This window comes from Carcharhinus amblyrhynchos, chromosome 13, assembly GCF_965287045.1.
Source record: "Carcharhinus amblyrhynchos chromosome 13, sCarAmb.v2.hapA, whole genome shotgun sequence".
NCBI classification, from domain to species: domain Eukaryota; kingdom Metazoa; phylum Chordata; class Chondrichthyes; order Carcharhiniformes; family Carcharhinidae; genus Carcharhinus; species Carcharhinus amblyrhynchos.
This window is the reverse complement of record NC_137336.1, coordinates 49,965,891-50,110,069: the sequence shown is the minus strand read 5'-3', so window position 1 is coordinate 50,110,069 and position 144,179 is coordinate 49,965,891. Positions and strand designations below refer to the sequence as shown.

At 41.8% G+C, this 144,179-nt stretch overlaps 1 protein-coding gene across 2 annotated transcripts; it reads left to right on the top strand.

Moving 5' to 3' along the window:
* Positions 1-57,387: 57,387 nt before the first annotated feature.
* nsg2 (neuronal vesicle trafficking associated 2) lies at positions 57,388-138,970 on the top strand. Of its 2 annotated transcripts, none has more exons than XM_080201111.1 (5): positions 57,388-57,535; positions 58,603-58,769; positions 59,283-59,402; positions 126,258-126,368; positions 137,795-138,970. In XM_080201111.1, exons 2-5 carry the CDS (start codon positions 58,641-58,643, stop codon positions 137,996-137,998), a joined length of 564 nt encoding a protein of 187 aa, XP_080057237.1. In that variant the 5' UTR covers positions 57,388-57,535; positions 58,603-58,640; the 3' UTR covers positions 137,999-138,970. The 2 variants fall into 2 exon arrangements, with proteins under 2 accessions (XP_080057237.1, XP_080057236.1); XM_080201110.1 differs by having other exon boundaries at positions 57,388-57,552; positions 137,795-138,969.
* The last annotated feature ends 5,209 nt before the right edge of the window (positions 138,971-144,179 follow it).

Sequence of the window (144,179 nt, the reverse complement as noted above, 5' to 3'; positions counted from 1 at the left end):
CACCAGTGCGTCCGTGAGGTAACTGATGCCCTGATTGCCTGGGCTGGCAATCACATCCAGTTCGACGTAGGCCAAGTCCGACAGGAAGCCTGGGCTGTAGATTTTGCAGTCATCCCTGACATGCCCCATGTGTAGGGAGCTGTAGATGTCGTGCACGCAATCCTGTGGTCCCCACACAGTCAAAGAGTGCAGTTCATCAATAGAAAGGATTCCACTCCCTGAATATGCAGATTGCTTGTGACGACAGAATGAATATCATGCACATGTATGCACATCACCTTGGGAGCGTGCACGACAGCTACATCCTTTGGATTTTGGATATCCCCGGGCTATTCGACGACCAGCCCAGACTGGTGGGATGGCTTGTTGGGGACAAGGAATACCTGCTGAGGATTTGGCTGATGATGCCAGTGGGGAGGCCGGAGACTGAGGCAGAGTCCTGTGACAATGAGGCCCATGCTGCCACCCATCCCTAAGCAGTGCATTGAGCTCCTAAAGATGCAGTTTTGTTGCCTGGATCATTCTGGAGGTGCCCTCCTGTACAGCCCCCTGGAGGTTTCCTGCATCATCGTGATCTGTTGTGCACTCCAGAACCTGGTGCAGCAGTGGGGAGACTTCCTGGAGGAAGAGAAGCGGAAGTATGAGGAGCAAGACCATGAGAATTGGAGGAAGATGCCCAATAAGAGCTGGGGGAAAGATAGATAGCACTAACAGGGCAGCGAGGGAGACCGTTATGGTGGCAGTTTGGGTGAGTCTTGCAACCGTTCCAGCAAGAATAACAGAAGAAGCTGTTTGGTTGCAGTAAGGGGGGGGAGGCAAGAGCAATTCTGCCGTGGTGGTGATTGGGGAGGGGTTTGGTGATTGGGAGGATCTCTGCGGGGGTGGTGATCAGGGGAACTCTGCAGGGATGGTGATTGGGAAGAAACTCTGCAGGAGTGCTGATGGGGGAACTCTGCAGGGTTTGCGATAGGCGAGGGAGTGGAGGGGGATTGTGGTTGGCAGAATGTTGATTTGGAGGGGGGTTGCGGTTGACCGAAGGTCTCCCGGTATACGAGGGAAGGGAGGAGGGTGGTTGGGGTGCTTGCTAATGGCTCCAAGAGCTCAGCATAGGTTTCACCGGCAGCTTAGGCTCCGCCCACCTTCCTTCTTGGTGAGAATTGCTTGAAGGCTTCTGTTTTGAAGCATGCTGAAAAATCATAGTCCTTTCCTCACTGAAAATTTCCTACCAAGACCTTTGACAACTTTAATTTTCTATTCCTCCGTATGTATCTAGATATCCGCAGTTTTGGATTGATGTTCGGAGACACCCTCTTGTCACACTTGAAAATCAACTTGAAAGGAAATCCTGGGAGTCCTTGTCATGATATTAGAATAATTATGGCTGTGTACTCCAGTCTTAGATTATAGTAAAGATACATGTTACTTCATGAGTCTCCTGACCTGAGGGTCATAGGTCAGATAGCATACGTTAATATAAGTTAGTTTGTCATCCTGCGAGATAAAATCAATACATGGTGTTAAAAGTGAACTAAATGCAACAATGCACGTTCTGAATCCTCCAACAGAGCTCACTTTGGAGCGCAATCTTGCTGAAAACTGGATAAAATTGCAGCAGAGTTTTGGCTTGCATCTCATAGCAACAGTGATAAGAAACCCGCATATACTATCCTTCATTTTGTATTCATTAGCAAGAGAAGAAGCACCAGAAGTTTGTAACATTTGAAAGTGATCAGAAACAAAATGATTTGAAAAAAAATGGGAAAAGTTGAACTTACTTCAGCCCTCAAAGAAGCATCTCATATGAAAGGTACAATTGTTTTTATGTACAAGCAAAGTAGTGACAACATTGGTCAGTACTAAAATGAGCTAAATTATGTGAATTTGTAGACTTTGAAGAATCACTCATTCGAGATCAAATCATTTGCGATCCCACAAGTTTATTCTGAGAGAATGGCTTTCGGAACAAATGGATCTCATACTGGAGAAAGTAGTAAATACCTGCAGAGCAGCAGGGTCAACAAAATGCCAGATTAAACAGATGACAGAAGTTGTTATCCCTCACAGTCAAGCAGGTGGATGCAGTTGAACTGAAACAGCTGGGGAGAAACAAATTGACAATCCTGACAGTAAAAAGAATTAAAGTGCTACTAAAACATTTAAATGCAATTGATGTGGAACAGAGCATTTACCAGTAGTATAAGAACTATGATAAACTAAATCACTTTCCGAAGATGCATTAATCAGAGGAAGTGGACACAAGTACAGATGGTGACACAGACACAGAATCTGAACATGTCATTGGTGCAATAAATCAAATGAAGATGAATGGAAGATCGGTTTAAAAATTGCCAACTTGCTGGTAAATTTCAAACTTGATGCATTGGCCTGTATTGTAAGATAAGTAAATGAAAACCATTAACTAAAACAAAGATGGAGGCAGGCACCCCCCCGGCAGACCCTGGCCAACCCCCCAGCCCGCCCTGATCACTGGCCTCCCTCCAGCCCAGACTGACCTTCATGCAGAGTGGCAGAGCTCCCACCGATCACTCCCACTGACAATAGGCCCTGCCCCCTTGGCACTGCCTGATGGGTAGTGCCAAGATGCTTCCTGGGCATGGGCACTTTGCCCCTTGGGCAGTGCAAGTGGGCACAGGCTGGCACTGCCAAGATGCCTATGCCCAGAGGGCACCACCCCAGTGCTGCCCAACCCCCTGTGGTCCCCCGCTAGTTGCCTGAATGTGGAGAGCTACTCTAAACCCCACCAGAATGAAATACTCCTGGTGGGGTAGGAGATGCTATCGAGTCCTGCTAGGCCAGATAATCACAATTAAAATACATTTTAGAAAGATTTAAATCACCTATCTGTTTCCATGGGTTTCCAATGCAGTCCGGATTGCGACTGTTCTCCGGCTCTGGGAAACATGCATGCAGCGGGAACGAATCCTGTGAAATGGCCGGCATGTGCATCTCCCAACCTGACCCGCTAGAAGAATTGGAGGTCGCAATGGGAGAATCACCCCCAAGGTTTCAATTTCAGTTTAATTTAGTGTTTCTGTGTAAGAAGGGTAAAACTCCTAAAAGTGTTTGTATGTATGTGCATTTTTTGGTTCCGTTCAAAGCTTGCAATGTGAAAAGTAAACAAAAGCTTGGAGAAAGCATGAGCTGTTGCTCAGCAACCTTTAGGGCTGAAAGGTTTTTTTAAAATTTAGTTTTGGCTAAATCCATAGCGGTTAGAACTTAGAAGTGAGAGGGAAAGTAGCATTCATTGTCTTGCTAGAAGCAGGAAAGCCATACCATGGGAGTAATGGGCAAAAAAAAGCCCAGAAGTTAAAGGATAGTTCTAGAAACTAGAGAATGAAAAGAAGTTTCCAGGAAGATTAAAGTAAAAGGGAACAAAGAGGAACTGCCATCGGAACAAAGTACTGTTCAGAGTCAGCTGAAAAGTGAAGACCTAAGGCTGGTGATATCTTACCAAAGCCTGTGTCGTAAAAGTTCAAAGCAACTGTGAAGCTATTGGTGGCTGGATCTCTGAGAGACTGTGAAAATTTGAAAGATCCTGGCTATTCAAATCAATAGAATACTGAAATCCTGGAGATGGATCCTTGCCAAAAACAGCTGAGGGAAACCATTGTTTGAATGAAGATTCTAAGGTGTGTCAGTTTGAAATGGAGTTTCGAAACATGGAGGTGGAAACTGGAGTTAAGTGTGATCAGTTGGCTCACAGTGCAGTAGTCATCTGGGAGGCGTTGAAGGAGAAATCCACAGATTGTTGTTGAATTGCATTTGCCACTTGGTTACAAAGTGGGATAGCCTGTTGGGTTACTGGGACTTTTTGCTTATTGAAAACCTTATAGCATAAGGTATATTTTGTAACCTGTGTTTTCCTTAAACTCTGTGTACATTTGTGAAGATAAATGGGAGTGAAGGAATGAAGTTTATAGTCAAACTCTTTGTGTTTAATAAATACTTTTCCATGATCAAAATGTAATTGGCAGTCCTGTGACTCCCTTTCACCATATTTTCTCAAAACAAAAAGTAAAATTCATGGTCTTTTGAGCCAGAGTTCCATTCTGGGAACTTCCTATCCAGTAATAACATCAACTAGGATTGTAACAATGAGCTGATGCTAAATACCATTCAGTCTTGGATGAGAATTCAGGCTTCTAGCACGTTACAGTGGATGAATGGTGCTCTATCTCTGTACCTTCAACACGCCATTTGTCGCTATAAATTTTTACACTTATCTTTTGTATTAATTCAGCTCCTGATGTGTTTGACAGAACAACAGTGTCAACGATATGCTGATGTCGGGTATCACATCAGAAGATTATGGCCACAAACTGAGGCAGGTGCTGGCTAGAGTAAGAGAGAGGAACTTCAAACTGAAGACGGAAAAGTGCAAAATAGATCTTCATTTTTTTAATCCATTCATGAGACATGGACATTACTGGCTGGACAGCACTTTTTTGCCCATCCCTAGTTACTCGAGGGCATTTGAGAGTCAACCACATTGTTGTGGCTCCAGAGTCACATGTAGGCGAGACCAGGTAAGGACAGCAGATTTCCTTCCCTAAAGAACATGAGTTAAATACATGGGTTTCTCTGACAATCAACAATGATTTCACGATCATCAGTAGGTTCTTAATTCCAGATATTTTTATTGAATTCAAACTCCCCCATGATGGGATTTGAACCCGTGTCTTCCAAATATTAGCTGAGCTTTTTCGATTAATAGGCTAGTGATAATACCACCAGGTCATTGCCTCCCTTTATGAAATCAAGTATTTGGAACTCGTGCTAACAAGTGAGGGACCAAAGTAAAATTGAAGCAGTCATGAACATGTTACCCCACAGAGAGAAAGAAAGATTTGGGAGAGGAAATGGTGATCTATCTTAGAAAATTCATTCCGCACATATCAGACCTGATAGCACCTCTTGGAGAACTTATACAAAATTTATATGAAATGGCACATAGAGCAATGTTTACTAAGAAGCTTTGATTAGTCCAGAGAGAACATTGACCCAGAGATCAGTTAAAATATTCAGATGTCAGCGAGAGAAGATATCAGTAGAAGCTTCAAAAACCAGCCTGGAAACTGCTGTCCTGCAAAATGAAGTACCAGTTTCATACGCTTCAAAGGCAATGACTAAAGCACATCAGCATTATGCCCAAATAGAGAAAGAAATGCTAGCAATTTTGTCTGATGTAAAACATTTCCACCAGTTTCTCTATGCAAAGACATAGAGGTGGGGTCTGATCATAAGCCTTTGGAAACCTGACCTTATAAGTCTCTGAACTATGCATCATCAAGAAACCAAAGATTAAGACTGTATATGCATAAATAATGGGTCAGAGTTAAATACAAACCAAGCAATGTATAGCGCAGAACTTGATGTGTAACTAGTCATCACAAAAGTAGATGACAAAAGAAATGAAAGTGTACCTTTACATGCTGACAAAGAACTTACCTCTGACTGTAACCAAATTAGATGAAATCAGGGAAGCAACCAAGAATGACACTACCCTGAGTAAACTGCATCAAATTGTGCAAATTGGCTGGCTGGTGTGTTGGAGCAGAGCCCCTTTAAATAAAATGTCGAGGAAGACAAAGATGAACACAATAGACTGTGATCTGGCCCTGCTGGATTTCAGGAATATTGCATTAGAGGACATCGTGAGGACAGCTGCTGATGGAGCAAAAACTAAGCACTAAGTTTCTAACTTCTTTCCAACTGTCATTTCCAGTCAGTGACCTACTCAGACGGCAGAAGCTGAAACAGTACTTTGATCGAGAAGCCCAACATCCGTCTGAACTGAACATGGGAGGGATAGTGGGGATTCAGCAGGAAGTGATGTGGAATCCTGTTGCTGTCATGGAAATCACAGGAGAACCAATGTTTTGATATTGCAGACTCCAATACAGAAGAAACCAGAAATTCCTAAAGAAAACAAATGAAGCACGACCTGCTCAGATAAAGAATGAGAATTCACCAGTGAAGTAATAAATAACTGGAAAAGCCTAAGAATCCTGAAAATCTGCTAAGAAACTGGAAAACATCATGAGAAAAGTACCGCTCCTGCAGCACACAGCACCTGGTGACACCACAGTACACTCAATACTTCATGGAGGTTAGCTGACCTTGGGGTCAGCAATCAGATAACACATATAAAAATAAGTTGAAATCAGGCTGCAGGTTTGCAATCTGTGCATGTTTTGTTTTTAATACAGTTAGTTTACCATAATATTTCTCATCCTGAAACATAAAGCATAACAGTGCTAACTTTTCCAGCAAAAGTACAGAGCCTTGAGCATCACGGTAGACATCACTTTGGGTGATGAGAAAATCCAAGTGGTATGGGAGTGACCTTAGCCTAAGACAAAGAGGGAACTGTAGCTCCACTCCACAAATTGCTGAAGAGACCAGAGAGAGACAAGGGACCATAAGATGTACGTTAATTGATTAATAGTGCAAATATACTAATGAGTGACGAATACTGTAATGTATCAGTGACACCATGTGCTAGAAACTTTGTATAGCAGACAAGGAGGCAGCCCTTGGAAGATGTGCCCAGTCAGACGCCCACTTCATCCATGTGTAAAGTAGCCAGTTTGAAGTAACTAAGTCATGCGAGTGTCCCTCAAGATTATATATACTTCATTGCATTCTATGAAACAGATAAAAGGACACATCAGGCATGATACTTAACAAGTCATCACAGGCAGATAGACCCCAGCATGTGAAGACTCCTTTTGTGCTCATGTCATTACCTGTTCTTGGCTAAGTAGATTTCCATCCCCCTTCATACTGGAAACTGATGCAAGTTCTTTGGCCTCTGAGTGGTGCTATCACAGGTTCAAGGGCAGAAAAGAGTAGATGTTGGTTATGCCAATTAAAGACTCAAACTGAATGAGAGGAAATGAAGAATTACTCTAGTATGAAGTTTGAATTGCTAACTTTGAAGTAGGTTATTTCCCGGAAGTTCAGGGACGTTCTGATGGGTGTAGAGTTTGAAGTGCTTACAGACAACAGCTTGCTCAGCTACTTTAAAACCCAGCAAGCTTGGAGTGACCGCAACCTAATGGGCTTCCAAATTCACTCAGTTCCAATTCCACATCAGATACAGGTCAGGTCAAAGTTATGCAAACACTGATGTCCTTAATCCGAAAGGACCATATGAGTGAACCCACCCCTGTCCAGTTAGAGGAGACAATGGCTGAGCTGTGCCTGTGTCTCAAGCCAAAAATAGCATTCAAACCCTGTTTCCTTCTGATGTCCAGGCTGATTCAGCAGAATGTCACTGATGCACTTAGTTTTTTAAAATTTGATCATGGGATGTGGGCATTACTGGCTGGGCCAGCATTTATTGCCCATCCATGAGGATGTTAAGAGTCAACATTGCTGTGGGTCTGAAGTCGCATGTAGGTTAGACCAGGCAAGGATGACAGATTTCCTTCCAGAAAGGATATTAGTGAACCAGATGGGTTTTTATGACAATCGACAGTGGTTTCATGGTCATCGTTAGATTTTTAATTCTAGATTTTTTATTGAATTCAAATTTCACAATTTGCCGTGGTGGGATTTGAGGGGTCTCTGGATTACTAGTCCAGCAACAATACCACTACACCACTGCCTCCCTCTATGAGATCCAAGCCTTGGCTAGAGAGTTGAAACTCCTTGTGGTTTCACCTTTGCCATTCAGCTCAACCGAGGATCTCTGGCTGCTTTGGCTGGTCACTGCAGACATTGATAGACTTTAATACTGCTGGAAAACCCAGTATCCACTAATCTGTCACCATCTGATGAGGGAGTCCAACAGAGAGGGAAGATGTTGAGTTGCTGTATGAAGATCAGGGAGGAGGGATTCTCTATCAGGTGCTTCATGATACTGGGATATAGATGAAGCAAATCATCCTTCCCAGCAGTCTCAAGTGTCAAAAGTTGATGGTGGTTCATGATCAGGTGGGGCACTAGACATCAAAAAAGACCACTGCATTGACCAGGGAGCGGTGTTTCTGGCCCAAGGTGACTGTCAATATTGACTATTGTGAGAGGTCTATTTTGGCCAAAGTTGGGAAATAACTTTGCCACACCATGGGATCCTTGGTTGTCACTAGCTCCTCACAATGCATTTTAACTTTCCTTGACCAAAGTAGTTACAGGACTGAACATGTTCTTGTCCTCACAACTGCCTTCATCAAATTACGCAGGCTATTCTCACCCATGACCAAAAGGTCTCAGCTGTAGCCAGAGTGTTAATATGCAGTTAATTCATCTGTTTCTGTGTGCCCTGCCAGATCCACAATAACAGAGAACACAATTTCAAGAGTAACATCCTACAGAAGTTGTGCAAGGTGTATGACATTATCAAGAGCCACACTACACCCTATCATTCAGAAGGTAATAGACAGTACAAACAATTCAACTATATTCCACATGACTGTGCACCTTGCCTCCTGAGGGTAAACGTAAATGACCTGAATATTTTCTGGAGCTGGTCCAGGACAAGTACCCCACATTCTTTCATGGGTTACTCTCCACACAATCTCTTTGATGAGACCCAATTCTTCCCATGAATCATTTCCTTAGGCTTAGTGCATATTTAGAAGGAGACGGCCAAGTGGATGAATGGGTTGCTGAGCGACTAAACCAGTCATTCAATACGGCATCCAAGAAAACTGAGAAAGAAGCATTGCGAAGAAAAATGCGACACAATCATGGACCTTCCAGTACAAGTGTATTTCGCCGGAACAGGAATATCAGAGGTCAGGATGTCTGGGACAATTCATTAAGTGGATAGACACTGGGAACTACGCCTATGTTGTGAAAATTATGATGTGGATATGCCGGCGTTGGACTGGGGTAAACACAGTAAAAAGTCTGACAACACCAGGTTTCAGTCCAACCAATTTATTTGATAGTAAATTCACTAGCTTTCGGGTTAGCCCCTTCGTCAGGTGAATGGAGCCAGAAAGCAGCCTTAAAAGATGGTTCACAGAGGGGTGTTGCTCGATTCTAGAAATCTCACTCCAGAGTGAAGTGTAAATTCCAGTCCCTGAGCCCTCTGGTTACTCAGTTTGTTTGTTTGTTGATGGCTGCAAACTTTAAGGCCTGTCACCTGCACTGCACTAACCTTACCAGAATGAAAAAGATTATTGAACATCTTGAGGCACAGAAAACTAGATTCTTCTCATAACACTGTGGCTGCTCATTTGCTGTACCTCCAGCCAGCCTGCTGATCTGACTGGCTAGCCTTCTCCTGTTATCTCTGGAAACAAAATACTCTTTGTCTCACATCATCTCAAGGGCTGCATGATTGAACCTATGGGCTGCCCTGCCACAGGTGCATGATACTCTCGTGTTCCTCATTGTTCCCTTAAATTGCATTGCAATATGACAGTATTAGCTGCCATCATCCTTTTAAATCAGCCCTCAAATTTTAGCCCCCCACCTCATTCTTGTGTTCGTCGATTAATTGTTTGACAAGTCTGCCCTCTACCAATTAAGGTCAGCCTTCAGGAAAATTATACCCAGTGACTGTTTCCCCCTTGAAACTGGGTTAGGACCTGGAAATTATGCCAATTTCAGAATTCTGAACCCAAGAAGAAAAAAATGGTCCAACGTTTCAGAATTATTGGTGGCCATTAAGTACACATGTGCTGACTCCTTTATGAAGATGGTGTCAGCCATGTTTCCCAACGGAAATGTGTACGTGTGTTGTGGATATCATTTTCATAATTGAAGAGCCATTGCAGTGCCCGAAACATTGGCATTTCAGAGTACAATTTTGCTGCTGATGATTCTTAGGGTTTATTCTCAAGGATGCAAGTAGGTCACTAATACACGGATTTTCACAAAGGCTCTTCTGGGAGTCCATGAAACTGGTGGCCACACGCGATTAACTAGTTTGAAAGTGCGAAGTTTAAAAAATAGTTATTAGAGAAAACAAATAAGCCAATCAGAACAAGGCCTTTTGGAGCATTGTCCTATTTGATTTCTTCGATCTCACTGTTGCTGAGCAGAAAAGCCCATGGCCACTATTGAAGATTATGTGGATCAGAGACTGCATAATGGGACCTCAGAGCAGGCGATCGGACCTCAGATTGGGTGGTCTGGCCGCAGAGTGAGTGGATGGTCCTTGGAATGGATATGCTGACCTTGGAGTGAGCGGGCCAGCCTCGGATTGTGTGTGTCTTGGTTGAATGTTTGGGAGGGTTGAGTGTGTGAGAGATAGATAAGTGTATTTAAGAGGTGTGTGTGTGTGTGGTGAGTATGTGAGCGGTGAGTGTTTTAGAGTTGTGTGTATGTGAATTCTTGATGGGACCTTGTTTTTAAATGACTACCTTAAAAACTCATTTTTAGTGAAATGCTGTGAAACATGGTGGCTGAACATTAGATGTGCATTTTTTGAGTTGCCAAGTTGATTGCGTAAATTGCAAGGTGAGTTTTTTTCTTCCCTCCGGACCATCCTTACTTACTACTGAGATAAGTAAACCTCTGGTAAGAAACATGTCTGTTTTTGGGAAACTTAAAGGCTACAATGCAAGCATAGAAGACTGGGCCCAAAGCACAGAATATATACATTACTTTTTTCAGGCCAACAATATTAAGGGGGAACAAGAAGCAGAAAGTGATCCTGTTGATCGCGAGCAGGGCCCTGACCTTCAGCCTGACTTACCCGAATGCCACTGACTCCAAAACTTTTAATGGACTTGTGGACCTGGTTAATAGCTATTATGACTCTAAACCTTCCATAATACTCCTGTAATACTGCTTTAACATTCTTGTGAACCTGCTGTGGACTCCTTCCAAGGCCAGCGCACATCCACTCTTGGATATGGGGCCCAAAACTGCTCACAGTATTCTAAATGGTTCCTGACCAGAGCCTTGTACAGCCTCAGCAGTACAGTGCTGCACTTATATTCTAGCCCTCTAGAAATGAATGCTAACATTGAATTTGCCTTCCCAACTTCCAACTGAACTTGCATGTTAATCTTAAGAGAGTCTTAAACCATGACTCTCAAGTCATCAATAAGTACTCTGAAGTCTTTTAAGAAGGGCTTGGGAAAGTAAAGCGAGCCAAAACTAAGACTTGCATTGAGCTGGTGCCGTGTTGAAGTATTAGAATGAGACCAATTCCATATGCAATATTCGAAAAGGTAAAGTTAGAACTGGAATGCCTAATAAGACTTGTGCAATTTGCAGAGTAGACCTCACCTATTGTTCCTGTCCTTAGCTGGATAAAGAGGGCTTGGCAGTTTTTGGTGTTAAAAGGTTCCATCAATACATCTATGGTAGACATTCTTTCTTCGTGACTGACCATAAACTACTGCTGGGATTTTTAAAAAAAGGCAAGGCAACATCCCTCATTGCCTCTGCTTGGATACAACATTGGGCCTTGTTATTGGTGTCTTATGAATACTCCCTAGAGCACTGCCCCAGGACCCAAATACCTGATGCCGATGCACTGATTCATCTGCTGTTGCCTGGAAGTCTGGCTTCACCACCAACAGATTGGTGTGTACGATTATTACACACGGCTCAAATGTTTGGGAAACCCTGGCTGAGAGCATCACTTAATATTTTCCATACATACTGCTTCATGTATGTATTGGGTATTTGTTGAGAGCATCATTGCCAAGCCAAATCCGGTTCTCACCAAAAGTCACATATAAAATTAAATTTCTGTAGTCACCTAACCGCTTAGGGGCAGGAAACTCGCTCCTCTTCCTCCCAATCATGTTAATCTGGGATAGAAATTAAACGTATTTCCTTCCTCTATTCCAGGAGTTAAAGTGAATTATAATCAGTTACATAATGAGTTAAGCTATTTACAGTCTGTTTTTCTTTGCTTACCCGGGTATTTCCTCCCCCTTCCCCCAACACCCACCACCCTCCATGCTATCAAAGTTATAGGATACACATTTTAAATTTGTTTTAGAGACAACTCTTTTCTGCTTAGTTTAAAATTCCAATTTTAACAAATTCAAATATTTTGTCAAATTCTTTTCTATTTAGTTTGGCGGGAAACGCGAGACTTTTAGAGTCATTTACAAAATGCTTCATGAGAATGAAAACTTCAGGACTCGGTTGCAGGCTAACAGTCAAAAGAGCATATTAGGTCTGTATCAACATGCTAAAGCATTGTGTTTGCTTGTAAAATACCTAACAACTAGTGTTGGAGTTAGGCATGTGCCTATTTATGCCAGATTTGTGAACATCAGAATGATGAAGCTTAATTGTAACCTAACTCAGTGGGTGGGAAACTCCTGGGATCATATGATTCACAATATTACTTCACCATTTAAGGCCCCAAATACTTCTTTCATGTTTAGCAATATTTCACTTTCACATCCTTCAATTTGGTCTATTGTATTTGCTGCTCCCAGTGTGGTCTCCTCTACATTGTGGAGACTAAAGGCAGACTGAATGACAACTTCACTCAGTCTGCAAGCATGACCCCCAATATTGCTTTTCCTTGCCATTTTAATTCAATACCTTGCCCATATATCCATCCTTGGCTTGCTGCATTCTCCACTGAAGCCCAATGCAAGCTGGGGGCCCAGCATCCCATCTTCCGATTATAAATGTTACAGCCCTCAGGACTGTATCCATTAAAAAAAATCCCAGACATTTATTGTCTCAATGCAATAACCCTCCCTTCACCCCTTACACTCCCAAGCTGAGTCATCAATTTTTCGTTCTTGAGGTTGCTACATCTTGCTGCAATGTTTCACAGCCACAGTTTAATCTCTAACACATTCCTACTACTCTTTAGTTCTGATGAACTGAACAGTTTTGAGAAGTTAACTGTTTTCTCTCCCTACAGATGCTGCTAGACCTGCTGAGCTTTTCTGTTTTTGTTGATTTATGCATCTATAGGATTGCTTATTTTACTTTTTATTGATCCAGCAGACAGTGAAATCTGAGAAGATGTAAAATCATTGTTGCTGTCTATCTCATTAATTTCCTGACTACATGTTTAGTTTTTATTCATTCATGAGATCTGGGTGAATCAGTCTGGCCAGCATTTATTGCCCATCGCTAGTTGCCCTTGAGAAGGTGGTGGTGAGCCACCTTCTTGAATTGCTGCAGCCCATGTGTTGTGGGTTGACCCACAATGCCATTAGGGAGGGAATTCCAGGATTTTGACCCAGTGACTGCAAAGGAAAAGCGATTTCCAAGTCAGGACGGTGAGTGGCTTGGAGAGGAACTTGTAGCTGGTGGTTTTCCCTTGTATCTGGGAAGGTGGGTTTGGAAGATGCTGTCTAAGGATCTTTGGTGAATTGTTGCAGTGCATCTTGTAGATATTACACACTTCTACTGAGCGTTGGTGGTGAAGGAAGTAGATGTTTGTAGATGTGGTGCCAATCAAATGGACTGCTTTGTCCTGGATAGTGTCAAACTTCTTGAGTTTTGTTGGAGCTGCACCCATCCAGGCAAGTGGGGATATTCCATCACACTTGTAGATGGTGGATAGGCTTTAATGAGTCAGGAGGTGAGTCACTGCAGTATTCCTAGCCTTTGATCTGCACTTACAGCCACTGTGTCTATGTGGCAAATCCAATTGAGTTTCTGGTCAATGGCAACTCTAAGGATGTTGACAGCGGGAGATTCAGTGGTGGTAACACCATTGAAAGTCAAGGGGCGGTGGTGAGAGTGTCTCTTATTGGTGATGGTCATTGCATGGCATTTGTGTGGTGCAGATGTTACTTGCTACTTGTCAGCCTAAGCCTTGTCCAGATCTTGTTGCATTTCAACATGGACTGCCTCAGTATCTGAGGAGTTGCGAATGGTGTTCAGTTCTGTTGCCGGAATATTATCAAGGCCCATTACCTTTGCAGTAGCTAATGCCTCCAACTATTCCTTGATATCACACTGAGTGAGTTGAATTGGCTGGAGACTAGCATCTGAGATGCTGGGGATCATTGGAGGAGGCTGAGTTGGGTCATCCACTTAACATTTCTTGCTGAAGGTTGCTGCACATGCTTCAGCTTTATCTTTTGCACTGATGTGCTGAGCTCCTCCATCATTGAGGATGGGGAACATTGTGCAATCATCGATGAACATCCTCACTTCTGATTTTATGATAAAGGGAAGGCCATTGATGAAGCAGCTGAAGATTGTTGGGCCTAGGACACTACCCTGAGGGACTCCTGCAGAGATTTCCTGGAGCATAGATGACTGACCCTCCATAACCATCTTCCTATGCACCAAGCATGACTCCTACAACCAGCAGAGAGTTTGCCCCCTGATACCCATTGATACCAGTTTTGTTAGAGCTCCTTGATGCCACACTCAATCAGATGCAGCCTTGATGTCAAAGCCTTTCACTCTCACCTTGGCTCTGGAATTCAGCTTTTCCATCCATGTTTGAATCAAGGTTGTAATGAGGTCAGGAGCTGCGTGACCCTGGCGAAACCCAAACTGGGCATCACTGAGTAGGTTATTGCTGAACAGGTGCTGCTTGATAGCACTGTTGATGGCCCCTTCCCTCACTTTACTGATGATTGAGAGTAGATTGATTGGGCGGTAATTGGCTAGGTTGGATTTTTCCTGTTTTTTGCGTGTAGGACATAACTGGGCAACTTTCCACATTGTTGGGTAGCTGCCAGTGTTCTAACTGTATTGGAAGAGCTTGCTGGGGGAGCGGCAAATTCTGGAGCATAAGTCTTCAGTACTGTTGCCAGAATATTATCAAGGCCCATTACCTTTGCAGTAGCTAATGCCTCCAGCTATTCCTTGATATCATGCTGAGTGAGTTGAATTGGCTGGAGACTAGCATTTGAGATGCTGTGGACCATTGGAGGAGGCCAAGTTGGATCATCCACTTAACATTTCTTGCTGAAGATTGCTGCAAATGCTTCAGCTTTATCTTTTGCACCGATGTGCTGGGCTCCTCCATCATTGAGGATGGGGATATTTGTGGACCCTCCTCCGCCAGTGAGTTGCTGAATATTGCACCACCATTCACGACTGCAGAGCTGAGATCTGATCCATTTGTTGTGGAATTGCTTAACTCTGTCATTTGTTGTTTATGCAGTTTGGTTGACACCTCATCTTTAGGTAAGCCTGATACTGCTCCTGGCATGCCCTCCTGGACTCTCCATTGAACCAAGGTTGATCCCTTGGCTTAATGATAATGGTTGAATGGGGGTTATGCTGAGCCATGAGGTTGCAGATTGTGCTGGAGTACAATTCCACTGCTGTAGATGGCTCACAGTGCCTCATGGATGCCCAGTCTTGAGTTGCTAGATGTGTTCAAAGTCTGTCCCATTTAGCACAGTGATAGTGCCACACAACACGATGGAGGTTATTGTTAATATGAAGGTGGGACTTCCTTCCACAAGGACTGAGAGGTGGTCACTCTTACCGATACTGTCATGGACAGATGCATCTGCAGCTGGCATATTTGACAGATGAGGTCAAGTATGTTTTTTCCTCTTGGTGCCTTCACCACCTGCTACAGACACAGTCTAGAAGTTATTTCCTTTAGGATCCAGCCAGCTCGATCAGTAGTGCTGCTGCTGAGCCACTCTTGATGGTAGACATCGAAATCCCTCACCCAGAGCATATTTTGAACCCTAGCCACCCTCAGTGTTGCCTCCAAATGTTGTTCAACATGGAGGAATACTGATTCGTCAGCCAAAGGAGAATGGTACATGGTAACCAGTAAGAGGTTTCCTTTCCCATGTTTAACCTGAAGCCATGAGACTTCATGAAGTACAGAGTCAATGGTATGGACTCGCAGAACAACTCCCTCCCCTCTGTATACCACTGTGCTAACACCACTGCTGAGTTTATCCTGCTGGTGGGACAGGACGTAACAAGGGATGATAATGATGGTGTCTGGGGTGTTATCTGTAACATATAATTCCGTGAGAATGACCATTCAGGCTGTCGCTTGACTAGCCTGTGAGACAACTCTTCCTGGCACTAGCCCCCAGATATTAGTAAAATTGTCACCATGTTAATACCTAGAGAGTTTTTTGGAGCAGGTCATTTATAATTGCAATGTACTCCATACACAACTGTTGAAAAGATCTTAGGAGAATCTTAGCCCCTGAAAACAATATATTTCTAGAAGCCATAAGATTTATCACCCTTAATGCGTAATACAAATAAAAAACTAGTAAGTGATGATTTATTGCAAAATGTGGACTATAAAGTTCAAATTTCATGGCATCAGATTGTGTCAATCTTATTTAAAATTTTTTTATTGATAAACATACATACAATAACTGATATGTTGTCTACACTAGAAATAGCTTCAGGAAAAATTAAACTTCATCAGAAGTTTGGCATTTTATGCACTTTGGAATGATAGCATTTTCTTATTGTCAGTATTTAAAATAGATTGCTAATATATTTTAATAATACGTATTTAGCCTAATTTCATTGCTCTCTCTCTCTCTCTCTCCTTACATAAAATACTTATTATAGCATAGGATAGTGAAGTCCATTGCCTTTGCAAACTGTCTCTGATGTTACTTCCTAATCAAAGAAAATGCAGCAGTAACAATCAGCCTAACTTAAAGAACTCCATGGACCTGAATCACTGGATGGGCCAGATTATATCCCCTATAATTTAAAAATCATGCTCTGAAATTAATCCTAATTATAGCGAGACACACTTATTTGTTTTTAATTTAGAGAATTATTCATCAGTGATTTTATAATTTTTGTTAGCAGGATCCGATTGGAATTAGATACTTGCCATCATTACAAGTTAAAATCCTTCTTGTTTGTTCCAGGATTATAATGTAGGAGTAGTCGGAGAGTGATTATCAGAATTTGGACTGTTTTTCATATCTTACTGCTGCCATATTGATATTTTTGTTAAGAATAAGATCAAAATTTCATAAATCCTACTTCATAAAGGTATTTGATTGGAATGTTACAGAATGATCAGCTTGTCTAATCTTCATATTGTACAAATGTGAAGTATTTTCTAAAACTGGCTCAGTAATGCACTTAAATTACACTAGACGCAGCACTAAGTTGAAAGCACTTGTCAGGCATGCTCTCTGGAGTCTTACAATATTGCACTCTAAAATTATATTATTTCTGCAACAATCCAGAACAGACATCATAGAGCAATGATTTAAAATTTGCAGGAAAACTTCACCTTTATTTCCTTTTGCAAATAAATAGATTTAGTCATAACCCTCATGCTGGAGCCTTATTAGAAATAAAATGATGTAACTCTCACACTTTTCATGGAGCCTACGTATACACCGTAACTGCTGATCAAGAGATTTTCTTCAGCAATTGATTATTAATCACTGGCTATTTTTAAGACGTAATGAGCTCTATTCTACATTTTGATTCTAAGTGCTGGGTGTACTTGAAACTGGAAGTGTTTCAGATCCAACTTTTAAACCCATTCTCAGGTGCCCCCATACGCACTCTACCAAAAAAAAATCAGCAATTCCGAATAGCGCTGCACAAGCCTGTGGGTGCAGCTTAACGTGCCCGAAAACCCTGCAGCTCTGATTGGTGTCTCTAGCTGTGCAAGCGCTGTAAACAAAATGATAGAAATCCACCCCCTGATACATCCCTCTCAGGCTGGATATTACCTCTTCCTAACCCTCACAGACATTGCCTCAACCCCACAACATTACAACCCCCTTACCCCTCAAACCCTCTGCCACCCAGATTCCACAGGCCTCTCCCTCCCTTTACCCCCACCGATTTTAGGCAGAGTTGCAGTGGAGCCCCCTTCCCCCTCACTGATCTCAGGCAGAGTAGCACTGGACCCATCCCTTCCCCCTCAGTGATCTCAGGTGGAGAGCTGTTGGACCCAACTCCACTCCCCTGCCTCCCCACCGATCTCAAACAGAGAGCCGTCGGACACTAGGCACTTAATTCCTCACTAACTGGAGCTCCCAAATTGGACTTTTGTAGAGCATGTCTGTTTCTGATTGGCGAACATGGTGGTAAAGGGGGAAGTGCACTTAAGGTTGGGCGTGCAGCCCATTAAGTCAATTTAAATGCACGCAAATGCATTTAAGTGGCCGTTGCGCCCGTTTCAGGTGTGGTCCCGATTGCAACCATTTTTGGGTCTTGGTAAAGGGAGAACCGGCACGGAGGTTGGCATGGATCGCGCTACTCATTTCACGCCTGACTTTACCAAGTTTTCGTGTCCGAAAATAGGCACAACTTGATGTAAAATTGGGCCCAGTATTTCGGTTTTGTGGATCATATCTAACACTAGCATTTGGAACTTAAAAATGATTTTATTTTAAAGTTAAAGTTTATTTATTAGTTACAAGTTAGGTTTACATTAACACTGCAATGAAGTTATTCTAAAATTCCCCGTCACCACACTCTGGCGCCAGTTTGGGCCAATGCACCTAACCAGCACATCTTTCGGATGCCATGAGATGAGGGAAAAAAAACAAGGACAAATCCAATGAGAGTAATATGGTGGGAACCTAGGGCAGTTCAAAGCCCCTAAGGGTAGCTGAGGGACCAGGAAGTGAATTTGAAACCCAGTCAAACTTACAGATAGTCTGAGAAGCCTTATGAGAGAGAGAGAGAGTGAGACAGGAGGGCTGCAGCCAGGAGTTGAAAGCAGACCAAGCTTGAACATGCCTGGTGAGTGACTGTGTTAAGGATTTGATACCCTGAATAAGACAAGTCTTGAGGATTGAATATTCTTTGTAAATAGTTTGTTTCTTGGAGTTGGAGGATCTGGACCCAACATTGAAATGTCACAAGAGAACCATGAGGTGCATGATTGCTGAGATTCCCTGGACTTGCGGGGGATGGGTGTAATTACTTCAATGAAGCACATGAGATTGGCCTCTTGGAAATATGAACTCCTTAATTGAGGTCATCAACAAAAGTTATCCCTGATTGAGATCATAATTGCTGCCCAATCAGGCTTCCTGTAAATAAAAATGGGAGTGTCAGGTCTTCTGGCATTCCAGATTCTGACTGCGTACCTGAATCATCCTATGAGTGTAATAGAGTTTGTAAATCAAGAGAATCTGGTGAAAAACATCAGCCTCTGAGGGTTTATTTCAATAATCAAGCAGTATCAGCATGGCTTTATGAGGGGGAAATGATGCTTGACAAATTCATTAGAATTCATTGAGGCAGTCATGAGCAGGATAGATAAAGGGGACCTAGTAGATCTAATATACTTGGATTTCCAAGAAGTGGTAAATAAAGCTACTTTCCAAGATAGGAGCCCAGGGTTTTGGGGATAGTAAATTTGTATGGATAAAGGATTGGCTAACTAAGGACAGAGTTGGATAAGAGTGGCATTTTCAGGATGGCAACCTGTAACTGTTGGACTGTCATGGAAATCAGTGCTGAGGCAACAACCATTTACAATATAAATTACTTGGGTGAGGGAAGTCAATGTGCTATTGTGAAGTTTGTGGATGACAGAAAAATAGGTGTGAAGTTAAGTGCTGAGGGTGTCAAAGGGTGGGGTTTTATGGCCGTGCTCACCCCCATGCTGGAAAATCCCATCTGAGGTCAACAGACCTTTGCATGATCCGTGTTCTGCCAGTTACGATTCCCATGGCAGATGGAATGGGCAAATACTGCCCAAAGAGTCAACTGAGGCATAAGTGAGTGGGTAAAAACCTGACGGATGGAATACAATGTAGGAAAATGTAACGTCATGCACTTTGGTAGTGGCAGCACAGTGGTTAGCACTGCTATCTCAGCTCCAGGGACCCAGGCTCAATTTCGGCCTTGGGAAACTGTCTCGGTGGAGTTTGCACATTAGTCCTGTATCTGTGTGGGTTTCCTCTCGTTTCCTCCCACAGTTCGAGATATGCAGCTTAGATTGACTGGCCATGCTAAATTGCCCCATTGTTTCAAGGGGAATAAGAACATAAGAACATAAGAAATAGGAGCAGGAGTAGGCCATCTAGCCCTTCGAGCTTGCCCCGCCATTCAATAAGATCATGGCTGATCTGTCGTGGCTCAGTTCCACATTCCCGCCCTCTCCCCATAACCCTTAATCCCCTCGCTTATCAAAAACCCATCAACCCGCGTCTTAAAAATATTTAGTGAGGCAGCCTCCACCACTTCAACGGGCAGAGAATTCCAGAGATTCACCACCCTTTGAGTGAAGAAGTTCCTCCTCAACTCCGTTCTAAACCGCCCCCCCTTTATCTTGAGGCTGTGCCCCCTAGTCCTACTGTCCTTTCTGAGCAGGAAGAGTCTCTCCACCTCTATCCTATCCATCCCATTCATCATCTTATACGTCTCAATGAGATCTCCCCTCATTCTTCTAAACTCTAACGAGTACAAGCCTAGTTTATTCAGCCTCTCCTCATAGCTCAACCCCCTCAACTCCGGTATCAGCCTAGTAAACCTAAAAAAAAACAGGTTAAATACATAGGGTTATGGGGATAAGGCCTGGGTGGTATTGTTGCCAGTGCAGGCTTGATGGGCTGAATGGCCTCCTTCTGTACTGTAGGGATTATATGATTCTAAGAGTAATGAAACTGGATATTTAAATGGAGGAGGACTATAGAACACTGCAGCATAGAGATTTGGGAATTCTCATGCATAAATCACAAAAAGATAGCACGGAAGTTCAACAGGCAATAGAGAAGGCAAGTGGAACATTGACCTTTATTTCAAAGGGAATAGAGTATAAAAGTAGGGAGGTCTTGCTAAAACTATTCAAGGCACTCGTTAGACCAAACTTGGAATACTGTGAACAGTTTTGGTCCCCTTATCTAAGGAAAGATATAGTGGCATTGGAGGGTGTCCAGAGAAAGTTCACTAGGTTAGTCCCAGAAATGGATGGATTTTCTTATCAGTACAGTAAATTGGTATGCGTTGGAGTTTAAAAGAATGAGAGGCAACCCTATTGAGACATACAGGATTCTTGGAGACTTGATAGGGCAGATACTGAGAGGCTATTTCTGTTTGTGGGAGATTCTAGGACCAGAGGGTCTAATCTGAGTTAGGGGTTACCCATTTAACACAGATGAGAAGGAATTTCTTCTTTGAGCGTGGTGAATCTGGAATTCTTTACTGCAAAGAGCTGTAGAGGCTGGGTCATTAATTATGTTTAAGGCTGAGAACGACAGATTTTTAATCAGTAAGGGAATCAAGGTGGGAAAAGAGAGTTCAGGATGATTAGATCAGTCACAGGGGCAGATTTTCCAACCTTGCCTGGAGCTGCGATTGTCTGGTCCTGCTGCAGAAAATGGACATTTGGCTGTGGACCCCTCCCTGCAAGAACTTTTTCTTTGACAAACTGAGGAGCAGAACTAGATGCAATGAGGCAAGGAAAAAAGCAGGAAGAACTATTCTGGGGCTTATGAGTGGCAATGTTGGAGGAGTCTAAAGCAGCTTGAAGTCCCTGAAGGTGGTTAAGGAGACTGGAAGGGATTTATAAACCTAGTTAAACTGACTGGCAGCGCCCCTGAGTCTGACAAGCCTTATGAGAGATAAAGTGAAAATGAGACAGCAGGATTGCAGCCAGGAACTGAGGAACAGAGCAAGCTTGGTGAATGGCTGCATTAAGAATTCAAGGCTCTAAATAGCATTGACAATAATTATTCTTTGTCAATAGTTTGTTTGTTTGAGTTACACTTTCCATTGATGGCCGATACTGCTTTGATTTCAGTGGAATAAACAAACCTTGTTTTAAAACTTTTGTGCAATCTCTGTACTTAATTTGTGTATTACATGATCATCAAAGTGATAAAATTTCACTTATTTTGAAATCAAGTTAACATGAGTATCCGTTTTTCCCATCATGTGTCCATATGCAGAAGTGCTTTAATTTTTTTTACATAGTTGTGGTGTTTTTCCCTAGGTCCTGAGCATTAAGTCAATTTTTAAAGTGACTCGCAATAAACTCTCTTTAGGTTTAAATCAGAAATATTGTTTGCTCAACATTTAGACCGGGGGGCATGCTCATCACAACTGCACATACACGTGGACAGAAGGAGATAAGAAAGTTGAGAGTTTTACAATGATGAATAACTTAAAACCAAAAAACCCTATAAAGATATGGATATTACTTCACACGAATGTCAGAGTTCAGTGAGTGTTCTTTCATATAGGAGTTCAAGTTCAGCGAATTCAGCTAACTAAGTAGGTGTTGAATTCCATCAAAGCTGCAGATAGTACACAAAGACTTGGTCTGCTCTACAGGTGATGGCAGAAATCTTCCAGTGATCCAGGTTTTGTGGAAGTTTAGACTTGGGGCAGGCTTTGTTGTCAGCCTGCAGTCTGGCTTTGGTGTTGACAGGCTGAATGTTTAACAGTTGACTGATTTGGAAATCCAGAAATGTAACATTAAAACTACAAAGAGCTTAGGTCATGCTTTGGTGAAATAGTCAGTTTTATGCCTCCGGTCAGAATCCATTTCAACTTGAGAGGTATATGTGTGGAGGTGTTAAAAACCATCTAACAAGTTTTAATGGCTCTCTCTGTTATATGACAAGGCTGGGGAGATAGAGTACCTGCTGCTCCCTTGTTTTGTTGATCGTAATGGGTCCACACAATGATAAGTACGAGATTCAACAAGAATGAGGGTTGGCCTTTGTCAACTTGCAAATCATGTGACCTGTAGCACCCGATTTTTGGCCCTGCAAAGACCTTTTTTAAAATAAGGTTTGATTTAAACAATTTATCATCTCTTTTATGTGGCATGGATATGACATAATATTTATGTCCCCAAAAGCTAGAAGATCTCCATTTCCCATGTCTGATGACCAGGAACAATGAAACTCCACTGATTTTGCTGAACTCCACTATTATCATATGTTTGGAATATCACCTCCAGTTTTCTCTCCCTCCTATGTATTTTGCTGTTCATTGCAATGAAGCAACAACAAACAGAATTACGACTTAGTGCAATGGCATGTGCTTCGTTGAGAGGTGACATGCATTTAGTGAGAGTATCAGGACAATTGCACACAGGAAGTTGCATGAAATGGCACAATGAGTGCAATTGATAGTAGTGGATAGTTGGATTGTGAGGAAATGCATAGATAGTGAAGTAAGGGTTCATTTGCAAGGTGAGTGGCATGAAGCTTATGTGGAATAGTCTTGAGGGCTGGGGCTGGGGAGCGGTTGGGGTGATGCTCACATCATGATGTAAGTAAAACTGTGCTTAAGTTTCAGACCTTGGCTAGGCCATTAAAACAGTTCTTATGCTTAGCTCCTGCCACTCATCTCCTGGGCAGCTATCTCCTGGGCAGCTTCCAGCCTGGCCCTCTTCAGTTATGCCACGGATTTTGTGCTGTCATTGCTGGGATATAGTACGTCTCTCTTCTTCCTTCCTGCCCCAGCCGCACATCACAGGAAGCATCAGTAATGCAGGCTTGGAATGACTTGCTCCATTCTTTAGATTCTTTTGTTTCCAGCTCTGCATTAAACAATGGAGTTATGATTAGTTCTCATTACTGCCACAGATTGGACATCAAACTGGAAGTAAAGTTATAATGGGCTGGCTGAGTTTTTAAAAAATCACTGACGTAATTCCTCAATTCCCCCATGATAACTGACTACATTGCATTCCTAACAAGTTTCTGGTTTATTTATTGTTTAATAACCTACAAATTGGTAGGCACAAAACCAGCAACAGTAATGATGGCCATGCTTAAATTAATGTACAGCATGGCTATGCAAAGATGTTCAGTACTAGAGTGCAATGGACACCAGTCAGTCTGGAAATTCCGCTGCCCTATGTTGGTGGAAACAGGCATTGAACCCATAACGAATTTAAGGAGGGATAAGCAGTGGCCATCAGTGGTCCACATTGTCACCACAGAGATTTTCTGCTTCCATTTAATCCATATTCAGGATTTTTTTTGAAGCATCCTTTTGTCGTAGCATCTTTAAGGAACAGTTGTCTGGCTGCTTTCAGCACTAGACAACGAACAGTGGCACAGTACACCGTATGGTCAGGTACAATCAGAAAGCAGAATTGGGTCTTGATTAGAATCAGAGTATCTTTTGCCCTGGGTTATGCATGTGTCCGAGATAATCTCAAGACTTGCTTTATACTTGAACTATGCAGGTTTAATAGCTCATTGTTCGATGCATCATCAGTGAAGTCAGATCATGTAACTAAAACCCGAGAGAAGAATGTTCAGATAAAGTCCTGCTAAAGACTGTTTCTGTCACTACCCAATAAATATTCATTAGTCTGTAACAGCACTGTTTCCAGCCCTCTTAAATAAAAAACAACCAGAACATAAAATATTAATACATTGCGTTTGAATTCTGTGAACCGTTTTTAAGAATCTCCATCAATGCTGAGAAAGGCAGGAAATCAGTCAGCTCAGCAAAGCACATTTAAGAAAGGTCCATAGCAGCAAATGTTTAGGTGTACAGAGATATGGAGAAAGCCTTACCTCTTCCTCAATATCTGAGCACCACATGGAAGGAGCCGACCAAGCCGCACGTTGGATCAACTGTCAGTTCTGTTGTTGCACCATATCCAAACCTATGGAGGAATCAGATAAGGACCAGGTCATTGTGCTGCTACGTACAACTGGCAGCAGAGCAGGAGACATTTTAACATGGCTGCAGGTCGATGAGGAAACCACTGGTTCCACTGGAGTCCTTAGTGCTTTTGAATGCTACTTTAACTTGAAATGGGATACAGGTACTGTCAGGAAGCAGAGGTAGTTTTAAGTGTTATATGTTTGTTTTAAATATTAGAAATAAGGTATTGAGTGAGTTTAATTCAGCGTTCCTTTGTAAGGCAGGGGTAAAGCTCTGGTTAGATTCATGTTAGACAAAAGTGTTTGAATGTATGGGGGTGGGTCTTGGTTTCAGCTTAAACTGTTTCTATTGTGTTGCAAAAGAGTTTATGACAGGGAAAGTAAATACCAGCTCGGGGAAAGAATGAGATATTGCTTAGCAACCGAGGCCACATTTAAGAAAACACCTTTTTGAATTTGGTTTTAACTGAACGCCAGAGTAGAAGGAGATTCGCAGTGAGATGGAACATCTCTCAACTTTGCTAGAATAATATCCCAATGACCATCAGTGGCTCTTCAGCAACAGGTGGAATGGTACAAGCATATTGAACATATTAGGTAAAAATGGTCTTAGTAATTTATCATCCTTAAGAATGACTTGAGCTCTGTCACACCCATAACATTCACTTATTGGTCCAGATAGGTTACCTCAGATGCCTGGAATGTGCATTGCTGTTGCATCAAATGCACACCTGCATCCATAAATATTTTCAGCACTTCCTTGTATGTTCACCTTCAGTCGGCCCATTGAAAAAGAATATCATCTAAGTTCATGACCACACATGGTCCCTGCAGGAAACTCCATGGTTTACTCAAAAATGGCTCATGCTGATGAAACTCAAAGGAAATAAGGTTTACAGGTAGAGGCCTGTGTCACACACCCAGTTCAATTCCAACTGCTAATAGGCCTGACTTGTATCTAGCGTGATGAATAAACTTACTTCCTGCTGACCTGATATTGATGTCATCGATTTTGAGAATGGGTATTTGTCTTACTTTGATATAATATTGACCAAAAATTTCTAATCATCGCATAGATGTATGGTTTGGTCTCACTTGCGACCTGAGACAATGGGTGCAGGCCACTCAAAAACTTGGATAGGCTCAATTATTCCCACGTTTTCCAACCTACACAATTCTGCTTCCACTTTTTCTCTTGCGCAGTAAAGAACTGGCTTGGTTTTGTAGAAGCATGATGTTGCCTGAAGATCGATGTATAATGTTACTTTCATGCCCTTCAGTTTTCTCAATTCTGAAAAACTGTCATATTTCTTCAAAAGCTCCAGAGTTCCTTCGGACATCAAATTGAATATTTCTGACGAATCTTGTTTTATTTTTTGCGTTCAATCTCTACCCAAAAGACTGGGCCCCTCCCCCTTTCTGACCATCACAGGATGCTGGGCTACCTGCTGTTTGTGGCAGACTGGAATAGCAGCAATATCATTGTCATGAATTGGCTCTCCATTGCAGGTTCTCAGTTGGGTGAACCTACATTCCAATGTCCTACTCCCTTCACTGAGATACTTGAATGAGTGGACCCGAGCAACAATAGCTGAAGCACTGTTGTCCGCACCCATTGGTAGTTGCTTGCCATTCACCTATACTGCAGTAGGCAGTGATTTAGCAGCAGCCACTTGATACAGAGTATGCCTCTGCAGCACTAACTTCTGCAGTGTCAGTTCACTTAATCAGATTTGCACTCTGCCCTGCTGTTTATTTTTTTGTTTTGCACTGTTTAGCCTTGTGTCCAGTATTGTAGCAGTAGCACTCTACCTCTCTGCATGCTTTTGCTGTACATTTATAGCAAATGCCTACTTTGTCTGTTGACACATTGTAAAGATGCTTCCCAATTTATCCTTTGGGAATCTCGCTGTGCTGTGCCATCCTTTGCACTATACTTAGCATAAGGTCTCTGTGTAGTATGGTGAGATGCCCCAGGGTTAACATAGTGTAAATCCTGAGAATCTTTTGCAGTACTCTCCATGTCGAGTGAAAGTTCCAGAGCGGGTTTGAAATCAATACTTGGTTTTGCTAGCAAACAGTGCTGTGTGGCACTGTCATTCTACTTGCATAACCTGTCCCACAGCATGTCATTTAAGGCATTCCCAAACATAGTACTCAGTGAGCTGTTTCAGGTTTGCTATGGAGGTGGCAATAGATTCTCCAAGCGAGAGCTCATGTGTTAAACTTGAAGGACTGCATAATTACAAATATTTTTTGCTGAAAATGTGACTTCACAATCACCACTGCATTGTACAACTTAGCACTGGGTGCACTCACAGCAGTCAGGTTTCTGGTAAGGTTACATGTTTTACTTGCACGAACCCTCAGCAGAATAGTTCTATATTTACCTTAATGAATCATTTCATTTGCTATGAAATGGAAACTGAGTCTCTTGACAACTCCAATTCTCAGCGTCTGCATCATATGAACATAAGACATAACAGGCTACAAGATAAAGGCCAGCTCTAAAGCACCCCTTCCTGATGAGCTCAGTGTATTCTATGCCTGTTTTGAGCAAGAGGTCAGTGAGAGCTTGCCCTCTATCCTGGGAGCCCTGGATGAACCTGTGTCTGGGGTCACCACTGCAGATGTCAGAGCAGCTTTCTTGAAGGTCAACCCACGGATGGGGTACCCAGACGTGCATTCAGATCCTGTGTGCATCAGCTGGCAGAGGTGTTCACAGACATCTTCAACCTATCTGCTTCAAGAAGACAGAAATCATCCCTGTACCTAAGAAAAATGAACAGTATGTCTTTATGACTATTGGCCGATGGCTCTGACGCTCATCATTATGAAGTGCTTTGAAAGGCTAATCATGGCACAAATCAATTCCAGTCTCCGGGAGGACCTGGATCCACTAGTTTGCATACCGCCACAACAGGTCCACAGCAGGCACCATTTCCCTGGCCCTGCACGCAACCCTGGAACATTTAGATAACAAGGACACCTATGTCAGGCTCCTTTGTATTGATTACAGCTCAGCCTTCGACCTATTATTCCCATGAAACTCCTCTCCAAACTCCGTGACCTAGGCCTTGGCACCTCCCTCTGCAACTGGATCCTGAAATTCCTAACTCACAGACCATAATCAGTAAGGATAGGCAACAACACCTCCTCCACGATCGTCTTCAACACCAGTGCTCCATAAAGTTGTGTTCTCAGCCCCCTACTATACTTGTACACCTATGACTATGTGGCCAAATTCCTCTCCAATTCAATTTTCAAGTTCGCTGATGACACCACTGTACTGTGTTGGATCTCAAACAATGACAAGACAGAGTACAGGAATGAGATAGAGAATCTGGTGAACTGGTGCAGCAACAAAAATCTCTCCCTCAATGTCACCAAAACAGAAGATTGTCATTGACTTTAGGAAGCATAAAGGAGAACATGCCTCTGTCTACATCAATGGGGACGGAGTAGAAAGGGTCAAGAGCTTCAAGTTTTTAGGTGTCCAGATCACCAACAACCTGTCCTTGTCCCCCTATGCTGACCCTATAGTTAAGAAATGCCTCCACTTTCTCAGAAGACTAAAGAAATTTGGCATGTCAGCTATGACTCACCAACTTTTACAGATGCAATGCAGAAAGCATTCTTTCTGCGTGTGTCACAGCTTGTATGGCTCCTGCTGTGCCCAAGACTGCAAGGAAGTACAAAAGGTTGTGAATGTAGCGCAATCGATCATGCAAACCAGCCTCCCATCCATTGACTCTGTCTACACTACCCATTTGCCAGCATAATTAAGGAGCTTACACACCCCGGACATTCTCTCTTCCACCTTCTTCCTTCCGGAAACAGCTACATTGTTAATACCTCCAGTCACAGACAGTAACCATTGAGATTTCCATCATTGCTTCATATGATTAAAGTCTAATGTTTTACAGATGTGGTTAGACAAGTTTCTGCTCAAAGTGGTACACATCAATGCACGTCTGAGTCAGTTTTTAGAACAAGTCCAGATTTGGTATTGGACAAACACCAGTAATAGGTTGTTAATACAATCAAGCGTATGGCCACATCTACTCAAATTTTGGTCCACTAGTGTTATGTATGTAGCTGGCTGTTAGCAGCGGATCCACATCAATTTTGCAGATCCAGTCCAAAGGACTGGATGTTATTGGTGGTAGTGCATGCCCAGTCCAGTTGGCCTGAAGTGGCAGTCATGAAGTCAGCATTAATGGAAGTGACAATCGACTGACTGGATGAAATATTTGCCAGATTTGGGAACCCCAAACGAGTTGTGAACAATTGGCCACAGTTTGTAGTGAAAGAGTTTGGGAAGTTCGTTGACCACCATGGAGTCAGACAAGTGAGGTCGGCTCCATACCACCTGGCAATAGCTAGGTGGAAAGATTCGTGCAAACCTTGAAGTGGGCATTGAAAGCTTCACACGGGGAGTGTTTGATAGGAATGTGCAATTGTTAAGACAAGTAAACAGGTTCTTCAGTATGTACCGTAATACACCAAATGCGATGACAGTTCGCCAGCATCTTTAATGTTTAACAACCAGCTGAGGATCAGGATTGACCTGTGGCCAGAAGAGATCAGAGAGGTGGTGGAGAGAAATGAAGAAGGACAGATGGCCAAAAGGGTGGGAAATTCCAAGCTGAGAATATTTCAGAGGGGAGAGATTATCTTGGCCAGGAATAACGTATCTGGAGAAAAATGGATCCTAGTGATAGTGGTGGTCCAACCAGCACCATTATCATAGTCTCACCCACTATTTTCTTGCAGGCCTTTGACTTGCGTTGGCTTCCTTTGTTTTTTTCAGCATCTTTTAGATTACATTGTTCCTCTTTCAATAACTGTGGCATCTCTTACAGCTTTTCAGAACTCAATCTTATCTCTACTTCTGACACCTTGCTATGAGTTCAAAGACGATAGTCTTTCAAGTATGTTTTTATTGAACTTAATGGAAGATGGCTGTCTGCAAAAGTCCCTCATGGCAGAGTTCACAGAACTACGGCGAGGCAGGTAGAATAATCCCAATGGCTCCATCTTCAGTGGTTGGGAATGCTGAAACACCACTGACCTCCAGAGTAACCCCCGCCACAATTGTTAATTAAAATATCTGGAGAACCATTTCCAGTTCCTCCACTCTCCCAGGTATTTTGCGTTCTTTTCTGCACTGTGGAAGAACAAGCCAATGAGTGACTGTAAAGGCATCTGTTCAGCCAGTGGTACATTTTTTGGGGGGTTAAATGAAGGAGAAGCGTAAAATAGCATGATGAGGCTGAGTGGCAATGATGGATTCATGAATGGGGGTGCCAGGAAGTGCATAACAAGAGAATGATGGGTGAGCTTACAAAGTGGCTGGATATGAAGAGTTTTGTGATGGAGTGCACTTGACAAAGTAGAGTGAGTGAGGGATTGGTGGTGATGTGCACAATATATGTAGGTAAATGTGCAACCTGCTGCTACAGGTTTTAGAGCTTTTTCCACATTGAATCCTGCTGTTTCCCTCTTCAGCTACCACCTGCAATGCCTTTCTTGTTGCAGCTACAATTTCTTCCATTGTTGGCAAGGTATATCTCTTCTACTCCTCACTATGCCTAACAGTTAAGTAGTTTAACTATCATTAAACCATGATGCAGTCCTTGATCATTCTGACCTCACTTTGTGTCCCTTAACTTTTCTAAATTAATTGTTTCGGCTGGTCCCTTAGATACTACAGGTGAGATCACATCATGCAAGTCTGCAGTGTACCCATTGCAGTGCATTCAGCACCAAACCGCTTAAAGTTCTTCCAGGTTTCTCATCTGAAATTGCACTTCATGGCTCTAGTTTTGCTTATTATTGGGGTGATGCAGGAAAATTCACATTAGTAAATACATTTGATAAGCTTTAAAGTAATCATGATCAAGGGGACCAATATCAAATGAAACTAAAATAATGGCAAAACCAAAATAATCTGGTACAAATCAAACACTTAAACTATTTTTTTCCTTTTCGTTTAACAAAAGATCAAGACTAAGAAAATCCTGCATGTTTGCAAAATAGTTACATGCACCTACTTTTTGTTTATTTTTGTCCTTTTGTTCTGCAGTTAGTGTTGTAATATTGATTTTGAAGTAGGGAAAGGGTTAATGCATTTTGTACCTGAAAAAGGGAAAGAGTTAATGGATTTTGTACCTAGAATATGTCACAAACATAACCCTTCATCATGACTGATCTTCTCAAGCTTATACTGCTCCTGGCAGTAATATAAGTTATTTGTTCATGTCTTACATGCTTTAACTCTCATTTTTATAAAGACAGATAGTTTAATGTGGCTGTTATTTTGTAGACTTTGCAAATCTTACCTATTTGTGTTAGTTGGACATCGTTATACTGATGGTAGTTTACAATACCGGCCTTTGACAGCTGCTGATGGCAGATTGCGATACCAGCTTTTAACAGGAAGAGTCCTGTTGGGGCAGCCGCGACCGCACAAGTAGCTTCAAAGACAGGGATGCCGGTACTGAATCGTGACCTGATTGAAGACTGTGTCGTGACTGCAGGACTGTAATTCCTGATTAAATCTGGGGCTGAATCACGACCAAGGAAGGAAGACCCGGAGTTCTGGCCGGAATTGGAACTTTGAATTGTGATCACTGCTGGAGCTCATAATGTATAAATGCCCACTTGTGTTTGTGTTCTATGAGAAATCTGGTAGGCCCTGTTGGAACCAGTTCTCCCAAAGCTCTGGAATAAACGCCAGAGCTTTGAAATAAAAACCACTGTATTTTGACTCACTAACAGTTTCAGAGGTATTATTTTGCCTACAACAATTTCAAGATTCTTTTTAACTTTGTTCAACTTCACAAAAATATATCTAAGTTATAGTGGTAAGTTTAAAGTGATATGTTCCCTATTATTAGCATCTTTACTTATTCTGTGATTAGCCAATTATCTTAATCAAATTAAACAATTTGGGTTTAAAATATTCATTTTATGCACATGTTTTATTATAGTTTCAGGTGAGCAAACAATATCAGAAAGAGAAAAAGATTCTCCCAAAACCTTGGTAAGTACTTAAAATGTTGTTAGAAATCAGGTATACCATTCTGTGAACTATTTTCTCAGTAACTGTAGCTACTAAATCATTTTATTTACAAATTTCCTTTGGTTGATTTGCTTAATTATCCGTGCTTTTCAGTGTATGAGGCCACATTTTTATTCTATATCTAGGAAATGGTGCCTTGCATTCTGTGATAAAAATCTTTTTATGGTTATTAGTTTGAGTTACAACACTTACCAGAAGCAGTGGCTTCATACAAAGGGTGGGAAAGCTGTGGTAATGGGGGTGAGGGTGTGGACTGCTAAGACAGGGAGAAAGGAGGGGGGCCTGGTATGGCTGCCACTCCCTTTTTAACAGGCAGAAGTATCCCACTGGAAGTCAGGTCAGAATTCGGGAGTCCGATCTCTGATCTCTTTTTGGAAATATGATGCTGTTTTACTCTTAGCAACATGTGCACCTCACTGGAAGTGGAATTCTCATCTTCTCTGGCTGGGGTTGGCTACAGTGGACTTAACCCCAAAACCACCTAATTTAGAGGCAGGAATGCACAGCTGATTAAAGGCTCACTCTGACTTTACAAATCAAAATATGTAGATGTCAGAAATCTGAACTAAAAACAGAAGGTTCTGGAAATACTTAACAGATACCTCGCAGCTCATACAGCATCAGTGAATCAAGAAACTAAAGACAGAATTCTCCCATCTGGAACTAAGCCTCATGACGGGGTTGGAGATGGGGCGTATTTCCCGATGTGGAGGCCAATGGGAAACCATGCCATACCTTCTTGCCCCATCATTATTAATTAAGCATCCAGAGGTTTAGTGCCATATTCTGTGGTGAGATGGTCTTCATTGCATATCCTATTGTCATACCTGGGTATCATATTGAAAAGGTGCCCAACTTCACTGCCCCCAGTTGAAGAAAGAAGATGAATCTGCAACAATATGCTGAGGCAGGAAAATGGACCTCCTGAAGAAAGAAAAGGGGCTTACAGGAACATGCTGAGGGTGGAAGACATTGAAGCTGGAAGATTCACCTGAAAGATATTTCCCCAATACACTGCAGTTGTTAGTTGTTCTGGCCTCCAAGGTCACTGGAGACTGCCCCACGTACTGTTTCAGGTAAGTCTCAACTTCTGCATGCCACATTGTTCTAGATGTGTCCTGGGCTAATTAGTGGAATGCAAGTCATTTCTCGCTAGCCGCCAACAGGTTTCCTGTTCCGCCATGGCAGGCACCAGTGGAACATCCTGCGGGAAATACGTGTCAACGTAAAACCAATTTTTGTGCCCACTGCTGAATCCTCCCCACCACCATCATTGAACCCACTGGCAGGGGCATGGGAGAATTCTACCCTAAGTTAACTTTTTAGCTTGATGAACTTTCATCAGAGTTGGTCAAAGTTGGAGATGTAGCCAGCAAATGGGGAGAACAAGAAAGAACAAGGGCAGCATGGTGGCACAGTGGTTAGTACTGCTGCCTCACAGCGCCATGGACCCAGGATCGATTTCCAGCTTAGGTCATTGTCTGAGTGGAGTTTGCACATTCTCCCCTTATCTGCGTGGGTTTCCTCCGGGTGCCTCAGTTTTCACCCACAGTCCAAAGATGTGTGGGTTAGATGAATTGGCTATACTAAATTTTCCCTTAGTGTTGGGAGACTAGCTAGGGTAAATGCATGGGGTTATGGGGATAGTGCCTGGGTCAGATTGTGGTCAATGCAGACTCAATGGGTTAGTTAGCCTCCTTCTGCATTGTAGGATTCTATGGTTCTATGAATATAATAAAAGGGCAGATCTATTACAGAATGGAAAGCAGAGAGGTTACAGTGCAAAAGTGGTGATAGTGTAAGGTAAAAGGACAGGAAATGAAGTAAAAGATGGCCGAGAGTGGATGAAAATGGCAAAAGCAGAATCTTTCTCAGTGACTGCTATCCAAAGAATGAGAGCAGTGATTATAGTCTGAAATTGTTAAACTTGGCCAGGAGGGCTGTAAATTGTATTGATGAAAGATGCAGTGCTGTTCTTTGCACTTTCGTTGAATTTCATTTGAACAGTAAAGGAGGTCAAGGACAAAGAAATCAGGGGAGTGGAAAAGTAAAGTGAAAATAACTGGAAGCTCAAGGCTATGCTTATGGACTGAATGGAAGGGTTCCACAAAGCAATCACCCAATCAACATTTGATTTCTATAATGTAGAGGAAACCACATTGTGAGCAGCATTTTGGCATTTATTGCTAAAAGAATAGTGTATAAAAGTAAGGAAGTGTTGCTGCAATTGTACAATGCATTAGTGAGACTGCATCTGGGGTATTGTGCATAGTCTTGGTCCCTTGGAGGAAGGATGTTGTTACATTGGAGGCAGTTCAGAGGAGGTTCAGTAGATTGATTCCAGAGATGAAGGGTTTGCCTTTTGAAGAGAGATTGAATAGTTTAGCCCTATACTCTACAGCTAAGAAGAATGAGAGGAGAGCTAATTGAGATATGTAAAATGATAAAGGGGATTGACAGGGTAGACATAGAGAAGATGCATTGACGCTACTGTGAAAATCTCCTAGTCGCTACACTCCGCTGCCTGTTCGGGTACACTGAGGGAGTGTTTGGCATGGCCAATGGACCAAACAAGCACGTCTTTCGGACTGTGAAGAAAACTGGAGCACCTGGAAGAAACCCATGCAAATATAGGAAGAACGTGCAGACTCCATATAGACAGTCACCCAAGCCTGGAATTGAAACTAGGTCCCAGTGCTGCGAGGCAGCAGTACTAACAACTGTGCCATTGTGCTGCCCCAATTAGTATTGGGTTGAAGGGTTATGGAGAACAGGCAAGAAATCAGAGTTAAAGGCCAAGACAGTATCAGGTTCCAGGGGCTGAATTGCCTATTCCTGCTCCTTGTTCTTATGAGATGGAATTAGTGTTAGTTTTTTTTTATTACTTATTCATGGGGTATGGATATCTTTGGCTTTGCCAGCATTTATCCCTATCTCTAATTCCCAGTGTATTCAGCTTGGATTGGTCTTTCAAAGGAAATGCTGAATGAAGATGTTGAAGATATGGAGAGCCCTATCATGACTCTGTGAGGAGGTGTGGAGGGGGTAGTTGCAGGGCACAGGTGAGAGCAGAAATGTGGGAAATTGCACGTTAACTGCATGATCTCAATACTGCTTGTGTTTTTAATCTCCTTCAGTCATACAACTCTCCAATACATGTGTGCTCACCAATACATCTGCACTCCTTTAATTTTGACCTCACGGACATCCCCTATTTTAATATCTTTATCACTGGTGGCCAAATCTTGAGCCCTAAACTCATTCCCATCCAAAACTGTCTATCTCCTTTTCCTACATAAAACCTACCTCTTTGACCAAGCTTTGGTAATTTGAACTAATATCTCCTGTGGCTTGTTGTCATATTTCCTTTGATAATGTTTCTGTGAAGTGTTTTTGGATCTTAAACCATGGTAAAGCCACTGTATGAATATGATCTGTTAATTTAGAGGGATGAGAAATTCATTATGAAACAGAGATGCTTTGGGCCAGGAAAATTGGATCAGAGGTTGGGAATTCCATGGTGAGTGATTTCCAAAACCTAGCCACCATCTACAAGGTACAAGTTAGGAGTGTGCTGTAATACTCTCCACTTGCCTGGATGGCTGCAGCTTCAACATCATTCAGGAAGCTTGATCACATCCAGATGCAGCCCTTTTGTTTTCTACCCAATCTACCACCTTCAATGTTCACTTGCTCCACCACTGATGCACAGTAGTACCAGAGTATAGATTTATAAGATGCACTGCAGCTACTCACCAAGGCTTCTTTGACAGCACCTTTCAAACATGCGACATCTATTGCCTCAGAGAACAAGGACAGCAAACACATGGAAACACCACCACCTGCAAGTTTCCCTCCAAGCCACACAGTATCCTGACTTGGAAATATAGCACTGGGTCTAATCCTGAAAATGCCTCCCTAACAATACCGTGGGTATATCTATGCCACATGCACTGCAGCAGTTTAAGAAGGCAGCTTGTCACCGTCTTCTGGAGGGCAATTAGGGATGGACAATAAATGCTGGTTGAGCCAATGTTGCCCATATCCCTTGAAAGAATAAAAAAAAAGAAATTGGAAACTGTTAAAATGACAGATGGAGGAAATATGGGCATAGGCAGGAAGAGACCAGAATTTAAAAATTGAGTGAAGACAGATTTTTAACTGTATTGATATGTTTTCTACTCCTTTTTGGTTTTGCTGTGCAACCATGAAATCCAGTTGCAGGGGCAGTGTGCTCCTAGGTTTTCACAAATGTTGTACCTTTAACCACCTGAAGAGAGTGTCATCATTGAGAAAATAATGGAAGAACATTAGAGACTAATACCAGGTGCACAGGGTTAGGGACAGGAGTATTTCTTATTTCTTTTTGCTTGCCTTTTCGATTTGGATTGTGAGTGCAGAATCCAAAGATATGGGGCGGGTATTTACAGCATCACTCGTCCCAAAAGTGTAAAATCCTGCCCGAGGTCAGCAGACCTTTCCATGCTCCGCCCCTTGCTCACTTTGATTTCTGTGGTGGACTGGCCTGTTTTCCAGCCATAAATTAAAAGGAGAGGTAAAATATGTTCACAGAATTCTGAATATTTCAATTCCATTGACAATAACTTAAGTTTTGTTTGTTACTTCAGGCAAATATGTGGTTGGAAATGTGAAACAAGGGATAAGTATCAGTTGAAATAAAATGTGGTTCTTGGGCTCATAGTGTTGAAGGATCACCAATACAGTCCAGTTAATTTATTTGTGGAGATGTAATACTGGATAGCAATTCAATTTGAATACTTTTTTTGCATTCAAGATTATTTATACAGAATTCACCTTCAGGTGCAATGGAAAAAAGTATTTGCTGCTTTTAATTTGTGCATGCAGCCTGCCACATTTTAAGTGATCCTTCAATGTTTGCTGCCTGAGACCCTTAGGCGAGAGGAATACTTTAAGGTTGTTTGATCCATTGATTCCCTTAAACTGGCAGAGGTTAAAGTACTTTTTATTCAGTTTTTTGCAGACCATAACATCTTGCAGAAATAATTTTATTTGTTTTTATTAGGATGCATCTCCATTTGGATGGGTGTAGAATTGTGAAGCTTCATAGATTTCTTCAAGGATCTAAAATTTATTGAACATACATTTTGATGAGATATCATTTGATATAAAAGATACACAAGGCTATTTTACTAACAATTCATTTAACTTCTGTTCTGTACCAGTATAGACAAGACATAGTGACCTTTGTAGCAAATTCTTGAAATAGTTTTGATTTAAGAATTAGCTTGACATTGCAATAAATATTTGAGTATAACTTGTATTAAAATGTAAAATTAAATCTATTGAATTTAATATTGACAATGTGTCACAAGATTCATTATAAATACAGTTCAAAGTTACTATATTTTACTGACAATAAAATATTAAAAAGATCATAAAGCATTTGGTATTATTAATTTAACTGAACTTTATCATTTTACATAAACCATAATGGACTGTATTTTCTTTTGATTTACCACTTATTTTGGTGATGAAATAGGGTGGTGCATGAAATGTACCACTCAAACACAGTACGTGAATTAGTGGGTAAGGGAGTGAGAAGTCTACCTACTCCCAGAAGTTAGGTTGCATATTTATTATAATGATGTTGAAAATCTCACATTTAACATCTTTACTGGTTCAACCCTGAGTTTTCTCAGTGTCAGGGAAAGGGTAAGTGCACATAGAAAACTACTTCAGCCTGAAGGAACAGGAGTGCTGTCTTCTAACCCATCAAGTTCTCTGTTTTCAGATGCCCCACTCCCTCCATGCCATCAACTCTGCCATTGAACCTACACCCCTTTGGTATTGAGGACTGACCACTCCAAAATCTGGATGCCCACATTCCCACAAACAGCACCAAGTTCCCTACCTGCTCCTGTGACCATCTCCTCCATTCCCTACCCTAAACCTGTTGCATTAGCCTGGTTTCCGTGCTGGGAAAAAGATGCATGTTGCAGAGTTAAATGTGTGGTGACGCAACCAAATTTCTTTATCTTCCATAATAACTCTTTAAGATCAACTGGAAAGGAACAATATTTATTGTTAGATATAAAGTAAGACTACTACTCCACGGCACATATACATTAGTGCCAACCAGGACAGTAGTTATGCAGAATCTTCTCAGTGTCTGCCTAATAAAGGGCTCAGGTGATGAGTTCCACTGGGCAGGCCCTTGCCTGTTACCAAGGATTATTCAATGATCCCCACAGGGAGATAAATTACAAGTTCTGTATGGAGCTCGTGGGGGTTATCACACTTCCATGTTTCTGATCTGCAGCAGGTCACAACACACCAGTTGAAAACTACTAGTCTAGGTACATAGATCATAGACATGCCGAATGCAAAGCAGAACTCTCACAGAACCAGACTGTTGTGTAAAAAAATGGCAGATGTCTGACTGTGAGACTCTTAGGGTTCCCAGAAGAAAGCTTGAGGTCCTAGGTGGCAATTATTTGTTGGATTTAGTTTATGGTGTTCAAACCTATAGGATGTTGTTTTGGGGAAGGTGTATTCTCAGACTTTAGGACAGTAGACTTAGATTGGGGTGTTATTTAACCATACTGTTTGGGTAACCATTATTCCATTTAATTATAAATGTTGTTCTGTACAGTTGACTTTCTTGTGTTGTGTTGCCTATAAAATATTCCACACAGACCACTTTGACTAGTTTATTACTCAAAAACGCATTTACCCAGGTGTTCTTATTTTATGAGACAGGGAAAGGATTGTAGTTTTATTAAAACATTTGCAGCTAAAGAAATAACTTTCACACAATAAATTAACTTTCCCCAGACTAGGCTGACTGCCTGAAAAATACATATACTACCCATTCTGGTGAAGTTGACCAGACTATTGGATTCAGTTCACTGAGCTAGCATCGGTAGATGAACTCAGGGTTTTTTTTGGTATGAAGGTGGATCTCACATGTCCTCTTCTGCCATCACAGCTCGCAGCAGGCCAGCTGAGTCTTTGCTGGATGTTGTCTCCAAATGTCCATCTTTATCCCCTCTCTCTGAACCTTTCTGGAAATTTCTTTGGCTTTCAACCAATTGGGTCACAGGGCACGGATCGCAGCACCCAATTAGATTAGGCCAAGTCATCCAAGGAATACATATGCCCTTTTCAAGATATGGACCACGATTCTCCCATTGCGACCCACAACTTTTCTGTTGGGTCGTGATGGGAGATGTGTACCAACTTTGAACATGGGTTTGCGCATGTGCCGGGAATGCACGCGCATCTCCCAGAGCCTGTGAATCGTTGCTGGTCAGACCAAGCTGGAAAATCGACAGGAAGGTAGGTAAATAATTTACATTTTTAAATATGTTTATTAGTTCATTATCGGGACCTTTCAGATTAAGGGAACTAGCGGGAGACACTGCTGGATTGAAGGGGGTGCAATCGGGGCCCCCCAAGGGGTTGGGCAGCGGGGGTGGTGCCTCTGGGCACGGGCACCCTGGCAGTGCCAGCCTTTGCCCCTGGCACTACCCAAGGGGCAAAGTGCCCATGTCTAGGGGGCACCTTGGCATTGCTCATTAGGCATCAGGCAGTACGAAGGGGGCAGGCTTATTGTGGGCGGGGCCTAACGGCGATTGGTGGGGGTGGTCCCGCTGCCAATCTGCAGACAGGATTGGTCTGGGATGGAGGGAAGGCAGCAGTTGAGGCAGGTTGTGGGGTGGGGGGGGGGGGTCCATCGGGGGGCCTGCTTCTGTTTGGGGGGGGGTCTGACCTGGGGGTGGTCAGGTGGGGGGGGTGGTCTGCTGGAGTGACGTGGGTGAGGGGAATGCCACTGCTGGAAAGGGTGAGCTGTGCATCAGGACATGGAGAGGAGGGGTCAGGGCTAGCCCGGGAATTGCTGTGGGGGCCAAGGTTGGGCCATGGGGGGCAGGGGCTGGAGAGGCGGCACTGCAGCATTTGAGCTGGACAGCAAATGGGGAGTCTGACAAATTGGGACCACTACGCGTGTACAGAGTTCCAGAACTGTCAGACCAGTGCGAATAGACTCCACCCTCCTGGGGTTTTAATGAGATTCATGACTGGGACCTCTGCTGTAAAAAGTCTGACAACACCAGGTTTTAGTCCAACCTATTTATTTGATAATATACTCGCAAGCTTTCGGGTTAGCCCCTTCGTCAGGTGAATGGAGAGTTCTGGCCTCAGACGGAGCATATAAAGCACAGACAGTTTAGAGATTACTGATTAGAATGCGAATCCTTACACCTAACCTGCTGTTCAAGACCTGAAGTGGCTGATAATGTGAGTGGAAGGAGCACTGATCACAGTTTAAAGAGATGTGTATTGTCTCCAGACAGTACAGTAAGTGAGGTTTTGCAAACCCAGGCAAGTCACGGGGGGTTACAGATAGTGCGACATGAACCCAAGATCCCTGTTGAGACCGTCCTCATGTGTGCGGAACTTGGCTATCAGTCTCTGTTCAGCGACTCTGCGCTGTCGTGTGTCGTGAAGGCCGCCTTGGAGAATGCTTACCCGAAGGTCAGAGGCTGAATGCCCGTGACCACTGAAGTGTTCGCCAACAGGAAGGGAACAGTCTTGCCTGGTGACTGTCGAGCGATGTTCATTCATCCGTTGTCGTAGCGTCTGCATGGTCTCCCCAATGTACCATGCTTCGGGACATCCTTTCTTGCAACGTATCAGGTAGACAATGTTGGCCGAGTTGCAAGAGTATTTACCATGTACCTGGTGGACGGTATTCTCACGTGTGATGATGGTATCCATGTCGATGATCCGGCATGTCTTGCAGAGGTTGCTGTGGCAGGGTTGTGTGGTATTGTGGTCACTGTTCTCCTGAAGGCTGGGTAGTTTGCTGCGAACAATGGTCTGAGGTTGTGTGGTTGTCTGATGAAGACGAACATCTCGCCAGGGCTATCCCCACACCCCCACTTCTTGCTTTCAGACAACCACACAACCTCAAACAGACCATTGTTCGCAGCAAACTACCCAGCCTTCAGGAGAACAGTGACCACAATACCACACAACCCTGCCACAGCAACCTCTGCAAGACATGCCGGATCATCGACATGGATACCATCATCACACGTGAGAATACCGTCCACCAGGTACATGGTAAATACTCTTGCAACTCGGCCAACATTGTCTACCTGATACGTTGCAAGAAAGGATGTCCCGAAGCATGGTACATTGGGGAGACCATGCAGACGCTACGACAACGGATGAATGAACATCGCTCGACAGTCACCAGGCAAGACTGTTCCCTTCCTGTTGGCGAACACTTCAGTGGTCACGGGCATTCAGCCTCTGACCTTCGGGTAAGCATTCTCCAAGGCGGCCTTCACGACACACGACAGCGCAGAGTCGCTGAACAGAGACTGATAGCCAAGTTCCGCACACATGAGGACGGTCTCAACAGGGATCTTGGGTTCATGTCGCACTATCTGTAACCCCCGTGACTTGCCTGGGTTTGCAAAACCTCACTTACTGTACTGTCTGGAGACAATACACATCTCTTTAAACTGTGATCAGTGCTCCTTCCACTCACATTATCAGCCACTTCAGGTCTTGAACAGCAGGTTAGGTGTAAGGATTCGCATTCTAATCAGTAATCTCTAAACTGTCTGTGCTTTATATGCTCCGTCTGAGGCCAGAACTCTCCATTCACCTGACGAAGGGGCTAACCCGAAAGCTTGCGAGTATATTATCAAATAAATAGGTTGGACTAAAACCTGGTGTTGTCAGACTTTTTACTGTGTTTACGCCAGTCCAACGCCGGCATACCCACATCATGACCTCTGCTGTGCACAGAGTTTGGAGATTAAGGTGAGAAACTGAACTGACAAAACCATTGGGATTTAGAAGTTTTCCTGCAAATTCAGCACTTTTGGGAGAATCGCCCTTATGATTCCTGGCTGAAAGTGAGGAAGACACAAACATTTCTATTTGTCTGGCTGAATACCCCTTGATGGGTTTCGGGTCATAATTCCCATTGTTAAGGTTGAGCACTCCAATATGTAAAATAGGGCTGGGTTTTCCTTTCAAGACATGCTTTTTGGGAGCCTGGCTAACTATTGTTCTGGCTGAGTACCTCTGGATAGGTTTCAAGTCATAACGACTCTCCCATTGTTAAGGTTGAGCCCCTGCTCGATATGCAAGACAGATCTGGGCTGGTACCTGTGCGTTTGATCTGCGGTAACTTCGTTCACATTCCACCAGGTCTTTTTACTTGCAGAAGCTGTTTAGCTATGGGTTAATTTAAAGTATCCATTTTTCTGTTGAGCCGAGTTGTTTTAGGCCATTGGCCATTTGTTACTTGATTAATTTACAACATGACTGACACCTTTTCCTCATTGGGTTTCATCTCTGTTCTCATTTTTTTTCCAAATTGCAAACATAATTGGTCAAGAACTAATGTTCCAAGTTTTACTTCTGGGATTTGGGATGCTCTCACAGTGAACATTAATGGGGCTCATAACAAGATGTCTTGTCTACTGTTCTTTTTGTTGGCTTGCATTGTATAAACATTCCAGCCAAGGAGTATTGTATTCCAGGTGCATTGTTCTTTGTCCATGTTTAAACTACGCAACATCTCCCAGAATTTTCATAACATGGGCAGTGATGGCCATTTTATCAGTTCAGACATTTATCCATTTAAAGAAATAAATGTAAAAAAAAATCCAGACTGACATAGAGTTTTTCTTTCCTACTGTCTGCTAATTGGGCCAATACCCAAGAGCTAATGTGGGGCTGGATTTTACAGTGTGGGAAAGCCCCAGTAGAAATCTACCCTATGCTGTGGGCACCTCAGCCATCTTTGCATGAAACTTTTTCCCCTCACTGGAAGGAAGTATTCCCCCCAAAACCGATTCCTTTCTGCTTTTTCACCAGAGTTTGTAAAATGTGGACTGCCTACTCATGCACCTTCTACTTGTGGTGGAGGTGGAATTAAACCCTTAATTGCCTGTCAGTTGGGCAATTAAGGGCCTTAACATGCTTAAGAGCAGACGAGCAAGCATACATGTTAGACACACACCATTTAATGGGGAAAGGGTCTGGGGGTGGGGGTATAGATGGGCTGGCCACCCTTTATATTTTACGTGCAGCCCTGCCAAAATCAGATCCAGCAGATTGCCTTAAAATCTAGCCTGCAATGTTTTACCATGCAACAACTGATCATAACAATCTTCTGGAATTAGTGTCTGTTAGGATGCTGGACCAGAACTTCAAGTTACATTAGGAAGCCAGACTAGACCCAACACTTTTTTTCTTTTTAGCATAAACGTGAGGATAGGGTATTTCTTTCCAGGAGTGATTCCACTGACAAAAGTACAGATCTATTACACAAAAACAAAATTTATTTAATAACACAGTTTAACAATTGAAGCAGCTTAACCATTATCAGTTGAACAATATTTCAAAATTAAAGGAAGCAAGTTTACTTTCTAGTTTATGACTTCCAGTTCCAAATAAGCCCCATTCATGCATAGATCAACACCATTTTAAAATTAATATAGTTAGCAAACCCATGCATATTTGCTATAAACTGTGCTAACAGTCTTGAAGTTTGGAAAGACAGTGAGTTCTCAGGAATAGTTTGCACCTTCCTTTGACTTCAGTAGACCTACTACAGTCCTAGTTCTCCCATCACCATATTAGCATCAAATGGATAACTTATCACCCTTTCAATCAACCTAAGCAAAAGCCCCTGGGAAAATCTCCATTATAAACAAAAATCCTCTATTTTAAGTAAACACGACATGGCTAAAATGAATAATTATCCTGTTCTCTCAGCAACTGAGCTGCATCACACATGCCCCTCCCCCACTCTACCAATTGTCAGTAGAATAAAACTGAATTCTTAAACATATAAAAAATAAATTGCACTACTTTCACCATAGTGCCAAATATCACTGTGTGAATCAAATATAATGGATGCTGGAAATCTGAAATAAAAGCATTCATGCCTTAGGAAGCTGAGAATGCATCTGCAAAGAAAGCAGCATAACAAATATGATGTGCACTGTAACAATACGATAAGTGTCATAGAACAGATAACAGATATTTCAAAAATCTAGCTTTAGATGCTGGGGTAAATTTGTTGGATTCCTGCAGTGTAGCTCAATGAGAATCTCCAGAATCACTATTGCTTGCTGCATACTACATAACATAATAAAGAAAGACTTGCTGCTTCAAGAAGATGGAGGCAGATCGGAGAAAGTGGGGCATCTCATTCCTCATGACATGCAATATAGTACAGAGAAGATGTAAAGTGGAGCAGCTAGAAGCCAGAGAAAATTAAATAAAACGTGAATCAATTTCAATGAATGAAAGTTGAACTACCAAAAATGCCAGTCTTCCACACCCTCTGCTTCCAAACTCCTCAAAGTCTCATTAGAAACAGGAAATAGAGGCAGGAGTAGGTCATTTAGCCTTTGAGCCTGTTCTACCATTCAGTGTAATCATGGCGGATCCTCTATCTCAACGCTATTCTCTCGTGCAGTCCCCATACCTGTTGTCACCAGAAATCTATTTGAGTAATATGGCCTCCAAAGCCTTCTGTGGTAGACAATTCTGTAGGTTCACTACCTTTTGAAGACATTTCTCCTCACTTGAGTCCTAAATGACCTTTTTCCTGAAGCTGTGACTCCTTGTGCTAGATCCAACAGCTAGTGGAAACATCAATCCGCATCCAGTCTGTCCAGCCCTGTCCAAAGGTTGGAAGGATGTTAAATGAAAAAGGAGATCTGATAGTCTGTTAAAATAAACATAAATGCAGACAGTTCCTTCAAAGTTTTCACTTTCTTTCTCCAATAATTAGAGCAATTCCTTTCAATTGAAATGGTTCTTCCAATGACAAGAGGGATAATATGCTCTGAGTGTTAGGTAAGCATTTTTAAAAAATGAAATCTTTGTCCACAGTTACTTGCTGAATCTGCTAGTTATTCAGCTGTATACTCAATTGTAAACTATAATCAGTAAACCATTTTACCTGAAAAGCCTTTTGAAGTTCATTGAGAACTTGAGCACAGAAAGATCCATTTCAACCTTCTAAACCATACAAAAATGAACACAGCAATATTTTTTCTTATTCGTATGGCCATTGTAAGGCCAGCATTTACAGCCCATCACTACTTGACCTTTAAAAGTTGATGATGAGTTTGGGATATTGGGGCCCTGGTCAAGAAGAAGAAGGAGGCACATGATATGCATAGGTAGCTGGGATCAAGTGAATCCCTTGAAGAGTATAGAGGGTGTAGGAGTAGAGTTAAGAGAGAAATCAGGAGGGCAAAAAGGGAACATGAATTGTTTTGGCAGATAAGGCAAAGGAGAATCCTAAGAGCTTCTACAAATACATAAAGGGCAAAAGAATAACAAGAGAGCGAGTAGGGCTCTTAAGGATCAACAAAATCATCTATGTGTGGATCCACAAGAGATTGGTGAGATCCTAAATGAATATTTCTCATCAGTATTTACTGTTGAGAAAAGCATGGATGTTAGGGAACGTGGGGAAATAAATAGTGATGTCTTGAGGAGTGTACATATTACAGAGAAGGAGGTGTTGGAAGTCTTAAAGCGCACCAAGATAGATAAATCCCCGGGATCTGATGAAATGTATCCCAGGACATTGTAGGAGGCTAGCGAGGAAATTGCGTGTCCCCTAGCAGAGATATTTGAATCATCGATAGTCACAGGTGAGGTGCCTGAAGATTGGAGGGTGGCAAATATTGTGCCCCCTGTGGGCTGCAAGGAAAAGCTTGGGAACTATAGGCCAGTGACATCTGTGGTAGGTAAGTTGTTGGAAAGTATTTTGAGAGGCAGAATCTTCAGGCATTTAGAGATGCAAAGACTGATTAGGAACAGTCAGCATGGCTTTGTGAGTGGAAAATCATGCCTCACAAATTTGATTGAGTTTTTTGAAGGGCTAACTAAGAAGGTAGATGAGGGCAGTGCAGTTGATGTTGTCTGCGTGGACTTTAGCAAGGCCTTTGATAAGGTACCGCATGGTAGGTTGTTGCACAAAGTTAAATCTCACGGGTTCCAGGGTGAGATAGCTAAATGGATACAAAATTGGCTTCATGACAAATACCAGAGAGTGGTTGTAGAGGGTTGTTTTTCAAACTGGAGGCCTGTGACCAGCGGTGTGCCTCAGGGATCAGTGTTCAGTCCACTGTTGCCATTTACATTAAATGGTCAGTAAGTTTGCAGATGACACCAAGATTGTTGGCATAATGGATCGTGAAGAAGGTTATCTAGGATTGCAACAGGACCCTGATCAATTGGGTCAATGGACTGAAGAATGGCAGATGGAGTTTAAATAAACGTAAGGTGATGCATTTTGGTAGATCGCACCAGGGCAGGACTTACTCAGTTAATGATAGAGCATTGGGAAGAGTTACAGAACAAAGAGATGTAGAGTAGATGTTCATAGGTCCTTGAAAGTGGAGTCACAGGTGGACAGAGTGGTGAAGAAGGCAATTAGCATGCTTGGTTTCATTGGTCAGAACTTTGAATACAGGAGTTGGGACACCTTTTGAAGTTGTACAAGACGTTGGTAAGGCCACACTTGGAATACTGTATATAGTCTGGTCACCCTATTATAGAAAGGATATTAGTAAACTAGAAAGAATGCAGAAAAGATTTACAAGAATACTACTGTGACTTGATGGTTTGAGTTATAAGGAGAGACTGGATAGACTGGGACTTCTTTCTTTGCAGCATAGGAGGCTGAAAGGTGATCTTATAGAGGTCTATAAGATAATGAGGGGCATAAATCAGCTAGATAGTCAATACCTTTTCCCAAAGATAGGGGAGTCTAAAACTAGAGGGCATAGGTTTAAGGAGAGAGGAAAGAGATTCAAAAGTGTCAGAGGGGCAATTTTTGCTCACAGAAGGTGGTGAGTGTCTGGAACAAACTGCTGGAGATAGTAGTAGAGGCAAGTACAATTTTGTCTTTTAAAAAGATTTAGGCAGTTAAATGGGTAAATTGATATAGAGGGATATGTGCCAAATGCGAGCAATTGGGATTAGCTTCTGGGTTTAAAAAAAGGGTGGCATGGACAAGTTGGGCCAAAGGGCCTGTTTCCATGATGTAAACCTCTATGAGCCACCTTCTTAAATCACTGCAATCCATGTGGTGTAGGTACAATCACAATGCTGTTGGAAAAAGAGTTCCATGATTTTGATCTAGGAAAGATGAAGGAATAACATATTTCTGAATCAGGAAAGTATGTGACTCGGAGAGCAACTGTTAGATAATGCCAACTGTAAATCTGGCAGTAGGGATACTTCAGTTGCAAGCAGGTAAAGAACTAACTTCAGAAAGTGAACCAAAGAAAACGGTTTAATAAAGAAATTTCATTACTCCAACACTTAGGGTCACACCCTGGGCCATACAAGCTCACCACATTCCCATCTGCTTTTTATTCATATTGGATCAGCTGGTCAGTTGACCGCCACATTATTTTGCCATTAATTATATTGTCTACTTTGCAGCGTGTAATCATTGGTTGCATTATAACAGATTCAGTGTTATCATTGGTTACATTATAACACCAACCTACTGGCCTTGTTTTTCTAGGAGTTAGCGGGTTTTGAATATGCTTTTGAAAAAGCCTTGTCAAGTTGCGTAGTAACTATTGTGAGATATCATACAGGAACTTGGAATGTCTTAAGTAATTTATTGACCCTTTGTCCATCATAGCAACACTAAATTCCAGATATGAACAGTTGATCCTGGCATCCAGCGTTAATTCTATAAATTAAGGTTAAAGTGTCCATAAGTGGCATACAGTCATTGGATAATTAGTTGAAGAGATGTTTATTGATATGGATTGGGAATGATACTTCTGTAATGTCCCAGTTTGTGAATACATTGAAAACTAGTAAAGAATTACATGTGGTTTCCGCTTTCATCAAGAAGATCGTAAGAAGGTTAAAACCCATTATTGCAATGATATAAATGATGGAAAATACAGTGGATGACATTTTCCCATTATTTGCTTGAGTACAAATTAGAGTACAACTGTATGATACAAGCATGAAATGGATATGGAACCATGATTAATTGGACCAGCCTTCCTGCAAGAACGCAGATCACTGGTAATTAAGTGCAATTCAGCTGAGTGGATTCCATCACGACATTGGAATTTGCTGATTTTGACTATTATACTGTTCCACCCTCAAGAACTCAAGATTGGTTTGCACCACGAGGACTGGCGTGTATTACTGACCCCTTTAATCGCATTTTGATTTGTTGTTTTAACTTTCCTTTCCACTTTGTTTTTTGTTTCGGGTAGTTCCCTTCCTCTGGGAGCTGCCCCTTCTAACTTGTCCCCTCATTAATTTGATCCAGTTTACTTGGTTGGCCAAACAGACTGGTTCAAGATTGGTATCATCCTGGGTGCACTCCAGTTGAAGAAAGATGAGCAAAGGAAACAGTAGCTGGTTGGGAACCTTTGTAGTTAAACCTTTCAGAAAACACGTACACACCTGAAAAGAGTTGATCACAGATGCCTTTGCCTGCATTTGGAGTCCAGACTCACAATCAATTATCTATAATTTTCTGAAGTGCAGTTCATGAGGAGGGTACATTTGTGCACAAAGCCTGTAACACCTGTATAGCCTGTTGTAACAAGATTTGTAAATCACTGCCAGCTGACAAAACATTGTCTACGGCAGTTAAAATGATGACAATTTTTTTTTGGCTGGGGGGGTTGGTGTATGGATTAGATTACATTAGGCAGCAGCAGATGACATTATATAAGTCAGTCTATGTCTGTGTTAAGCAGATTGCCAAAGAAACTTTATTTAAGAACAAAACTAATGTTACATTTTCCCTGGTTACCAGGGCAGAGTTTTATGGTACCCTAACATTGGGTTTGCACGATAGAGGACAGTGAAATACTGCAGAAGTCTTTCCCACCAACTATCAGCCAGCACCTAAACTGGCAGCAGTTTTGCAGGGATTGGGCAAGGTCAGGGGAAAGCCATTTTAGGTCCATAATGGCCATTCAAAGACGATTTCTTGTTCGGCTGCAATTTTCTGGGGAGTGGAATGAGTCCGGGTGGATGGAGGGTACCAGCAAGTTAGCATGCTCAGGCCTTGGCCGAAAAGTGGGGGACAGGGGTCTCTCCCTCATTTACCACCTTCTCAATTGGATACACCCTTAAAATGTCTATCAGCCACCTGCAACTCCTGGAGTGCCCCTTCCTCCTTGCCCCTTCTTCCACTTGCCACCCTACCGCCCATCTGAAAATGTTTCCCATCACCTTCCCTGCTTCTGGAGCCTCTTCCATCTCCCTCCCAACTTCTCCTTCCCTCCCCACTTCCCCCCCTCCCCATCTCCCTCCCTTCTCACACTCCCCAATAACCCACACCCTTCACTCCACAGCCCCCTCCCCTCCACTCACCCCACTTCTTACTCCCCACGTACCACCCCTTCTCACAGCTTTCTGCTCTCCCTCCCCACTCCCACTCTTCCCCCTCTTTCCTCTCCACTCTCCCTTCCTCCCTCCCAAATTCCTCATCCCCTCCCTTCTCACTTCTCACTCCCCCTCCTTCCACACTTCTTCCTCTCCGCTTCCCCCTCCCCGCCTTCCCATTCCACTTTCAATCCTTCCGTCCACTTTCTCTCACTCCCTATCCCCTCATTCCCCACCCCTCTCCCCTCCCACCCCACTCTCCCTGCCCTTCCATCCCACTTCCCTTCCTCCAAACCACCCTTCTCCACTTCTCCCTCCCTCTCCACTTTCCGATCCCCACTTTCCCCTCCCCACCCTCCCACCCCACTTCCCCTTCCTTCCCTCCACTTTCCCTTCCTTCCCTCCACTTTTCCTCCTCACTCCCCACTCCCTCATCCCCCATTCCCTCCCTCCCCACCCCACTCCCCCTGCCCTCCCACTTCCATTTGCCGTCCATCCCCACTTCCCCCTCCCCATTTCCCTCCCCACTTCTGCCTTTCTACTTACCCTCCCCTCCCTCCCCACTTACCCGTCCCCACTTTTGCCTCTCCACTTCCTTCCCCTCCCTCCCCACTTTCCCTCTCCACTTCCCCCTCTCCACTTTACCTCCCCACTTCCACCTCTCCATTTTCCCTTCCCTCCCCTCCCTCCCCACTTATCCCTACCCATTTCCCCCTCTCTAACTTCCCTTCCCCCTCCCTCCCACTTCCCCCATCCTTCCTCCCATTCTACCCTCCTTTCCCTCATCCCCAGTTGTAGGAACTATTTTCAGAAGCTGAATATTAAGCTTAGTCAGCACAAAAATTCATAGAAACAGTATTCTTGTTAATATGTTTCTATATTGTCCAGGTCTGGTCAGCAACAGTGGAAGGTGATTTTGGGCAGTTCCAAATCACTCTGAAATTACATTTCTTAGTATTACAATTATACAATTTTCAAAAGCCATTTGCCCGCCCCTCGGCTCACCCCAGCCGGGTATGAGCCAATCATTATTAGTAGGGTAATACATGATTTCATGGACTTTAAGAGTCTTTCTCATAATCTTATAGTGTGTACTAGACAATACTTAACTGGTGTAACGTGAGACCTATTCGTCTGTCTAAGATCTCCAGGACTGTCTGGAGTTCATACTGATAAGAGTTGCTCTCTCCCTTCATGTAATGACTTAAATCAGGCTATTGAGGTTGGCCTATTGGAATGTAAACTTCCTGATTAAGGAGTCAATTGATGGGCCAATCAGGGAGCTTTTCCCTGTAGTTAACTGAGGGTGTCAGTTCCTCTGGCACTCCCGAAGGTAGACTGTGGACTGATAGCATTCTGTGTACTCTGTTCGAATTGTAAATAAAGGGATCTTGGTGAAGGGACTTCTGCTTCTGAAGACTTATTACACTTTGTTCAGTAGGTGTATTCCAAAGATTTATATTGTGGATGGCAGAACCCTTAGGAACATGAACATACAGAGGGATCTGGGCATGCAAGTCCACAGTGCTGTAAAAGTGGCAACACAGGTGGCCAAGGTGATTAAGAAAGCATATAGTTTACTTGCCTTCATCAGCTGGGTCATTGAATTGGGAAATCATATTGCAACTATATAAAACCTTGGTTATGTGGTGTATCTGGATTTCCAGAAGGCATCTGACAAGGTGCTGCACCACAGGTTGCTGCATAAGATATAAGTGCATGATGTTACAAGTAATGCATTAGCATGGACAGAGGATTGATTAACTAACAAAAATCAAATAGTGGGGGTAAATGGGTGTTTTTCTGGTTGGCGATCAGTGACTGGTGGTGTACTTCAGGGATCAGTGCTGGGACTGCAATTGTTTACAATTTACATAAATGCCTTGGAGTTGGGAACCAAATGTAGTGTGTCAAAATTTGCAGATAACACTAAGATGTGTGGCAGAGCAAAGTGTGCAGAGGATGCTGAAATTCTGCAAAGGGATATAGTCTAAGTGAGTGAGCAAGGGTCTGGTAGAGAGAGTACAATGTTGGTAAATGTGAGATCATACATTTTGGTAGGAATAACAGCAAAATGGATTATTATTTAAAAGGTAAAAAATTGCAACATGCAGCTGTGCAGAGGGACCTGGGTGCCCTTGTGCATGAATCACAAAAAGTTAGTTTGCAGGCACAGCAGGTAATTAAAAAGGCAGATGGAATTTTATTCTTCATTGTTAGAGGAATGGAGTATAAGATGCTGGTGAAACCACACCTAGAGTACTATGTCATTTTGGTCTCCTTACTTGAGAAAGGATATACTGGCACTGGAGAGGGTACAGGGGAGATTCACTAAGTTGATTCTGAGCTGAGAGGGTTGGCTTATGAGGAGCGAATGAGTAAACTTGGACTATACTTGTTGGAATTCAGAAGAATGAGGGGAGATCTTATAGAAACATGTAAGATTATGATGGGAATAGATAAAGAAGCAGGGAAGTTGTTTCCATTGGCAGGTGAAACTAGAACTAGGGGGCATGACCTCAAAACAAGGGGGAGCAGATTTAGGACTGAGTTGAAGAGGAACTTCTTCACCCAAAGGATAGTGAATCTGTGGAACTCCCTGCCCAGTGAAGCAGTTGAGGTTACCTCATTGAAAGTTTTTAAGGCAAGGAACGATAAAATTTTGAACAGTAAAGGAATTAAGGGTTATGGTGAACAGGCAGCTAAGTGGAGCTGAGTCCAAAAAAGATCAGCCATGATCTTATTGAATGGCAGAGCAGGCTCAAGGGGCCAGATGGCCTACTCCTGCTCCTAGTTCTTATGTTAGGCCACATTTGGAGTATTGTGTGCAGTTCTGGTCACCACACTACAGGAAGGATGTGGAAACTTTGGAGAGAGTGCAAAGAAAGTGCACCAGAATGTTGCCTGGTCATGAAAATGTTGGCTATGAGAAGAGGTTGGATAAACTAGGATTGTTTTCACTGGAAAGACGGAGGCTGAGGGGAGACCTGATAGAGATCTATAAAATTATGAGAGGCAAAGACAGGATGGATAGTCAGAGCCTTTTTCTATGGTGGAATTGTCAATTACAAGGGGGCACAGGTTCAAGGTGAGAGGGAGAAAGTTTAAGGGAGATGTGCAGGGGACGTTTTTCACATAGAGAGTGGCGGGAGCCTGGAATACACTGCCAGAGGAGGTGGTGGAAGCAGTCACATTAGCGACATTTAGAAGGTATCTGGAGTGATACACAAATAAGGAGGCAATGGAGAGATACCGACTGAGTAAGGACAGAATGTTTTTTATATTGAGTTAGGGCATCATGATCGGCACAGGCTTGGAGGGCCAAAGGGTCTGTTCCTGTGCTGTTCTGTTCTTTGTTCTTTGAATGTTTTTCTTTTCACTTGACTATATCCCATCATACCTTAGAGCAGTTTGCATTTAGCCAAGGTATATGCTTTTTAGTACATAACATAATAGGTCTTCAAAAAGTTTAACTTCTCTAACAGTGATTATATGTGTCTCTATGCAGGTATTTTGTGACTTCTCTACACTACATTCACTCTGATTGTTAGTCCTTTTTAGTCTCAAGTTATTATTTTGTTATTGGTGCCACCAGAACAAAGTCTACTTTTAATGAAAATATTAATGAGCTGTAGTTCCTAAATAAATTATCTTCTCTCTCCAATCTCTTCTACACAAGTTTTCTGCCCCACCACACACACACACTCACATTTTCAGTGGCTGGAGGGGAAAGTTCACCATCTGAAAACTTTTGTCTCAGTGGTCAACAAGAAAACGTGTAAACTTTGCCATGACAACAGGCTTCCCATAAATTCATGCCATGATTTTTTTTGCACCATATAGCCACATGTGCCCCTCCTGATAAGCCTTCATGTATAGCAAGGTCCGTTTGGCATTGGCCAATCAGAATTGACTTGTCAACCAATCAGCGACCTTTTCTCTTGAAACATAAATTGTGATAGTTTGGAATTTAGCATTCTTGTGAATGCAAGGTGAAAAGCTTCAGCAATTTGTCTCAGTTTTCAGTGATATTCAAGTTCTACATTACTAAATCATTTCCTGGCTCATTTGAAGGTTGTCTGGAATTGCTGGTGTGAATCAATATAGTGACAAATCCTTAAACTGGTTTACCCAATATGAATAAATTTAATCAGAATTGTAAGTGATTGAAGGGAATAATATTGTTTACTTTTAATGAAAAGATTAATGAGCTGTAGTTTCTAAATAAATTATCTTCTCTCTCCGATCTCTTCCCTCTTTGTCCTTTTCAGCTGGTAGACAGGGTAGCTGCTGCTAATTGTGCTTTCTCGTCAGCTGACAGAAATATTTTTAGCAAGCCAAAATATACGATGCCTTTTTCCCTCATGTTATGAAGCAATATTGTATTCCTGTGACACCCAGTGCTTGAAATGTTACTGAAAGAATGCATTCAGTACTGGCAGGAAGGATTTGACTTAACAAACCATAACCAGCTGGTTTGAAACCTAACACATGAACTGAATCTATGGCCCATCTTTAGCTTTTACTACAATTATTAATGCAGAGCTGCTTGATGTAGTAACAGTGCCAGCAAATGCTTTGAAGTACCAAATGAATTGAATACATAAATTAAAACCTGGGTTTCTGGTTTTAGGTTGAAATTAATGAATCCCTACCAGCTAATAATTTGGAGGTTGTTATTTGTTCTGGTGGCACCAATAACACAACAGTCATAAGAGAAGATTAAAATCACTGCAGCCATACATTTGTCCAAGATATCCAGGTTTTGCATATTAAATTTAGGAGAATGGGGTTATGGTATTTCTGATTTTAACCTATAGTGTAAAATGCATCATATTGGCTTGCTTGTCTGTTAAACAACTCGCACAGTCTCTATTTCTATTTATTTAAATGGAAACAAAAATTAGGAGGGGTGTTTAAAGGGTAGCCAAAACCAATGTCACATGTTTTACACTATCGGCCAAAGTCAAAATTACCACCAAAACTTCAAAATAAATGATTTTTGTTGAATTAAACAACAGTACTAAGCAACCATTCTGTGAAATCAAACCAAACTGTCCTATCAGGAATGAAACAATAATACTTTGCATGGTGTTGCTGTAGCCAATTTTACTCCAATTTTGTTTTTTTAGCAAGAAAGATGGAAATCAATGGAAAAACATTGCTTTGCTATATGGAGCAAACTGTATGTCTCTCAGGTATTCATTTGTTTACATTGTATTGCAACTGATTTTCAACAACTTTTTCAACATTTGTTAGAAATATGCACAAGTACAGTTTAAAGTATGCTGCAGGATAATCATAACTGTGTGTAATTTGCAGTATCTAATGGATTTATTCTTTTAAAGGGTACATATGCATAATCAGTATAGCAAATGAATAAAGGCAGATGATTTAATGAAAGAAAACAAAAAAAAATAACATTCATTGAATGATATGCTCCCCATCTTAGAGAAAAAATAAACCAGGGAAGGTTTTCTAAATGCTTTTTCTCTTTAAAGGCTTTGTCACATAGTCCTATCATGTGACTTATCATTCTGTGGCCTATATAGCAGCCCGTACCATCTGTTATCAGTTGTTTTCAACCAGCTGAGGCCAAACTGCAGCATTGCCAATTTAAGCACAAACAGAGATGTCTCATTCTTTTTTCACTCTCTCTTTGGAGATTTGTTTTCTTTCTGAAATCCAATATTTGACTATGTTACTTAAATAAAACATTTTGTCCTATGATGAAAATGGTTATCTGAATTCTCTTTACTAAAGGATAAAACTTTATTTTGATTATTGTAATGATTTTTGAATGCAGAAAAGTAATCCTAATGTATATTTCAGTTCAAATCATGATCCAGGCAAGCGGGATGTGTGATCTTGTGATGCTGTGTGAGAAAGTAAATTTGACGAATGTGAATAACTGTGCCTTGAATGAACAGCATTTACCTAATTTGCTCCATTGAAATCTATTGCCCACTATTATATTGACTAGACTGTTCAATTACTTGAAGCACCATGCTGCCAACGCTTTGTTCAATCTGCTTTTCATGAACAAATACATCAATAAACAACATATTTTGCACTTTCCGTTTTTTTTCAAAATATATCATGTGACTATTTGCAGATGTGGAATCCTCAGAAGAGAGCCCTGGATAATTTGAAATTGGGAACATAAGACTAGCTTGTGTATTTATTTTTGTAGGATGGCGATCTCGTCTACTGTCTCTGTACCAAGAATAAAGTAAACTTTTAGGCTACAATTTAGCATATTTATTTACATATGAACAAACATACAAACATGAATTAGGAGTAGTCCTTCAGCCCCTTGTGTCTACTCTGCTAATTGATCAGTTTTGTGACAAGGCATTGGAAAAGTAGTATTTTGAATACGAATTTAGCATTATAATTCCAACATTTACATCCATTATAGTACAAATTGACATTGTAATCACCAGAAGAGTGAATTTTGTATGTCCCTGAGGTTACTTTCCATAACCCAAAGCATTTGTTTTTCCTTTACATTTCATTTATCAGAATCCTTTATAAAGATTGTATCTATTGCCAATTTTGTGTTATATTGATTTCTTTTTACAAAAGCTTCCAAGTTCTCCAGTTAAAATGTATGCGATAACTAATTATGACAAGATTCGGGAACTACTGATGATTATCAGAGTTTGTGTTTTTGACATCTAGTCTCACATCCATTGTGACTTCCTTATATTCACAATGTCAGATAGAACTAGTAATATATATATACTGTAAAGTATATTTTCATCTTGTACTATTACTATAAAACACCATTCTTTCTATTTAGTAGGGAAACCTAAGTATCCTTTACTGATATCAATGATTTAGTTTTTAAATTAAAAGTCTGTGGAGAATAGGAATGACCTCTAAATGTTGAAGCGCATATTTTTAATTCAACTATTGTTTATGTTAAATTAATTTTACCATTTCTTATTTCTATTGTGTAGGTTGTGGTTTAATATCTAGTTTGGTATATCAATCCAGACTAGGGGAGTCCCAGTTAGTCATGATCCAGTTAAGCCATAACTTTGTTAGAAAATTTAATCTGGTATGTATTTACCTGTGAACCAATTACAGTATTTGCTTACCTGTTGGAACAAACTGCTGTTTAAGGTACAATGCATTTGATTGATGTACACAGTCCTAAAGCATGTGTGTATGAACAATATATCACACAGTGACACTGATGCTCAGAAACAACACATTTGGACAACACTTTTGCTTTCCTGTGTTGATAAAGGTGCAGAACCTATTGAACTTGTTATTTGATAAAAAGATGAGTCTGTTTTTTGCAATAAATGTGACTTTAGAAACAGTGATTTATTGTTTGTAGGCAGCTTATGTAAATAAACTTGGTGCTGGGCTTCATATCTAGCTTTCTGTTTCCACTCAAAACATCGTGCTTTCACCTGTTTCTTTCCAAATGTTTACATGCACAATGAAACCTGTCTGCAAGAACATTTGTGACTAACGTAAGTGCTTTTGATGAAGAGTTGATCTCTGTGCAGATTAAATAGTAGGCTGTCAATGCATTGCTTGGAATTTCAGATGTTCTTTGTACAGAACATCAAATGAAATTTGCAGGTATCTATGTGGCACCAAATTGGCTTATGCCAGTCACCAGATAATGCAGGAAATGAGCAGGCCTAAGCCTAGTTAAGGAATCCATATACATCTGAAATTTACATTGACATCATGCAATCTTTCTAAAGAATATAAATAGGTGAAAATGGTAAACTTACAGGATGAGCTAAATCGACAGCCTTGGGGGTGATGGAAGCAAAAGGAGTTCACATTCTTTGACATATAAGTATGCAAAAAGTGAATTTGTGTCTGTGTATGTTAACTTTTGGCACTGCTTTCACATTTTGAGGTGCAGTTCTATGTTTAAAACGTACTGATGGTGGGATAGCCAAAATTAAAACTTTGTTAGATCATAATGTGGTGTTGACTCTATCTGTGACTTTATTCACTGGCTTCCAGGTCACTGCTGAATTCTAGTCACCCCTTCACTGTTGTTCTGCTCTCAACTGATTGAGGCTGGAAGTCAGTCTCGAAATAGAAATTAGTGGCGATGTGCACCTATTATAATTTGAGTGATTAGAGGTTGTGAACCATTTATTCTGCCCGATTTTATTATCCTTACTTCACCAAACCTCTATTTCCCTTTACCTTTTTCTCAACCTTAATAATTCTGAAACAGGGCGGGTGACTGCAATTATCCTAAAATTTAAAAGTGGCAAATTTCTTATGGACACTTAAGGAAATTAGGATTCTGGATTAAATTAAAATGCTGCGATTGTTTAAAAAAACGAGGCGGTGAATTGTTTAGATTCACCTCGTAGCGGAGTGTTGCTGCTAAATGCGATAGGCGGCGTTGTTTGTACAATGCAGAGTAGAGCATTAAGGGCTCTGGGTTGGACGTCAGTGTCCCGCAGCGCACGGAGCTTTCACTTTCAGCACCGAACCTGCTCAGTCTGCGGCAGGAGCGCTCTCTGGTCAGAATCCACTGCAAAATCCTCCCTTATCAAACGCCATCTTGTGACACCAGGTGCTTTTTGTAAAGGTAAAGCCACCTATTCTGTAAGTATGCATCAAAGGGGGGGGGGGGGGGGGCGTGGGGGAGCGGTCGAGGGTGGGGGGCATGCCAGTAAATGCACTTTAGACATTTTCTCGCACGGACTTCGGACGGTCCGCTTTTCAAAGGGATGTCACGTACCTCCAAAGAAGAGGATATTCGATTGACATTTCCAACGTCTAAGGTGTATGAATGAAATTAATTCCAGTCGAAATATAGCCAAACGCCAGCGCTGACCTATTGCAGGACAGTGACATTTTTATTTGTGATGATTAATCATCATGTTCCATATTAAGCAAAGAGAAATGTTGTGTGGACGCTGAATTGGAGCAGGTGCTGACTATATCAAGGACAACAGAAAATGGCTATGGGATATGGCCATTCACTTTATGCGTGTTTTTCTTTTCGGAAGAAGTGGGGGGGGGGGCATGCATGTTTTTTCCTGGTTTCAGTCGCATCTGAAATGTAATCCTTAACAATTATTCCAAGTTGTGAGAAATCTTATCGTATAATCTTGATATATCGATAGCAGTGCAGTCACCGCATGAAATGCAGCTGCTCGGGAACCAAAATGCGAATTGCTTCTTTTTATTTCACTTGGTAAACATCGCGCAAGGGCGAATTGAATGAATTCAGCAGTCCTTTATTTTGTCCTCTCAATGAACACCGAAATGCATAATCCTGATATCTCAACACGGGTCGCGATATCGCAGTAAAGGGTTAATATTATCTATCTGCACTGGCTGAAACCGATCAGCTTTTAAGTCGAGGATACATGTGTGATGTCGCGGTGACTGCGATGGTTAAATGATATTTTCTTTAAAACATACGGTGTTTTATAATTCACTTTGGGATTTATCACAGTGTGAACACGAAAGAGGTCAATTAGTATTCCAACCTCGTTTTTGCCAAATGCTGTATGGAGGGGGAAAAAAAGGATGGTATTGTATTGAATACGTGGCGTGGATTAAAAGATCATCCCCCCCCCCCACCTCTGCAGGAATCAACTCTTTCTGTCCCGTGTCAAAACACCCCCTTCTTTTTTATTATTGCAGATTTCGGAAGGCACATTGAGCAGCTACCCTCCTGAATAATGGTGAAACTGGGGAGTAACTTGAACGAGAAAAATACCAAGCAGTCCTGTAGTGATGATAATTTTCACACCGTCCCCTTGATCACACCCTTGGATGTGAACCATCTGCAATTCCCTGCTCCAGACAAGGTACTTGCTTGTGCGATTCGGGCAACTCCACTAGGCAAGATTTAGTGATACCACATTCAAAAACAAAGTCCAACAGCCTTTAAGCCGAATGCATTTTTTTTCTCTCTCAATAGTCACAATTATTCGACAAATTCACAATATCTGGACGGAATAAAACATCCCCCGAGCATTTATTTTGCTGCTTCTGGCATCCACTGATGTGTTCAGTGTTTTTTCCAGGGTTGCTACAGGCCATTGAAAAGTTAAGCAAAGATGAATATATATATATATCGACTGAAACAGCGTATTTGGTACTGAACGCCCCCCCCCCCCCACCCCATGAATAAAGTGTGGAAGGAAACGGCGTGTGCAGAAGGGTGGGGCAGGATTGAGGATACATTTGCAGAATATGATATAATGCCATGTGTATTTCTACGGTGCCGTGATACATTTAATGAAATGTTCTCCATCATAGTTACGGCAAACCTTACAGGTGAAAAGTGACCGACACGCCCGAATTTTCTTGTCTGGCAGGTCGTGGTGAAGACGAGAACCGAATTCCAGTCAGATCAGAAGAACAAAGGGAAACTGCGGGTGCCGAAAATAGCTGAATTCACCATCAGCTTCAACGACGGAGTATCCGAAAGGCTCAAGGTAACGCTTAAAAACTTCACCCATTTTAGTTTCAGGCGGCAAATTCTAAAATTTAACGCAAAAATCCAACACCTTCTTCTCAATGTGAAGGCCAATCACACAACTAATCGAAAAGTCATATGATGAAAACTTGCAATTCAGCACAAAGCGGTAACTTGACACGAACAATCCTTGACTGATTCTGAAAAAAAGTAAAACAAAAAACATAGTTGGTAAATCTGAATCATGCATTTCTCTTGCTATAATGGAAGCCTTTCAACGGCAACTTTTAGAATGGTTGTCCTCGTGGTGAGAAAATGTATCCAGGCTATTTAAAATTGACCACATAATATACAGAGTTGCAATTTAATTATTTTGACTGCCCGAACCATTTATATTTGAAATGCATTGAAATGGGTTTCAGAAAGTCTGAAGATATAACTAATGATTTAAAATAAAAAGAATACTTCACATGCTGTTAGCACCTAGGAAATGTACAATGAGTGTACATAGTCATTTATTTTCTTAAGGTATAAAAAATAGAATGAATTATAATCAAGCACAAGGCAGGTAGGTCACGCAATGTATATTTTAAATCTTCAGACGGGCTCAGGCACTGACTGTTGTTTTAGCAGGACCGGAAATTTCCCTGCTTGCCTCCTGTTTACACACCAAAAAGCCAGCTGATCGATACTCCAACCAGAAATATATCTGGTGCCCAAACTGCATGATTAATAATAAAAAACAAAAACAAACAGAAAATTGCTTTGAGTTTCGTTTAGTCAATATTACTGTGTCCTGCCAGGAAAAGTTAGAAAATATAGGCGCATATTCATTTTTCCTCTGCAATTTCTGCAAGGTTTCAAGTATCACTGGTGAATTTTGGAATTTAGTGCAAAACTCATTATCTTCAAATGAAGTGATGTCTTAGTACAGTTTTAAGTTATATTATTGATATTAATATTGGCCACTATAGCAAAGTAGTCTCTTGAGACACGTTTCACTGTCACTGCATTTCACACAAATCTATTTGTAAAAGTTTGGAGATTATTCAAATTTTACTAGCTGCACATGGGACTTACAACATGAAGTTACAAGAAAAGCCAGGATTACTATTTATGTCTACTTGTGAAATAGCTTTATTTTGCTAGTGTCAGATAAAGCCATTCTATTGAGACAAGTTAGTACTTAGCTGGGATTCCACTTCCAATTCTGTTTCAAGGGTGTATTTGAGCTGGTGGTTTAACCTACTGTATGAAGGTGTTATTCAAACTCCATTAAGCAAATCGCCAGATCAATTTCGGTATGAGACTAAAGTAAGCAAGAGACTTAGATGTGGTGAAACTTGATTTTTTGATAGGAATGAATATGGTTAGCAATAATATTAGATCTACATGAGGAATCCATATTTATTCATAAATGAGTTATTGTTGTCATGTCAAGGTGTTGCTGTCTAGCATGTTCCATAACAAAATGAGATTGAAAGCATTTCCCAAAACTACCAAGAATACCAATGAATAAATGCAACTTACTAGAGTCCATGTATTTGATTGGCCACCAGTAGATAGATTATTGTCATAGCTACAGTAAAAAAAACAAAGTGGTGACTGAGACACATCATCTAATGGTATATCAAAATGCACTTAGATAAATCTCATTTGCTGTGGCAATTTTTATTAATTGACTCAATATACAAAAAATAATGCCACCTTCATGAAAACATCATTAAGATTAATCTGATTAGAGAAGCAACAAAGGTGGAACAAATGAGTATGTCATACAGCAAACATTTGTGCTTAAACAATTTGCACAACACACATGCAAACACACAGGGCAGAACTCTCCCAATTTGTGACTAAGTGCAATTGCAGAGATGGGAACGTGGATGTTTCCATCTGCAGCAGCCAGTGGGAAAATATACCAAATCTTCCAGCCCTGCCCTCTATAATTAGACACCTGTCACAGGGCAGGTCTGGATGGGGTGTTGTCTACCGTATTTACTGGGTGCCATATCGAAAAGGCACCCAACATCAATGATCCACTGATGAAGAAAGAAAGTGGTCCTCCTGAAAATGAAGATGGCTCGCAGGGACCTCCTGCGAATGAAGATGGATTTCCAGGAACATTCTGAGGCTGGAAGATGGACCCTCTCCAGTACTCCTGATCTGGAAGATCCACCTGCAGATGCACCACCGAACCACCACTGTGATTCCAGGGTTTAGTGCTGTGAGCAGCCTCCAGTCCAGACTATGGAGGCAATCCCAAGCTTTGTTCAGTTGAGTCTTGACACCTTCATACCATGTTGTATGAACATGTTTCATGCCAGCATGTTTTTTGCCAGCATTGTGGAAAATCTGGCATAGGGGGTTGGGCCTTCATCTGCATCCCATTAATGGTATCACAAATGAGATTCACAACATCCTCTGGCAGGTTTTCTGACTTGCCATGGGTCACAAGATCCCACTGTAAATTCACACTGGTGTGAAACCGATTTCTGACCCTCCTGCCATATTCTCCTACCATGCCCACCATCAAGCATACCATTGGGGCTTTGGACAATTCACCCACTGTGTTACATGTTTTTTGCAAAATGTATTTATTACATTTTAAATTACATTAAGACCCATGATTCGTAATGAGACTCTTCATGCAGTTTGGAAAAGTGCTAGGTAATTAAAATAAAGCACTAAATGTTTTATGAAGTAAAATTGTGTGAAATAATATTTAGAAATTATTTGGTGCTGAAAGGAAGATAACACCTCAGAATCCTGTTTACTGAAGGCTACTGCAATAATGCTAAATATTTCACTAAAATTTAATTTTCAGCATTTCTACATTAATATTATTATGTGGTGCTCTTATTTTCAGTACAGACTATCTGGATATATCATTTCTCATATTCTTCTTTGCACATGTTTTATTAATGAGTGAGATAGAAAACATAGTTGTTAATTTATGCTCCAGTATTACACAGAATATGAAACCCCTATACATTCTAAATTATATATATTTCTCTTATTTAGACATGTTTATTTAAAAAGACCATAACAAGTTACTACATGTATCTGAGATGCAATAAAATCTGTATACAGTCATGGAATCACTAATACAGCTTTACTTCATTAATCAATTCTTCATTATCCTGTAGCTGACTTACTGGACAGTTTTGATTTTCATGTTACCAACTGTATGTATTACTAAAATTCTGCATCTAATGCTTATTTATGGCACGTGAGAAAGCAATCTGTGTATGTATCGATACAAAGCCTGCTCTGTTGACTTCTTTATGTCCTTCTTGCCTACTGGATAATGTAGCTCTCATAGCACAGCCATTGCTGTCACTACCATGTCTATTCCACTCTTCGAAATCTAGGACATGCACGCTGCTCTGTTGTAGCATTCCTACTGTTTGACATTGGATTTCTTCTTTGGACCTAAAGCATGGTGTGACCTTATTGCACATGCCACTGTTGGACCCAACCTGACAGACTCTTAAGAAATCTGGCAGTTGTGGCTCCAGGTCCTGGTCTCCTGTATTCTCTGGTTACGTGGTGTAGTGAGATATGCTCCAACTCTGCTCCTGGCATTATTTCTGATGCATACTGCTTTTGAGAATGTTCATGCAATATTGTTATACCATTAGCCATATCAGGCACAGTTCATCACTAGAAATTGAGTGATCAATATAAATTTCACAAGGAACGTTTTGCTTATTGACTTTCTGAGATAGTACATCATATTGTTGAACAAAGCAGAACATTTGTACCTCATCCAGACTACCTATTAAGATTCAAAACAGATAACAGTGACATAAGAAACAATAGTAAAGATGTAATAATAGCTAAAGGAATAAAATCTTGCATGTATGTACAATGTTTTTCATGATCTCAGAATACCTCTGTGTCATGGCCAATGAAGTATTTTTGAAATGCATTCAATATCTATGATGTTGGAAACAGCACTGCCAACACGTGTAAGGTTCCTCATACAGCAGTGACATAATGAGCAGGTAATTTTTTCCAGTGATGTTGGTTAAAGAATTAATATTGGCCAAGGCACTTTGAATATTGCTGTAGAATATTTTAGACAGATGGAATCTTGGCTTAACATCTCATTTAAAAGATAGCCCTGCCCACCATTGGAATTGGAGTGGGTGAGGGACAGACAATGGAAAGGTCCATTGACCTCAGGTGGGATTTTATGATTTTGGGATGAGCGAGGCTGTAAAATCTCACCCAACACTTCCAACCATACAGCAATTCCTCAGAGTCAGCCTTTATGTTCTACCCAGTGGACTCGGGTTTGAACTCCTCGACAAGAGAACTCACGTCCAAGACTGATCATCTATATTCATGCATCCTTTTAATATAAAATGATGTATTTGTGCACTTGCTGACACATACATCCTGTATTACACTTTGGTGTCACACTCAATTTGTCATTAAATTTCATTCTGGTATGTCAGAATCAAATTAGAATTCAAAGACATAAAACTCTGATAATCAGTTAAATAAAAAAGACTGAAGGAACTGCTGAATGTATATTTTCAACAATCTTCAATCTGCCTTTTGTTCTTTTCACAGATTTTGATTTAAAAACGTTGGCTAGAATTTTCTGGCCGTTCATGCTGGCAGGATTCGCTGGTTCCTCTGCAAAGAACAGAGATTTGGCTGACTGCAAAATTCTCCATTCTTGCTGCAGGGGTGGTGAGACATGATGGTTGGAAAATTCTGGCCAATGTTCATAATATTGTTGAGACAGGAAAAGCTCCAGTGCAGTAGCAAGGTGCTGTCTTTCAGGCAAAGTGTTAATCTGAAGCCCTGCCTGTCCTTTCAGGTGGATTAAAAGATCCCAAGGCATTTTGTGAAAAAGAACAGGGGAGTTCCCTGGTGTCCTGGTCAATATTTAGCCATCAATCAACATAACTGAAAAAAGAGACTACTTAGCCATTATCACATTGCTATTTGCAGGAGCTTGCTATGTGCAGTTTGGCTAGCACATTTCCTCCTTTACAGTAGTGCCTATACTTCAAAAGTATTTCACTCCTGGCAAAGTTCTTTGGTACATTCTGAGGTCATGAAAGGCACAATATAAATGCAAGTCTTTCTTAGAAAGCAAAAACCAGTTCTTCAATTACTACTTTTCTCACTTTGAGAAGTGGCATTGGGTCTACAAAGAGTTACTAGTCGATCAAAAAGTAGTAGTGATCTCTAATTGATTTCAGGATGTCTCTTTTTACAGCAGTAGGCCTTACGAGGAGAGATTAAACAATTTGGGCTTATACTCACTGGAGTTTAGAAGAATAAGAGGGGATCTGGTCGAGGTATATAAAATTTTAAAAGGGATTGTAGAATAATCATAGTCCAAATGTTTCCTCTTATGGGGCAATCTAGAACAAGAGGTCACAGGTATAGGTTGAGAGGTGGTAGATTTAAAACTGAGATGAGGACGAACTACTTCTTGCAGAAGGTGGTGAATTTGTAGAACTTGCTGCTCTATAGTGCAGTGAAGTCTGAATCATTAAGTGATTTCAAGAAGGAGATAAATATATTTTTAATTTGTGGTGGCACAGTGGCACAGTGGTTAGCAGTGCTGTCTCAAAGTGCCAGGGACCTGGGTTCACTTCGGCTTCAGGTGACTGTGTGGAGTTTGCACGTTCTCTCCATATCTGCGTGGGTTTCCTCCGGGTGCTCCAGTTTCCTCTCACAGTCCAAAGATGTGCTGGTTAGGCTGATTGGCCATACTAAATTGCCCCATAGTGTCAGTGGGACTAGCAGGGTAAATACGTGGACTTAGGGGATAGAGCCTGGGTGGATTGTGGTTGGTGCAGACTAATGGACTGAATGGCCTCCTTCTGTAGGGATTCTATGATTCCATAATTTAAAAATGAGTTAAAGGGATATGGGGAACAGGTTGGGCAGTGAATTTAAGACCAGGGAGAGATCAGCCACGATCTGACTGAATGACAGAGCGTGCTCGAAGAGCTGAATTTGCCTACTTCTGTTCCTATGTTATAGCCTTAATGAGGCAGGCTTGATCTGCTAATGTTATGTTTTATGAGTGTAATTTTTTTTCTCCCTCAAGTGGCAAATCCTGCAACTTACAGTGTGGAGTGCCATGGGCAATATGATATTATTCAATGATTTGATACAAAGGGGTGGAATTTAACTTTGATGGGAGCATAAAATGGGTAGTGAAATGCTCCATCCAATTTTCCCTCCCATTGACTTTCAGTGGACAGGAAGATTAGACAGACAATTAACAGATGGCTGAGCAGCTCATCTCGTGCCCTGCCAATATTTCACCCCCAAATACTGTACACATGTATTGTTTAAGCTGTAGCTGTTCAACATTACGGTGATTTCTAGTATGGATTTTTTTTTAACTATAGCATTGATTGAACCAATTCTTTCTGAAGAAATGTCATTACTTTGAACAAAAAATATCACATTGGGCCAGCTCGCCAGGAATGAGTTAAAGTATAGTATTATGTAATGCTTAACGCATTATACAATGTGATGGTTCTACTATTATAAAACAAATTCTTCCATTCACCATGAACATAGCTATTAGTGAGCTATTAGTATAAATTAGAAGTAAATGTGGAGTGGGATTCTCACACCGTGCATGCCCAAAGACCAGAAGTTCCCGACTTTAAATGGTCCGATGAAATTTGTTATGGTGGGCAAGATGAGAAAATTTCAGCTATAAACTCTCAGTGAAAAATAATTTTTGCAAATAGCTGGTTACCTTTTACAAAACATCATTACAGAAAGTACAGCAGGAAAGAAGCAACACCCATAAATGATGCATAATTATTACTATGTAACATTAATTAACAACTTTAGTGAATAAGCAGATATAAATGAAAACAATGAATCACAATTCAGGTGTCATGTTTTGTCAGAGAAGCACATATTTTATCACATAATAGCACTATGAATTCAGATAAAGAAAATATTCAATTTTTGCAGGTTTCAGAAAAAGTTCCCGAGTGATAGGTGAGCATTAGAGCATTTCATGTGGCATACCTCAGCAACTGTTTATATATAATTAGCGTCTAATTGACTTCAGACAATGTGTCGGCATAATTAAGAAATAGGAGCTGGAGTAGGCCATCTAGCCCTTTGAGCCTGCCCTGCCATTCAACAAGATCATGGCTGATCTGAAGTGGATCAGCTCCACTTTCCCGCTCTCTCCCCATAAACCTTAATTCCCCTGTTAAATCATGTAGCATCATAGACAGTGCTACCTCAGGAATTAAATAATTCTCTATCCACTCTGTGATGTAAGACTTCTGTTCTTAGAAACAGTGCTTCCTGTGAACAACACCATGGAATATCAGCTATTATAGGATAAAATCTTGTGCACTTTAAAAATAATCAAGGATCAAGACCATTTCCAGGTTCTGACCCCACACTGGTTGCCAGGATGCCTATCTAGGAGATCTTCTTGGAAATGGACAATTACAGGCAGGCCTCATGATTTGCCATCCAATTAAAGGTGATGGACAGGTTTCTGAGGCTGCAGGCTTAATCAGAAATCAGAAATGGTAATGCAAAGACACTGCCATGTTGAGCACCCCTATGAAGAGGTACTTAATTGAAGTAAATAGCGACCTTGGGTAACAGGTTTCCCCAGTGGAGGGAAACCCCATTACAGGATGGCTGGCAGTGGCAACTGTAGCCAGCTGATGGCTGCATCTCTGGTGGGAATGGGAAGAGGAGTGAGTGTAGGTGGCCTCTCAGACCCCTTGGCCAGCCATCAGCAAGTCACCTCCTGAACCTGCCAGGCTTAGCCGTCAGTGGTCCTGTCTGCTGCCTGGAAGTTCTTGGCAGTATACTCAATAAGTCCATAAACATAAGCAGTTCATTATGCAGATGAACCCTTGCCACTGACAGGCAAGTGACCTCTTCTGGTGGTGACCCAGTGCCAGGGAGATTGCCCAGTGTTGGAAACATGTTGGCCTATCCACCCAGTGCTTATAACACTGATTTGACTACAGTCCCATCTTCAGGCCTTATCCCACAGTTCTGCCTGTACTATCTGATAATAAGGTATAACTAACAATGATCCTGACTATATTCGCACAATGAAAATGAATTGAACTCCTGTTTTGTTTTCCACTGGTTAGTAATATTTTACAAAGACTTATGCCATGATTCTCCCAAAAGCACTGAATTGGTGGGAAAACAGTTCTACATCCTGACTGTTTCGTCAGTTCAGCTTCTCACTCAACTCTCCCCACCCTGTGCACTGCGGATGTCCCAGTTGTGAATATCATTAAAAACCCAGTCAGGCAGGGCCTGTTTGCGCCAGAGTCTGACAGTTCCGGAACTCTGCACATGTGCAGTGGCTCCGATCTGTCAGTTTCCCCATTTGCTGGCCAGCTTGATCACTGGTCAGCCTGGGATCCCTGCACTGCTGCCCCTCCAGCACCGCCCCCGCCCCCACGGCCCGATCACAGCCCCCTCAACAGGTCCTGGGCCAGCCGTGACCCCACCCCGCCGCGATGTCCAGCCCTCCATCCCCAGCAGTGGTGATTCCCCCCCACCCGCTTCACTGTATATAAATATAAAATAATGATTTAATGTGCCTGACTTAGTGCAGTTTATAATTTTGTGGAGAAATGGTGGAAGTTTAAAAAAAGTATGACCACAAATGACAAAATCATATCACTACTTCAGACGCACCCCCCCCCCCCCCCCCCCCCCACCCCCATACCCCCCAATGAACTCGTCCAGGGTCAGACCCTCCCCATGAGGCAGATTCCTCCCATCACCGGCAAACTAGCGCACACCCAGCCTGCCCCAGTTGATGCCCTCTCTCCACCCCAGACCGATCCCTATGCAGAGTGGCAGTGGCATCCCACCACCGATTGTCTGAGGCCCCGCCCACAATAGGCCCCATCCCTTGGCACTGTCCAATGCCCCTTGGACATGGGCACTTTGCCCCTTGGGCACTGCCAGGGGTCCAGGCAGGCACTGCAGGGTGCCTATACCCAGGGTCACTATCTCACTGCCGCCCGACTCCTTGGGGGACCCTGATGGCCCTCCCCTTCATTCCTGTGGGGTCTCCCGCTCATTCCCTGAATGAGGGGAGCTACTCTAAATCCTGCCGGAATGAAGTACTCCTGGCAGGGTGGTAGATTCAATTGGGACCAGTAAATTCCTGATTTTAGATTTAAATAACATTTAAAATTTTCATTTTAAAAAGATTCAAATTACATTCTTGTCTTCCTGCTGGTTTCCAGAATGGTCTGACCTGTGACTGTTCTCCAGCTCTGGGAAATGTGCATGCATTCCCGGCGCATGTGCAAATCCCGGAACAAGGCTGGCGTCGTGCATCTCCCACTCCGACCCACCAAAACAGTTGCAGGCCACGATGGGAGAATCGCGGCCCTAATTTCATCAATTTTTCAGACATGTTACTCACTAGAAAAGTATGTGAGGACTCAAAACATATATTGCATATGTGACAGAAATAGATGGTTCACCGTATTCACAAATGCACTGCATTGGCAACGTATGATGAATGAGGGAATAATTGCATAAATTCATGCTTTTACATATTTGTAAAAAGTATATTTTCTGATGGGGGAATAAATAAGCCTTTTTTTTTGGGAAAAAAGCTATCATTTGCAGTTCTAGATGGATACCACAATTCAGTCATATTTTATTTTGCATTTTGCATGCCCTTCATTGCATTTAGGTCCTATAACAGTTTAAATTGGATAGTAGAGAAGCACCATTCTTGCATTTAAAACATCTAATTGCATATTTGGATGTTTTGTTCTCTTTGATTCATTGCTTAAATTTGAATAGAGCTCTTCCTCAATGAAGGGAGTAATCATTTTAGTTGTAATAAACCTGAGATAATCCCCAGTAATTGCTGAAGTAAACTGGACCCTTTTGATCAGTGGACTCAAATGGGTTATTTTGATAAATTACTGTGGTATGGAACGGGAGACAGTAGTTTATGGTAACTGATCATTAAATACAATTGTGCAAAGATGAAGGAACTGGCAAAATCTCCAGTAAATCACAAGTGCAACATTGTAGCATCTGTAATTGCAGAAATACCTCCCTTTCAAGGATTTTTAGTTTGACTGACTCAGTGAAAGCATTCCTACTTCTGAGCCAGAAAACTGTGGATTCCATGTATGGAGTACATGATCCAAACAAGAAGGTAATTGCCTTGTTTCTAACGTTCCAGGAAAAAAAAGTTAATTAATTCATTCAGTGCAATACTGAATAATTGGTGCTGAGACATTTAAATTTGAACTGCAAAAATTGCTATCTTTTGGTCGTTGCATTGGACTGTTGGGTGATCCACTGATAATGCTAAGAGGGTTATCTAAAATGTCAACATTTTGTTAAAGGTTGTGTTTTATGTAGGGTGTTCACTTCATTGGTTTAAAATCAGAAAAAAGGCACCAGATTTAAAAGAATAAAGAGCGCCGGAAGTAATATAAAGCCCTTAATATGACTATACCTTCTCATTTTCTGCACTCAGTTATTTCCTGTGACGTTGTCTTCCTTGGCTTACATTCCTTTAGTCAGTAAATACATAAAGTTTTAAGTATCATAAATAGGCTTACATTAACATTGCAGTTGTTACTGTGAAAATCCTCTAGTTGTCACAATCTGGCACCTCTTTGGGTATACTAAAGAAGAATTTAGCATGGCCAGTGCACCTAACCAGCACATCTTTAAGTTAGCCACCATTGAGGAAGAGAGCAGAAGGGTTAACTTTTGTGTACAGATCCTTCTACAGAATTGAAATGTAAGTAGCAGTCAGGGATATGGAAAATGACACTGATAGAATACAGTATATAAGTATATATGCACTTAAAAACAAACAAGTATTATCCTTTTTTTCTGATTGTACAAATTTGCCTGTCCTCCTTCTTTATAGTTCTGAAGAAGGGTCTGCACCCAGCTTGCCCGTTCTTTCCACAGATGTTGACTCACTCTTCTGTGTTTGCAGCCTTTTTGGGGGGATTTCTTTCAGACTTCCAGCATCTGTAATGTTTTGATTTTTACGAGATTATTCAATGTTGAGATAAAAGAGGAAAAATAAGTTGCAAATACTGGAAATCTGAAACACACACAAGTAGTACTAGATATATGGATCAACTGCATAAGCTTTTTGAAAGAAACGTTTTGGGTGTAAACCCTTTATCAGAACTGAGAACCTGTATTTCCTCTTTACACTTGTTGATTAACGCATGATAGATGTTCTGTATCTTTTCCTTTTACCCAGTGTTACACTTCTTACCTTTGCATACTATTTTCCTGGAATAATTTTTTAATTTATGAACGTTTGTAAAAATGATTATAGTACTCCTTGCCCTACTTGATAGAATGCCTCTTCATTACTGGTCTGGCTTCTATCTGTCTGCATGTGCTCCACTGCACAGCATTTATATTGCGTTTCAGTATTTCACAACTCTATTAACAAAATGCTCACTTTGACCTTTCAAAAAGACTTCTTAATCCTCCCTTTTATTCCCTTTCATCTCATGTGCATTAGAATCCACCAGTGTTGTAGCAAATAGATTATTACATTCCATTCTGGTTATCTAGGTACGTAGGTAGCCAGACTTGCATCTCCACTCAAACATATAATGGTCAGGAAGCCACCATTTAAAGAAGTGACAGATCGAGTTTTCAATAGCAATTCTAGCTTCATTTCCACTTCGGAATTTTCGTGTGGCAACTGTTTTTTTCCATTAGATGAGAATTCAATTTACTAACAATACCCAATAATTCTGTTGATTGTTGACAGATAATAATTTGTGGTTAAACCATACAACATACATCAAACTCCCAGGATAGATTTCCTGTGGACTACTCACTTTAGTTATTAGACTAAGTATGCCTGTGTGACTTGATAATGACTAGTTCACATAACTCAGTTTTCATTTCCATGGTTACAAGCTTCATTGGAAGTGAGTAACCATTTCAGCATACACTTTGAAGCATGTTAGATGATCTTAAATTCTAAACCTCATTGTTGGTTGCTAGACATTGGTCCATCTATCTTCTAGGCCAGATAAACCACTTTTGTTCTTTTTCTATATAAATGTCAATTTATCATTTTCTTGGTTACTGTCATTTACAGTGATCCATTTAGGTTTCTGAATTTCTCTTTGTGAAATTTTGCATGAAAATGCTCAGTTGAGAAGGACTGTTTTGCGAAGGAAACTGTTTTCCTCAAGAAGCAGTAATGAATAAACCGGAAAAAAATGTGCATACGTAGTCAAGCATAAATCTTCCAATAAATATCATATTATTGCAAAATCCTCATACTTTTTGCTATATTTGAAAACAAGAATTTTCTTATTTGCAGTAGTTTAATTTTTGGAACAAAAATAGGGATTAACAAATTTGTTCTGGTTTTTCATAATACAGTGATCTTATAAATAAGGGCATAACTATTTCAAAACTATGCATTCTACATATAGTATAATCTTGAAATACATTTGTAATAGTCTATTTAGCCACATGTAACATTTTGTTTTGTATGTGTTATAATAACTTGTGAATATATACATCACATGGTAGAATAGGTGCATTCTCACTCTATTGAATTACATATGTTATTGGAAGAATTGTGCAGGTTTCCTTGAAATAAGAGTCCATAATTTAGCGTTGATATTGATCAGTTTATTAGTTTCCACTTCTAATTTAGAAAGCCATTGATCAATACCAATAATTTAAACAGTGGTATTTATAGTCTCCTAGGAACTGTCTAATGTGGTTTGCCTGCACACAATATCAGGCACTAAGACAGATTACAATGTCTGGGAGGATCTGGCTACATATTGTATATGGCATGTTTCATGAAGCTTACAATCTCTGATCCTTGAGTAGTACAGTACAGTAGATTTATTTGCCTCTAGCTTTCAATTCATTTCAACCTTTCTCTTGTACAGAATAATTACAGTTTCATAGTGATTCTATTGTAACATTAAAGGCTAATTGTTTTAGTGGACAAATTATTACACTTCATTTAGTTTTTTGAGGTACAGTTAATGAAGTATCATGGAATTATAAAAACTTGAAACAGAATTATTACCTTAATTTTGTTAGATTTAAACCTAAAGTTGCAAGCAGCTTCGCTTGTTATTTGATATTAACTGGAAAAATCTGTTAACAGCTGACAGAGCCAAATTTCCTGGGTATAACTCAGAGAAGATAGTGGTTAAGGCAGCAGCTTCACAGTGCCAGGGACTCAAGATCAATTTCGACCTTGGGTGACTATCTGTGTGGAATTTGCACTTTCTCTCTGTGCCTTCATGGGCTTCTTCCGAGTGTTCTCATTTCCTCCCATAGTCCAATAATGTGTAGGTTAGGTGGATTAGCCATGCTAAATGTGCGGGGTTATGGGGATAGGGTGGAGAGGGGGGCTTGGATAAGATCCTCTTTTGGAGAGTCGATGCAGACTCAATGGGCAGAGTGGCCTCCTACTGCACTGTATGATTCTATGTTTCTAATATACTTAATCTCCATTCCCACCTCTACAACATTGTGATATTCCACCTGTGGTATCCTGATGCCCCACAATTAAGTCTCCTCTCTCGTGATCTTTCCCCTGCAATCTCTTGTCTATTATCTCTCCTTGCTTTCTCTGTGATGTCCCTCCTGCAATTTCTTTCCTTCCAAAATCCAGACTCACCTTTGCAATGTTTCCTTGTGATCTTTCCCTTACTGAAATCTCTCACCCTTTTGAAATCTCTGCCTGCATGATTACCCCACTGTGATCATAACCCTCCCCCGCATTTGCTCTCTCCTCCCAACTTCTTGAGCTTGCTAACATGACCTGTGTGTGTACACAGAATGTCAATAAAATGATCAAATATACAAACACTATTGCTGGGAATCCAGGAATGATACTGGGTTTTTTTTGTGATGTTTAAAATAGCTTTAGAAACCTCTGTAGGATATACTGTTAAATCTAGTATAATGGAATATTGAGATGCAGTTTACCTTGGACCCAGTGGATGGCTTATGATAAGCTTTGTGACAAAATGAGGAATCATCGAACCATAGAATCCCTACAGTGCAGAAGGAGGCCGTTCAGTCCACCAAGTCTGCACTGACTCTCCAAAAGAGTTCCACACCTAGGCTTACTCTGTCACCCCATTCCTGTAACCCCGCACATTGATCGTGGCCAATCCACCTAATCTGCACACCTTTGGACTGCGGAAGGAAACCAGAGCAGCCAGAGGAAACCCACACAGATGCTGGGAGAAGGTGCAAACTCCACACAGACAGTCACCCAAGGCTGGAATTCAACCCAAGTCCCTGGTGCTGTGAGGCAGCAGTGCTAACTACTGTGTCACCCACTAAAAATACATGGCCAGTGTTTCTCAAAGTAAAATTAACCAAGTTCAAGTTCAGTGCTGGAGATGGGCTAAATGTTAACTTCAAAGATAAATTGATACAAAGAACAACGAACAGGAACAAGCCCTTCAGCCCTCCAAGCCTGCGCCGATCATGACGACTGCCTAAACTAAAACAGTGTACACTTACGGAGTCCGATCCTTTCATTCCCATTCTATTCATGTATTCGTCCAGATGTCCCTTAAATGCCACTACCGTATCTGCTCCCACCACTTCCCCAGGCAGCATATTCCAGACAGCAGTACTTAAAATAGTGTTATTAAATTTTATGGTTTTTCTAAACCAATAAAGTTTCAAATCCCTATGTGGACATGAATAAAGTTGCATATAACTAGCTTAAAAACAACTCATCCACAAATGTGAATTGTGCATTGATTCTGTAAAAGTTCCTAATGCTGTTGAACTAAAGTTGGATGAATCCGTTTCTTCCAAAAGACTTGTGCAATGATTTATTTCATAAATCAAAATTCGTGAATAAAAATTGTACAACACTGTCAGAATTTTTAGCTATGTGAAGGAAAATTGATGATTGAAATATATTTCAAGTATGTATATTCATTTGAAAAGAAAAGCCAGGAACACTAACACATGCTCCTTTTTCAACAATATTCTATGTTGGTTGAAAATGTTATAGAGGCAACTTGTGACCTGCTTGCCTATCCCGGCACTTGTTTCAGAATGTTAGCAACTTCCTCAAATTAAATGCCTGTGCATGAGCAAGAACTGTGTAGTTTGAACACAGTTGGAATTAGTACAAATTCTGAGACAGAAGAACTTTATAGGTACTAATAAATTTCTTTTGTTGCTATTTTAAACATAAAGGAATAGTGTTTCCAAATGTTACCACTGTAGTCTGTATGTTTGTAAAAGCTGTATGATGCTGTTGCACTTTGGGATTCTTGGATATATGCTATCTGGAGAAGGATGATGAGCAAGCTCTCAGGGATGCAAAGCTGTGAGGCAACACAAGGATAACACTACTTAAGGGCTTTGTGCTGAGCTGGTTCTTAATGGACATTCCTGTCAGAGTTGTCACCCATTAGGAGAGGACCTAAAGCTATGTCAGTGAAGACCACCATGCTTCAATTTATTGCCAATTTTTATTCATTCATGAGATGTGGGCACCACTTTCTAGGCCAGCATTTATTGCCTGTTCCTAATTGCTTTTGAGAAGTGACGCAGAGCTGCCTTCTTGAACCTCTGCGGTCCATGTAGTGTAGCTACACCCACTGTTCTGATGGAGAGGGTGTTTCAGGATTTTGACCCAGCAATGGTGCAGGAACGGTGCAAGGATGGTGAATGGCTTCGAAGGGAACTTTGAGGTGATGCATGTGTCTGCTGCCCTTGTCCTTCTAGATGGTAGCAGTGTTGAGTTTGGAAGGTACTGCGTGAAGAACGTTGGTGAGTTCCTACAATGTACCTTGTAGATGGGACACACTGCTGCCACAGTGGTGAAGGGAGTGAATATTTGGGATATGATGCCAATCAAACAGACTGATTTGTCCTGAATTGTATAAAACTTATTGAGTGTTTTTATAGCTGCACTCATCCAGGCAATTGTTGAGTGTTTCATCACATTCATATCTTGTGCCTTGTGGATAGTGGTGGAGAGGCTTTGGGGAGTCAGGTGGTGAATTACACACTGCAGGAATCCAAATCCCTGATTTGTTCTTGTAGCCATAGTATTTATATGGCTGGTCCGGTTCAGTTTCTGGTCAATGGTAACTTACCGAATGTTAGTAGTCGGGGATTGAGTAATGCTAATGCCATTAAATGTCAAGGGATGGTGGTTAGATTCTCTCTCGTTGGAGATGGTCATTGCCTGGCAGATCGGTGACATGAATGTTCCTTGCCACTTTCAGTCCAAGCATGGATATTATCCAGTTCTTTTTGCAATTGGCCATGGACTGCTTCAGTATCTGAACATTGTTCAATCATCAATGCAGATCCCCACTTTTGACCTTTGGCTGGAATGAAGGTCATTGATGAAGCAGCTGAAGATGGTTGAGTCTGTCAGTAGTTTGTAGGTGTGTCCATCAGGTAGTTATCATAGAATTATGTCATATAGAGGAAACTATTCAGCATGTACTGACTGTTTGAAAGAGCTATTCAATTACTCCTACTCCTTTGCTCTTTCGCTTTTAGCCCTGTAATTATTTTTTCTTTGGTATCTATCCAATTTTATTGAACTTAACAAGTTATTTTTGAATCTTCTTCCACCATCCTTTCAGGCAGCATTCTCCAGCTTAATATAACAAAACTGTCGTGGTGGAATTTGAACTCATTTTCTCTGGATTACTAGTGCAATAGGAAAACCAGAACTAAGATGCCACGATGTTGTATATTAAATGGGATAAAAACATGCATAATCTCGAGGGATGCCAAGAAAATATATCACTGCTTTTGGTTGCTGGATAGATTATTTGGTATAGTTAGTTCTATAACTTGCTGTTAACATTCTTTTGATATTGACTTGCATGGACAACTGATATTTGTTTGAAGCCTGTAATTAGCTGTTAGTTTACTTTGTTCTGGTTGAATATCTCTGGACTCATTGATAATGTTATTTAATGATCCTGTTAGCTTAGTGATGTTCCACATCATTTAACACTGCTGTCCTGTTGATGCCTCACCAACCACCAATATCTGTAATTATTGTTGGTTGATACTAAAGGTTTCAATTAAATGAGGAACCTATTGATATTATGCATTCTATTGCCCAGCTGAACAGCTTTAATGAATGCTCAAAATGTTTTTAACCATTGATGATTGTCATAATAGTTTCTTCAGGTATCTGCCTTTGAAACATAATGGCCAGGATTCTCCCCACAAAAAAAATTAAGACCCCAATTTGCAGGAAAGTGGAAGTATCTCCTGCTGGTTTCTACAGCATGATTTCCACAACTAATCTCTGACACTGTGCATCACAGAGTGCACTGGCAGGAATTCCTCTGAAAATCAGGTGGCGGGGCCTATTCCCACCTGAGAGGCCAGCAGCATAGCACTGCGTGTACCACTGCGCATGTGCCAATCTGTCAGCATGGAGATCAGTGCATGTGCAGTGGCCTCCCATTACCAGTCTCCCAATTGCTGACCAGTCCAATCGCTGGTCAGCCATGCAACCCCACCCCCCCCATTGCTAGTTTTCCAATGCCCCCAACTCCACGATCGCCACCCTCCAGGAACTCCTCGGGCCAGCCCCAATGTTCCCCCCCCACCCCATTGGCTGGCCCTGACCTCTCAGGTGGGCAGTGCCAAGGTGTCCCTTAGGCAGTGCCTGTTTGCCCCTTCAACAGTGCCAGTGTGCCAGGCTGGCATTGTCAGGCTGGTGTGGCCCAAGTGGCACCCTCCCTTACATCTGTGAACCATCTGGCTGGATCTGCCACAGCTGGAAAGATGGTTGATTGTTGGCTTATCCTAGTAACATTGGCTTGGAGAGGTTTGGTGCCAGCCCTGATCCTATGTGGAAGCTTGGTAAAGTGTATATTTAGTTGATGCTCTGAATGTGTAAATTAGTGCAACTTGGTTCAAGCTATTCACTGGTTTGCCAATCCATTGTTTGGGTGATAGCACAGAAGAATCTGACACTAAGCTGTTGACCTTAATCAGTGTAGGCATAGGCACACCCTCAAAGACATGTTGCCTGATTCAGCTGAGCCTTTTGTTGACTACCCTCATCAGATCAAGTGATCCTGGGCTTGTACTTAGGGCAGTAGCCCTTTTTGGTGCCTTTTGCTTTGGGAGTATCTCCTTATTTCTTTGACTTTGAGTTTGAAAATTCCTTTTACAAGTGGAATGTACTTTGGAAAGGTTTCTAGATGCGCACCTGCTAACAACACATCTTCATCTCTCACCTACTTGAGTCCACATTCAGAACACTCCCTGGGTGGAAGTTGCAATGAAATTGGAAACCCTTTTGCAGTACTGTGATTGTAATTGTAATTGTAAATAGTTTGTCTGCCATGCCTTCCTTGTGCAAACTGAAATCACTCCTTCCAGTCTACTCTCTTTATGTGAATGGTAGCCCCTCTCTTGGAGAGATCAAGAATTCTAGTAGAACATTACGCATGTGTTTTTGTTTGAATTGCAATTGTCATTTTTGTTTCAAATCATTTGCCTGTTTATTAAATCCTTGCATTTGCTTCTTCTCAGAGTTCTGGAGAATTAGGTTAGGTTTGGATCTGAGGTGGTGTTCTTAGGAACACCGTGGCCGGGATTTTACCGCCTTGCCCACCCTGTTTCTGGGGCAGGTGGGGCTTGCAGAATGGAAATCTCCGTTGGCCTCGAGCAGGATTTTATGATCTCGCCCGAGTGAGATCATAAAATCCCATCCCATGTTTTCCAGGATGCTCTATTATGCGATACCCTTAAGTGACTGGTACTTGTTATGTATCTGCAGGAGGCCACATTTAGAACAATTAAACATGAAGTGGGCAAATTGTGAATGAATAAATCTGGCATATTAATGGAGTCAAGAATGGCATAGTTACAATTCTGATACTTTCGAGATTTGATGCAAGCCATGTTGGTACGTTGCAGGGTGATCAATCTCATGCTTCTCACAATATCAGCGAACATTTGGTCCTCATGCCAGGATACAGTTTGATTGTCTACCAGTGCCTGGAGCAGGGATGTCAGTCTGCAACATCTGGCTGGGACTGATGCTCTTTGCTTTGTGGCATCACAAGTGTAAGGTTAATATAAAGGGAATTGACAAAATATTTTGGACTTGTGGTTCTCCAGTGATATATTCCTACATGGTTCACTACAAAGCAGCTGGTACACGACCAAGATAAAACTATTTGCTAAAGGTGATTTCATTTTGCATTTAGTTTGGGTCACTTCATTTCTAGGTTACACTGGACAGCTTGTACTAACCATCTTGTTATAGCAGAAGAATTGGCGTAGAGTTCATGGTTGGTAGTGGAGCAAGGGCACTCACTGTGGGCCTCACAATAAGCTGTGGTTGGGATATTTAGTGACATCAGGCGAACACTTTCACCTCTATTGCCATGCAATGGTACAACAACTGATTGCCGTATCCTTTACAGAGCATCCACATTGTGGAATTGCAGTGAGCCAAATTGTCCAAGCAGCCAGTCACATTAAAGCATTTTAACAAAAAACACTGAAATAAAAGCATCTTTAACAATGGGTTCAAGAAGGCAGCTCACTACCACCACCACAAAGGCAATTAAGGCTTAACCAGTGATGCACACATCCTACAAATGTCTAAAAAAGTTGCACATGTGGTAAGGGTAGAAGCTAAAATATTTTGAAAAAACATTTTAGAAAGTTTAGCCTACTAAATCTTTTACCAGTTTTCCATGATCACAAAATTACTTTTTCAAGGCATCATATTTTATTATTCACATTTCCATTAAAAATTCAATACACTCAATTTGATCAGGATTTAGCTTTGTAAGGGTTATCTAACAATGTTGTGGGAGTGGGTAAGTTGAAATTCTTGCTGATTTTGTTTATCACTGGTTCTGAGGGTGATGTGACACAGGATGGCCTGTGTTGATGTCTGACTGACAGACCACATAATTTTTCAGGATTTTCACATGAATCTGAACATCCCCACCATCCTGGTCAGTTCCAGAGGAGTAATAATGGAGAATGCCGATAGTTTGTTGTCAACCTCCCCCCCACCCTCAAAAATCCAGACCACTGTATAACTTGCACACAACTGAGATTGTGATTGGTGATGAAGCAGAAGCTGCTTTGCAATTTAACTACAATTGTCTTGCATTGAACTGGAATAGGAAAAACCCTGGTACATGAAAATATGTTACTGTTTGTTCTGAAAGTATCACAAATAGAGAACTCCAAAGGATTGGCATTTCAGTGTTTGATATCATTTGTGATTCACTTACATAAGAATACTTCTGATCGGAGAGATAGAAGAGAAGTTGGTCGCTAGACTGGAGTCTGAATGCTGTTTAATGTGTCATGTAATAATAGTGATCTAATTCTTGAACCTGTATAAAAGGATTTCTATATTATTTTATATGGTTAAATTTAGATTGACAGTTTTATGAATTGCACAATACCAATTATTATTTAAGCATAGTGCTCAACATTTAGATTAATATGAAACACTGCACAATTTCAGTCCAGAGGCAGAAAGCAGATTTTAATGCTTGCATTGAAAAAAAAATTACGTGATTTATTTTGCGATATTGTATAAATATTAAAGAACCTACTGGCCTGTCAGCAGCTTTATAATCTTCAATGCCAATCCAGTTTCTAAATGTCAACTTGACTCCTGGGAACTGCTTAATGGAAGACTGCCTGATCTATACCTATTAATTTAGCTTTTTATCAATAGAATAAGAGAACTGCAGCACTTACACTGAATAGATGTAATTGCAGTTCAGACATAATACTCTAAAGCATTGAAGTCTCTTCACTTTGCCAGAATTTCATGTAATTTTTAAAGTCTGCGTTGTGCATTTTCAATAATAAATTCACCAAAAATGCTTTGAAACATCATGAAAAATGTTAGGTGGAATTCTCTGGGATTCTTTGGTCCTACTGCAGTGAGCGGAGATTTGGCTGAGAGTGAAATTATCTATCTTCGCTGGCAGTAGCGGCAGAGCATGAATGGTCATCGACTGTGAAATTCTGTAAGACCTCAACGTTTGAATGGATCATAGTGCTGGGAACAAGTGAACTTCATGCTTTCTACTCAGCTAAGTGATTGTAGAGGACAGCTTGTTCGTTCGGCAGAGGGATACTTCAGTTGCAAGCAATAAAAGAACTGACTTCAGAAAGTAAATCGAAGAGGCTTAGTAAAGAAACTTCACTATTCCAACACTTGGGGCCACACCCTGGGTCACACAAGCTCCCCACAATTTTAATCTGCTTTTTATTTATATCAGATCAGCAGATCAGTTGACCACCACATCATTTTGCCATTGATTACATTGTCTACTGGGTCAGCTGGTCAGCTTCCCCTCACAGCATTTTACCATTGGTTACATTATAACACAGCCGCTGCTAATGGTGCCACACACCCAGGCAGGGCAGAAAACTTAGAGGCTACCACCATTTAAGGCTAGTCTGCACTACTCAAACCAGCTTTCACTTCTTAAAGAGTGGCTGAAACAGGTGCTAAACCTGGTTGCAGAGAGAGTGAGCAAGAGTGAATTATGATACACATGTTAGAAAGCAGGTTCCAAGATTTCCCGATGCTGCACTGGAGGTCTTGTCTGAGGAAATACAGAAGAGGTGAGAGGTCTTCTATTGCCATGAGGCCAGGAGACCTTCCAGGCAAACTCTCCGAGGGTAGTGGGGCAAGATACCTAGAGCAATCAGCGTCATAAATTTAGCCCTGAAGACCTGAATGTGTAAGACGTTCAGTGGCCTCACAGAGGTGGTGAATGTCAACAAATTTGGCTTTGTTTGCCAACTTTGGAAGTTGGTGTGCATTTTGGTGATAGTGACCACAATTTGGTTACGTTCACCTTAGTGATGGAAAGGGATAGGCATGAACCTCGGGTCAGTAGTTTTAGCTGGGGGAAGGGTAATTATGAGGCTATTAGGAGAGAATTAGGAAGCATAGGTTGGACTAGGAGACTACAGGGACTGGGAACGTCCGAAATGTGGAGTTTTTTCAAGGAGCAGCTACTGCGAGTCCTTGATAGGTATGTCCCTGTCAGGCAAGGAGGAATTGGTCGAGCTAGGGAACCGTGGTGCACTAAAAAAGTTGATTCGCTGGTTAAAAAGAAAAAGGAGGCTTATGTTCGGATGAGACTTGAGGGCTCAGGTAGTGCACTAGAAAGCTTTAGATTGGCTAGGAGAGAGTTGAAGAGTGAGTTAAGAAGGGCTAAAAGAGGACATGAGAAGGCTTTGGCTGATAGGATTAAGGAGAATCCTAAGGCGTTCTATAGATATGTTAAGAACAGAAGGTTGGTTAGGGCAAGATTAGGGCCAGTTACAGACAGCAGAGGGAAGTTGTGTGTGGAACCGGAAGAGATTGGAGAGGCATTGAACCAATATTTCTCTTCGGTGTTCACGCAGGGGGACATAAATGTAGCTGAGGAGAACACTGGGTTACAGGGGTGTAAACTAGACAGTATTGCAGTTGATAGGGGGGATGTGCTGGATATTCTTGAGGGTTTGAAAATAGATAAGTCCCCTGGGCCAGACGGGATTTATCCTAGGATTCTCTGGGAGGCAAGAGAGGCGATTGCAGAGCCTCTGGCTCTGATCTTCAGGTCATCGTTGGTCTCAGGTATAGTGCCGGAAGATTGGAGGATAGTGAATGTTGTCCCATTGTTTAAGAAGGGGAACAGAGACTTCCCTGGGAATTATAGACCGGTGAGTCTTACTTCTGTTGTTGGCAAGGTTTTAGAAAAAATTATTAGGGATAGGATTTATAGTTATTTGGAGAGTAATGAATTGATTGGAGATAGTCAGTATGGTTTTGTAGCAGGTAGGTCGTGCCTTACTAACCTTATTGAGTTTTTTGAGAAAGTGACCAAAGAGGTGGATGGGGGTAAGGCAGTTGACGTGGTATATATGGATTTTAGTAAGGCGTTTGATAAGGTTCACCATGGAAGGCTTCTGCAGAAAATGCAGATGTATGGGATTGGGGGTAATCTAGGTAATTGGATCAGGAATTGGCTAGCAGATAGGAGACAGAGGGTGGTGGTTGATGGTAAGTATTCGTCATGGAGTTCAGTTACGAGTGGTGTGCCTCAGGGATCTGTTTTGGGGCCACTGCTGTTTGTAATTTTTATAAATGATCTGGATGAGGGTATAGTTGGGTGGATTAGTAAATTTGCTGATGACACCAAAGTCGGAGGTGTGGTAGATAGTGAGGAAGGGTGTCATAGTTTACAGGGAGACTTGGACAGGTTGCAGAGCTGGGCCGAGAGGTGGCGGATGGAGTTTAATACGGAGAAGTGTGAGGTAATTCACTTTGGCAGGAATAACAGATGTGTCGAGTATAGGGCTAATGGGAGGACTCTGAATAGTGTGGATGAACAGAGGGATCTAGGTGTATGTGTACATACACCTGAAAGTTGGGAATCAAGTAGATAAGGTTGTTAAGAAGGCATACGGTGTCTTGGCGTTTATTGGTAGGGGGATTGAATTTAGGAGTCGCAGCGTCATGTTGCAACTGTACACAACTCTGGTGCGGCCGCACTTGGAGTATTGTGTGCAGTTCTGGTCCCCACATTATAGGAAGGATGTGGAGGCTTTGGAGAGGGTGCAGAGGAGGTTTACCAGGATGTTGTCTGGTATGGAGGGGAGGTCCTATGAGGAGAGACTGAGGGATTTGGGGTTGTTTTCGTTAGAAAGAAGGCGGCTACGAGGGGATCTTATTGAAACATATAAGATGATTAGAGGTTTAGATAGGGTGGACAGTGATAGTCTTTTTCCTCGGATGGAGAAAGCTAGCTTGAGGGGGCATGGCTTTAAATTAAGGGGGGGTGGTTATAGGACGGATGTCAGGGGTAGGTTCTTTACCCAGAGGGTGGTGAGGGATTGGAATGCCCTGCCTGCTGCAGTTGTAAATGCGCCTAGTTTGGGGGCGTTTAAGAGATCCGTGGATAGGTTTATGGATGGAAAGGGATTGGTTTAGGTTAGAGGGTCATTGTTTTTTAACTGGTCGGCGCAACATCGTGGGCCGAAGGGCCTGTTCTGCGCTGTAATGTTCTATGTTCTATGTTCTATATCCCACCAACTACACTATTAATATTGCATAGCTTGGCAAGGGGATGGGATCCTGAAGGAAAATCCAGAGAGGAGAGGAGAAAAACTGGCAGATGGAAGTAGAGAAGTATTAGTTGATAAGGAGGATATATCAGAGAGTAGTATCAAGGTAAACAGAACACTACAACTAGAACAGAAGTAGAGTAGGCAACAGTAAGTCATTAGATGGAATCAGAGTAAGAGGAAAATGAAAGAGACAAAATCAGAACTATTTTATTTTTAATTTACTACTAGTGTCCCAAGTAGGCTTATGTTAACAGTGCAATGAAGTCACTATGAAAATCTGAGTCAACACATTCAGATGCTTATTTGGGTATACGAAGGGAGAATTTAACAGGCCAATGCATCTAACCAGCACATATCTTCAGACTGAGAGGAAACCAGAACACCTGAAGTTAACCCATGCAGACATGGGAAGAATGAGCAGAGTCCACATAGACAGTGATCCAAACCGGGAATCAAACCCGTGTCGCTGGCACTGTGAGGCAGCAGTTCTAACCACTGTGCCACCATGCCATTAATGTGCATGTATGTGAATGCATGAAGTGTTGTTAATAAGATTAGTGAATTACAGGCATAGGTTGACAAACAAAACTATGATATTATTACTGTAATAGAGACCTGGCTCAAAGAAGGGCAGGATTGGGCATTACATATTCCTGGGTTCAAGATGTTTAGGAGACGGGGGAGGGGGAGGGTGGTAGTTGGGGGGGGGGGGGGGGAGGCGGTGAAGTTGTAGTATTGATTAAAGATGTTATTAAAACACTGGAGAGAGATAATGTTTCAGAGAAGTCAAGGATGGAATCTCAGGATAGAGTTAAGGAATTAAAAGGTGCAATAACATTAATCTGTGGAAGAGATAACATTTACAAAGAAGTGACAGAGAGGTGCAAGAGTTATAGAGGGGGACTTCAATTATCCAAACGTCGACTGAGATAGGAATAATACAATGGGACAAGAAGAGGAAGAGTTCCTGAAGTGCGTTCAAGATAATTTTCTGCAGCAGCATGTTTCCGCTCCAATGAGAAGGCAGACATTGTTGGACTTGATTTCAGGGAATGAGTTGGCCCAAATGGAATAAATAACAATGGGAAAGCATTTATGTGTCAATGACCATTGTATTATAAGGGTCAGGTTGGCCATGGAAAAAGACAAGGAGCAATTCAGAACAGGGTTACTTAATTGTGGGGGAAACTTCAAAACAATCATAAAATCCTACAGTGCAGAAAAAGGCCATTCGGCCCATCCAGTCTGCAATGACCACAATTCCACCTTGGCCCTATCCCCATGACCCCATGCATTTATATGCATTGGTTCCCCTGACATTAAGGGGCAATTTAGCATGGCCAATCCATCAAACCCACACATCTTTGGACTGTGGGATGAAACCAGAGTGCCCGGGGGAAACACAGGGAAAATGTGCAAACTCCACACAGACAGTGACCCAAACTGGGATGAGAATGCATCTGAGTTGAGTGACTTGCAATCAAATGTTGGCAGTAGAGATGGTGGTTTATCAATGGACCACCTTGAAAGAGATAGCATTGCAGGCAATGTCAAAGTATATTTGCTAGAAGGGGAAAGGTAGGACAAAGTGAGAGAATCCTGGATGACGAGAGATAGAGATGAAGGTGAAAAGGAAGAGGTGCATGTGTAACAGATTCAAGTAGAAAATATAATGCAGAATTAGACTGAATATGGAAGGACCAGAGGTGAAGTGAAAAAAAAATAAGAAAAACAAGATGGGAGCATGAAAAGAGATGGGCAACTAATGTGAAATGGAATCCCAAGGTCTTCTATAAGCATGTAAATAATAAAAGGGTGGTAAAAAATAAAGCTGATTAGGGATAAAAAAAGGAAACTTGCATGTGGAGGCAGGAGAAAAAGTGGAAGTATTGGATAAGCTTTTAATATCTGTTTATACAAAGGAAGAGGATGCCACTCAAGCTGTCAAGAGAGAAGAGTTGTTAGAAAGGCTATCTTTATTCACAGTTGATAAGTTACCAGCACCATCTGAGATGTATCTGAGGATACTGAGGGAGGTGAGAATGGAAATTGGAGAGGCATTAACGTCCTTCCAGTTTTCCTTCGATACGGGATGATGCCAGAGTACTGGAGAATTGTGAATGTTATATCCTTGTTCAAGAAGGAGTGCAAGGGTAATACCGGCAACTACAGGCCAGACAGTTTGTCTTTAATGATAGGGAAACTTATGGAAACTATGGATAGAATTTTCCAATTTTTACATTGAGTGCCATGGCTGGGGAAGGAACATGGAGTGTTTCTCACTGTGGAGGCTGGCAGACAAATGCATGCAATCTGTCAATCCTGATCTCATTAATTATGCATCCTGTTGTTGTAAGCTGTATTCAGGGGTGGGGCAGGGCAGGACTGGATGGCACGTTGCCTGCCCTCATTTTTGATGGCATTGTGAAAACGTGTCCAACATCACTGACACATTGTTGAAGAAAGTGAATCCCCAGGGAATAAAGACAGCTTGGGGAGCACTTGGGATTGGAAGATGGACCAACTGAGAATGAAGCTGGATCTTCAGGAACATTGAGGCTGGAAGATAGACAACCTCCAGGACACTGAATCTGGAAGGTCCACCTGCAGATGCACAGTGTCCACTGCTGTGGTGTTCCAAAGTTGCAAGCTGTGTCTATTCCAACCTTTGGAATCAGCCCCAGGCATTCTTAAGGTGAGTCCCAGCATCTGCACACCACATTGTTCCAAAAGTGTTCCATGCTGGCGTGTTTTCACCACTGGCATTGTGGAGAATTGAGCACTGGGAGGTCAGACCTAAATCTGCATTCCATTAATGGCAAGTTTTCTGATAAGCCATGGCAGGCAGCAGCAGAGGATCCCACTGTAAATTCACCTGAGAGTGAAAGTGATTTCTGGGTCTCCTGCCATATTCCCTCCCCCCTCCTTCAACACCATGACCACTGTCAAACCCACCAAGTGGGACCTGGGAGAATTCCTCCCTATAGTTTGGGACAAAATCAATAGTCAGTTAGACAAATACAGGATAATTAAGGAAGGCTAGCATGGATACATCAAGGGAAAATCATTTTCAACTAACTTGCTGAAGATTTTTGGTGAAATAACAGAGAACGTTGATAAGGACATTGCTATTGATGTAGCGCATATAATTTTCAAAAGGCATTTGATACAATGCCACATAACAAGACTTGTGAGCAAAATTTTAGCTCATAAGAAAAGGGAAAATAGGCATGTGGATAAGAAATTGGCTGAGTGACAGGAAACCGAAAGTAGTGATAAATAATTGTTTTTCACATTGGAAAAAGGTTTGTAGTTGAGTTCCCCAGGAGTCAGTGTTGGGACTTTTGCTCTTCCTGACGCACACTAATTATCTTACCTGTGCTGTACAGGACATGATTTCAGAAATTGCGGATGATATGAAAATTGGAAGCATTGTCAACTGTGAAGTTTGAACTTCGAAAGGGCATGGACATATCGGCCGGAATTTTAATGGCCGAAAATTGGAAGCTTTGTCAACTGTGAAGTTTGAACTTCGAAAGGACACGGACATATTGGCTGGAATTTTACTGGCCCGCCTGGAATCGGGGTGGACGAGGCTCGCAGAATGGCATTCTCCATCGGCCTCGGGCAGGATCTTGCGAGTCTTGGGCAGGCGAGGCGGTAAAATTCCGGCAATTATCGCATTGGGCAGTCAAGTGGCAAATGAAGTTCATGCAGAGAAGTGCAAATTGATTCATTTTGGCAAAATGAATGTGGAGAGAAACTATAAAACAAAGGGAGAAACGCTAAGGGAGGTGCTTGAACAAAAAGGTCTTGATGTACATGTATATAAGTCATTGACGGTTAATTAATAAAGCATCTGATATCTTAGGGCATTGAGTACAAGCGTAAGGAGGCCATGTAGAAAACATTAGTGAGGCCTCATCTGGAGAACTGCAACCAGTTCTGGATGTCATACTTGAGGAAAGATGCAAAGATATTGGAGAGAGTACAGAGGAGATTCACAAGAACAAATCCAAGGATAAAGAACTGCAACTGTGGGGATAGATTGGAACAGTTCAGACTATTTTCCTTGGAAATAAGAAAGCTGAAGAGACTTGATAGACTTATTCAAGATCCTGAGGGATAAAAACAGAGTAAATAGTGAGAAATTGTTCCCCTCTAGACTACATTAAGAACTACAGGGCACAGATTCAGAATAATGGGTAAAAGGAGTAGAAATGATGTGAAGAAAAGCTTTTTCCCCCCAAAGGATGGGTGGAGTCAGGATCAAATTTCTTGAGGGTGGTGGAGATAGGTTCGATTGAGGTATTCAAGAGGGAATTGGATTTCTATCTGAAAAGTAATAATGTTCAGGGTTACAGGGAAATGATGGGAGTGGGACAAGGTAGAGTGCTCCTTCAGAGAACCAGAACAGACTCAATGGGCTGAATGTAAAGACTCTGTGATTCTTGTGCTTCTGATCAAATAATTAAAATAAAGTATTATAGTTCTGTGATGAGCTGGCCACTCTGGAACTGTTGCTGTGGTTTACTTTAAAATCTCCAGCTTGTTTGGAGCCTGAGAAGTGTTGACCTAAGTTTTTGTTCAATGTCTCTGTCTTAGCTGGTCAAATAATTCTACCTTAAAGTCTAACTTCATGGTGTAAATGCCTCCCCTATTCATAAAGCAATATCATTATCTATTATTGATAGCTATTTAATTGTAGAAGTTGCCTTATTATGTGAGCATTTATCTTGTCAATAGCTGTTTGTAATATTTTTCAGTAACAATGCCTATAATGACTTCTACTTGTTTTTTATTTTCATACTTTGTGTTTTATAAAAAGGACTTACACCTCAAACCTTTTTGCTACATGGCCAGCCTAAGATTTCTTTGTTTATGATGGAAGTCACCGGACGGTCAAAACCTTCCTTTTTTTCGTAAGATCAGCAGAAGTTAAATCTTGTAATCATGATGCACAGAATTCCAGTTAAGTTGATTAAATGATTTTTACTTAATTGATAATGATCTAAGGAGGTGTTCTGCATCATCTGAAACCAATGCGTGATGAAACTATCTTTTAAAATAAACCCACATCAGAGTGCCATTTTGCAGACAAAGTTGGATCATGGTGTTATGATATCCTTTCAACATTTCTTTTCTTAAAATGTAAGTAATTTAGAATGTAGAATAGATAGGGCTTAAAATATTCTGTTTTTTTCTGGAATATTCCTGTGCTGGGACATCTATGACCTTAATGTCAGAGGATGTGTGTGTCAGATTCAAAGATGTCCCATTATGTGTTTAAAGGTAAGGTCTGTCTCCCATATTTAATAAAGGTAACCTTTATTCAATTCTAAGGTAAAAATCCTAATCATGTATTATTTCTACTTATTATCTATATTTCATCAAACTAATCTATATTTTCATGACAACTTGGCTTTCATTTTGTGCCTGATACCCACATATGTGTAAGTGGCACACTGGTGTTGCACACGTCTTCTTTGATGACGGCACTCCTTGGATTCTGAAGCAACAGTTCCTTGGGCAATGCCCAAGGCGCCGCCATCCTTAGCTGCTTCATCAATGACTTTCCTTTCATCAAAAGAGCAGAAGTGGGGATGTTCAGTCCAATTGGAAATGCTCAGATACTGATGCAGTCCCTGCAAAATGCAGCAGGATATTGACTATATTCACGCTTGGCTTATAAGTGACAAGCATCATTCATGTTACACAAGCATCAGGCAACAATCATTTCCAACAAGAGGCAATCTAACCATCTCCTCTTGAGTTCAGTGGTACCACCACTGAATTCAACATGCCCACCACAATCAAAATCATGGAGGTTACCATGGGCCAAAAACTGAAATGGATATTGTGGCTACAAGAGCAGATCAGACCCTGAATATTCTGTGGTAAATAACTCCCCTCCAAATTTCTCTGATGTATACCCTTGTGACTCCCCAAAGCCTGTCCACTATATCCAAGACACAGGTCAGGGATGTGATAGAATACTGGCTGGATGAGTGCAGCTCCAACAACTTGGAGTCATGGCTAGCTTTTGTTGACCAATATCCACTCACTGTTCTCATGGTGCAAATGGCATAATCAAGTATTGCTGAATGAAGACATTATGCAGAGTTTATCTTTTTTTCCTAAGTGCTGGCTCTGATGGGAGAAGTGGTCAACTTGCTAGCTGCCTTGCCGGATTTTCCCACTGTATTTTCAAATACTTAAAAAAAAATTGAGGTAGGTCCCACTACATCATTACCCGGTCCGTCCTGGGGGCAGTAGCTATCTGTGGAGGATTCATTCACCAGATCTCTGTTTGTCAGAAGCAGGGTGGGGTGGGGGGTCAGGAGTGTGAGGGAGGCCAGCTAATAATACTCAAATGTATGGAAATGGGGTTCCTGACCTTTCGTGGTGGGAACTCCATTACATCGTTGGAGGGGGAATGGAGACTATCTCAGTGGGAAACCCCACCAGCATCAATGCCATTTCAGGACTCCTTTTGGCTTCTCCATCTCCTCCAGTTTTCCCGCCTGCCAAAACAAGGTTGGAAACTCCTCCCTGTATGACTGCTGACAGGATTCCGACCGAGTCTCACTTGCATTCATTAGATATGTTTGTATATTGGCTGTACATTGTATATCTCAAAAGTGAAGTACAACACTTGCAAAGTGACATGTGGAGTCAATTTAATGCATTCCTGACCATCCATCCCTCCCAACAGACCATAGAAATCCTTCAAAAGGCTCGTCCTCACTCTGTCTTCTCTGAGAGAATGAAATGTATTCTTGGAACGCAGCCTCACAGTGACCTCCCTTCTGCAACAGTGGATGGCTATCTGAGAGATGTTGCAAATATTGCCTACTCCAGCCTACAAAAAGCGAAATGCATAAATGTTCACCCGCCACAGTGACCTTCACAGCCACTGGCAGTGCTCGTCTAACCTTCCTCTGTGGCTCCAATGGTGGCTACAACTGGTGGTATATTTCAATAAGGACCTCCTCAGTGAAGTAGAGTTGACTTGACAGTGTTCCTTCCAGAGGTTGGAGTGGAAGTAAAACTAAAGGAGGGCTAGCCAGCCAAGCAGAGGTGGGCTCACCTCTGACATTTAGACCGGAAATCAACCCTCAACGTACAATCCAACCCGTTAACTCTGTTTTTCTCTCCACAAGTTCCCTCTGATTTGCTGAGTACTTTCAGCATTTATATTTGTTAAATTTGTTCAAATCAGAGGCTTCCACAAAATGGAGAATGGCGGGCAGCATAGAGAAAGCGAGTGGATACATTCGAGAAAGGTGCATGCAGAAAGAAATGTAGCAGCAAAAAAGAGGAACAAAATTAGTGACTAACAGCAGAGTGAACAAAATTATAAACTAAGAGAGAAATGATAGAAATAAACTGGAGCAGAGGCATAATTTGGGATTACATAAAGAAAAAGATGAAACAGGGAGAACGATTGGTTGAAAAGGAAGTGTGTAACAGTCAACAGATGTGTCAGAAGCTATTCTGACTTTTGAAATTACTTCCATTGTTGGTAGTTTAGATAATAAATCAATTTATAATTCTGAGACATTTATCTATTTGACAAACAAATGAATCTCCAATGCACCAATTATTATATATTTTTAATTTTTTAAATGTTTTTAATTTAGTAATGTGCTTTTATGATTGGTTTGACATCTTTTATTCAATTGAAAGGCCTAACAGGGAAATATTCCCAGAATGGAGATTTGCTTCCCTTGCTGGTTGTTTCCATAGGCAGGATTTTACAAGTAAAAGGGTTTCCTGCCCACCACTGAAAATGTCGCTGTAAAAATAGTCCCTGCACTGGCAGGCTGTCCTGTAGCCATTTAACACTTTAATTAGCTTGAGACAAGCCTTCTACCCCCATCTAGGAAGAAGTCCTGCCTTCAAGAGCTGCCAGCCAATTTAACCAGCAGCTCTCTGGTTGCAGTGGTACCACCACGAGCAGTGGCCACTGCTGAACTGCACCCAATCCTCAAAGAAGAAGAGTCATGAACCAGTTAACAGAAAAGTTGGGGAGTTGTCAGTGAACCACCGAAAGTGTCCAGAGGTGAGGGTGGGAGGGATTGAGGGTGTGGGTGTATAAGTCAGGGGGAAGGCGATGGTTGGAGGAATGGGAAGGAGGTGTGGGGGGAGTGGCAACAGACCTTGTGATTGTTTAGAAAAGGGGGCCCGTGATTGATGCACTCCACTCCTTGCTCATTCAGGGCCCCAATCGTGCATTTCCTGTCCATCACTGACTACCTCCCATCCAGCTGAAAATTTGTGGCCAAATGGGAAGTTGCCCTTAAATGGCCATTAATCAGTCACCTAAAGCCCACAATTAGTGTGAAGCTGGCGACTTCACCCATCACCTGTTAAGTTGCAGTCAGGTGGGAGCAGGTGGGTAAGAGATGGAAAAAGCACCTATGGAATTTTATGGGCCTGACCGTAAAACTGTAAAGTTCTACACTGTGGTATGAGTGGCATGCACCACTGGCACTGCTGAAGCATTGGCCAAACCCTGAGTACATTAATCACAAAAGAATGTGATAATCTCAACGACCGTGCTACCACAGATTTCCATGTTATTAATGAAATTCTAATTGCTATAGTCATAGAACAATACCTTTGATGAAGCAATTTTGTGTTGATTTTAAAGTGGATTATTTCCTCAACTGTTAATTAGCAGAGCTGGAGACAGATAATAAAACAGTGGAAAACTAGGAGATGAGTGGAAACTTACATTTTCACCTTTATTTCTGCTCAAATTCACAGTTGACAATGCTTCCAATTTTCACATCATCTGCAAAGCAAAATTCGCAATTAATCAAAATTAATCTGCTTTGTTTATTCAAGTGTATAGTTCTGGGTACCAAATGATAGGAAGAATGTGAATGCATTGAAGAGAATGCTGAAGAGATGTACAAGAATGGTTTCAGGGGTGAGAAACTTCAGTTATGAAGATAGATTGGAGAGGTTGGGGCTGTTCCTCTTGGAGAGAAGAAAGCTCAGGATATTTGATAGAGATAAGAGGAGACTTGATGGAGATGTTCAAAATCATGAGAGGACTGGACAGAGTAGATAGGGAGAAACTGATCCCCTCATAAGAACTTTCAAGATCTAAAGTGATTTGCAAAAGAAGCAGATGTGATGTGAGAAAAAAACTTTCATGCAACAAGTGGTTCAGATCTGGTATGCACTGTCTGGAAATGTGGTGGAGGCAGGTTCAATTGGTGCATTCAAGAGAGCATTAGATGATTATTTGAATATAAATAATTAGCTGATTAGTTGAATAGAAACAATGTGCAGAATACTGAGAAAAGGCACTAAGTCATGATGCTCGTATGGAGAGCTGGTGCAGACATGACGGGCCAAATGGCCATCTCCTGCATCCTTATGATTTTGTGAAATGCTTAATAATGCACTTTCAGAAAATGATTTAGCAGGGTTCCATTGCGAGTATTTAAAATGGCAACCTGCTGAAATATAGTCAACTCGGTGACAGAGCAGAAAATCTCTTTGGCACAATATCTGTTCAGTTGGGACTTTGCTGCAGGTGATAAACTGCATAACAAAATCAATGATTGTTGTGGAATAGCAGGGTCAGTCTTGCATTGGATAATAAAAATGGGTTTAAGGACAGAAAGCGGTATGTCATGGTATGTGATTGTTCTTTGCACTGATTTGATTTGCTTTGATTTATTATTGTCATATGTATTAATACACAGTGGAAATTATTGTTTCTTGTGCGCTGTACAGACAAAGCATACAGTTTATAGAGGAGGAAACGAGAGAGTGCAGAATGTAGTGTTATAGTAATAGGTAGGGCGTACAGAAAAATCAACTTAATGCGAGGTAGGTCATTCAAAAGTCTGACACCTGCAGGGAAAAAGCTGCTCTTGAGTCGGTTGGTATGTGATCTCAGACTTTTATGTCTTTTTCCCGATGGATGGTAGACAGTGATGTTCACCATGGGTTAGTTCTAGTTCTCCCCTATAAATAAATGACTTGGATCTTGTAATGTGGACTGAAATTTTATAATTTGCTAATGATGCCAAACTTGGAGGAACGGCAGACAACAAAGATAATATGAATGACCTACAGTGTGACACAGGCTAGCATAATGGAGTAGCAAGTGGCATGTGGGAGTTAATTGAGAAATGTGATCCATGCATCTTGGCAATTACATGACCTCAGTTTGACTGAAATATTCCTGTCCTACTCCACCGAGTCTTGTGTGGAAAATGTATGAAATGCACCAGCTGTGGCCTGGGGTGTTAGGATTGGGGTGAGATAGGGGTCGGGTGGGAGTGGGACCTGAGGTTTGTTGGATTGGGTCCGGGATTTGGGTCAGATCGAGCTGGGGAAGGGTAGCTGGGAGTTGTCCCAAAAGGGATTGGAGGATAGCCAGAGGGGTGAAAGGAGTCCTGTGAGGGGTTGGAGCATAGGCAAGGGTGGGGAATTGGAGTATATGTTTGGGGGGAGGGATGTGGGGACTCACATGGGAGGCTCTAGGAAAATTGGGGATAGTAAGAGTTTGGGGTAGTTATGGGGGTGGGGGAGTGTTGTGGCTCTTTGAGGAATGGGTGTGGGGGGAAACGTCCAATGGGATCAGGTGGGTCACTTCTGTAGTTACCCAGAAGCTAGAAGTGGTTTTAGTCCCAACATTTTCTCGGGAACAGTTGCTATAGGACAGTTGGAACTGTCTGAAGTTTGTGATTTAAATCACATTATTGGATGGTTCCCAACGCAGGAACCAAAAGAAGTTTGAACTTTCAAGGAAGTTGCAGTGAGGTCATTACCTGGGAACTTCCAGGGGAGAGGGTGGTTCCCCATCGTATTTTTGGGGTGTCCCCCGCATATACTGCACCAGAGCTCAGAAGTTACGGTTACAAACATTTTGGCCGGGATTCTCTGATCTTGTTTGTTCCTGTCCTACTGCCAGTGAGAACAGAGAATTTGGTGCTCAGCCAACTGCATTCAGTGCAACAGCGCTGGAGAATTCCAGCCACGGACAAGGTGGGACATTTCTAGCATTTGTGTTCAATGTCACAATCCCCATCAGAGTGATTTTTTTTTTCTCTGAGCTGATTTGGTGAACTGATACAGGTCAGTAAAACCGATTTTGTGAAAGATCAGTTTGGTAAAGCGAGTGTTTTCTTTTTAACTCCACTCTACCACACAGAAAAACTGAGCACATCCTTGGAAGCCCTGATTGTCCAATCATAGAATACCTGCAGTGCAGGAAAGGGTCATTCAGCCCATTGAGCCTGCACCGGCAATGATCCCACCCAGGCCCTATCCCCGCAACCCCACGTAATTACCCTGTTAATTCCCCTGATTCTGAGGGGCAATTCACCATGGTCAATCCACACAGCTTTGGGCTGTGGGAGGAAACCAGAGCACTGGGAGGAAATCCAGGCAGACATGAGGAGAATGTGCAAACTCCACTCAGACAGTGACTCAGAGCTGGAATTGAACGCTAGCACTGTGAGAGGGTTCTGACTCACTGGCCGTTAGGGTACTGGAAGGTGAACCACTCGGAGCAGTAAGAAGCTGTCCAGTGCCTAACTAGTTCCAGAAAGAAAAAATTGTGTGCTGGGTCTCAAACATTTACAAATAATATTAATAATGAATGAAGAGACTGATTGTATTGTAGCCAAATTTGCTGAAAATACAAATATAGGTAGTGAAATAAGTTGTGAGGAGGATCCTCACAGGAATAGTGATAGATAAATTTGACAGATGGAGAATAATGTGGAAGAATGTGTGGTACTCCACTACAGGGGAAGAATGAAAAAGCAAGATATTGTTTAAATGGAGAGAGATTGCAGAATGCTGCGGAACAGCAGGACCTAGATGTCCTTGTACATGAATCACAAAAGGTCAGCAAGGATTGCAACAATTAGGAAGGCAAATGGAATGTTGGCTTTTATTGCCAAGGGGATAGTGTGTACAAATAGTGAAGTCTTTCTACAACTGTACAGCACACTAGTGAGATTACATTTAGAGTGCTATGTACAATTTGGTCTCCTTATTAAAGGAGTGATATACGTGCATTGCAAGCAGTTCAGACAAAGTTCCCTACGCTGATTCCGAGGAAGAAGGGTTGTCTTATGAGTAAAAACTGAACAACTTGAATGTATACTCAAAGTTAGAAGAATTAAATGATCTTATTAAAATGTATAAGGTTCTAATGGGACTTGACAGGATAGAGATGAGAGGATGTTTCCCCTCATAGAGGAATCTAGAACTTGGGGCACAGTTTAAAAATAAGAGCTCGTGTTACATTTAAGGCAATATATGGTGGTTAGCCCTGCTGCCTCACAGCACCAGGGACCCGGGTTCGATTCCTGGCTTGGGTCACTGTCTGTGTGGAGTTTGCACATTCTCCCCATGCCTGCGTGGGTTTCCTCCAGGTGCTCTGGTTTCCTCCCATAGTCCGAAAGATGTGCTGGTTAGGTGCATTGGCCATACTAAATTCTTCCTCAGTGTACCCAAACAGGTGCTGGAGTGTGGCGACTGGGGGATTTTCACAGTATCTTCATTGCAGTGGTAAATGTAGGCCTACTTGTGACAGTAATAAATAATAAATGTAAGTTGTATCTGTAATTGCAATTTAATTGTATGTCAGATTTCCAAATGACAACATTTATTGCACATATAGGAACTTATGGATTCAAACCAAGCTTTAGAAACCCTTAAGTGACTGGGTAAGTGAATTAGGTTGTACAAATTTGTTGTGGTTAGATTTCTCTAATTCCCTTCTCTCAGGAACCGGATTTGTATTCTCAGTTGTTGCTTGATTAGTTAGGTGTTGTCAAGAAAGTTCAGCAGTACAAAATGAACATGACTGCAGATTAATCATGATGGACTAAGTCCCCAGTAAGATAAACAAAAAGATTTAGTTCACCCATTATGTAAATGGGAAAAAATCCTTTTTTAATTCCATTTAAAAAAATTAGAAAAAAAAAGTAATGGTTAACACCTGGCTTCTAAACATGCTTCCTGAGCAGCTATTCACAAGAATTTTTCAGTAATTCTAGCATAACAGTTTTCAGGTCTTAATGCAAGTCCAGGCAGTTAATGTCATAATGGTCATGCATTTGGCCTTTCTAAATAATGAGTAAAGATATATTTGTACAAGACATAATATATGCATATTTGGACACCTCATCATATGAACATTTAGGAAGAGAGGTAGACAAGTCCTCCTTTCAAATGGCGGAGGTGATAATGGATGCCTTGGTGATTATTTTCCAAACGTCGCTGGATTCCGGGAAGTGCTGGAAGATTGGAAAACGGCTAATGTTACGCCGTTGTTTAAGAAGGGTGGCAGGCAAAAGGCAGGGAATTGTAGTCCGGTTAGTTTAACGTCTGTTGTAGGTAAAATGTTAGAATCCGTGATCAAGGAGAAAATAGCGAGGCATCTTGAGGAGAATTGTTTGATAGAGCAGACGCAGCACGGTTTCGTTAAGGGGAAGTCGTGTCTGACAAATTTATTGGAGTTCTATGAGGATGTGTCTAGGGCGGTGGATAGAGGAGAGCCGGTGGATGTGGTGTTTCTTGATTTTCAGAAGGGGTTTGACAAGGTGCCTCACAAGAGGTTATTACTGAAGGTCAGGGGGCATGGAGTTGGGGGTAGGGTGTTAGCGTGGATAGAGGATTGGCTGTCAAATAGGAGGCAGAGAGTGGGGGTCAATGGGTGCTATTCGGATTGGCGGTTGGTGACTAGTGGAGTGCCCCAGGGGTCGGTGCTGGGGCCTCAGCTATTTACCATTTATATAGATGATCTGGAGGAGGGAACCGAGTGTATGGTGTCGAAATTTGCTGATGACACCAAGATTGGTGGAACGGCAAATTGTGCGGACGGTGTGGAGAGTCTGCAGAAGGATCTAGATAGGCTGGGCGAATGGGCCAGGAACTGGCAAATGGAATTTAATGTTGGCAAATGTGGGGTTGTCCACTTTGGTAGAAATAATGGTAGGAAGGATTATTACTTACATGGCGAAAAACTGCAGTGTGCGACAGTGCAGAGGGACCTCGGGGTCCTTGTGCATGAGTCGCAAAAACCCAGCCTACAGGTGCAGCAGGTGGTCAGGAAGGCGAATGGGATGCTGGCCTTCATAGCGAGGGGGATTGAATATAAAAGTAGGGAGGTCATGCTGCAGCTGTATAGGGCACTAGTGAGGCCGCAGCTGGAGTACTGTGTGTAGTTTTGGTTGCCGCACTTACGCAAGGATATTTTGGCCTTGGAGGGAGTGCAGAGGAGGTTTACTAGGCTGATTCTGGAGTTGAGGGGGTTGAACTATGAGGAGAGGCTGAATAAACTAGGCTTGTACTCGTTAGAGTTTAGAAGAATGAGGGGAGATCTCATTGAGACATATAAGATGATGAATGGGATGGATAGGATAGAGGTGGAGAGGCTCTTCCCGCTCAGAAAGGACAGTAGGACTAGAGGGCACAGCCTCAAGATAAAGGGGGGGTGGTTTAGAACAGAGTTGAGGAGGAACTTCTTCACTCAAAGGGTGGTGAATCTCTGGAATTCTCTGCCCGTTGAAGTGGTGGAGGCTGCCTCGCTCAATATTTTTAAGACGCGGGTTGATTGGTTTTTGATAGGCAAGGGGATTAAGGGTTATGGGGAGAGGGCGGGAATGTGGAACTGAGACATGACAGATCAGCCATGATCTTATTGAATGGTGGGGCAGGCTCGAGGGGCTAGATGGCCTACTCCTGCTCCTATTTCTTATGTTCTTATGTTCAAGCTTGGTTTGAATCCATAAGTTCCTATATGTGCAATAAACGTTGTCATTTGGAAATCTGACATACAATTAAGTTGCAATTACAGATACAACTTACATTTATTTATTATTGTCACAAGTAGGCTTACATTTACCACTGCAATGAAGCTACTGTGAAAATCCCCTTGTCGCCATGCTCCTGCACCTGTTTGGGTACATTGAGGAAAAATTTAGCATGGTCAGTGCATTCAACCATTGGTCCTAACCACTGTGTTGTATTATGGTTGATCTGTGACTCAACTCTGTTGAGCCATCTTTTCTATATATTCATTAATAACCTTACTAACAGAAACTGTCAATTTCGCTGATGAAAATTTCACCCGATCCAGGATCCACAGCTTTTGTGAGGGCGCAAGTTTCAGATTTGCACAATCCTTTGTACGAAAAGATTTCATTCCTAATTAGCCTAGGTACAATTATATGACATGCTGTCTAATTAAACCAGGAAGAAGTATTGGAAGAAGTGAGGTGGAACTGAAAGGTTTGCTGGCTGAGAAGAGGGCACAGTGAAAACAGGCTGGCAATACCTGCACCTTCTCATCCCATTGCCGTCATCTATTGCAAGGATAGAGTGGGGACTCCTGAACTGCACCAGGTGATGTTGAATATAGAGTTGACTACCGAGGTGCAAACCATTGTCTCATGAGACAAAAAGCAGCTAGGGATAAGATAACTGTGACCTGTTGTAACAAATGGCTCCTATCTGTACAATTTACTGTACCTCCTTATTTAGTGTAATCTGAAGACTCCTGTATACAACTCTCGTCCTTTTCCAAGTCATTAACATGTGTTACGAAAATCTAAGTGCTGGTACAGGTCCCTGGGGAAGACAGCTTGCTACAACCTGCCAATTAGAGAACAATCAATCCCAGACACTCTTGTCTCCTACCTCCCAACCAATTACCAACACATGTCAACAGGGTTGCCTTCAATTCCACATAAACTACAAAAGGTTTTAATGGAAGTTTTTAAAACTACAAAGGGCCATCATTGGGTATTTAGGGAAAGATTGTTTTCTCGGGAAGATCACTCATGATCATCAATTTAAAATTGTCATTAATAGTGAAATTAGCTAAGAGCTGTCAGTGACATTATGGGCTGAATGACTCCTTAGGTGCTTTCAGATTTTATGATATTGATTTCCATTGGATCATGGAATTGCATAATTTACTGTCAAAACACATTGGCTTAAATTTTACTTATCCCTGTTGGGCATGTTTCCTTCAGGGGTTGGGGTGCTTGTAATATAGGGCAGGTGACAAGCCCAGCACCTTCCCGCCCATCCCTAAGCTCACCCCATGATGCAAAGGGCTGGCTGATGCCGAAATCAATAGCCCATCCACCAAAATTAAATGATTCATTAAAGGTTAATTAGGCTTATTATCAAGTAATTTGATTCTGATAATATGCTGTCCACACCATTAAATGTTTGGTGTGAGAAACCAGGCAGGAGTGGGCAGCCTGATTCTTCTCACTGAAATGCTTAAAGGGTGGGAAAGAGGTAGGGGAGGAGGGTATTGTTCTTCAGGGGCTGTCAGTTGTTAATTTGAGGGGGCCCCCGCTTTGTTTGAATTCTCCCTTCCTTCCTAAAGCCCCCTGCCCCATCCCCAAGTGCTGACGCTGATCAGGGGAAGGGGGGCAGTTACAGCTCCAACCGCAGAGGAGGAGGGAGGCAAAATGTCAGCTCCTGTTTTGGGGGAGGGGGGAGAGGGGAGGGTTGGGGAACGAACTGTTTCTGATTGTGGGGGTGGGTAGGTAAATGCCAGCTACAGTTGGGAGAGGGGGTGGGGGAGACCCTGAGACCTTTGTGGTGGGTTTGGGTGGAGGTCATTGTTTGGTCTGATCAGGACACCCTTTAAACATGGTGCCCTGATCTCAATACAGCTGGCCTTGGTGGCCTGTTGAGGCCCTGCCCCTCTACATGATCGCATGGAACACGACCACCTGTTCCTTTTTGACAGAGTGTGGTAAGATCTAAAGAGAAAACCAGTCTGTTTGTCTGAAGCGAAACACGTGTGGGGGTGGGGGGGGTGGGGGGTTGCGGGGGAGGCACACAAATCGTAGTGGACGGGGGTTTCTTGGTTGGGGGGACCATGCAAAGATTCAGTGACCTCAGACGGGATTCTCTGGCTTTGGGGTGTGCACGGCCAGAGAATCCCACCCACCATCTTTCTTGCTGGAAACAACATTCTGCCATTTTGGGTAAGATTTCACCCATTATTTCAGGATGGTGTGTGGTGGTTGAGGGGTTGGGGATGGATTGGAAGACATGCTGTCCTCATTATTCAGCCCATTCCTTTTGCATCAAAGACACTTCAGTCTAATATGACTTTGCTGTATTCAGAATCGACCAGCTGAAATAATTTTGTGAATTTATACTGTAAAGGTAGTGTGCTGCCGAAAATTTATCATAATGCTGCTGTAAAAATAATTGCTGTCATGATGTTGATGTTCTGGAAGAGTTATTTCATCAATTCTGGAAGTATGCCATGCGCTACATATCAATGAAGCAACAGGAATACCAAGGTTGTACAATAATGGGGATATTTAATCAAAATACTACTGATGTCCCATTAGAAACATTACAGGGGAATTTTCCTGTCCCACCTGCCACAGGAATCGTAGCAGGTGGAGTTGGGGGGGAGTGGGGGGAGTGGGGGGGTGTGCGGCTGCTCTCAAGGACCATGCAAAGGTGCGTTGACCTCGGGGGGGGGCGGATTTTACAGTTTTGAGGCGAGCACAGCTGGAAAACCACCCTATGTTCTAAAACATTGAGTGGAGAAGAAGCTTTATGAGAAGGGAATAATTTAGAATGAAATCCGGTCCTGCTTTTAAATTCCAGTAAATGGGCAGGTGTCAGGGGAGATGGGGCTAAGTCAAACCTTCTACTGGGCACCAACTCCCTGATCATCTTAAACCAAAGGATGAACCAAAGTGACATACCTGATGGGAATTTCATGCTGTATTCACTGGGCAGGCCTCAGCTGAGAACTGGTTTAAGACACAATGAAGTCCTGGAAAGAACCCAAACTCCCACTTACCAAGGGTCTTTGATCCTGATGGGAATTTTTTTTTGTTTTCATTCCAATTCAATCCAATCAAGTCCAATTCTTTTCCCTAATTTTCTGTGATGCTGTTGAGAGAGGGTTCACTGACATTGCATTCGGAGTATCGGTGGTCCACCTTGCCTATGCACATTATCACATCCCTGGGATTTGAGAAGGTGCCTTGTGTCTGGGTGGCAGGGTTCTCTTTTGCTGCTTCTTCAACGCCATTACATCTTTAAATAATCATGTCAGATTTTAATTTATTTCTACATTTTATTTCTAACCCTAACACGGAATGGAATAATTTGCATATTAAACAACCTGAGCTGTTGGAAGAAAAATTAGTTTGATTTGTTTTGAATGTTCAGTTCCACCGTGCAGTTTAAGTCAGGAATAACCACAGTCCTGTGGGAAATCAAATTTTAATATTACCCTCTGCTTTTGGGAAGAAACCAAATGCAGCATAGATTACAACATCAGCCACTCATCTGCTCGTTTTGATAAATGGAAAGCATGAGACTGCTATGAAACAATTATGACAAGTAGGACAAATAATTTAAATAAATTATATATAAAATTTGAAATTTAGGAATTAAATCACTTAAAAATAAAGGAAAGATATGTTGACAGTATTTACCTATCCCTCATGAGCAATGTAATTATGGGCTGAATGGCAGAGTGCTGTTTCTGGTGAAAAAAAACAGAAAACCAGAGAAACCAGTCAGTTTTCTTTCTGGATCATACAACACTCTGCCAAAAAAAAGTCAAGGGGGTGTGCTTCACACCGTCATACAGGGGAGTGGGGCCTAAAGAAGCTCCTCCTGATCATAACCTGTATAAACTACCCTCCACTCCCCGCAGGCCCCCAGCCCATCATGGAGGTCTCAGGGCTACTCTCCTCATGCCCAATCGGAGCCCTCCCTCGCCCCCCACACACACACCCCACACCACCCCCCCCACCTCCCGATCATCGGCTCCTTCTTCCCTGCCCCACCAATGGCCATCGCCGGCAATCCCAGCTTTTCCGCCTGCTCTCAGCCACCACCACAGCTAAATAATCCCCCCTCCCCTTTGAGGGTCCTTGGCATGGATCGGCATGGTGCCAATCTGGAATTGCCAATCTCTAACCTGTGCCAAGGGGCAGTGACAGAGGCATTGACAGGCCACTTCCCAGCCATGTCCTTCTCCCTGGGGGGCTATACTTACCTTTACAGCCCTGGGAAGACACCCTCCCCCGTAACAGGTTCACGTCTGTGTGAACCTGTTGTAAACCATGCTGACTTGACGTCGTGTTGGTGTGGTGTCAGTGTACGGGGTGGGAAGGGGGGAGATGAGTTAATAATGTTTAAATACATTCAAATCAATGCAAATTAGGTTGACATCCCCTATAGGCGTCAACCTGGTGACACCACTGGCAAGGGGTGGGGAAAATCTGAAATTGTATTATTGTTGGCGAGAACTGTGATTTCCACATTTTGAGCGCCGTTGGCATTCGTACGGACAACTAACATGGGATCAAAATTGCCCCCATTGTTTTTAATTGTCTGCACTTTGTGAAAAAAATGACAAGCTTAGTGACCTTTTCCAAACTGGAAGCATGGGATTTTCTCCCATGAAAAGACTGATAGGATGAGATCATTGAGTGTTTTGTGAAAAGGTCAGTAATGCATTTTTGAATAGTGAGATGAATTTGATATGGACTCCTGATCACTAAAACAGATGTCAGGGCCAGAATTCTTCCAGAAAAATTGAAAATGTCGAATTTGCATGAAAACTGGAGTAATTCACACTTTTTTTCAGTGGGCCTTCAGAGAATTATCTCCCACACTCTATGCACTACAGTGTGTACTAGCTTGAATCACGCTGAAAAGCTGGAGGCACGCCCTGTTCCAGCGAAAGAGACAGGCAGCATAGCACTGAGTAGGACACTGCCCATACGCCGATCTGTCAGCACCGAGTTTGGCACATGCGCAGTGGCCCCGCACTGCCAGCCTTCTGATTGCTGGCCAATTTGATCACTGGCCAGCCCCACAATTCTTACAATGCCAGCACCCCCCACAGCCCAATAGCTGGACCCCTGACTATTCCCCCGACCCCCTCCCCGTCTGCCCCAATCACCCACTCACCCTTGATTCCTCCCTGCAGTGCTGACTCCCCCCACCCCCAAGCACGCTGAACCACCGCCCCCGCCCCGATCACTGTCCTCGCTCCTTCCCCCTCAATCCTGTTTGCAGTGTGGCAGCAGGACCACCTACCCCCATCAGACCACACCCCCAATTTCATCTGCCCTGACCCCTTGGCACTGCCCCATGTCTGATGAGCAGTGCCAAGGTGCCCTCCAGACACTGGCACTTTGTCCCTTGGGCAGTGCCAGTGATCACTGGCTGGCACTGCCAAGGTGCCAATGTCCAGGGGCACCCCCCCCACCACCCAACCCTCTGGGAGGGCTCCAGTTGCCCCCCTTCACTCCAGTGGGCTCAGGCTGCTAGTTCCCCACTAGTGGGTAGGTACTGTGAACACCGTTGGAGTGAACCATTCCTGGCAGGGGTGGGAGGAGATTCTAGCAGACCTGGAGATTTCAGTCCTGGCCCCGCTAATTGAATTTAAAATATATTAAAACCTTAATTTAAATGATTTTCGTGCCTCACCGCCAATTTCCAGGGTATGGGGGCAGGAACACATGCGTGAATCCTGTGCATCATCTGCCCTGAGATTCTCCAGCCTGGATGCAAGAATCACCTCCAAAGCACAAGCGTTTTATTTTAGTGTACTTTGCTTGCAGATCAGTACCTTAAATTCTCAGAAAAATTCCAAGTTTCGGGCAGAGATTTCCCAGCGGGTTCAGGAATGAAAGTCCTGAAAATCTACTTTGGGTTAGGATTCTGACATGATTTCAGCCTCTTCCAGTTCTATCTGGGGCAGGATTGAAGGACAGCAGGGAATCTCCTCAAATCTGTCGGGTATGATGTAGTTAAGGTTGATAAGCAGTCAACTATGATGTTCACTAACACCAAATCTGGGATTTCCCAGCCAGGAAACCTATTCCTCAACCTGTCAGCAGCTTGCCAGGGTCACCAAGATGAGTGCACAGCAGTGTTGCGGACAGGACTGAGAGAGAACTGAAACTCCTTGTACCTTCCTGTACTGCCTGTATTCAGTGTGCTTTTTCAAATGTAAGATGTGTGTTTATTAAACCTGAACATATAGAGTCAATTTGAATGATCATCAGCAAGCAGCAATCATGGGCTTAATTAAAATTTATTCATTCATCACCACACAACACATGCGCATGTTCACACACACACACACACACACACACACACACACACACACACACACACACACACACACACACACACACACACACACAGTAAGCATAGAGTTCAAGGGCATAGTTTTACTATTACCTTATAATTCATGTGATTGGCTCATCTTGGTGCAGGCCTCATGAAGAAGAGGTTCTTTTCTAATCTTGAAATATAGCAAGGTGAATTCAATTGCCCTGGAATCGAATGGCCTGTCACACCATTTCAGAGGGCTGTGAAGAATCAGCCATATTGCTATGGGTCTGGAGTCACAGGCCAGACCAGGTAAGCAGATTTTCTTCTATCAAGGACATTAGTCACCAGATGGGTTTTTCCAACAATCATTTCATTGTCACCAAGACAATGTCACCGAGACAAACTTTTCAATTCCGGATTATCAATTGAGTTTAAACTTAATTAACAGCCGCGATGGGAATTGACCCTCTGTCCGCAGTGCATTAGTTGGGCCTTTGAATTACTAATCCAGTTTTGTTACCACTATGCCACCGTCTCCCCTAATTATTTGAAGCCAACATTACACAGTGGAGGAATTGATGGTGACTATTTACAGTAATTTATGGTGAGTTGTTTTCTCTGCACCTCTCTTTGTCAAGTTTCAAGCTCAGAGACAGGGAGTATAGGAGTCCATTAGGTTTCAAATTTTGGGTAAGTCCACAAAGAATAGGAAGTGTAAATTCCTCAGTGTTTTGTCTTGGCATGTCATTCTAGGGGACTCTACACATGGTCATTCTGTTAGGAACTTTCAGGAGATTAGAGATACTCCTGAGGCTCATTTATATTTTCACAGGATGTGGACAACCCAGCATTTATTGTCATTTCTAATTGTCCTTGGCTTGAACCACATAGTACTGCAGCATTGTGCAGTCCTTATTCTATTACTCCGTAGGTATACCCATAGTACTGTTAGGAGTGGAGTTTCAGCATTTTGACCCAGCAACAATGAAGGAATGATGATGTAGTTCCAAGTCAATTAGTGTGTGGCTTGGCAGGGAACTTGCAGGTAGTGGTGTTCCCATGTATCTGCTGCCCCTGTTCTTTTAGCCGGTACAGACCATGGGTTTGGGAGATGCTGTCCAACTTACCTTGTTGTAATGCATCTTATAGATGGTACCCACTGCTGCCACTGTGGTTGATGGTGAAGGTTGAGAATGTTGAAGGTGATGGTTGGGGTGTCAATCAAGTGAGCTGTTTCAGCCTGGATTGTGTCAAGTTTCTTGACGGTTGCTTGTTCTGGCATAAGGCAACTGCTAAGGCACACTGTGCAGAGAGTCAAGTTACAGATCCGAAAAAGGTCTTGTCTTCATTTCCTCTAAACATCCATTGATAGGAATCAATCTTATTATGAATGGCTTATTTATTTATTACACTGAACTGATAATATTAATTACGTGGAATCAGTACTAGCACTTTAAAATGGGCTGAACTAGTTTGCTGACAGTGTTTATGAAATGACACTGAGGCATTGGAAAGCATTCAACAATAGGCAGGGTGGGATGCTCCATGTTTTCAATCTGATGTAGCAAAAACTAAAACTCCTGAAAGTATTTCAAATCATAAGATGAAACAATAAATAAATGCACATAAAGTCTTTGCTAATTGAGAAAAATAAAACGATTGCCACCTGACAGGGCATAAATGAAATATAGGAATAACTTGTTCATATTATCATCAAATTACTGAGTCAATGGAAAAATTTGTAAAAAAGAGGAGCAGAATTCCTCTGAAGGTTCACTCGGTAAAGTGTCTGAGCCAGATCAGAAGATAATAAATAAGGTTGACTCTTTGTTCAGTTCAGCCTGTCTGGCGGCAGCTGTAACGTAAATGGCCTCATATCCACTATTTTACGGTCAACTATGATTTTCACTTTTGGCAGGATTTTCTGGCCCCACCCATTGCCAAGAGTATTTGGTCCCAGCAGAAGTCAATGGATTTTTGGTTGGCCTGACCCATTGCCAAGGCAGATCAAGAAACTTTATGTGTATGGACTCTGCTTGAAGTCAAGAGTTGGCTCAACTATCATGTACCATTGCTTCAGTAATCATAAGGTTTACATTGAAGGTTTACATTGAAGGATGGGGTATCTGTGCAAAGTTCCAGAGAGCGATTAGTGGACGTAGACCAAAATAGCTGTTGGAATCCTTGCAATTAGGAAGGAAAGATCTTGCATTTAAATTATATCAAGTTTACATCATTCAGGGCATGTCAAAGATGCTTCACATTAATTGAAACATATAAAATGCACTGCCTTTGTAGGGTTCTGCAGACAGTGGTGATGGTTGAAAAAGGAACGTTGACCTTTGGAGAACTGTTCTTTTATGAAACGTTACGTGCAGATTTTTACATATACCTGATTCATTATAACAGGCAAATGGAGTTACAGCTTGCATCTCTTCTAAAGAATGGAACTATATACAATGCAACAGTCCTTAATGTTCCCTCCACTTAAACCACCAATGTTTAAATTAGACAATAGTTGAAAGCAGACAAATGGGACAAAGCATTCCCGTTATCATTTGCGTCTATTACTAAGTTACTGTATACAGTGTATTAAGCACAATATCTATTTTGGGCAGAAGCAAGTATTTTGTAAGTGATTTGCACCTTATTAAGGTGCAATTACCTTGATTTGATTTGATTTATTAATGTCACATGCATTAGCATAAAGTGAAAAGTATTGTTTCTTGCACACTACACAGACAAAGCATACCATTCATAGAGAAGGAAAGCAGAATGTGCAGAGTGTGTTGTTAGTCATAGCTATTCTTTGTAGAGAAATATCAACTTATTGTGAGGTAGGTCTATTCAAAAGTCTGATGGCAGCAGGGAAAAAATTGTTCTTGAGTCCGTTGGTATGTGATTTCAGAGTTTTGTATCTTCTTGCATACATAGTCCCCTACAAATTGAGAAGTATTTAATTTGTGTTGAAATATGAAAGGGTAAATTCACAAGTTCAGTGGAGTCTAAATCTATTTAATGGTTTGGGATGCGCAAAAATGTTGACTACAACTAAACTCATACACAGTTTCAAGGGATAAAAAGAGAGCCAATTGAAAAAGTAATCGTGGATAATTCCTGAGTCAGTTGAAATATTGGTTTGGGATTAAGGGAGAAGAAAAATTATTTTCAGTCCACAATGACAGGATAAGCTGAATAATTTAAAAAGTTTTCTGTTTCTCTTGTTCACATTAACTGAAGCATATGAAATGCAGTGTCTTTGTAGGGTTCAGCAAACAGTGGTGATGGTTGAAGAAGGAATGTTGACCCTTGGAGAACTTCTTTTATGAAACAGTTACGTGGAATTTTTTTATGTACACGAAATTCAGGAGAACAAAGAGGGGATATGAGAAAGCTCTGGCTGGTAAAAGTAGGGAAAATCCTAAGATAATCTATAAGTATATCAATAGGAAGAGGATAACCAGGGAAAGAGCCAGGGCCATTAAGGAACAAGGGGGAAGTCTGTGGGTGGAGGCAGAGGACATTAGTAGGGTGTTAAATGAATATTTCACGTCTGTCTTCACCCATGAGAATGAGGAGGTAGTTATGGAACTCAAGGAGAGAGACTGTGAGGCTCTAGAGAAAATTATCATAGGGAGTGACAAGATATTGGAGGTATTGGTGGGCTTAAAAGGGGACAGGTCCGGATGAATTATGTCCCAGGCTGTTGTGGGAGATAAGGGAGGAAATTGCAAGGGCTCTGATCCAAATTTTCAGGGAGGTGCCAGAGGACTGGAGAACAACTAATGTAGTCCCACTATTTAAGAAATGTTGTAGAGACAAGCCAGTCTCACGTTTGTGGTTGGGAAACTACTGGAGAAGATTCTGAAGGAGAAAATCTATCTCCATTTGGAGAAGCAATGTTTGATCAGGGATAGTCAGCATTGTTTTGTCAGAGAGATCATGCCTAACAAATTTGATTAAATTTTTTGAACACCCACGTAACCAAATGTGTGGATGAGAGTAGTGTGGTTGTTGTAGTTTACATGGATTTCAGCAAAGCCTTTGACAATGTCCTGCAGGGCAGACTTATTAAGAAGGCTAATGTACATGGGATGCAGGATGATTTGATAAGGTGGATTCAAAATTGGCTCAGCAGTAGGAGATAGGGTGGTGACAAACGTCTGCTTTAGTAACTGGAAGTCAGTGACCAGTGGTGTAACACATGCATCCATACTGGGCCCCTTATTGTTTGTAATTTATATAAATTACATAGATGACTATGTGGGGGTAGGATCAGTAAGTTTGCCAATGACACGAAGATTGGCTGGGTGTTTAACAGTGAGGTTGAGGGTCTTGGGTTCCAGGAAGATATAGATGAGATGGTCAAATGGGCAGATAAGTGTCAGATGGAATTTAACCCCAAAAATTATGAAGTGATGCACCTTGCAAGGAGTAATTTGACAAGGAAGTATACTATGAAATGTCTGATATTGTGAAGTTCCAAAGAACAAAGGGACCTTGCTGCATTTGTCCATAGTTCTCTGAAGGTGGAAAGGCAGGTTAATAGAGTGGTAAAAAAGGCATATGGCATACTCGCCTTTATCAATCGGTGTATAAATTACAAAAGCAGAGAGGTCATGATGGAGTTGAATAGAACTTTGGTGAGGTCACAGCTGGAGTACTGTGTGTAGTTCTGGAGACCACATTATAGGAAGACTGTAAACGTACTGGAAGGAGTGCAGAGGAAATTCACCAGGATTTTGCCTGGGATGAAACATTAAAGTTATAAAGAGAGGTTGGATAGACTTGGGTTGTTGTCAAAGAAGACTGAGGGGTGACCTGATTGAGGTGTTCAAGATTATGAGGGGCATGGGCAGGGTGGATAGGGAGCAGCTAGAACACAAGAACATAAGAAATAGGAGCAGGAGTAGGCCATCTAGCCCCTCAAGGCTCCTGGCCATTCAATAAGATAATGGCTGATCTCTTAGTGGTTCAGTTCCACTTACCCGCCTGCTCCCCATAACCCTTAATTCCCTCATTGATCAGAAATCTATCTACCTGTGACTTAAACATATTTAACGAGGTAGCTTCCACTACTTCAATGGGCAAAGAATTCCAAAGATTCACTACCCTCTGAGAGAAGAAGTTCCTCCTCAGCTCTGTTCTAAACTGACTCCCCCTTACTTTGAGGCTGTGTCCTCTAGTTCTTGTTTCCTTAAGTGGAAAGAATCTCACTGCCTCTACCCTGTCTAGCCCCTTCATTATTTTATATGTCTCTATAAGATCTCCCCTCAGCCTTCTAAACCCCAATGAGTACAGGCCCAATCTACTCAATCTCTCCTCATAAGCTAATCCCCTCATCTACCTGATGAACCTTCTCTGCACTCCTTCCAAGGCCAATATATCCTTTCGCAAATAAGGGGACCAAAATTGCACGCAGTACTCTAGTTGCGGCCTCACCAGTACCTTGTACAATTGCAGTAAGACCTTCCTGCCTTTATACTCCATCCCCCTCATGATAAAGGCCAATATTCCGTTTACCTTCTTGATCACCTGCTGCACCTGCAAACTGAGTTTTTGAGATTCATGCACAAGGACCCCCAGGTCCCTCTGCACAGTAGCATGTTGTAATTTTTCACCATTTAAATAATAGTCCATTTTACTATTATTCCTTCCAAAGTAGATAACATCACACTTGCCAACGTTATACTTCATCTGCCAGATCCTCGCCCACTCACGCAGCCTATCCAAATCTCTCTGCAGACTCTCCATGTCCTCACACAATTCGCTTTTCCACTCATCTTTGTGTCATCAGCAAACTTTGTTACCCTATACTTGGTCCCCTCCTCCTGATCGCCTCTGTATATGGTAAACAGTTGAGGCCCCAGCACCAATCCCTGCGGCATGCCACTAGTCACCAACTGTCAACCAGAAAAGCACCCATTTATTCCAACTCTCTGCTTCCTGTTAGATAGCCAACCCTCAATCCATGCTAGTACTTTACCCCCAGCTTCGTGTACCTTAATCTTCTGCAGCAACCTTTTGTGAGGCACCTTATTGAACGCTTTCTGGAAATCTAAAAACACCACATCCACCGGCTCCCCTCTGTCAACCGTACTCATTACATCTTCATAAAAATCCAGTAAATTCGTCAAACATGACTTTCCCTTCATGAATCCATGCTGTGTCTATTTGATTGAACCATTCTTTTCCAGGTGTCCTGCTGTTTCTTCTTTAATGATGGATTCCAGCATTTTCCCTACTATGGACGTTAAGCTAACCGGCCTATAGTTAACCGCCTTTTGTCTACCTCCTTTTTTTAAACAGTGGTGTCACATTAGCTGTTCCCCTTAGTTGAAGATTAAATTACAAGGGAACACAAGTTAAAAGTGAGGGGTGGGAAGGGGGGATTTGAGGGAAAAACTTTTTTACTCAGAAGGTAGTGACGGTCTGGAGTGCACTGCCTGGAAAGATGGTGGAGGCGGAATGCCTCACATCGTTTAAAAAGTACCTGGATGAGTCCTTGGCATGCCATAACATTCAAGGCTGTGGGCCAAGTGCTGGTAAGTGGGATTAGGTGGGCAGGTCAGGGCCTTACATGCATCACTGCAGACTCAATGGGCCAGAGAGCTTTTTCTGCACTGTAGGATTCTGTGATTCTGTTCCATCTTGAAGCAGTTTCATTACGAGGTTCAAATTCTGGGAACTCTCTGGAGATCCCTGAGATGGGCTAATACTAATTAATGATTAATTTTGTGACCTTGAGGCTACCTGTCTGCATAAAAGGAAGGCAACCAACAGCATATTGTGACTAGGGACTTGCAGAGTCTTGCAGCACTGGAGGGCAGGAAATTGGACAGAGAGGCACTGGCCTTGCTTTTGTTGAACCTGGAAGCACTGTTGCTCTTCTGAAACCACTAAGCAATAACATTTCTAAACTAAGTCCTTGGGCCTTGAGGGTTTCCTGACACGTTTACTCAGGAGCTTGTTGAAATTTGATCTGATAGCCATGTGCATCAGGAGATCCCAATTTGCATTGATTAGTGAATCTGTTGCAGGAGTCGAACAGGAGCCTTTCCACCAACACATTGGTGGTGTTAACATTGCAGATCAGCAGGAAATGAGATTGAAGGAGATAGACAAGTGGTTACGTAGCTTGAAATGTACCGCTCCACATTGAGCAATAGGCAAGGCAAGGGAGCAGCCCCTCTTGAAATGCCATAGATCGAATCCACATGATTGGTGTTATTCTGCACTGTATTCTAGCCATCTAACCAACTAATGCAACCAATATCCGTGGAAAAGGAAATTTAATTGCTCTATTTTGATTGATCTCTTGCTCCATCCCTGCTGATTAGGAAATTTTAAAATCATATTTTATATATAGCTCATAGCAGAGCAAACATTTTCTTCAAATGGATTTTCAATTCAGCCACTGAAGCCCCAGTTCATACTGAGAGTATTTTCTCTTATCACAGTAGTCATGCTGCAAGAGACCTGGTTGTACAGGGACAGTTGTACAATTGCAGGAAAGTAGCTAACTACCTTATCATTGCAGTCCCTTAATTTTACCTTTAATTACCAAAGGAAAAGTCAGGCTTTGGTACAAGGCAACAATCCTCAGTGAATTAGTATATGTTCTCAGAAAGCAAGAGTTTTAATTATTTGAGAGAAAGAGATTTATTTTTCAATTGTTTTTCCTTTTGAAAGTGGTAATTCTTGGGTTGGGATTCACCATTATGATCCTTTTCATTGCATATAAGTAATATTGGATGGCAGCACTTGGCACTGCAGGGAATTTCTTCCTCTCTGTGCAAATTATAGCTGCTTTCTGGTGGCAGATTAGAAGAAAGTGGCTGAAAGCTCAGGGATGTAGCTAGAATGATTTTCAAGTCCCCCCAGATAGGGAGAGGACCTTCTAATCTCACACTTGGTCTCAGTACTTTCCTGTTGAAATCCCTTCGAAGAGCCTGCACAGACATGATGGGCAGAAGGGCTTCCTGCTATACTCTATAATTCAATGATTGACCGTCACTGGGATAGTTGATGTGATCTTCAACATAATTTACAAATTAAGATATAAACAGAATAAATCACATGCAGTGTTATGTTGTCAGAAAGTTTAGTTTACAGCCTGTGCCAGAAAGAGCACTTGGGACAATAGATCCTATGCTAAGTTATTAACTACACTAGATGCACCTTAATACAATAGGTACATTAGTTCTGCTAAATTAAGATCTCTGCTGCAGCACTGGTGATATTCTACAATTGGGACTGATAGAACACTTTCTTTTATTCATCCATGGGATGTGGATGCCACTGGCTAAGCCAATGTTTATTACTCATCCCTAACTGCCTTTGGGAAGATTGTGGCAAACTGCCTTCTTGAACTGCCACATCCCATGTTGTGTAGGCATGTCCACAGTGCTGTAAGAGACATAAGAACATAAGAAATAGGAGCAGGAGTAGGCCATCTAGCCCTTCGAGCCTGCCCCACCATTCAGTAAGATCATGGCTGATCTGTCGTGTCTCAGTTCCACATTCCCGCCCTCTCCCCATAACCCTTAATCCCCTTGCCTATCAAAAACCAATCAACCCGCGTCTTAAATATTTTTAGCGAGGCAGCCTCCACCACTTCAACGGGCAGAGAATTCCAGAGATTCACCACCCTTTGAGTGAAGAAGTTCCTCCTCAACTCCGTTCTAAACCGTCCCCCCTTTATCTTGAGGCTGTGCCCTCTAGTCCTACTGTCCTTTCTGAGCGGGAAGAGCCTCTCCACCTCTATCGTATCCATCCCATTCATCATCTTATATGTCTCAATGAGATCTCCCCTCATTCTTCTAAACTCTAACGAGTACAAGCCTAGTTTATTCAGCTTCTCCATATGATCCTTTACATTCATCTGAGAGGGGTAGAGGAGGCTTCGGATGGTGCAGCACTCTTTCAATATGCACCTTGTGTCAGCCATGGTTTGATTGGTAGCACTATTGCCTTTGAGTCAGAATGTTTTGGGTTCAACCACTCCAGGACTTGAGCTTAACATTCGAAGCTGAAACATTCACCGAACACCTCTGTCCTGGTTCTTGTCTGGGATTCTCTGGTGCTGTTCAAACTTTTAGCTGAGTAACAGTTTTAGGTGGAATTCAAAATTCTCTGTTCTCACCTGCAACGGTGCAGGCATGGACAAGATGAGAGAATCACACCCACAGACTGAGGGAATGCTGCACCGTCAGAGGTATCTGATGTTTGGAAGAGATGTTAAACTGTGGTTCCACTCTCTGTCAGGTAGACCTAAATTATCCCATGACAGCATGTCAAAGAAGAACAGTGGAAGTATTTTGATATTTGGGTATCTTATTTTCCTTGATGACAATTTAGAAAAACAGGAGTAACTTGAATTAAGTCTTAACATTTTGCAATATAGGACAAATAACCTTTGTAATATTAATATTTAATATTTCTATCTATTAATCAATGTGGGGGTTTCTAGAAGCATGGATTCTTATTTTCATATTTGAAAAGTGATGAACTGCTAAATAAATCCTCAAGTAAAAATTTCAGAGAATTATGAATGCAATTAGTGCATAATTTCATGGGATAGACTTGCACTCCCAGAGCAGAGCTTCAGAAGTTGAGGAAATGTATCAATTGGCGGAAAATTACTAGGGATGTGTATCTCAAATTAATAATGTCTGCCACTACTTTGCAAAATGTTCATTGGGATTACTCATGCTGAAAATATATCCCCAGATTAACCAAGAGGTCCAACACCTTTGAAGAGGAAATTTTTAAAACATTATAAAGTTTATTAAACAAACCTACACTGATCTGTCACCCATCCAGTTGGAGTTTTTTCTGAAATTTTACCTTTTATTGGTAAGGAAGATTATGATTCAATGAAATCTTTATATGGTTTTAGAGAATTAGATCACTTAATCCCATTGTATGTATTTCTCCCACTCAATACATTAGCTTTGTTTTTTTCTCCTGTGCAGCATTGTGATTTGTATTTGTAATCATGATAAGCACAGATTGGTCTGATTACCTCAGCACCAATGTTAAAAAAAATTGAAATTGTTGAGATGGGTACTCATGTTTTTTATAATAATTTTACTATTGTAAATATATTGTATACTTATTATTTATTACTTTGTTATTAATTTTAAATTCCTGCATTGAACAAAGCCCCTGAGTCTAATATTCACAATTTCCCACTAGATATGACTCAGATTTTACTAAACAGCATGCCATTTTGAATTTACTAATAATGTGCATAACAGTCTAAAACTCCTTTAGTAATTTATGGATATTGGATTTTAAAACATTAAATTTCAGACTAATATATCTGAATTATCAATCATGGCTTTGTGAAAGGGAAATCATGGGAAGTATTTTACGCACCCCAGGTGGGCACACATCCTGACTTAATTGCACACTCATGTGATATTTTGGTCAGTGGGCGCAGATACCAGTCGGTGGCATGCCCGCTGGCAACTTTGGAGCCACTTGAAGTGATTAATTCTCCAACTGACCATAATATTATATTGTCTGTGCAGTTTTTAGGTCAGTGCACGGGCAATGGACAGGAGGCCAATCTGTTTTTGCAGTTTTCTCATCCAAGGGCAGGATAAAAGAGCCCAAAGCCAGATTGAGGAGTTAAGATTTTTTTCGAGTTAGCTAAAGGTTTGGTCTGGAGCATTTTGAGCCTTTTCACTGCATTCTTTGAAGAGTTGAACTTCATCTGGAGCTCTGGGGACATTGTGGCCCCATCCCACTCTGTTAAAGCAAGTAAGAGCATTCATTAATTTCAAGATGGATCAAGTCAGTCAGACTTGATTAGGGATGGGCAATAAATGCAGCAATCCAGCAATGCCAACATCCCCTGAGCAAATTTAAAAGAAAGACCGAGCAGTCCAGAGGGTTCGCCCGCATTCAGGGTGCCATTAATTGAATCCATGTGGCCATCAAGGCACCAACCAGCCAGCTGGTGGGGCCTTTGTCACAGGAAGGGGTCTCATTCCTTGAATGTTCAGATAGTTAATGACCATAAAACCCAGATTCTACAAGTCTGTGCAAGATACCCTGGCAGCTCCCACGATGTCTACATTCTACATCACTCCAGTGCCAAGGCTGTTCACAGCTCCAACTTGCTTCGATGGTTGATTAATGACAAAGGACATCCTTTGAAAAGATGGCTGGTGATGATCTGAGCTTCAAGTTTTTAGGTGTGCAAATCACCAACAACCTGTCCTGATCCCCCCATGCCATCGCTATAGTTAAGAAAGCAGGCCAATGCCTCTACTTTCTCAGAAGACTAAGAAAATGTGGCATGTCAGCTACAACTCTCACCAACCTTTACAGGTGTACCATAGAAAGCATTCTTTCCGGTTGTTTCACAGCTTGGTGTGGCTCCTGCTCTGCTCAAAACCGCAAGGAGCTACAAAAAGTCGTGAATATAGCCCAATCCATCACGCAAACCAGTCTCCCATCCATTGACTCTGTCCACACATCTCGCTGCCTCAGCAAACAGCCAGCATAATTAAGGACCCCATGCACCTGGACATTCTCTGTTCCATCTTCTTCCATGAGGAAAAAGGTACAAAAGTCTGAGGTCACGTATCAACGGACACACACCAACAGCTTCTTCCCTGCTGCCATCAGACTTTTGAATGAACCTTCCCTGAATTAAGTTGATCTTTCGCTATACCCTAACTATAGCTAACATTACATTCTACACTTTCTAGTTCCCTTCCCTATGAACAGTGAGTTTTGTCTGTATAGTGTGCAAGAAACAATATTTTTCACTGTATGTTAATACATGAGACAATAATAAATCACATCAAATCAAAATCATATATAAGTTACACAGGGCGTTGGTAAGACCACATTTGGAGTGCTAAGTTCAATGTAAGTTTCCTTATTTATGGAAGGATGTAAATACATTGGAAGCAGTTCAGAGAAGGCTTAGTAGACTAATACCTGGAATGGATCTTCTGAGAAAAGGTTGGACAGGCTAGGCTTGTACCCCCTGGAATTTAGAAGAGTAAGAGGCAACTTAATTGAAGCATATAAGATCTAAGAGGTCTTGACAAGGTCGCTTCTGGTGAGAATGGTGTGGATGTTTCCTCTTGTGGGAAGATCTAGTAAGAGTCCCACTATTTAAGAATAAAATGTCATCCATTTCGATCAGAGCCGAAGAGACTTTTTTTTTGTGTCATCATTCTTTCTCAAAAAGTGGTGAAGTAGAGTCTTTGAATATTTTTAAGGCAGAAGTAGACACACTCTTCGTCACCAAGCAAGTGACAGCTTATCAGGGGTAGGTGGGAATCAGATTAGCCATGATCTTACTGAAAAGCAAAGAACAAAGAACAGTACAGCACAGGAACAGGCCCTTCACCCCTCCAAGCCTGTGCTGCTCATGCGCCCAACTAGACCATTCGTTTATATCCTTCTGTTCCCAGGCTCAATGGGCCAAGTGGCCCAGTAAAAAGCCTGACAACACCAGGTTTAAGTCCAACCAATTTATTTGATCCAAGTGGCCCAGTCATAGGATTAAACAGTGCAGAAGGAGGCCATTCGGTCCATTGAGTCTGCATCAACAACAATCTCACCCAAGCCCTATTTCTGTAACCCCACATATTTACCCTACTAATCTCCCTCTCTGACATTCCCCTAACACTAAGGAGCAATTTAGCACGGCCAATCAACCTAACCCACATATTTTGGACTGTGGAAGGAAACCAGAGCACCCAGAGGAAACCCACACAGACATGGGGAGGATATGCAAACGCCATACAGACAGTGACCCAAGTTGGGAATCGAACCCAGGTCCCTGGCACTGTGGGACAGCAGTGCTAACCACTGTGCCGCCCCTTAAGTCTTAAGTAATCCTAATCCATATGTTTGTAAGTCTTGTTATAAGCGCACTAATAGAAACATTTAATATAATACTCTGGCCACTGTACTTGGAATGTATAGTTTGATAATTAAAGCAAAATCTTTCCTTGAAAACGAGCTGCACCTTCCGTGGCCTACAAGTAACAATATTATTTTTAATGCTATAAATGCTACAAACAGGCTGTCTATTTTTTAGGCTAATTTCCTTCTTTCTCCTATGATGAAGCCAACTCTCACATCCTCTTCTAGATTCTGAACCCATACTCAGGTTTAAATCAGAGTCAGCCTTAGGTAACTTGCCTTCCATTAAATGCAGAGGATGAGAAAAGTTGCTGCTGCAACTGCTGCACAGCACACCCTCCATTTACCTTACAAAGTGTATTCAGAACAGATTTAGCCTCTCAAAACTGGTCATCCATGGGATGCCATGGGCCATCAACAGCAGCAACAGAATTGTATTTAACCACAATCTGTGACCTTGCATATCCCTCACTGCATGATTACCCATCAAGCCCAGGGGCCAACCTGGTTCAATGAGCAGCGTAGGGGATCATGCTGAGAGTAGGGATAGTCATAGCATAAAATTAGATAGCAGCCTGGTAAATCTATAACACAGAAATGCATGCATGCTAAACAGGCGAAGCAGCGTAGAGCTAAGTGATCCCATAACCAATGGATCAGATCAAAGCTCTGTAACCTACCATGAATGGCAGTGGACAATTTCACAGCTAACCAGAGAAGAAGGCTCTGCAAATGTCCCCATCCTCAATGATGGGTTAGGAGTGTTGTGGGGATGAGGATACTTCAACAGATCAGTGTTAAAGGTGAGGGTGAACCATCAGAGCCATTTTCAGAAAGAAGGCCTAAGTGGATAATTCATCTCATCCTCCTCCAAGATCCCCAGCATCTCAGATGTCAGTCTGCAGCCAATTTGATTAATTCCACATGATATCAAGAGACAGATAAAGGCACTGGGTACTGCAAAGGCTATGGACCTTGACAACATCCTGGCAATAATACTGAAGATTTGTATTCTTGCCTTTAGCCAGGCCCTTTAAGTACAGCTGCAACATAGGCACCTACCTGACAATGTTGAAAGTTGCCCTGGTATGCCTTGGCAAATCCAACCTCACCAATTATTGCCTCATCAGTATCCTCGACCAAGTAATCAAGTGATATTTACACTGCAATAGCCTGATCACTGACACTTGGTTTGAGTTCTACCAGGGACACTTGGTGTCCAACTGCATTGCACCTTTGTTCAAACATTGACAAAGGAGCTGAGCTCAAGAGGAAAGGTTATAATGACAGTCCTTGATTTCAAGAGTGGCATCAAAGAACTCTGGCAAAATTGAACTGAAATCAGTGGGAAACTCTCCTTTGGTTGGAGTGGAAAATGCCCAGGTTTGTCTTGTCCACAATACACAGGAAGAATCCATCCTGGCCAAATACCAGTCCTCTCTAGTTCGTCATTACCACCTTCCAGTTTTGATGCCATTTGCCTTCCTTCACTATCACTGGATCAAAATCCTCGAATTTCCTCCTGAAATTACATCACATGGTTAAATACAGTGCAAGAAGGAAGAAGGTAATTAGTTGATCACTACCTTCTTAAGATAATTAGGTGTGAATAATAAATACTGGTCTGCAATCCCGTGAATGAATAAAAAAATTAAATCTCAAATTGAAGTCTCCAGCAATATTTTAAATAACATAACTTCATAACATTAATTTTGCACTTACCAAACTTGCCTGGTGGCAGTATATCTCAGTAGTGTGTATTGTTTAATAAATATTCCTTACAGAAAACTTTGGATGGAATCTTAGGCCATTCATGCCAGTGGAATTTTCTGGTCCCACTGCAGTGAATCAAGATTTGGCTGAGCGCCAAATTTTCCATCCTCACTTGCAGTGGCAGTGAGGGTGATTGGCCAGTAAGATCGTGTCCTTTGTGTTTTATTGAAAAATTGTCCGGATGACATTAAGAGTGACAATAAATCTGATGATTCACACTGTAAAGATAAACCTCGCTGAACAAATTATAAGTTTAAACATGCTTTTCTTTTTAGTTTGTTTTTCTTGGTGGATATGAAGAGATGAGAGGCTATTCCTTCTAGTAGCCCTGTTCAAAAAATAGACTGTACCCATCAGATATGGATCGAATCATAAAGCTTTACCCTTGGCACCAACAGCACACAGCGGTTGACAATTTGGGCTTAGCCATCCTGAATGTCATCAGTGGTGTTAGTTCTTAGGGATGCTGCCCTCTCAGTTCTTAGTTCTTTGTTGCTGACCTTTCACGATTTCTGTTAATGTGTGGGGGGAAATTAGACTGAGGCACATTATTTCCATTTTATTTCTAAAGCATACGCCACTGTGAGAAGTGACATTTATTATGTATATATGATGTATTTTGTTTGTCTGTAACTGTTTTAAGATTTTGTCAGAGAATTTGTTAATGTGTTGTAAATGGAGCCTCCACAGTCACCTTTCAAAAATGACAGTGTCAGTGCTGTTGCTGTGTCTGTTCTGTTTAAAAAAATATACTTAACTCTCCAGTTATAAGTCTCATTGTCAATGAGAGCAGCTCATTAAAAATTAAGAAAAGTTCAATTTTGAAATATTGTAAACTATCAATTAAATTTAAATTAAGACCAAGTGCTATGCAAAACTTCAGAAAACGTATTGAAGTGTTTCCTTTTGGCTATACAGAATACACTGAGCATTTCAATTAGGAAACAACTGGTTATTTCCTAATGATAATGGGGGTGTGATTTTCCACACAACACGCTGCATGTTTCATGGAGGCAGCCTACAGCGGGATCTTCTGATCTTGCCATTGTTAATGGGGTTTCCCATTGAATACACCTTCACCACTGGGAATCCCAGGGGTGTGATGTTGGTGGGACCAGAAGGTCCTGCTGGCAGGAAAATTCCAACCAACATAAATACGCATGCTGATGTTCTTACATAGCTGAGCAAACATTATTGTTGTCCATATTTTAAAATTTTAAATACCACAAATTTTATTGAAAACATTCACATTTATTAATGCATATGAAAAGACTAAAGGTATGATTTTCCATTCCAGCCCGCAGCCAAGATTTTCCAGTCCCGCTGCCTCTCCAAATTTTCCAATTCCACTCGTGACGGGCTGGACCACAAAATCCCAGCGCAAGAGAGTATTTATAGTTTCACATGGACACTGTAATCCAGAGACCCAGAATAATGCTCTGGGGATCGGGTTCAAATCACACATGGCAGGTGATGGAATTTGAATTCAGTAAAAAAAAACTGGAATTAGACATGTAAGGATGATTGTGAAACAATTGTTGATATAAAAAAATTGATTCACTAATATCCTCTAGGGACAGTAAGCTTTCATAGCACTGCCCCTTCATCAGGTGACTCACCTGATGAAGGGGCAGTTCTCTGGAAGCTTGTGCTACCAAATAACCTGTTGGATTTTAACCTGGTGTTGTGAGACTTCTTACTGTGCCCATCCCTGTCCAATGCTGGCATCTCCACATCATGGCATCCTTTAAGGAAGGAAATCTGCCATCCTTACTGATCTGACCTACACATGATTCCAGATCCATAGAAATGTGATTGACTCTTATCTGCCCTCTGAAATAGCCTAGTTCAAGGCAAATTAGGGATGGGCAGCAAATGCTGGTCTAGTCAATCATGTCCTCATCCTATGAAAGAATGAAATAAAACACTGCAATAGACTGATATGGCAAATTAAATATATATTTAGACCACCAGCTAACATTTCAGTTTCAGATGGGGGGACTGTTCTAGAATCTATTTTCTTATTTGTGTGAAGTAGCAACTCACCCTCACCCTCGGGTGCTGTAGATGGATCACTTGCCCACACATTAGTAACTGCTGGGACTTGTGAAAGATGGACATTTCAATGCTCTGCTTTGTAAGGATGAAACACATCAACTTGAAACTGAAATAATGGCAGGATTTTGAAACTTGGCTGCTGCATTGTAATGGAGAGTCATGATGTGGCGATGCCAATGTTGGACTGGGGTAAACACAGTGAGAGGTCTCACAACACCAGGTTAAATCCAGCAGGTTTATTTGATAGCAAACACCACTAGCTTTCGGAGCACTGCTCCTTCGTCAAGTGGGAGGGAGATCTGTTCACAAACAGGGCATATAAAGACACAAACTCAATTTATAGAATAATGATTGGAATGCGAGTCTTTACAGCTAATCAAGTCCTAAAGGTACAGACGATGAGTGGAGAGAGTGTTAAGCACATGGTAAAGAGATGTGTATTATCTCCAGACAGTGAGATTTTGCAAGTCCAGGCAAGTCATGGGGGTTGCAGATAGTGTGACATGAACCCAAGATCTCAGGTGCAGCTGTCCTCATACGTGCGGAACTTGGCTATCAGTCTTTGCTCAGCAACTCTGCGTTGCCATGTGTCGTGAAGGCCACCTTGGAGAACACTTACCCGAAGATCAGAAGCCGAATGCCTGTGACCGCTGAAGTGTTCCCCAACAGGAAGAGAACAGTCTTGCCTGATGATTGTCAAACGGTGTTCATTCATCTGTTGTCGTAGCATCTGCATGGTCTCCCCAGTGTACCATGCCTCAGGACATCCTTTCCTGCAGTGTATCAGGTAGGCAACATTGGCCAAGTTGCAAGAGTATGTACCGTGTACCTGGTGCATGGTGTTCTCATGTGAGATGATGGCATTCATGTCGATGATCCGGCATGTCTTGCAGAGATTGCTGTGACAGGGTTGTGTGGTGTCGTGGTCACTGTTCTTCTGAAGGCTGGGTATTTTGCTGTGACCAATGGTCTGTTTGAGTTTGTGTGGTTGTTTGAAGGCAAGAAATAGGGATGTGGGGATGGCCTTGGCGAGACGTTCATCTTCATCAATGACATGTTGAAGGCTCTGGAGAAGATGTCGTAGCTTCTCTGCTCAGGGGAAGTACTGGATGATGAAGGTACTCTGTCCACTGTGTCTTGTGTTTGTCTTCTGAGGAGGTCGGTGCAGTTTATCGCTGTGACGCGTTGGAACTGTTGATCTTATGAGTGCATCTTTCAGCGTCTGGAGGTGTCAGTTGCAATCCTCCTTAACTGAGCAGATCCTGTGTATACGGAGGGCTTGTCTGTAGGAGATGGCTTCTTTAACATGTTTAGAATGGAAGCTGGAGAAGTGGGACATCGTGAGGTTACCCGTGGGCTTGCAGTACAGTGAGGTGCTGCGGTGTCCGTCCTTAATGGAGATGCGTGTGTCCAAGAGTGCAGCCGACTCCGGAGAGTAGTCCATGGTGAGTCTGTTGGTGGGATGGAACTTGTTGATGGCATCATGTAGTTGTTTCAGTGATTGTTCACCATGAATCCAAAGAAGGAAAATGTAATTGGTGTATTTAGTAGACAGCACCGGTTGAAGGTCTTGTGTGGTGAAGAAGTCTTATTCGAACCTGTGCATGAAGATGTTGGCATATTGATGTGCAGATTTGGTCTCCATGGCTTTACCGTGTGTCTGGATGAAGAACTGATTGTTGAAGGTGAAGACATTCTAGTCCAGGATGACGCGGATGAGTTGTAAAATTGCATCTGGAAACTGGCATTGAGTACTGAGGCAGTTGCGACAATGCCATCATTGTGTGGGATGTTGGTGTAGAGTGCCGAGACATCCATTGTGATGAGGAGTGCTCTTGGTTCAACTGCTCCATGTGGGCTGAGTTTCTGTACGAAGTCCGCAGTGTTGTGACAAAAGTTGGGGGTTCTTTGTACAATGGGTTTCAGGATGCCCTCAACATAGCTGGAGAGGTTCTTGCACAGGGTCCCATTGCCCAATACAATGGGATGGCCGGGTGTGCTTGCTTTGTGTATCTTTGGGAGGCAGTAGAAATCTCCAATGCGGGGAATACATGGGATGAGAGCACGGATGGTTCTCTGAAGGTCTGGATCAAAGGTCTTGATCAGGGTGTTGAGTTGATGGGTGTGTTCTTTGGTCGGATCTGTGGGTAACTGTCTGGAGCATTCCTCGTTGTTCAGTTGTCGGTATACTTCTTTGCAGTAATCTGTTCTGTTCAGTATGATGATGGCCCCTACTTTGCTGGTTTGATGACAATGTTGCGGTTGGTCTCGAGAGCGTGGATGGCGTTACGTTGTGCATGGGTGATGTTCGGGACTGTCTTGTGAATGCAGCTGATGAATCTGATGTTGACGTTCCTTCTGATGTCTTGGGCGTACATGTCAAGTCGAGGGCAGCGGCTTTCCAGAGGAGTCCAATTCGACTCTTTCCTCTTCGGTTGCTGCACTGTGGATCTCCCTTTTGGCTGTTACAGTTCATTGGCTGTCTCACTGTGTTTGCTGTTGGCCTCTTGGGGTTTGTGGAAGAACTCCCGCAGCCTCATTCACCTGATGAATTCCTCTGTGTCTGCTGCGAGACTGATGGGGTCTAGTGGGGCAAAAATTGAGCCCTTGGCTGAGAACTTCGATTTCATCTGGTTGAGTCCGACAAGTTGACAATGGACTTCCCTGCAGTGGTACTTTTTTCTACTACGGTACCAGTGAAGGCTTGGTTGCTGCTGGTGGTGATGCTGAGTTTCTCAAGTTTCCTGTACTTGGTATGCATGTAGATGGTGTAGTTCCTTTGTTTCGTTTGCTCGTCAGAGTTTCGAAGCTGGTCTGTGTCCTGAACGCAAGTTGAGAACATGGATTCTATCTTGGTTTCCAGGCTGCGGCGTTTGCTGTAGAGCTTGTGTATGAGGTGGTTGAGGAGTGTGGGAGAGGTATGATGGCAATGTCTCTCAGTGTAGTCTGTGTTATAGGTTGACCTGTGTGGGTTGGTGATCTGTAGAACTTCTGGTATCTTGTCTGCTTTCTTGCATCTTTGTAGAAACTTGATGTCTGTGTTGCTATGCGCGATCTTCTTGGAGCCGGCAGTTTGTGGTCTCGATGGTTGTCGTAATGTGGAGATGCTGGCGTTGGATTGGGGTAAACACAGTAAGAAGTCTCACAACACCAGGTTAAAGTCTAACAGGTTTTTCACTGTAATGGAGCCAGTTTTTAGATGCTTAATGCCACAGAAATCTTTTCGTCCTATGCCAGCCAGGTTTAATTTGTTTGATGGTGATGTGTTGCGTCACCAGCTTTCCAGTTTCTCCCCAGCCTGTCTTGAGGTTTGTTATCTTTGCTGTGACATGATTCACAGACACCAGTGGCTACCAATTACTCATCAGAGTGTTCCCTTTTCATGTGCAAGCCAATAATAAGGGTTTTTCACTTCTAGCCTCTGATAAAAATGAGTCCTGAAGGGGCGAAATATCTGCAATATGACAACTCACCTTCTACTTGCCACTGTTTGCAGACTTGTTAGGACAGCAGAGGTGCTTGCTCCAGGAGGCAGTGCCAATGTTGAAAGGCAGAAGCTGGTGTGTGATGTTACTCAGGGTATGACAAGATTTTTACCTCATCATGCGCATGTGCCACCCTCAGTAGAGAATCTGGTTTACATAGGAGTGGGCCTGATATAGGGCAGATAAAATAAATAGTTGCATTTTGAGTGTTTACTTGTGTTTGACAAGAGCAGAAATGCTCCTTTGGGAGCCTGCCGCCCCCTCCCCTCTGCTCCCTCACAACCTTGCCAACCCGTTCACAATTGAGCTTGATCCCTGTCATTCCTTGACACAGCTCTGAGTGCCGATGACCTTACTGTAGTTTTGTGATGATGGTCCCTTGCCATGCTCAGGCCTGCCAACTTCCACATTGCTCCTGGCGTGAGAATCAATTCTGAAGAATGGTACTAGACCTAAAATTAAAATGATCCAGATCTCATGGTGGTCTTGTGGTGTTGAGCTGAAATGAGTTTACTTCCAACCTGCTTGTCTCATTCTCAGTTCTTGTTGGAGGTTAGAATTGGCACTATGGGAACGATTTAGGAATGAATTAATATAGTGCTTCCCCACAGGGTTAATAACAATTTCTAATACATTTTGAAAATGATTGTGATGTTATTGTCAATATTAAGTCCAGAAGCATAGCTTCTGTCACTGAACGTTTGCCTCACTTAAGTTTTCGTTGAATTATGGTACTAAGCTGTTTGCTTAACTGGTGGAACTGCATGAGCATTGATAACTCGATCTTCATCCCTACATGAAATTCTAAAATTAGGTAATATTTTGTGATTAGGGCACAACCAAAATAAGAACATAAGAACATAATTTTGAACATAAGAACATATAAGAACATAAGAACAAAATTTTGTCACACTTTTGTCAAAATTACCATGTTATTTATTCAGTTTGAAGTATGCAAATCGTTTACATGCCTCACAGCAAAATTCATTTACTGGAAGTAATCATTTTATGAAAAGTTTTTCCATAACATTGTGCTGCTTACTGATGCAGATGGGAATAAACAAAGGCTGCTGCGACTGACAATCAAAGCTTCAGACAGTGTAAAATGAGAAAGTCAAACTTGCAAGAAACCTGCCACTGCATATGATTGAATTACAGTAATAGATGTTAGTAATGAAATATTTTTTCCAAGAAACTTCAGATGATTGTTGAATTGTTATTTGGCACTTGGGAGATATTTGTATTGAGCAGTCTATAAAATGAAAGCATACGAGTCAAAAAAGTGTTAAAATGTTAAATGAAATTGTTTGATGTTTGTGAACATAACCAGTCTACTTACTAAGAATTTTGAAGTTGTTCACCTGGTTTTATATTTTCTTGTGTTACAGGTTACCATTCTCATTTTCCTTGCTCTTGCATTTCTTGCCTGTATCGTGTTCCTTGTGGTATACAAAGCCTTCACCTACGATCATAGTTGCCCAGATGGATTTGTTTATAAGGTAAGGGTTGAGAAACAGGAATGCTGCTTCCTTAGACGCACTGGATTCATAGAATAACCAATCCTACTTTCAAGTTAATAGAATTTGAAGCTATTAGCAGAGCAATGGCTAGTCACTTGTCACAATTTCATCATGATTGACATCAGTTTTTGACTCAAATGTGACATAATATGGCCATATAAATATGAATTTTAGTATAGCATCTTGTATTATTAATGGTATTGACCACCATTGTAAATTTGAGGAGATATGTGGTTAAGATTCCAGTAGAAGAGTAATAACTTTATTGGAAACGGAAATATATTTACATTTTTTAAGACAAAGTAGATTTTTTGTGAACACATGTACATAAGAATCAGGAGCAGGAGCATTTGGCCCCGTTAGCTGGCTCCTCCATTCAATATGATCATGGCTGATCTGACTGTGGCCACAATGCACATTCTTCCTAGCCCTGATAACCTTTGACCCCCTTGTTAATCAAGAATATATTGACCTTTACCTTAAAAATATTCACAGATCCTGCCTCCACCGCTCTCTGGGGGAAGAATAGTTTCAAAGATTCATTATTCTCTGACAGAAAAAAATTATTCTCATCTTTATCTTAAATGGGTGATCCCTTATTCTTAAACTATGTCTTGTAATTCTACTTTCTCCCACAACGTTCTTTCAGGGTCTACCCTGTCAAGATCCCTCAGGATCTTGTATGCTTCAATTAGATCACCTTTCATTCTTTTAAACTCCAGTGGATTCAGACATTGCCTGTCTAACCTTTCCTTATAAAATAATCCCTCAGTTCAGGTATCAGTCAAGTGAACCTTCTTTGAACTGCTTTAAACACATTATTTATTAAATAAGGAGACCAAAACTGTACACACAGTACTCCAGATGTGGCCCCTCGCCAATGCCCTGTAGAACTGTAGCAAGACCATTTTGGAATAAATGGCAATATTCCATTTGCCCTGCTAATTATTTGCTTTCCGTACATGCTAACTTTTTGTGATTGATGTACCAGGACACCCAGATTCCTCTGTACCATACAGTTCTGTAATCTGTCTCCATTTAAATAATACCTGCTTTCCTTGCGAAAGTGGTCAAATTCACTTGTTCCCACAATTATACACCATCTGTCGAAACTCTGCCCACCGACATAATCTATCTACATCTCTTTGCAGATTCCTTATGTCCTCTTCACAATACACTTCCCAACCTATCTTTGTATCAAATGCAATCATACATTTGGTTGTACATACATACATTTGGTTAAGTTATAAATTTGATTTTTTTTGTGAAGAGGTTTAAAATTTTTGAAAGTAGATTAGAATTGTCAAAAATGTTGCCCAGGAAACAAAGTTCTCAATGTTGTGGGATAAGAGTGGTGGGATGAGAGTTGTGGGATGCCATTGTTGGAATACCAAGAAGCCATCACATACAGTAGTACAGTTGATAATGTGGAGTGACTGTGGCATTGAGTAGAACGGTTGAAAAGAATGCTGCAGAACAAAATTCTGCAGATGCCTTTGAAACACTGATGACCTCTCATGAATCCCACCATTAACTCTTGCCTTTTCACTCTGCAGCCTGAAGTATAGATAAGAAAATGATACATGGTGAGACATAGGGTAACATTGAATGGAGACAATGCAGGTCTCACCTACTGGCTAGAAAGAGATGGTGAGAGCCCCACATCACTTCCTGCCAAATCACATGCCAAAATAAAAGCAAAATACTGTGAGTGTTGAAAATCTTAAACAAAGACAGAAAATAAGGAGAAAGTCAGCAGGTCTGGCAACTTGGTGGTGAGAGAAACAGAGTTAACATTTTGAATCCACCAGTAGCTGGCAAATGTGCATCTTTGGGGGGCATGATGGCAGTTGCTGGTAATGTTTCTACCAAGGTTCAAAATTGCTGGCAATGCTAGGCAACAGGTGAATGAGAGATGCGATGAAGGTCACAGGCAGCAAGGGCAAGGGGTGATTCTCCCTGTTGCTGTGTTCCTTGATCTGGCACTGAGTGCCTTTGAACAAGGGATGCCCCACTTGCGATTTGACTTGGTCCACTTCAGTGCATATTCATGCATTGCATTGCGATGATGCATCCTTACAATTTTTAAGGATCCATTCTGATACATACTTCTCAGATCAGGTCAGAGGCTGGTCCCTGTTCTGATGGCACACTTGATCTTAAAAGGCAGATTTGTTCTTCTTCCATTCTCACACCAGTTTTTTCATGAACACTGAAGCCTTTTGCTGCAGCGTAGTTACTTGACGAGTTAGGAAATGTTATAACTTTTAGCTTGAAATCAGCTTTGTGTTTCATTATTTTTGCCATTTGTCATGTGCTATCTGCTCTGTGTGGGTTTATCTTGGATTCCTGCACATCTTCTTAGTCACCAAGTTTATATTGCCTCCTTGATCCCATACACCAATTTATCAGGTGAGTAAAACAAGCATTTCCGAGGTGAAAAATTGCGATTGACTATTGCAAATATAACATTTCTTAGCAGTAAAGAGAGGTCAACTTATATTCCAAAATTTTGACCCAGCAACAGTGAAAGAGTGGCAATATAGTTCCAAATCAGGTTGGTGTGTGATTTGGAAGGAAACTTCCAGGTGGTGGTGTTTCCATACATCTGCTTCCCTTATCCTTCTAGGTGGTAGACTTCATGGAGTTACAAGATGTTATTGAAGGTGACTTGCTGAGTTGCTGCAAGGCATTTTGTACATGGTACACACTGCTGCCACTGTGCTTTGGTGGTGAAAGAAATGAATATATAAGGTGGCAGTGGATATGGTGCCAATCAAACGGGCTGCTTTGTCCTGGATGGTGTCAAATTTCTTGTGTATTGTTGGAGCTGCACTCATTCAAACAAGTGGATGCATCCTCATTCTGACCTTAGTGGGAAGTTGGTGAATTCCTTGAATTCCCTTAGTGGGAAATTGGTGAAACAGTTGAAGATGGATGGGCATAGGACACTACCCTGAAGAACTCATGATGGAGATGATTGACCTCCAACAACCTCAGCTATCTTGCTTTGTGCCAGTTTGACTCCCAATTGGTGGAGAGTTTTCCCCTGGATACCCATTGATCAGTTTTGCTTGGGCTTATTGATGCTACACTCAGTCAAATGCTGAGTTGAGTCATTCCCAGCTCACCTGGAGTTGAGCTTTTTCATTGTGTTCTGATCCAGGCTGGAATGAGGTCAGGAGCTGAGTTGCTCTGGCAGAACCCACACGGAGCATCAGTGAGCAGGTTGATGCTGAGTGTCCCTTGATAGTACCATTGATCGCAGCTTCTGTCACTTTGCTAATGGTCGAGAGTGAACTTACAGAGCTGTAATTGAATTTGTCCTGCTTTTTGCAGACAGCGCATAGCAGGGAAATTTTCCACGTTTCCAGGTAGATTTCAGTGCTGTAGTTGTACTGGAATAGCTTGGCTATTGGGCGCAGTTGGCTCTGGAGTGGAAATCTTCATTACTGTTGCCAAAATATTGTCAGGGCCTATAGCTTTTGCTGGAACCAATGCCTTCAGTTGTGATCTTGATATCACATGGAGTGAACTAAATTGGCTGAAGACTGACATCTGTAATGTTGGGGATATCCAGAGGAGGTTGAGATTGATCATCCACTTAGCACTTTTGGCTGAAGATGGTTGCAAATACTTCAGCCATGTCTTTTGCACAAATGTGGATTCATGTGGAACTTTCTCCAGTTTGTTGTTTAATTGTCCACCACCATTCACAACTGGATGTAGCAGGACTGCAGAGCTTAGACCTGTTGGTTGTGGGATGTCTAAGCTCTGTCCATCACATGCTGATAATGATGTTTGGCATGCAAATAGCATTGTGTTGCGGCTTCATCAGGTGGACACCTCATGTTTAGGTATGTCTGCTGCTGTGTGGCATGCCCTTCCTGCATTGTACCCAGCACAGTTTTGCTGCAATTGCTCCACAGTGCCAGTGTTGAGTTCCTAGAGTCTGCCATTCAGAATACATTCTGTGCAGATGTCATCCTCAATGCTTCTCCTAATTGGTGTTCAATGTGGAAGAGTACTGATTCATCCGCTGAGGAGAGTGGGTAGCAATCAGGAGGAGGTTTCCTTTCCCATGTTTGACGTGATGCCATAAGACTTCAGGCAAAAGGCGGGGAATTATAGGCCGGTTAGTTTAACGTCTGTGGTAGGTAAAATGTTAGAATCTGTCATTAAGGAGGAAATTGCGAGGCATCTTATTGAATGGCGGGGCAGGCTCGAAGGGCTGGATGGCCTACTCCTGCTCCTATTTCTTATGTTCTTATGTTCTTATTATGAAGTCTGGAGTCAATGTTGAGGATTCAGGGAAATTCCCTCCCTAATATTGATCTAAACATGATTTATGGCTGAAAAGATGGGATCATCTTATATGCTGGGTTGACTTATTTGTTGTGCTCTATCATAAGTGGCATCTGCAGAAGCATCTGCAAAAGTGTTTACTTAGGATAAATGGCAATCTAGCCCAGTCATCCCATGCCAGTGTTTATGCTCCAATTGAACTTTCTCCCGTCTTACCTCATCTACTTTTCAGTGAAGAGAAATCTAGACAAGCCAATCAACTCAATGAAGAAGGACTTAACGAAGGAATACAAGTCTTTGGAATTGTTTGGAGAAGTTTGCAAAGCATTCTGGAAGGACTAGTGGATAATTATTTTACTCCGAGGGATTTTAGAATCTTGCTGATTTGCCTGTTCATCATTGATAGCCAGAATCCTTTTCCTGGGGCAAATCTGGTGTGTCCACCTCAGAGGCTGCATCCTCTCTGTTAACACAGAGAAGCACCCATCAACTCCTGTAAACACTTTCATCTGTTTGATGAGTCAACACTTCCAAATATTCGTTACAAAGTAAAATCAAATGAATGTGTCTAGAAGCCGTTGTCGTCTTTATCTTCATCCTGAACTTGAGGGGCTGGGTTTGTAACATAAGCTATGTTATCATCAGGCTTTTTGGAGTCACCCACTGATAATTAGGTTGTGAAATCATGTTGACCCAACCTTGTGGAGGGAACGAATGCATAAGGTGGTTGATGGAGTGCCAATCAAATGGGCACTGTTTTGTCCTGGATAGTGTCAAACTTCTCGAGTGTTGTTGGAGTTGGACTTATCCAGGCAAGTGGAGTATCCCATCACACACCTGATATTTGCCTTCTTAATGTTGGTCAAGGTTTGGGGAGTCGGGAGGTGAATAACTCACTACAGAACTCTCAACCTCTGGCTCTTGTAACCATAGTATACCTATGGCTGGTTCAGTTTCTAATCAATGGTAACCCTAAGATGGTAAGAAATCTCACAACACCAAGTTAAAGTCCAACAGTTTTATTTGGAATCACAAGCTTTTGGAGTGCTGCTCCTTTATTCACCTGATTCATAATATAAAATATTATGACCGAAACATAGCTTTCCAAGATAGAACTCCTGAGAAGGACCTTGCAAATTGTGCCTGAGTGACGGCTGCTCAGGAAGTCAAGTTGTCTTCCGGCGATGCCTGATTAATCTTGCTTTCCTTACAGCCTTCTCCTGTTCCTCATTCTGCAGCATGGAGATCAATTAAAGTGGGATTTCTAATGAGGATCCCATATGTAGCTTTCAGATTGTAATTCAGTAAAACTCTTGAAATACATTGCTTTCCATAGGTAATGCAAAACGTAGAGGAAAGCTTTCTGAGTGAAACTGCGATTTTATTTCTCCCAGTGCCTGAAATGGGTCCCAAGGTATGGTCAAAAGTCTGCACAAGGAAGGTCAGCTCAGCACTATTCCTTTCACTGGTACTTGGAATTCACAATGATTGATTCTCTTCTACTCTTCTATCATACATAGAATTTCCTAATTTGCATTTTCTCCATGCCAAGTTCTGACACAAAGTTAAAACTCTTTTGTTGCATGTCATGCAACAAAAGACCTTTTAAATCAAAAGACCATGTCATGCAGCAAAAAATATACCTTAGTAGGGTGCATTTAAAGGTGTAATGTACAATTGAAAACTTGGCCACACTGACATCTAACAATAGCAACACTATGTGATGCATGGTTAATTACTGACATACAGGTTGGCTACATGTCTACTATACATGTGCTTCTTCAACTTCTGGCATCTGAAGGCTACTTTTCTGTATAACAAAATGATGCAATAATTCAAGACACAATTCTGATCCCAGGTAAAATATGAAAATTGAAGGTACACCTCCAACATGCCCATTAACCCTGGCACGAATTGATAGATCCACATAGGTCAGAAACAGCAGATTCCTGCATCTTGCTGACACTGACAGGCATCCTTTCATCATTCCTCCACAAGATCACTTTCTTCTCTCACTGCCTGAGGATGAGAGAAATATAGGGTGGCACAGCGGCACAATGGTTAGCGCTTCTGCTTCACAGTACCAGGGACATTGTGCGGAGTTTGCACATTCTTCCTGTGTCTGCATGTGTTTCCGCCAGGTGCTCTGGTTTCCTCCCTGGTTAGGTGCATTGGTCATGCTAAAATTTTTCCTTGGTGCACCTGAACAGGTGCTGGAGTGTGGCGACTAAGGGATTTTCACAGTAACTTCACTGAAGTGTTAATGTAAGCCTACTTGTGGCACTAATAATATAAACTTTGAAACTTCAAAATTTATGGAGTAATGGCCATCGTAATCGAAGACTATGTATTAAAATATGAACCTGAGGGTCCCTGCAGACCTGACTTCTGGGATTGTTTAACCCATTTTGGGTATACCAATATGCAAGCAATGCATTCTTTAATAGGCAGACTGTCATTAAATATACAATGGCAGGCCATGACTAGTCTTGTATGAAAACAGACATTGATAATTCCTTTGAATTCCTTCTATGGCAATGTAAAGGTCTGAAGCTGGAAATGTGTGCAGCTTGACAATGACAAAGGCCTTATTTCTTTCTGCTTCTTTCTAACAGAGCATAACGAATAGGAGCAGGAGTAGACCAATGTAATCATGGTTGATCTTGTGTCTCAACTCCGCTTTCCCACTACCCACATTCTTTGATTCACTGAAAAACACAGTAGGGGCAATTCCCCCAGCCCACTGCATTGTGCTGCGGAGGCTGTTTAGCAGGCTTCCCACTGGGTGCCACAGCCTCTGCTAGTCTTCAGGTGCAGGAGTGGTTCACTCCAGCAGGGTTTACAACAATTCCCCACTAACAGGACTGCTGGGAGTGGGGGGCAAGAATGAGGTATGGCAGGGTGTCGAGGCAGCCTGGACACATCCGGAAGGCCAGAGGTCAGGTAGTTCAGGTGTTCTGTAGCCAGCAATGAGGGTTACTGTGCTGGCCAGTGGTCAACGAGCTAGCCAGCGACCAGGAGACCAGCAGTGCGGGACTACTGCACGTGAGCCGATCCATTGGGAGAACGAGCAGACACCACAGACAGTGACCCAAGCTGGGAATCAAATCCGGGTCCATGGCGCTGTGAGGCAGTAGTAATAAGCACTGTGCCACTATGCCATCCCTTTCAGCCTAAGGCAAGCATATCCTTCCTTCAATAAGATTTCTAAAACTGTGCACAATATTCTAGGTAGCCATGCACAGTTGTAACAATATTTGTTTATATGGAATAGGCAAGTCTAGCGATAGCAAAGACATGAATGATGGTAGCAAGAATCTCCTTTCTGAGGAAAGTACATTGATGCCTCACCTCAGAAGGTATATTAACTCTTTGTAGCTTGATTCTGGTTATACATTTTGGTATTGTGTTGCTTTGGTATTTTGTTCTTTTTTTTGTTCTGCAAATTATTTCATTTGCAAGTAATTTTGACTGGCAGATTTCGCTTATATGCATGGATTTGTCAATATGCTTTTTCCACTGTTGAAAATAATGGAACACGGTGGTCATATCTCTTATATACCAATACATAGTTTACTGTAACTGTAGTGATGTGTGAAACCCAGGAATTGTTTTATGCACATGGTGATGAATAAAGGCAGGTTTTCGTTCATAAGGGACCTTAAGGGACTTGGCCTACATATGGAGAACTGTAACATTGTGTACCAAAAGATTAATAATTATGGTTCTATTGCTACACATGTAAGTGATAGTAGCTGATTGCTAAGAAGTAATCATCAGTAAAATTATTATGTTCAAATATATTTATATTTAAAACACAAAATGTAAAGGGGAACCATTCCCCATATATCCAGTTTTGTGAATATAACATGTACATACTTGATGCTCAAAATTTTTATTCCTGTAGCATATAATTGAGCACGGATTACAGCTGCCTAACTGCCTGATCATCAGCTAAAACGATTTTTAATTCAATAGTTTACCTCATGTTGATTCTTGCAATTATATGCTACACTTCCCATATGCTTAATCACATTTAATTCTTGTTGATTTTATATCATTGAATCATGCCATTCCAAATTAAACTAGCCTGCAAATTCAGCAATGTTGTTTAGTTGAATGAAACAGTGTTGTCATTCCCAGTGGCCTCTGGGAATACATAGGAAATTGAACAGAATATGTGTACAGTTGCGTATACAGATGGGCAAAGCAAGCATTAACAACTATTTCCACGCAAAGTTCTGTTTTCCTTTAATAATAAATTAGTGAATTTTCTAACTATCGTGTCCTTTTTTATTGATGTAATAATTTTGCTTGTCAGACTACTAAAATAAAACCATTTCTGTCGCATGCATTTGGAATAGAGGGATGCAATAGCCTAGTTGTTACGGTATTGATGTCATGAGTTAGAATCCAACCACGATGAGCTGTGAAACTGAATTAAGTAAACCTATTCATTTGAGGACTGTTTCCAGAAAAATATCCAAGAAAGTCGCAGAATTTTGTAGACCCTACTTGAGCCAACTGATGTTCTTCAGTGAAGAGAACCTCTTCTATCTATAAAATTCAATGGCTGGAACATTACTGCCCACTTGCCACGGAAATTGAAGTGGGCTACGGGTGGACCATGGAAAGATCCATTGATCTCAGAAGGATTTTACTGTGTTGGGACATGCGAGGCCAAAATATCCCAGCCAATAATTTGATACCGTTGCAAAAGCACCTTCGTTGAAAAAAATCACAATGGTTCCAGAAGGACCATCTCAGCCTTTCAGGGAAACTAGGAATGTGCTGTAAATGATTCTTTGCTAGTGTCATCATCCTCCCAAAAACAAAATGAAAAAATGACTCCTAACTACAATCTGAGCTGCAGTGACCCTGGGGAGATGAGCTTTGATGAGACTGAATTTACTCTCTTTTGCATGGCATAACTTTTTTAAGTTCCAACATGAAATTCTGCCAACTTTTTTTTATTATTCATTCATGGGATATGGGCATCACTGATTGACCAGCATTTATTGTCATCCTTAGTAGCTCGAGGGCATTTGAGAGTCAACCAAATGGAGTCACATGTAGGCCAGATCAGGTAATGACGGCACATTTCCTTCCCTGAAGGATTTTGGTGAACCCAATGGGTTTGTCCAACAATTGACAATGGTTTCATGGACATCAGTAGATTTTTAATTCCAGACTTTTTAAAAAATCTAGTTCAAATTCCACCATCTGCCGTGGTGGGATTCAAACCCAGGTCCCCAGAACATTAGCTGAGTTTCTGGATTAATAGTCTAGCAACAATACCACTAAACCACTGCCTGTCCCGAACTGAAGCAACTGTTCCTCTTTGTGACCATTTTACTTAGTGGAACCAAGTAGCTTTGGGGAAGAAAGGACAGCCTCATAACATTCATAGTTGAGCAAGGATGCCCCACATGATTGAGGTCTCTGGGTTAATGTATCGTAATTTGTTCCATATTCTTGCTGGGTTTATTCTCTGCATCATACAGGAATGAGAGTGCCCTGTATCTTATGGTGTTGGCAGACAGCAAACTTTCATAACACCAGTCTACAGTGCCATCCAGCTGTTTAGACAGAGCGATGGCCTTTTCCTCCTTTTCTCACAGATTTTCTCTCCTGAAAATAGTGACTACCTGCTGAGGTGTAGTCCCATGTGATCTGGTACCTCAATCAATTGCCCCTTGTGTGGAGTCTTGATTGTATTATGTTGTAGGTAATTCAGATGTAGAAGTTACCACAGTTAAATTTGTTGCTGTTTTCGCTCTGCAACTATATACACATTTCCAGCAAGGACTGCACAATAGTGATGAAATATGAAATTTCTGGCCTTATGCAGCATCTCTATTACTGCCCTAGCTGATATCAACTGGCTGACAGATTGAATCTTGGACCTGCCTGACCTAGATGGTTCAACCATTCACTGAACAAGTTCTCTGAACTGTTAAGGGAGTGGGGCGCATTTTACTACAGCATAATACTTGTTCTGCTTTGACTATTGTTAAAACTTTGGCCCAAAACATAGACCCTGCTGTCCGGGGCAATAGTTAAATAATACATTGATTGAAAATTTGTAGGAGACAATACCGAACCTGAAAACCTACAAGGTAACTGAAGAGTGGAGCTGAGAGTGAAGATCTTTGTTAATTATTGTGACTGATTATACGAAGCAACCATAAATCCATTGCAACAAGGGAAGGTGCAAACACAACATGATTCCAGTTAGTTGTCTATCAAAAACTTCAGTCCTGGGTGGTACAGTGGTTAGCACTGCTGCCTGACAGCGCCAGGGACCCAGGTTTGATTCCCAGCTTGGGTCACTGTACAGAATCTACAGTCTACAGAATCCCCATGTCTGCATGGATTTCTTCTGGGTGCTCCTGTTTCCTCCCAAAATCCAAAAGATATGCTGCTTAGGCACATTGGCCATGTTAAATTCTCCCTCAGTGTATCCGAAGAGACGACGGAGTGTAGCGACTAGGGGATTTTCACAGCAACTTCATTGCAGTGTTAATGTGAAACTACTTGTGACACTAATAAACTTAAACTTGACTGGTGTATCTTTTACTTATCTTTATTGTATAAACATTGGTGATGCTGAATTTGGACTTGATATGCAGTTTGAAAGTTTCTGTTTGCATAGTTGATGGCACTGTACCGATGTGTACCTTGGATTTGTAATCATCCAAGCATGGACTGGCTCTTGAACAAGTCCAAATTCTGTAAAATATCACTAATGTTTATATTGTAAGGTGAGTAAAATGTACAAATGTACACCACTCAAGTACAGGAAAGAAGTTTTTTTATTGCTAGCTGACTTGAATCATTTTGTGTTTGTACCTTCCCTTGTTGCAATGGATATATGGTTGCCTTGTATAATCAGTCACAATAATTAACAAGGAGCTTCACTCTCAGCTCAGATGTGGTGTTCTCAGTGGCTATGGTATCTGGACAGGGACTATTTTAACTTGACTGAGGGATTGAGAAGCTTCATATATTTATTTTACTTCAAGCCTAGTTAGTTATTTTGAAATTTTTTGTAAAAAGCAAAGCAAGTAATGATAATTTTGTTTTTGTTTTCCCGGCAGCATAAACGCTGTATACCAGCATCTCTTGAAGCCTACTACTCAGCACAAGACTCTACTTCCCGAGGGCGATTCTACACGGTCATCAGCCATTACAGCCTGGCTAAACAGACCACTTCTCGGTCAGTCTCTCCATGGCTGCCTGCTGCATCAGCTGAGAAGCCAGCAGAACATGATTCAAAATCCTCAAGCAGTGATAATCACTGAACAACTTACTGGGGGGGGTTGACGTTTTTTTCAAAACATAAACGAAGTGAAAGGTGTTAAGGTTGCTCATAAAGGACTGTTGTATCAGTTCCAAAAAGAAGCAGTATTTGGATTATACAATAATTGTTTCTTTTGTCCCTTGTCCTTGTTGATTTGTAATTGATTCTGAAGTTTTTTTTGTACAAAGGCATGTTTGGTGTTGCTGCACTTCACGTTATAAACTCATTTTTAAATAGGCTACTTGAAGAAATCTGTCTTCAATGACTTTGTTCTTATTGTTTAATTGAATTTCAGAAATAACCTTCATAAAGTGTTCAGTGAGCTCTCTCCCGAAGACAAAAGCCGTGCACATTTAAATCATTATTTGAAATAGAGCATTTCCCGCATGAGCAGTTTATGTGCATGAAATTTTGCACGTTTAGCTGACGTGTACAGTTATAATCATATGATGTTGTCACCCTCAGTGGCTGCACTTTTCTAGAAGTAAAACAGATAAAGCTTATGTAATTCAGCCGTTGGCTGAAGAGCAGTTGATAAATATTTCTCCTTTGCCTGCAGACATCTGGGTGCTCTGTAGTTCCTGCATACTACAGCAATGCTTATACTTGGAAAGGGACAGAGTGATTGACTGCTGTACATATGAATTCTGGATATTAAGGGATGCAGTATGGGGATTTATACATTAGATTTCACATGAATTATCAGATTTGTAGCTGAAGCTTGGTAGATAGAGAATTGTAATAAATAGTATTTAACACAAGTGCAGAATCATCTTATGTTTTCACATGTAATATTACATTGTCAATCGTGTTGATTTCAAGCTAATGTAAAAAAAGGAAGGAATAATTTATAACTCCTTGTGGTGTATTTTTGTCACTATCTAGCAGAAACTAAAGTATTTTTGGTTGTGTTTCTTGGGATTTTTCCGATAAAGAAATAAAGCTAGATGTGTCTGACAATTTCAGTGGTTATTTTTTATCCTGCCAACCAGAAATAAAACAAAATGAGCAAATTATATCAGTTTTCATCAGCTCTGACCTTACTGCTCCTTCCTGAGAACAATGGTACAATCGCTATCTGCATTGTGGCAACACCATTTATTTCATACCTGCTTATTACGGTAGCTGCACTAATTTCTTCAGATTTCTCCCACCAGAGCAAGCATTGGTGAAGACAGATATTTGCAATAATGCCAGAGTCTAGGATTTTTAAATATGTTTTTGGGATGTGAGCATCACTGGCAAAACCACCATGCATTATTCACCCCCAATCGCTCTTGAACTAAGTGGCTTGCTAGACCATTTCAGAGGACAGATTAGAGTCAACCTCATTACAATGGGTTTGGAGGCATAGAAAAGCCAGCTGGAGTAAAGATGGCAGAATTCCATCCTTGAAGGACATGAAGCAGATGCATTTTCAAAACAACCCGTTAGTTTCGTGATCATTATTAATGTGATCAACATTTTAATCCAGATTTATTAATTAATTGAATTCAATTTCCCTGAGCAATCATAGTGGTATTTGAATTTGTGTCTCTGAAGCATTAGCCTGTGCATCTGGTTTACTCATTCAGTAACATTAACACCATGCTACCATGCCCCAAGTGCATTAAATGTTGCTAGTATTGAACAATGTCGTTACTCTTCATTTCCAAACCAATTAATTTCTGGTTTTAAGACAGCAAAAGACAGATAAACATAAAGGGAAACTAAACCAAGGCTTTGTAAAAGAGTCAGATGAAGACTGAAGAAAGAAGGTTTGTATGGAACATAAATGGGATGTAACTTTTTTTATAGAAGAACATAATGGTTAGAGGCCATGCCAGTCATTTTTTGATAAAATGAAGTTAAAAATGTAATTTATTTATGTTTGTGAAAAACATATAAAATGCAAACTATAACCTATCCATTGCACATAGCAGCTTATGAAAAAGTCATGCTTTTAAATGGTTGCTGGGATTATGGATGTACAATTTAAAATTAATACTAAAAGCATAATGAAAGGCGTTTCTTCAAAGGCAAAACTGCATTTCTTTCTTGTGTTGCACTTTCCAATTCATCTCAGTTGCAGTGCAGAACCTTTGGGGAGTCCCCTCTTGGGGCTGTGCTTTAAATTTATATTCAATTGTTGGCCTATGGTGTTCAGGGCACTGTGAATGATGGAGCATCTGCTGACAGTATTTTTTCTTTAATGAACCTGCAATTTCATTAAGTAGATCTGATAGTCCTTTCATCCTTTGGACCTCAATGATTGCATTCATCATGCCAGTATTTTTTTCTCAGCTGTTTTCTTCCCTCTCCATGGGGAATTGTGGGATGGTAGACAGTCATAAATAGCTTTTATGTTGTGAAGAGCATCTCCAATTAGTAGTTTCGGTCCGTAAACTCAAAATATTTCATTGCCAGCACTTACTTTTGTTACAGATTGTGCCATTAAGTAAATGCCCCTTTGGGTCACAGAGTGCCAGATCATTAAATTTAGACGCTGTTCTATTAGCATCTTATATACAATTCCCTCAAGTTTTTCCAAAGTATAATGGTATAATAAAATGCAGACTGAAGCACAGCAAAGACAAATGTCTATTGGCAGATTGGCTCCACAAAAGGGTGTTAGAATTGTGTTGTGAAAGAAAGGTGGCAATTTGAGACAGAAAGGTGCAAAAATGACAAGGTAACATTTACGCCACAGGCAAGATCTTGCTTGCAATTCACTTTGTTGTATGTTATCAAAATAAGCATTGCAAGTTGCAGAAAGATCTTTGCAATGTAAGAAAAAGCATTTTATTGAACACATAAAAAAATTAGATTCTGCACTGGCCTGAAATTATGCAGACAATTTGTTGATTGTTAAGTTTTCTCTTGATGTGTTTCTCCACATCACCGTACCCTCAAATGTCCTTCAGTTAAGAAATATCGAATGACTGTGCTGATTTTGTTTAGTTTCAAGAAACTATGCTCAGAAATGACTCTGTAGGCTGGATTTTCCAGCCGCGTTCACTCCAAAACCAAACAATCCCACCTGAGGTCAATGGACCTTTGCGTGGTCTGCCACCACGTCCCCTCCTCCCCTCCCCGCCCACTGTGATTCCTGTGGCAGGCGGAATGGGAAAATTCCTCCCCATGAGCCAGAGATAAATGAGGAGGTGGAAATCAGGCACAGGTCCATTACAAAGAAGCAATCTCCTGCTTCAACCCTATTCTAACCCTTACTACTACTTCATTGTAATAGTAAATTGCTGGCACCAAGGATACCTTCCCAAACTCAGAAAATCCCATGTTTAAATTGCAATTCAACTTGATGATGACGAATACTAACTGCAATATTCTCTCTGGGGAAATCTTTGGGGAGTTGGACAATTGAGGGCCAGCAAGCTAAGATTTCCTTGAAAGTTTTTGTGATTTCCTTTTATGCGCAAAGAAACACAGGCGTGGTCCCAGTTCACAATTTAGTGCTTATCAGGGGCTTGGAATAGGTCTTGTACTCATTCTCAATATTTTTCATGAGTTGCAACCAGTTAAATGCTAAATTGCCCATTGACAACAAAACAAATGTGCTCTCTATCTCCCAGCTTTTAATCATTGGCAAATTGCAAAGTTAATTTCATTCTCTGAATCAAAACATCATCTCTTCAATAACTCCATGCTTCAAGAATCTACTGGGAAGGCTACGCAAGATAGTATCCATGATTAATTTGAAGCATGCTGTTTGAGGCTTGTCAAGGCCATTTGCCAAGTATCTAGGTGGACAATTCATAAGCATTTCTTCCTTGGACCAATTTTTATTTCTTATAGAATGCTTTCAACTACATGGTCAGCATCCTGGTCACCCAGAAATTCAACTGCTTCCTCCAGAAAATTATCAGAATGTACACCTGTGCAGATGTGACAAATGGGTCTGTCACTCAGCCTCATTGTGCGACCTTTGGAGCTTAGCTCAGTAATTCACATGAAATATATTGGCCTGGATTTTGCAGTGGTAGTGATAGGAAAACAGCCAGTGTCAGCTGTCATTACTCTGCTGGATCTGACAGCAGCTTCTGCAGTCCACACATGCAGAGTAATGTGGAAATCAAGGCCAGGATTTTCCCTAAAAAGTTCTAAGTGTTGAATTTGCATGAAAACTGGAGCAATTTACGCTTCTTTTTCAGTGGGAGTTTCAAAATGAATCTCCCACACTCTGTGTACTGCAGAATGAACTAGTGTGAATCATGCTGAAAGGCTGTGGGTGGGGCTTAGTTCCACTGGAAAGGCCAGCAGCACGGTGCTGAGTGGGCCACTGCACATGCACAAATCTGTCAGTGCCGAGATCAGCGTAGAAGCCATGGCCCCGGATTACTGGTCAGCTCAATCGCAGCCCAGCCCTGTGATCCTCACAACACTGGCCTTCTCACGGCCCGATTGCTGGCCCCCCCGAACATTGATGTGGAGATGCTGGTGTTGGACTGGGTTTATCCCCAAACATCTCTCGACCAGCCTTGCCCCACCCTTCCCAACCCACCCCGACCTCCAGCACTTTCCTTCATGATCCCTGCCCACTCCATCAGTTACGCCCCCCCCCCAATGCTGTACTGATCCCCTCCCTTCAGCAGCCATTACCCCCCCGCCCCCCACCACAGCAGGCTGACCACCCCCCACCACCCCGATGGTCGGCCCTGATTTTGATCTCCCTCCCTCCCACACTTATCCTGATTGCCGAGTGGCAGTGGGGACCCTCAACCCCACTGATCACCCCACCAGGCCCTATCCCATCAGACCCTGCACCCCTAGTCCCCACCCCAATAGCCCTATCCCCCTGGCTGTGCCCCATGCCCGTTGTTGAGGCATTCCTTAGACTGCAATCAATGGGAAATCTATGAATTGATGAGAACTTACATTCTTGTGCCATTAATCTTAATGTTCAAATTTCATGTAAAAGTTACAACCTCACTGAATGGGGAGCAACTGTTTCTTTCATGATACACTAACTTCATTGTTTCTGCTAAATATTCTGAATAGCTAATTTTACATTTATGAGCTGCCAAATTTTTCCGTTAAGTTACAAAGCACCCACATACTTTCAAATATTTTTAAAAGTTTGTTTACCTTTTTTGTAAGTCCTTTTGTGATCCAAATCAATACATAATTTATTTCATTACCTGAAAATTTATACTAACAGCAAGGGAATTCAGTGCTTTTGATGAGATTCCCTCTGATTGACGCCTTATCTTGCCTATTGACAATGCCGCTGCTGTCTGCCTTGACTTGTTGTCAGATTTAACTTGCTGCCCGGAAAGGGGAAATCTGCACCACTGCACAGAGATCACTAAGTCGTTGAGGTCAGCAGTGAGTGCCACTGCCTTGCTGCAGAATGCAATATTATATCTGCTTTTTACTAATATTGCAGCGCCTAAGGGAATGTTTCCTAAACAGAAAAGTGAAGAAATGTTTTGCGATACCTGAACTAATATAAAAATTGCTACCCCAGAATATGGCCAAAGGTCCTGTAGGGAATTTCAGTTGAGTAGTGCTCCTGAAATCTTTCTGTCTTCGTGAATGGATTTTGGCAAAATGCATCTTTGAAACAATGTTGCTTATTCCTGAGGAAGGATGCTGAAGTGGACATCATGGAATTTCCAAAGAATGCCAATTTCCATTCTAATTTCATTGAAAATGCAGGTGCTTAGAAGCACAGAAACTAGAAGCAGGAGTAGATCATTCGATCCTTCGAGCCTGCTCCGCCATTCATTATGATCATGGCTGATCATCAAATTCAATATCCTGATCCCCCTTACCCCCATATCTCTTGATCACTTTAGCCTCTAGAGCTATATCTAATTTCTTTTTGAAATCAAACAATGTTTTGGCATCAACTGCATTCTGTGGCAATGAATTCCACAAATTCACCACCCTTTGGGTGAAAAAATTTCTCCTCACCCCACTTCCAAAAGGTTTACCCCTTATCCTAGGCTGATACCGGAGTTGAGGGGGTTGAGCTATGAGGAGAGGCTGAATAAACTGGGCTTGTACTCGTTAGAGTTTAGAAGAATGAGGGGAGATCTCATTGAGACGTATAAGATGATGAATGGGATGGATAGGATAGAGGTGGAAAGACTCTTCCCGCTCAAAAAAGACAGTAGGACTAGGGGGCACAGCCTCAAGATAAAAGGGGGGCGGTTTAGAATGGAGTTGAGGAGGAACTTCTT

Excerpts from the sequence above, each read along its gene's own strand:
- nsg2 (XM_080201111.1), top strand. The coding sequence starts at position 58,641 with ATGGTGAAACTGGGGAGTAACTTGAACGAGAAAAATACCAAGCAGTCC. Across the intron at positions 58,770-59,282 it reads AATTCCCTGCTCCAGACAAG|GTCGTGGTGAAGACGAGAAC; the intron begins GTACTTGCTTGT and ends CTTGTCTGGCAG. Across the intron at positions 126,369-137,794 it reads CAGATGGATTTGTTTATAAG|CATAAACGCTGTATACCAGC; the intron begins GTAAGGGTTGAG and ends TTTTCCCGGCAG.